The 144,179-nt window shown below is 39.2% G+C and overlaps 3 protein-coding genes and 2 long non-coding RNA genes across 8 annotated transcripts in view; 2 read left to right on the top strand and 3 right to left on the bottom strand.

Annotated features, from left to right (window-relative positions):
• The window catches only part of FANCE (FA complementation group E), a 13,306-nt gene extending 8,909 nt beyond the window's left edge, over nucleotides 1–4,397 (top strand). For all 3 annotated transcript variants that reach the window (XM_087889542.1, XM_034415293.3, XM_034415294.3), the window contains 3 exons: nucleotides 2,885–2,951; nucleotides 3,574–3,699; nucleotides 4,044–4,397. In XM_087889542.1, coding sequence (XP_087745668.1) covers nucleotides 2,885–2,951; nucleotides 3,574–3,699; nucleotides 4,044–4,148 — 298 coding nt within the window. In that variant the 3' untranslated portion in view covers nucleotides 4,149–4,397. The remainder of the gene's footprint in view (nucleotides 1–2,884; nucleotides 2,952–3,573; nucleotides 3,700–4,043) is intronic.
• Nucleotides 4,398–10,852: 6,455 nt separating this feature from the next.
• On the bottom strand, nucleotides 10,853–22,112 carry LOC117664393 (uncharacterized). Its single transcript, XM_034415292.3, has 7 exons — nucleotides 22,070–22,112; nucleotides 19,597–20,007; nucleotides 18,250–18,654; nucleotides 17,908–17,962; nucleotides 16,599–16,702; nucleotides 13,086–13,141; nucleotides 10,853–11,755 (listed from the first exon to the last, which is right to left on the bottom strand). Exons 1-7 carry the CDS (start codon nucleotides 22,110–22,112, stop codon nucleotides 11,561–11,563), a joined length of 1,269 nt encoding a protein of 422 aa, XP_034271183.2. The 3' UTR covers nucleotides 10,853–11,560.
• Nucleotides 22,113–35,443: 13,331 nt separating this feature from the next.
• On the bottom strand, nucleotides 35,444–41,025 carry LOC117663947 (triggering receptor expressed on myeloid cells 2-like). 2 transcript variants are annotated; one of them, XM_034414578.3, is made up of 5 exons: nucleotides 40,861–41,025; nucleotides 39,881–40,222; nucleotides 39,132–39,186; nucleotides 37,005–37,171; nucleotides 35,444–36,286 (listed from the first exon to the last, which is right to left on the bottom strand). In XM_034414578.3, the coding sequence occupies exons 1-5, from the start codon at nucleotides 40,901–40,903 to the stop codon at nucleotides 36,195–36,197; spliced, it is 699 nt and encodes a 232-aa protein (XP_034270469.2). In that variant the 5' UTR covers nucleotides 40,904–41,025; the 3' UTR covers nucleotides 35,444–36,194. The 2 variants fall into 2 exon arrangements, with proteins under 2 accessions (XP_034270469.2, XP_034270468.2); XM_034414577.3 differs by having other exon boundaries at nucleotides 39,881–40,225; nucleotides 40,861–41,024.
• LOC117663949 (uncharacterized) lies at nucleotides 35,870–134,496 on the top strand. The gene is made up of 4 exons (XR_004590884.3): nucleotides 35,870–36,186; nucleotides 73,371–73,452; nucleotides 73,909–73,956; nucleotides 133,936–134,496. It is a non-coding gene; the product is annotated as an uncharacterized LOC117663949 (long non-coding RNA).
• Nucleotides 76,598–78,249, bottom strand: LOC132711198 (uncharacterized). Its single transcript, XR_009622029.1, has 2 exons — nucleotides 78,189–78,249; nucleotides 76,598–77,252 (listed from the first exon to the last, which is right to left on the bottom strand). It is a non-coding gene; the product is annotated as an uncharacterized LOC132711198 (long non-coding RNA).
• Nucleotides 134,497–144,179: the final 9,683 nt, after the last annotated feature.

Here is a 144,179-nt window from a genome sequence, read left to right as displayed (position 1 = left end):
TGTAAATTATGATCACGTGACACTGAAATTATGCAACCAGTCGAAAATGTGAGCCAGTTGCCAAGGCAACATTTTACGATGGTTGTACAGATTGTAAAGCATCTGTTCTGAGGCTGTCATAACTCCGAATGGTCATTAAATGACTGGTTGTAAGTTGAGGGCTACCTCTATTGAGACCGTGTAATCAAAGACACACTGGCTATTGTCTGATGCTCCAGAATATTCAGTTGCTACTATCTGACATATGCAATTGCATTGAAAACTTCGTTACATTTTTATATGAATACAAATTGCAGACATATCTATGAACCATCCTCACTCTTCTTGACCTCTTGCCAGATTTCAGTACCATTGACCAGTATCTTTATGGGTTGGCTCCAGGAGTTGGGGGTTGGAGACACAGTTTGGTGCTGGTTCTCCTCTCCTCAGAGGCCAGTCCCAATTAGTGTTGATAAGGAATGAGAGGTCCAGCCTGCAGCCCCTGTGCTGTGGAATACTGCAAGACTTGGTGATTTCATTCCTTTTAGCATCTATATGAAGCCGCCGGGTGAGCTCATCCTCCACCATGGGCTGAGATATCATCAGCATACATCTCCCACCTGGGCGAACTATATGATGCTGTGGATGTTCTCTCTGGATGCCTGGAGGCTGTGGGGGTCTGGATGAGGAACAACAGGCTTCCACTGAGCCCTGATAAAACACAGTGGTTGTGGGGAGGAGCTTCTCTGTCTGGTCATTTTCCATCTTTGGTTTTAGATGGGGTTGAACTATGGAATCGGTGTGTAATCTGGGGTTCCTCCTCCTCCATGGCAGTTGTGCTAGGAGGGCTTTTGTTCAACTTTGGGTTATGTGCCAGTTGTGCCCCCTTCCTGTGCAAATATCCCATGGATGAAACTTCCCTTTTGTAGTTAAAGAAACATTTTTATTTTGAATTGATTGAAAATATTTTAATAATATAAAACTTATAATTCTAGTGCATCTTCTGTAGCCATTTTCATATGTGAACTTGAACTGGTATGGGTTAACAAACCATGGTTACATTTATTTATTTATTTATTTATTTATTTATTTATTTATTTATTTATTTATTTATTTATTTATTTATTTATTTATTTATTTATTAAATTTATATCCCGCCCTTCTCCCCGAAGGGACTCAGGGCGGTGAACAGCCGAGAATTAAAATAACATGCAATATAAAAGTTAAAATAATTAAGAATAAATTAAATTAAACGGCCACCCCAATTTAAAACCCCTAGCAATACAATTAAAAACCCTTAAAACCTATTCAGGCCAGGCCGGCTTGCTGAAATAAAAACGTCTTCAGGGCCTTACGGAAAGTGCGGAGATCCGGAATCAACCATATTCCGGGAGGTAGCTCGTTCCAGAGGGCAGGTGCTCCCACAGAGAAGGCCCTCCCCCTGGGGGCCGCCAGCCGACATTGCTTGACCGACGGCACCCTGAGGAGGCCCTCTCTGTGAGAGCGTATTGGCCGGTGGGAGGTTATCGGTAGCAGCAGGCGGTCTCATAAATACCCTGGCCCTAAGCCATGGAGCGCTTTAAAGGTGAGAACCAACACCTTGAAGCGCACCTGGAAGACCACTGGGAGCCAGTGCAGCTCACGCAGGAGAGGTGTTATATGGGAGCGCCATGTCGCTCCCGTAATCACCCGCGTGGCCGCATTCTGGACCAGTTGGAGCCTCCGGGTGCTCCTCAAGGGGAGCCCCATGTAGAGAGCGTTAGCGTAGTCCAGGCGAGAAGTGACGAGAGCATGAGTGACTGTGCATAAGGAATCCCGACTCAGAAAGGGGCGCAACTGGCGTATCAGGCGAACCTGATAAAAAGCCCCCCTGGCCACGGCCGTCATATGCTCTTCTAAAGACAGCCGTGTGTCCAGGAGGACGCCCAAGTTGCGAGCCCCCTCTGTGGGGGTCAATGACTCGCCCCCAATAGCCAGTGATGGCGCCAGCTGGCTATATCGGGATGCCGGCATCCACAGCCACTCGGTCTTGGAAGGGTTGAGTCGAAGCCTGTTCCTCCCCATCCAGACCCGCACGGCCTCCAGACACTGGGACATCACTTCAAGGGCATCGTTGGGGTGGTTTGGGGTGGAGATCTACAGCTGAGTGTCATCAGCGTACAGATGGCATCGCACCCCAAATCCACGGATGATCTCACCCAGCGGCTTCACATAAATGTTGAACAGGAGTGGCGAGAGGACCGACCCTTGTGGCACCCCATAAACAAGGCGCCTCGAGGTCGACCTCTGCCCCCCTGCCAACACAGACTGCGACCGGTCGGAGAGATAGGAGGAGAACCACCGCAACACGGTGCCTCCCACCCCCAACCCCTCCAGGCGGTGCAGCATGATACCATGGTCGATGATATCAAAAGCCGCTGAGAGATCTAATAGGACCAGAACAGAGGAGCAACCCCTGTCCCGAGCCCTCCAGAGATCATCAACCAACGCGACCAATGCCGTTTCCGTGCTGTACCCAGGCCTGAAGCCGGACTGGCACGGGTCTAGATAGACAGTTTCATCCAGGTACTGCGGGAGCTGTTGCGCAACCACACTCTCAACAACCTTCGCAATAAAGCGAAGGTTGGAGACAGGACGGTAGTTAGACATAACAGCCGGATCCAGAGAAGGCTTCTTAAGGAGGGGCCTCACCACCATCTGATTAGTCCAGATTAGTTTCCTGATTTATGTAAATTGAGGAGCACCTACATAATGCTGAAGGATATTACACCATCTTCTACCAATCTAGCTAATATTGTTAAGAATCATTTTTAATAATTAACATAGTCCTAAATCTTGGTGACTGGCAGAACATCCATCTTTTATTATGTCTTTCATTGTTTTGATTTCCCCCATCTCTTTGCAGTCATATTATAAAAGTGCCATGGACAGAAGAGCTTCTCACAGTTGTGCATTCTTTGCTAGAAAGACAGGTGATTGTATGCATTTAAATCTTCTTAAATTTAAGTAATTAAATGAATTGTACTATGGAGTAGCTAAAGATTAGATCTCTCAAATCTAGTAGGTTGTAGTTCTCTAACAAATACTAAATGCAACAAGTCCAACATGTAAATATACTGTATACAGTAATGCAAAGCAGTCACTTGATAGTGAGATGCGCGGCATATAGAATTTAGGCTTATATACCACCCTGTAGCGCTTTATAGCACTCTCTGGACAATTTACAGTGTAGAAGCATTATTTGTATATTGTCCCCAACAATCTGGGTCCTCATTTTACTGACCTTGGAAGGATGGAAGGCTGAGTCATCCTTGAGCCTCATTAGGATCAAACCTCAGGCTGTGGCAAAGTTTGCCTGCAATACTGCACTTTAATCACTGAATCACCAGGAGTTTTATATAAATTTAATAAATAAATAAATACAGATCTGAATTAGTTTAGCATCCAAGACACCTTCCCTGGGTCAAAAATGTACTGGCCTGGTGGAGAATTCGACTGTATAGGTTGGTCTCATATTCCCCAAGCAACTGGAACTTACTTTAGGGTACTTAATACCTGTTTTACCCCTCAATTTTTATCGCCTTCTCTTTTCAGGTAGAATTGTCTAATGAGCTCTTCAATGTGTTGGTCCTTAATCTTTGTCAGATGGCTCAAACGTTTGAAAGTTCAGTACATTATGCAAAACTGATTCTGACCCTGTTGACCAAATATCAAAATGATGTGAGTAATTACCCCAAAATATGGATCACCCTAACTGTTGCATATTCTGGTATCATTAATGAATCTCTTTTTTAGTAACTTATATATAAGCGTATGAAGTAATGCACTTGTTTCATTTACTATTTAACATTAATTTTGATCTCTCTTGAAAAATTCCTCAGTAGTGCGGAATTGCAATTCCTCTTGAACTGTGATTTTTTTAACGGGGGAAAAGTCTACTGGCTACTCCTACGGTTCAGGAACTGGAATGCAGGAAAATGGCAGAGTTATTCAACAAAGATAAAGCAGGATTTATGATCTATATACTATTATGAATTAGCTTGCATTTTGTTTCCCTTTTCTAGATCACACTGGGCCACCAGCACCATTTATCATGTGCCCTGGACCTTAACAAAACCATCTTAAAGAAATCTCTCCAGGCTGCATTAAAGAGAGTGACTTCCAGGTGAAAAAATGTAAGGAGCCTTTCGTTCTCCTGCAGTGGCTATGGAATCAAATATGCCTTAAGACTTTGGGACAACTCTGGTTTTTTGTTTTTTTTATCAATTTGCTCAGTGCAACTCATACTTAAGTTAAAATTTAAGTATGCTCAAGATTCAAAATAGTATGTGCATTGCCTTGGATTGGTATGAGTTTCCTTGAGGTAAGATATGCAGCGTAATATATATTTTATAAATAAATAAATAAATAAAATTTCATGTGCACGTTATTTTTTTTTTTCATTTTTAAATGAAACTAATGAGAACATATAGGCAGTGAATACCTCAGGTTGTCATTCCATTGGTGTGGCTAGTCATCTGTCTGCCTCATGGTTGATTCTAAGAAAACACCTTGAATTGCCTCCAGGAGAAGCCAGTAGTGTTGAAAGAGTAAGAAAGGCCTAGGTATCATCTGGTGCATAAAAGGGAAAGCTCAGGAACACAAGAATTTCAAACTGTCTGCTACTGAGTTCTTTTTATTCACTAAACCTGTGATGGCGAATCTATGGCACGTGTGCCACAGGTGGCACGCGGAGCCATATCAGTGGGCACACGAGTGTTGCCCTAGCTCAGCACCGGCCAGCTGATTTTTGGGCCTTCGGGGCCTACCAGAAGTCAGGAAACAGGCTATTTCTGGCATCTAGAGGGCCTCCAAGGGGGTGGGGAAGGCCATTTTCGCCCTCCCCAGGCTCCTAGAAAGGCTCTGGAGCCTGGGGAGGTGAAAAATGGGCCTTCCAGTCTCACTGGAAGTTGGCAAATGGGCTGTTTCCAGCCTCCAGGGGGATGGGGAAGGCTGTTTTTGCCCAGGCTCCAAGAAAGCGTCTGGAAATGGGCCTACTGGGCCCACCATGCCATCGCATGCCAAAAGCAGGGGGAGCGCAGGGGTGTCACGTGCACATGCTTGGGGACAGGGCGCACTGAATTATGGGTGTGGGCACGCATGGGCGCTCCCCCCTGTGCTCCCCCCGCTTTTGGCACACGACGGCAAAAAGGTTAGGCATCACTGCATTAAACATTCTCTTTATTCGTATGAATGTTTCACTTCCATTATATACCACTCTGAAACTTAACAACCAATCTTAAATTCCATATTCACATAAAACGTCTATGACTCAGGCTTATTCAGTGGTGGGTTGCCCCTGGTTTGGACTGGTTCGCAAGAACTGGTAGTAAAACTGGCGGGAGGCTCCACCCACCACCACGGATGTCGTCATAGGCAATCTGCGCATGCGCAGAAGGATTGCATGCGATCCCGTTGCGAACTGGTAGTAAAGGTAAGTAGAACCCACTCCTGGACCTATTAATATACTTTCAACAGACATACAGTAAACTAATTAGTAAACTAATTTTCTCATATTCAGCTTTCCTTACAACTTTGAATATGGCAATGGACTAGGATTAAGACAGAGGCAACTGGCCTGAAAATACAAATGAAATATATTTTGGAATAGTGAACCTTATGGTATTTAAAATGTGGCTTGTCATGTTTCTCAATGCACATTCATCTTACATGTTAACAATACAAAAGACCCTTTGTTCCTCTCGTGAGATTAGGTGCCTTATTTCTTGTGAGAATTGAATTCCTCTTCCCTTTCCCGATGACTAAAAAAAGCCAAGATGAAGACATTTCCCCCTTTCCCTTGCTACTTCCCCTTCAATGTGGCAGCATTTGCTCAACTAGGCTTCCTCTCTGAGCTGCAGCAGAGGAACAGATCAGGTCTTATAGGAAGTAGGTCGGGGTGGGATTCTATCAGTTCGGACTGGTTCGGGTGAACCGGTAACTCCGACAATCAGCTGGAAGCGAAGCGGTTCGCTCTGACGATCAGGTGGGCCCGCCCGCCTGTTCCTGCGCTTTACTGAACTATAGGTAAGTGTTTGTAAAATCGAACTGGTTGTTAAACCGGCAGGATCCCACCACTGAAGTAGGTTAATCTAATAGGAGTTTAGACTTGGGCCAAGTGTGGCTTTACCGTTACAGTTTTGGGAAATGGAATTCTTCTGTAGAGTGATTGGAGAATTGAGCCATTGTAGGCTCAATAAAAAAGACATGAAGCATGTCTTATTTTTTTCACCCACATCAGGTCCTGAAGTTTATTGTCATTTCCCTTAACCTGCTCCTTCAGCTATATCATACTACAACTGATATGGCTCAAGTCCATGTTTCATGGGATGGCTCAAGTCCAGCTTCATGGGATGGGGTGTGCCCCGTCTCTTGTCTCTAGATCCTACCCACATAGCAGTTTGAAAGCATTGTTTGTGAATAGATAAGATAGGTACCACCATTTCGGGGGTGAGAAAATGCCGGCTGTGTTCTTCATGGGGAGTTGGATCTGCCTGGATGCAATCAGTGGAGGAGTGGTAGAGGAAAGCCCTAGATGCGCCAACTTCCTCTGACAATGCTGCAGGTCAGCTGGTGTGAAGTAGTTTGCCCTCTTGTGATGCACTGGTGCAACAAACAGACTAGTGACTGTCCTGCCAAGACTTCTACCATTGTAGCGTCCCTGGTCTTGTATGCCATATTCTGAATGAATGAATGAATGATACTGCAATTTAGAGATGTGTCTTTGGGGATTGGGGGTGGTTGACAGTGTGTTGTGCCGGTTCTCAAGCCCTTGGCCTCTGCTTTGTACAGTACAGTAGGACTTGGTACTTTCTCATCTGTGTCACATCTACAGGAAGATGCTGTGTGACCATTAACTGATAGTTTGGGGTAATGCATTATCAGTATGCAGATGATGCATAGCTTTATATCTCCGTCCTGGGTTGTCTAATGCTTTGGAGGTCCTGTCTCAGAGTCTGGAGGCTGTGGATGTCTAGCTAGGAACAACGGGGTTCAACTGTTCCCTAGTAGGATTAAGCGACTCTGGATTTTAGAGCTCCCAGAGGTTCTGATGATCTTCTCTCTAGCTCTGGGTGGGGTCTACTTGAGAGTCCTGATCTTGTGACTCCTACTTGAAGAGCAAGTGGGAGCCATCGCCATCAAAGGTCTTTGCATAGCTAGGGGTTGTGCGCCAATTGTGTATGTTCCTAGAATGGGAGGTGGTGGTCTGGTCACCTCTCAATTTTACAATAGCAATGCGGTCTATATGGGGATGCACTTGAAGAGTATTTGGAGCTTCAACTGGCGTAGAATGTAGGCCATGAGTAATTACAGGGACTTATCATTGCTACTGTACATGGGACACCTCTACTCTGCCAGCTGCATAGGTTGCCAGTATGCTTCAGGATTCACTTTAAGGTACTAGAGACTAGAACTACAAATCAATTTGAAAAATTACGACCACAAAAGATAAACTTTTTTTTGGCACTGTCAGGTTTGCCATCATTTTGATAAAACTCTATTATTCATTTGTTAATAACTAAATTGTCATCAGATTTGCAGTATTCTAAATTGTTTGTTCAGACATTCCCATTAAAAATAAATATAGAGAGTCATTTCCTTACCCAGAGTTATGAAACACATGGGACAGGTGTGGTGATGCAATGCAGATTTCAGTGAATATTTTAAGAAGCCATATTAGACATGGTTATTAAATATGCTACATAATTAATATATTTGTGTTGCTGTTGCTGTTCAATATGTGTATTCTGTTCTCTTCCTCTCTATCTCTGATCCAAATTGGCTCCGCAACCTAAATTCTCAGTTTTCTGTAGTAATGGATCAACAGCACTGTGATAAGAACAGAACAGTTGATATATAAGCTTTGAAGAAACTAAAGCAACAGGCTAGAAACTGATGAGAACAGAACACTTGATATATAGTGTTTGAAGAAATTTAGGGGGGAAAAAATAAGACAACAGGCTAGAAACCAAGCTAGTCCCACTTTAGGCACAAAGCCAGCAATGGCAAACCATTTCTGAAAACATTGCTAACAAAACTGCAGGAAGTTGTCCAGGCAGTCACTAGGAGACACACTGACTCAAAAGCACCAAAAAAGTGGGAAAAAAGCCTAGGTGAAAACACTGGGATTTGTATACATTGCTTGAAAATGATGAAGATGTTTAGAGAATATTTGAATATGCCAGTAATTATTGCAGTAAAATAACCTTGCAAAAGAGTAAGTCCTATTGAACACAGTGAAACTTAATTTCAAAAAAACATGCCCTGTAACATCCTGTAACATTCTTTACATGTTCATTCAGATGTATTACTAGTTAAGACTGTGTCTACAATTGATAACATCTATTTTGTAATGAATATATTAATAAGTGTGTGCCTTTCCATCTGTTACCTAAGAACAATGTAGCTTTCTATGAACATCAGTAAGTATGAAAACCTGTGCTACAGGGATGGGTTCTACTTATCTTTACTACCGGTTCGCAATGGGAGCGCGAGCATGCGCTTGTTTCACTTGCACGCTTCTGTGCATGCGCAGAACCTTTTGCACATGCGCAGATCATCAATTAGGACGTCCAGGCAGGTGGGTGGACCCTTCCGCCACTTTTACTACCGGTTCTAAAGAACCGGACAGAACCGAGAACAACCCACCACTGCCAGAATTAACAGAATAACAGAGTTGGAAGGGCCCTTGGAGGTCTTCTAGTGACTAGTCCAACCCCCTGCTCAAGTAGGAAACCCTATTCCATTTCAGACAAATGGTTCAACCTCTTCTTAAAAACCTCCAATGTTGGAGCACCCATGACTTTTGGAAGCAAGTTATTCCACTGTCATGTTGAGTTAATAACTTGATATGGTCTGGGGGAGCAGCTTTGAGCTCTTTTATATTTCCAGTCCAGCATGGGTATTTCTGCTACCTTATCTGATTATACTGTGAGGATTGGTTCAGATTAGGAGAGATTGTAATTTATATATACATCATTGTTACCTACAGAAAAGAATATATTGCTTTTTTGGTCTTAGCCTTTTTGAACAGGTCTCTCAAATTTTGGGTCCTAGTTTGAACAAAGTTGCAAATTGTTCTTCGTGATTAGAGAAGGGTGGTCGAAAGTGATAAGGTCAACTTTATTATACCGTGTTTTCCCAAAAATATGACCTATTCCAAAAGTAAGTCCTAGCTTGATTTTACATGTGCGCCCAATATAAGCCCTACCCCCCAAAAAGCCCTAATTAAGACCCCGCCCACTACAGGGTGCACGGGTAAAAATTAAGCTAGGCTGGATATGGGGAGGGTGGAGCTGCCCTACTACTTACCTTCAGACAGTTGCAGCCAGGCCTCACACACCTCAGCCCATTTCTTCTGCAGCCGGCAAGGCTTTCCTGAAGGCCTCTGTAGCCAATAATAGAGCTTTGGATCGATCCAGAGCTCTGTTATCAGCTTCAGAGGCCTTCAGGAAAGCCTTGCTGGCCTTGCCAGCTGAAGAAGTTCTTGAAGGCCTCTGACAGCAAAAACGAGGCCGGAGGCAATGCGTGCAAGTGAGATGAGTCAGTAGACAACATCTCCCCTGAAAATAAGACCTGGTGCCTTTTTTTGGTGGCAAAAAAATAAAAAATAAGACAGGATCTTATTTTCGGGGAAACATGTATCATTTTTGAAATGAAAATAAAAATATTCACATCTAGCAAAATTCTTTTGCGGCTTTGTATGCTGAGGAGTCCTATGTTGAGGGGAGTATGTACTTAGACAAGTACAGGTAGTCCTTGAGTTACAACCACTTGCTCAGCAACCATTCAAATTGACAATGGTGCTGAATGAGGGGTACTTAGAACCAGTCCTCAGAGTTTTGGGTGTTGCAGCATCACTCTAGGGTCACGATCGAGGGGCTTGGTATCTGGCTCGCAATTCCAATGTTGCAGTGAGCCGCGGTCATGTGATTTCTGACATTCTGTGTAGGCTTCCAACAAGCAAAGTCCATAGGGAATTCAGCAGGAAGTCAGACATTGCTTGTGCTCTTGCTACTTTTTCGCCTGCCTATGCTCTGTTGTGCCTACCTACACTTTCTACCTGTGCTCTGTAGCAGGGGTCTCCAACCTTGGCAACTTTAAGCCTGGCAGACTTCAACTCCCAGAATTCCCCAGCCAGCTTTGCTTCTGGGAGTTGAAGTCCTCCAGGCTTAAAGTTGCCAAGGTTGGAGACCCCTGCTCCTTAGGATCTATGATAATCCCTGGCAGTACCCACTATCTGCCCGTATATTTTAGAGCCGGCCTGTAGCTGTTGTGCCCATTTGCCCATGCTCTGTAGTGCCTGCCTATATGGCAGCACCTGCACACCTGTCTGCCTAGTATGCAATGGTGAATTGCTGCTGGTTAGGATCGGTTCTGGCGAACCAGTAATTCCGACCAGGGCTGGCCCCACCTACCCACCCTGGCGCTATCACGTCCTATATAATTGGTGGTTTTTCGATGCCGCGTGCGCAGTCACATTTGCGAACCACTTGTTACAACCGGCAGCAGCCCACCCCTGCTTGTATGGCATCAGCCTGTGGCATCCCACCACGGTACCCAAAGCTGCTTGCCTGGGATGAAGGATGAAGAGCCTTCCCTACCAGCTCCCTTATCCCTGCATCCTTTTTCAAATAGTTTTTGCATACCTAAATACATTTCTGGTATCAGAACTCAGCTGAGGAGACAAGTACATAAATTAAAAAAGGTTTTCACTTCTTACTTATATACCTCATTTGATCCCTCCTATTTAGCCCAAGCTCACGTTCTATCTCCATAGATGCTGTAATTAAAGGGACACCATTTCAGAAAAAAAAAAAAACCACTTTTCTTGAAACATATACAGATTTAATTATGCAGTAAAGTGTTACATAAAATAGCCCATGTCCCTTTCCAAGCATAAATTTTGCTCATATGAGGAAGAATGCTTGCATAAACATGAATAATTTTAACAGCAATTTAAATATATATTGTGTGTTAAATTTTACATTTGTGAATATATTAAAGCATGCATAGAATGGATGAAATTTGAAGCTTTTTAAAGAAAGGACCAAAAGAAGTCTATGTGATTTATTCACAGTGTAGTTTATCTGTACACACTCTAGTTCATTCCAGATGTCTATTTTTGTTTGTTTGGTGTTTCTTTTGATTTTTATACTATTTTAAGGCCTAAGCTAGTTTTTGTCTCTCTTACCTCAAAATAGTGATAAAACAAACCATTAATTCTGTTCAGTAGTATAGGCACAAAGAAGAGTCTCATATGAAGAATTGGGACTAAGTTGTCCATATCTAAGTAGTTGCAAGGCTGTGTATCTTCACAGAGCAGCAAACTGGTGCAGATATTTCAGATAATGGAACTTACAGGATTTAAAATATCAGCTCTTAAAATTATAAATTAGTCAATAAATTAGCTGAGGAATTAAAGAAGTATCCTAGGAGAGATCATAATTCTAAAACCAATGAAATTCTCGCCATTGGAATCCAGATGTGCAGAGTGAGAACGAAGTTTATTTTATTTTTGGACCCCAAAGGTGAAATATGATTAAAAGGAGATGCTTGCATATTCCACAGAATCTGAAGGAGAAACTGTACCAATGGACTCACTGGAATGCTTGTCGATATTTGATCTTAATGGAAATGTTCTGTTGACATCTTTGCTTGATCCGGGCATCTTCACTATGGAATATATTGTGTTCTGTTCTTCATGCAAACTTTGGGCAGTGTTGCTTTCATGAATCTGAACACTCACAAGAAAAGAAAAACACCCTTTTAAAATTAATCTCTTAACTAACCACATTCCATTTTCAATACTGTACAAGGAAATATGTATAGGCATTTGTATTTATGTTATGGACTTGTAATTTAATGTGTGCATATGTTTTGGTGTAGCCAAACTAACATGTTTTTAAAAATAAGTTACTTGAAGTGCTGTCAAGTCCTAAGTCTTGCTGGGCCATGACAGAAATCAAAGTGCCTTCCTCTTCCCATTATTGTATAAAATTACATTCCTTAATTAAGAATAAGAGCAATTGAAGGCAAGTATACCTGTCCCAGGATAATGTTGCAGGATCTAATCTGGGTCGGTCACTGGGCCCAGAGGTTTTGTATTCTGAGCTTTCAAACTCATGCTGGAGCCCATCTTAAGGGAACTTCTCTCTAGCACAATGAGCTGTTCTGTGTGTGGTATTTATAGTACCGGTTGTATGTGGCTTTTAAGATATTGATTGGGGTGTGTTGATGGCAGACTTTTAAGTCGCTAGCTGTCTTTTGCTTGAGCTGCCCAGCCCTTGCCTTCTAAGTACTTGATAGGCTGGTGGTAAATCAGCATTCCTGTGACTCACGAGAGGCCTGTTTCCCAGGCTTCGATCACATCCCTGGCTGTTTTTGTGCCTGCTCTTCCAACAATCTTACTAGCTGTGAAGCTATTGCAGCTTTTGCAGCTAGTAAGATTGTTGGAGAAGCAGCCACAAAAACAGCCAGAGAAGTCCCAGTGACCGATCCAATTGGATCCTGCATTATTTTTTCTGTTCTAAACTTATTCATTATGTTGCTGTAAATTTAAGTAAACAAAACACAATGATGCTACTTTCATTTTTTTCGGTGAAAATAAGTTGAGTGAGAATGTGTATGTTATTAAGGAATTCACAGAAAAGACAATTTACCAGCATTCCAACAGCAATGAATTAACTATGTTTCTTATAATCTATATTAAATGCTGAGTAATGAGACATAGGATTGCATGATACTATTTTTCAGTAACTTTGAGGACAACTGTTAGAAAAGTTTAATACCTAGTTTGAAGTTTAATTCTACACAATGAAAATTGTTCAGATTTCAGTAATTATTTGGACATAATGAATTTGTTTTTTTTCTTGAAAGAATTACTGCTTTAATCCAAACCCAAACCCCAGAATCTTTGCACAATTGTTTACAAATATATGAGCTGAGTAGGATGGTAGCAAAGAAAATAATTGTAAAAACTGTGGTACTTGAATAATGAATTTTCTGCAAGGAAGAAACTGTTCAGAATCAAACATTTTCCTCACTTGTTGAAGGGGGTATCTTACCTGTAAGGATATTACTTTACAGTTTGGGTTATCACCATAATTCACGTCATCTTCCACTATTAAGAAGAGAGTCTCATTTTAGTATATACTGTAAGTGTTCCTGCCTTTGGGCCAATTTACATGCTAATGTTTTAGCTGAGCTTCTAAACACCATGTGTACAACTAAAATTAAAATGGGAAATGGATCTATTTTATGGATACATCTGACCGACTGGATATACATTAATGAGCACACTTGGTCCTGCTTGTGTTTGTAGTTTGATGAAGGTGACACACTCAAATGTTTGATTCAAACTTGCATTTCATCTTTTTTCTGCACTCTGGATTTCAAGTTTGAAAGTCATCTTGGGGACTGTGAGAAATATAAAATGAAATTCTAACCTCCTGACTTTGATGCTTGCAATAAATTGATATTCGGCATTAATAAAGATGTTAATAGACCATATTTATATTTTGCAGGATAATTGAATATTAGTATCCACTTCTGCAACAAGTCATACTGATGGAGATGGTGCCATATGTTTTACATCCATATGAATTCCTGGATGCATATCCCCATCGGGTTTATACATGAAGATCTGAATCTAGGAAGAAAATCAGCCTATGAAAGAAGTATGGGATTCTCCCTATATCTGTGTTATAGTATATTCTATAGCAGTGATGATGAATCTTTCGGCATTGAGTGCCAAAAAGGGAGTATGCGTGTGTGTCTGGGCCGCAACCCAGAAGAGGAGTTGCCCAGGGCGCATGTGTGCAGCCAAAAATGAACTTCCGGTTTCTGGTGCGCACATGCGCACCAGACAGCTACTCTTCCAGGTTTCTGTTGTGCATGCTCATGCGATGATCAGCTGGCAGGTGTGCATGCTCACGCAGGAAAACAGAAGACCAGCTCTTCCAGTTTCCGGCACTGCCACACACAAAAAGACCAGCTGATCATCGTGCACGCATGCGCGCCAGAAACCCAGAAGAGGAACAGGCGATGCCATGTGTGCCAGGCGACATGGCTCCACGTGCCCCTTCAAGCACACATGCCATAGGTTCACCATCATGGTTCTATAGTATTGTTGCATACTGCAGAAAATGGATTAAAGATGGGCATTATTAACTGAAAAAAAGCTGATTCTCACCTACATTGCTAAGTGTAGGATATGTGAAACATTAATGAAAAGGGACAAAAGGAAGACATGTTTTTGCTTTTCTTTAGATATATATCTAAAGAATATATATCTACATATCCCATTAGAGATATGAAACTTGTAGCCTCTTTCAGATGTTGCTACAATACCCAGCAGATCAATCTCTAGCCTAACCAATGGTGTGGGATGTGGATGTTGTAGTTCAGTAACATGTGGAAGAGGCTACAATTTCATCTTCTTTGCTGACACATATGCATCTGGCCCAAGCTGAAAAGCTGTTACAGTTTTTCTGCACTCCATCTCACCTGAAGCCAGGAAGCATCCAGCACAAAAGAAACATACTATGGCAAGATTCCTGCTGGAAAAATTCACAGCGCTCAGAGATAAATAGCACTTTTCCAAGGTCAAATCCTTTCCATGTTTTCATTGTTGGAGCAGTTCGTATTTGCATTAAGTCAGGGGTCAGCAACCTTTGGCCCTGGAGCCGCATGTGGCTCTTTCATCCCTCTACTGCGGCTCCCTATCACCAGTCAGCTCCACAATTGATAGGGCTTTCAGATAAGGTAGGTAGAGGAAAAAGGACGCCGCGCTAGAAGGAGACTCTATGGTGTGGGGGGGAACCGGACTTCTGGTTGGCTCCAGTATTGAATGGGCTTCCGGTTAGGGCCTTTGTGGCTCTTTGAATGTTTAAGGTTGCCGACCTCTGCATTAAGTGAATCCAAAACAATATGACTTTAGATATTCTTCCCTCTTTATGTTGTGAGAGATATACCTTGTACATACTCTGCAGGTCATAGATCTTGGCAACAAATTCTGTAGTTTTCTTTTCTTCTAATAGTATATGAGACAATATAATTCAGGGGTGGAATTCTACCGGTTCAGGCCGGTTTGGGAGAACCTGTAGCTCGGACAATCAGGTTGGCCCACCCGCTTGCCCCTGTGCTTTACTTACCTTTATCTTCTCAGCAGATTGGCACGGCAGAGCGGATTGCCGCGCCTAAACTATGTTATTCCAAGTGGTAACACAGAAAAACTGCCTGAAGCATGCCATCACCAAACCGGTTGTTAAACAGCATCCCACCACTGATATAATGTCTACTGATGCTAATGTATTGATGGATACAGCTAGTCCTCAACTTACAACAGTTCATTTAGTGACCATTCAAAGTTACAATGGCATTGAAAAAAGGGACTTATGACCATTTTTCACACTTACAACCATTGCCGCATCCCCATGAACACATGATCAAAATTCAGATGCTTGGCAACGGATTCATATATATATGTAAATATATGACGATTACAATATCCTGGGGTCCTGTGATAAGCTTTTGCAACCTTCTGACAAGCAAAGTGAATGGGGAAGCCCGATTCACTTAACAACTATGTTACTAACTTAACAACTGCAGTGATTCACTTAACAACTGTGGCAAGAAAGGTCATAAAATGGGGCATAATTCACTTAACAAAAGTTACATGTAGTCGTAACTTGAGGACTACCTATACTCTCTTGGTACTTAAAAAAAAAAGTGCCTATTGCATTCAGCTATTGTGTAAGGATACTTTTACCTAAAGGATATGCTATATTAGAAACTAGCAAACTGTAGTGCAAAGAAAAATATACCAGACTCTAGGTAGTCTGGAATTAATTAATGTGAAAGTCTTCCAGAAGGTCTATTTTTTCATATCTATAAAATAGAATAATTGTAACTGATAGGTTATGGCAAGGGATAGGAGGCCTTAAATCTACCCATCTCTTAGTCTTAGCTATATTGCATGCTTACTCGGTGGTGAAATTCAATTTTTTTTACTACCAGTTCTGTGGGTGTGGCTTGGTGGGCGTGGTGTGGCTTGGTGGGCGTGGCAGGGGAAGGATACTGCAAAATCTCCATTTCCACCCCAGTCCAAGAGAAGGATATTGCAAAATCTCCATTCCCACCCCACTCTTTGACAAGCCAGAGGTGGTATTTGCTGATTCTCTGAACTACTCAAAATTTCTGCTACTGGTTCTCCAGAACCTGCTGGATTTCACCCCTGTGTTTACTTCTTTTTAACAGATGGAATAATATAGAACTCAATTAATACACAAAAACATCTCTTGGACAGAAGCCCCAGTTCTAGCTATTCCAGCCTCACAAAGGCTTTTTCTATGTTCACAAGTGACAATACAGTTTAAACAGTGTTAAAATGAGTATGAAAGCTCAAAGTCTGTCCAGATAATTTCATCTTGGAATGCAGTTCTCATACTTTCTTAATATCATATGCTGTATTTGCATATGCATAAGCTACATTCATATTCATTAGTATTCTGATGATATGCTATAAAACATGCACGAAAATCTGAGCTGTAGGAAGACAAAAGAAGCGCTAAACATACCTCTCTTCTTTCTCTTGATGAACACAATGACAACTAATGCGAAGGCAGCAAAAATTGTTAGAGCAACAGCAATGGAAACCAGAATCCAGACAACCTGGTAAACTCTGCAATAATCACAGTTGCATTAATTAAAACAAGTTAATGGTCAATTTGGCAGGTTACCTTTGTATGTGAAGCACAAAGTTATATTTTACATGGCTTTCAGAGGGAAACAGAAAAATGGAAACAGCTTGAACTTGGTAGCACACTACTGGAGTGAAAGAAAAAGACCCCCTACAGACACCTATGCTAAATACTCTGTCATGAATCTGAAAACTTCCAAGTCATAGAAAATAAGCCTGGGAATGCTCTAAAACAGGGGTGTCAAACTCAAGGCCTGCGGGCCGAATCTGGCCTGCGGGAGCTTAGATTTGGCCCATGGGGCCACCCTGAAAATAGTGAAGGACTGGCCCAAGGTGCCTCTGCCAGCGAAAACGGGCTCCCAATCTCTGTTTTTGGCTGGGATGGCCTCCTGCAACCCTCTGCCAGTGAAAACAGAACTTGGGAGGGTTGCACGCTCCATTTTCACTGGCAGAGGGTTGCAGGAGGCCGTCTCAGCCAAAAACGGAGAGACCTTGGAAGCTATATTTGGCCGGAAGCTTCAATGCTGCCACCTCCTCATGTGTGGGAAAGTAGGAGGGGGGACTTAGGAGAGGGGAATCAGTAGACATAACAGCGTTCATCCCATCGGTCAGGGCGGTCCAGCATCTGGAGGAGGAGTGGTCAGGGGCTGGGCCGAGGTGAAACCGACGGTGATTGGAGCATGTGACCGATTGGGGAGAAAGGGGTTGGGTTTGGGAGCTTTGTATTATTGAAGGAAAGCCCGGGCTTTTCGGTTTCGGGATTTCCCAGATGTGCCAGTTTACCTATTGCTAGTAAAGAGAACTTTGGAAAATGCCTGCTTCCGCATCTTTACTGGGAGTTGTGGGTTTTCTGGAACGCTGACATTGAGATTGGGAGCCCGTTTTCGCTGGCAGAGCACTCGGGCCACCACAGGCGCCCCTGACATGAGTAACATCAAGATGACCACGCCCACTTCCCGAGGTCAAACACAACTCTGATGCAGCCCTCAATGAAATCGAGTTTTACCTTCCTGCTCTAAAATATAACAATCTATTAATGGAAGAGGCAAAATCTACAACTGTATCTTTGCTTTGATAATTAGTTAAAACTAACTGCAGTGTCTCAAAGAGTGAATAAGTAGATAGATTCCACAGCAACCACAGTTTCTTGATGAATCTTTTCAAATTGCAATTTAAATGGTCGATACCTTCGTTCATCTTCACTGGTTGCAGTCCCGGTATCTTCCCTTTCCCTTTCCTGTTCTGAAAATAAAATCATAACAAAAAAGAAACTGAGGTATTGACATTATCATTGCTGTTCTTCATAGATAAGTTTTAGGTTTACCTTTTAAAAAAAAAAAGTACATTGTACAACATCTATTTCTTTTTCTAAAACTCCTCCTTTCTTGCCCATCCAGGTCTTAACATGAGCACAAACAGTCGTAGACTAAAATAGACAATGTACAAGTTGTTGTATCTTGATCTCAGATGCTTCTTGGAATGTGAAGGCACTGCCCCACCCCCCATCCCAATGATCTGTTAGCGCTCACCTGTTTGAACAGTCACCCTGATGTTTCCTAAAGGGATTATATTGGGGCCATCAAGAACCCCAAACCAATATATCCCTGAATCTTCTGATTGAAGAGCTGACATGAAGACATAAATACATCCGTTTCCCAAATCATTTAGAATGACACGTTGATTTGGTTGTGTAGTGAGTCTTTTCCATCCTGATCCGGAGAAACTTATGGGCTCTGCAAGATTGCATTCTTTCGTCAGTTCCTCTTTGCACCAAACTTTCTCTGCTTGCGCATATTGCTGGGAACAAAAAGCCTTGACGCTAAGAGATTCTCCTTGTATCTTGATCATCTGTCGTGTCTTCATTCCTGATACAGTGGAAGTAAATGGCATCCTAGATGTTGGAGGTGAGACAGGTATGCCAGGCAAGAAATGACCTAGGAAACGAGCAGTTTAAAAAAAGGTTAAGTTTGGTCTGTCATATCTAGTGGTCTTATGCCTTACTTGTTACAGCAATGAGTATGCAAAGCATTCAACACAGTAAGGAGAATGAAGCAGTAGAATAATTAAAGAAATTGTGACTTTTGTGAGGTTCATATGGTCCTTTAGGAATTGTCTTTACATGTATGTGCAGGAATAGCTGTTTTTGAGAATACTTAGGATTTTCAATTCAGTAGCATCTCATTAATCGATCTTGGCTGGCTCAGTAAATCATTCAATGTCTTCAGAAAAAAACAGTAAATGCTATTAAAAAGGAACATTTGGTTAGGTTTGACATCAGGGCATTCAAGTGGTTAAAAAAAAAGTCAAGATGACCCTGCAGTAAACTATGCCCCCCCTCTTTAAATGTGTACTGCACACATGGCACAGGTATAACAAGGATAAGGCTTCAATTGTACAGGGTTTTTTTCCAATAGCTTTTCTCTTATAGATGCACCTGTTCAGAATATTAAATTGATGATGAAAATGGTATGGGATATAATGCAGGTTATGTTTGTGTACTGTAACAAAAAAATTGCATTCTGACAAAAATGGATAATAGGATACAATAACACAGCTGCCACAACACATGTTCCTTCTGGAGGAAACTAAACATGGTGATGGAGGGAGTGGTAGGGACAGAGACAGTCTTCCTGAACTATGGATATATTTTAAAGTACGCCTATTTACCTGAGGCTCAAGGTGAACCAAAGTATTATCAAATACAAGATTGTCCATCACAAATCTCAATACATGACAAACTCCACTCATATGACTTCTCAGCCTCTGCACACCAGAGAAAATATGGTACCAGCATTAATGTCAGATGCCTATATTCCGAAAGTCCTTTTATCTGAGAAATGGTTAAACCCCTCCCCCACTTATCCATCAATGCTCACCGTGCTCATCATGATGAACTACCACTTTGATTGACTTTACGGAACCCATCTTCATGCCGCTTCGAATTCCAAACCAATAACTCCCTGAATCTTCAATTTGGAGATTCTTCATGAGTAAAAAAATGCAACCATTCACTACACCTTCAAGCATGATCTTTTGGTTTGCTTCAGGAGTCAGATATTGCCATCGTAGTTCTGTGAGATTTCTTGGATTTTGGAAGGGGCATTCATTGGGTTGTTTTTCTTTGCACCAAACGAGGTTTCCTTGCAAATATTCATAGGCACAGAAAGCTCTTATTCTGAGGGAGGTTCCTTGAGTTAGTACGATCTCTTTTGGACTCTTTCCTAGGCTTTGCAAACTTGCAGTAGAAGGACTTGGGAACAAATAAGACGTACAGGATGCAAAAAGACCTGGAACAAAAGCAGTATTGATAAAGTTGACAGATCAAATAGTCTAACTCAGGGGTCTGCAAACTTAAACACTCAAAGAGCCATTTGGATCCATTTCCCACAGAAAAGAAAACACTAGGAACCACAAAACCCTTCCCGTGCCTGACTATTTCTTGAGCGGCCACAAAATTAGCGTATGTAGTTGAATTAAACATTCTGTTTTCTTCTGAAACTTTTATTTTCTTGGATTTATCTATGGTTGGCCGACCGGGGGTTGAAAAGCTCAATAAATCACGTGCTGGCGGGTGTTGCACATTGGTGGTTGTGACACAAATTTTAAGTGACAGGGAGCTGCAGCAGAGGAGTGAAAGAGCCACATGCGGCTCCAGAGCTGCTGGTCTAACTCAACCCTTGGCAACACAGGTTCTCCATTTGAGGCATAAAACTTTCTCAGCTTCAACAGGATTGAATGAATGTATATTTGGAATTCTCTGGGACTGGCCGGCCACTCACAGAAAGATGCCCTAAAGGAGGAAGAATATACATCCAATCTATATCTCTTTTGTATATGCTTTGTAGGTGATGGAACTTACCTGTCACTCTTTTTGAGATGGCCTGAAACCTTTTGCTATATATGAATTCAGCTCAATTGTGGTGTTAAAGTAAGCAATGGAGCATCAGATTGCTGAACCCCAAATGGTTTTTCTCAAAAGACTATCTCAAAAAGCCTCGGCAAAACACAATGTGTTTTTAATGCATTACAAATCTTAATTCTGAATCTATTTGTAACCTATATGTATGCAAAACCAACCTGTCTTTCCCTCCCTCCCTGCATTTCATCCCAATTTAAATCCCACATCAGTGGGATTTACACTACATCAGTGTAGTCAGTAAATTTTATGTCTCTGTTGAACAGTGGCCCTTTAATAAAATGTGTCAGTTTGGAAAGATCTACCAGACTCATCCTGATTTCTGACTACTGTCTAGTCATTACTGGCCGTGTATTAATAGCACTCTGGTGGCCTTTTTGACAAAAGAATGCCTATCTTTAAGAAAAGAGTATTTGTTGAAAGCACTAAGTCTTTTACCTGGCCTGAAAGTACATCTAGCTAAACAGATTTTGACCTCTTAGAAAAGTGGCACAAAAAGTATGACATCCCTTTTGTGACCTCAAGATCCCTGCAGTTGATGGGGCTAAAAAATGTCCCCACTTTGTATTTTTGACTGAGTTTAAAAGGAGAAGTGCGTATCTTAAGCCTATAGATGCTAAAGGTACCTATCTCATCACTTAAAACTTCTGAAATCCCCTCCCCAAATCATTTTCATCAGCTCTTCACATGCTGTATGAACTCGGGAGTAGCCCCTAAAGTCAATAGAAGTTGCTCATCTATCTTAACATCTCAGTATAAATTCCTAATCTTATTAGTGAAGTGTAAGAGCAAACTCCATGCACTGTACATGTATTAAATACCATGTTTTCCCAAAAATAAGACCCTGTCTTATATTTTTTTGAACCCTGAAATAAGCACTTGGCCTTATTGCCATGCGCTCAAAAGCCCGATTGGGCTTATTATCAGGGGATATCTTATTTTGGGGGAAACAGGGTATTAATGAAGCCTGAGTATGTATGTATGTATGTATGTATGTATGTATGTATGTATGTATGTATGTATGTATAGATAGGTAGGTAGGTAGGTAGGTAGGTAGATAGGTAGGTAGATAGGTAGATAGAATTGGATATTTTCCCATTCTTTCTGGAAAAAATAGGAGCAAAACATAACATTTGTTTGTATCAAGAATAGAATAGAACAATAGAGTTGAAAGCGACCTTGGAGGTCTTCTAGTCCAACCCCCTGCTTAGGCAGGAAACCCTACACCACTTCAGACAAATGGTTATCCAACATCTTCTTAAAAACTTCCAGCGTTGGAACATTCACAACTTCTGCAGGCACGTTGTTCCACTGATTAATTGTTCTAACTGTCAGGAAATCAATTACCAATTATTAGAAAATGGATAAGCAAAGCCTCACAATATAATTGAACTTCTATATTGATCAAGAAAAGAAAGTATTCAGTATCATACCTGTGAGCATCAACAGTAGTTGCAGGCCTGGGAAACCTTCCATCTTGTAACTGATCTTGAGCAGAGAAGGCTGTGGGTAAATGTGCCCTTGCAGGAAGGAAACAAATTCCCTTCGTCATTGTCACTGTTGGTCTGGAACTGTGTGTACATGCTTTACAATGTCAATAATTTTTATGTTGGTAAGTTGTCTGACGTGGATTGCACCCAGCTGCATCTGAACATGTGTGCGTCCAGATTCACACATGTGTGATTTTTGAATAGTGGAGTAGTGGTGGAAATGTTCGTTACTTTAAGATACTTTTTTAACAAACAAATCTGCATGCAAATAATAGTGACTGCCTCTGAGTAGCTCATTCATTCATTCATTCATTCATTCATTCATTCATTCATTCATTCATTCATTCATTCATTCCTGGTGGTGCAGTGGACTAAACTATTGTTAAAGTAGTATTTAGCTGCCAGCTGCCTGCAATTACTGCAAGTTCAATTCTCACTAGGCTCAAGGTTGACTCAGCCTTCCATCCTTCTGAGGGATGTAAAATGAGGACCCGGTTTGTGGGGGCAATAAGCTGACTTTGTATAAAATAGAACACTGGTTAGGGGGCCCAAAAAGCCCTACTAAGTAGTATGAAGTATGAAGGCTATTGCTTAAAAGTATTGTAAGCCCCACTGAGTCTCCGGAGAAGGGCGGCATATAAATCAAACTAATAAATAATAAATTCATTCATTCATTCATTCATTCATTCATTCATTCATTCATTCATTCATTCATTCATTCTATATGACTACTCATCTCATATATGACTCTGAATTGCTAAAAAGAATAAAAATATTATAAAAATATAAATAGCAAATAGAAGAGCCAGGATGAAACCAACCAGCAAGGTTGACAAGCTCAATTACACAACCTGAAGCCCAGGCTTGGCAACAAAGCCAAGTTTTTCAGGCCTCACAGAAAGTAAGATTGGGGCAAGTCTAAACACTGGTGAAATTATATTCCAGAGGGCAGATTCTACAACAGGAAAAACTCTCCTCAAGAACCTGCCAGGTGCACTTCCCAGTAGACAGGACCTCGGGCATGCCCCCCCCCCCCATGAATCTCACAGGATAGGTAGATACAACTAGGGACAGATGCAAGTAATTTGGCCCCATCTCATGTTGGTGGCTATGTTCCAGAAAATAGTAAGGTTAGGATTTGTTTTTATATTTAATTAAATATAGAGGTAATATAATTCTTCTACAGTTGTGTATTAAATAATTTTCTGCCTCTTTCATATTCAAAATTATAGTTTGGTAATCAGTTTCAGATATCTATGCATGTGCATCCAGGGGCTTTGGAGGCTATTGAATGCTCTTCTGGGACTTCCAATTCTACATCTTTATACTAGAGAAAGATGCTTTTGCTATTTGCCTCCTTAGGCATCAAATTCATGATGTAATTTGTCTTATTACTCATTCCATGTTGCCCATACTTCCGCACTCATAGATATTACAGGGAGGGCTTCATAAAGGTTTGTGAGGTGTGAATGTGTGTTTTTTGTAGGATTTGCTATTTTTTATCACTTCACTCATTTACGAAATTAGCTTATAAAGAACATATTGTGGTTATTACTGATATCCAAAAGTTTATGTGAAAGATAGTGGATGTACATGAACATATATGATGTGGGTGAGATGACCGTTAGCCAGGCAACAAAATTACATTTTTTGGCTAATATAAGGCGAGATCTCAATTCAGCCCTAGCATTCATAACAGTCTTTAACATACATCATCCAGATGGTTTTTCCTTCTGCTATTTTGATGTATGAGGAGAAAAAGGGCTCAGCACTTGATTCTTACCTTATCAGAGGAAATGAAGTTTGTTTTGAAGTTTGTTTTGAAGTTTGTGCTGCCAATGAATAAACTAAGCAAAAATGATACTTCGGGCAAGCAGGGGAAGCATAAACCACAACCAAGAGAAGAAAAAGGGTTGTCCTATTTTTATAAGCAAGCCTATTGTGCAACTAGGAAACAGGCCTTGGATGCTGGAAATGAGATTGGACTTCCACATGCTCAGGCGGAAGTTTCAGTTAATTATATCCCACCCACCCCCCTACCCCGCAGTAATTTTTGAGCAGGCAGTTCAGTGGAAGGGGTTCATGCCACACAGTCACAAAAACCTTTCCTAGCTACCAGGGACATTTTGTTCTAGGTTGAGTTATAACTCTAACGAATCACTACCCAGAATTGGCATTTGGTGGACTTGTTGTTAAGGCATGGACTGATAGAGTGAGTCTTCTACATCGATCCTCACCCTTCACAGGTTTTCATGGCAGAGCCATTTCTAGCTGCTGATTATTGGGGGTCAGCATGATGGACATTGTAGTCCAATACGTTAGCTTTGGGATGTAAACTTTCAAAGATAACAGTGAATGTCACCCACATTTTCCTAGGAATATACGCCTCACTGAATATAATAGCACCTACTTTTGAATAAAGAATTAGGACTGCAAGGTAAATGGGGGTGAAGATACGGAGTGTCAGAAGAATAATTTGGGGTTCCTGTTACAATATTTTGAGGATCAGACTCAATAATAAATTCAGAAGTATTTTTCTTCAGTTAAAGAAGAGTTTATTCATAACAGGCATTCTACTTGTTCTGTCAGATTTTACAGTGAGAAGCAAGCATGAGGTAAAAGCACTCTCTATTTATATCAAAGGGGAGGAGTCAAGGATGGGGGTGATTACATATGAATACATTAAAGGAGGAGGAATAAATTAACTCTTAATATCCTGTACATATATACATATCTCTTGTTATAGAATAAGGCATTTACTTATGACAAATCCCCCTCTAAATGCCGATTCGATATATAACAATGATTGCATTCGGATTCAGAACTATATAGTACTTGTAATTTTGATGTCAAGTATTTGTGTTGTTTAGAAGGTAAAGGTTTAGTTAATATATCAGCTATTTGTTCTGAGGTTTCGCAGTGGATTGCTTTAATGAATCCATCCTGAGATAAATGTCTGACGTGTTTAAATTTGATATCTATATGTCTGGATCTTTGACCAATGGCGTCAGATCTTGATATTTCTATAGCTGCCTTATTATCTTCATGTATGACAAATGGTAGTATTGGATTTTTCCAAATATCAGATAATAAATCATTAAACCATACTAAATTATTTGAGGCTTTAGATAAACAGACGTATTCTGCCTCTGTAGTGGAAGTCGCTACTAAATCTTGTTTCCCAGTGTACCAGAATATTGGGCAACCATTTAAAAATAATACATAACCTGAGGTGCTCTTTCTACATTTGATGTCACCTGCCCAGTCTGCATCAGCGTAACTGGTGATAATAGGTTCTTTAATATTATTGGGTTCTAAGAGTAGGCAGAAATCTATGCTGTGCTTTAGATATCTTAGTATTCGTTTGACTGCTTCCCAATGATACATAAGTGGCTTACTTACATGTCTAGATAATAAATTAAGTGGCAGAGCTATATCAGGCCTGGTCCAATTAGATATATACAAGAGAGAACCAATAATTGATCTATACAATGTATTGTTCTCGAATTCAGGCGAAGATTCATCCATATTCCTTAAAAAATCAGTCTGCATAGGAGTATCGCAAGGTTTGGCATCTCTTAAATTGCATTTTTCCAGAAGTTCTATAATTTTATCTCTCTGAGATAATTTGAATCCCTTTCTTGTCTTATTGATTTGAACTCCAAGGTATTTGTTTACCCTTCCTAGCGACTTTAAAGAGAAATGTTCACTTAGTCTGGATACAAATAAGTCTTTCTTTTCTTTATGTTTGCCTATATACAAAATATCATCCACATAGTTTAACACAAATTCTAATGATTCACCTTCCTTTCTAACAAAAAAGCAATTGTCTGCAGTTGTGGCTTTGAAATCCATATTTTTAAGCACGCTGACAAGACATTCATACCAACGCTTGCCGGATTGTTTTAATCCGTACAAGCTTTTGTTAAGTAACCAGATCTCATCTCTGTTTGTACATTGGCTATGAGGTGCCCTTACATATATCTCTTTGTCGAGTTTTGCATGTAAGTATGCAGTCTGCACATCATATTGAAAGACATCAAGATTGAGTATAGCCGCTATGACTAAAGCTGTCTTAACACTTTCAGTTCTTACAGTGGGAGAGTATGTGTCAGTGTAATCCTCAGGATATTTTTGAGCGTAACCTTGTGCGACTAATCTAGCTTTATATAATTTATTACCCTCTTCTAAATCTTTGATTTTGAATATCCATCTGGTGCCTATAATTGTCTTGTTCTTAGGTGCAGGGACCGGTGTAAATACACCTAATTCACGCAAGCTGTTCATTTCTTTTGTTATGGCTAATTCCCATTTTTCTTTTTCTTCCATGGGAAGTTTTAACACTTCCTCATATGTGTTAGGTGTTGGTATCTCGTCATTCACACACATTATATAATCCTTATACTTATTAGGTAATTGTCTTCTGTTACACCTGATTGTTCTTATTGGAGTGCTCTCATTATCGTGTAGATATCTTGCTTCCTTTTTGGTTAATGAATCTGTTTTTATCCTGGTGTGGTTACCTGTCCATGTTTTGTTTTTGTCATCATGTGTGTTATGTTCATGTTTCTCTCTTTCTATTCTGTCTTGTTGTTTAATGTTTGGTTTAGTATTTTGGATTATCTCGTTAAGATGTATCTTAGACCAGTTGGCCTGTTCATGAAACACTGCTGTTCTTGAGACTATGAATTTGTTATTACTGTCAATGAATCTATATCCTTTTGTGCCTGTTTCGTATCCCATGAATCTAAGCCTTCTGGATACGTTATCTCCCTTACGTCTTAATTGTTTTGGTATGTGTACGTCTGCTGTAACCCCAAATATGTGCATGTGTGAAATTTTAGGTTTCCTATTGTACATCACTTCGTATGGTGTTTTATTTAGTATGCTAGACCAGGTCCTATTTTGGGTATAGTTTGAATATAGTAATGCTTCTGACCAGAATTGTTTTCCTAAACCAGCATCTTCTAATGTACATCTAATCATGGTTTGCAGTGTCGAGTTTTTTCGTTCTACTGTACCATTTTGAAACGCAGAAAATGGGCTAGTCGTGAAGTGTAGCATTCCTTTGTCTTTTATCCATTGTGAGAATTCTTTAGACATGAATTCGGATCCCCTATCTGTCATGATTCGTTTTATTTTGATATTGTGTTGTGTTTCTACACGTTTGTAAAATTCTTTGAATTTTTGGAAAGTTTCATCTTTGTGTTTTAAAGTATAAACAAATCCATAACGGCTATAGTCGTCTACAATAGTTAGGAAATATCTTTTTTTGTATGTGATGGATGGTGTTAATGGACCAACCAGATCCATATGTACCAGATCAAAAATTTGGTTAGAGGTTCTTGTTGCCCTTTTTGGTTTTGGGTTAGTTCTGAGTTTTGATGATTTACATACTGAGCATTCTAAATAGTTTTTACAATCCTTTATTTTAACGCCATCAGCATGTTCAATCATTTTTTGTATTACAGGGAAACTTGCATGTCCCAATTTTCTATGCAACATGTGTGCACATTCATCATGAATTGGTTTGCCTATATTGGGCCTTTTGTTATTGTGTGTATCACTAGTGGGTGTGTCTTTGTGATTATAGTGTGTTTTGGGTTCTTCATTGTCATTGTTGTTACTATGTTCACTGTCTATGTTAATGTTGTCATCAGTGTTTGCATTAATGTTATGCAACCATTTATCTTCTGTTACAAGAAAGGGTAGACCCCCTTCGATAATTACACTATTCAATTTAGTCCCATTCTTTTCTAGTATTGCTTTTCCTCCAGAGAAGATTATATTTATGTTGAAATCTTGGCTTAATTTCACTGCACTAAGTATGTTATGTGATATTTCTGGTATCAACAATACCCCCTCTATTTTACCCAAACCAGGTATATTTACATTTCCTTTCCCTATGACTTGAACATTTTCTTGATTGGCTACTCTTATCATAAATTTATCATTTGTGAATGAAGACAGTATTTTCTTGTTATTTGTTGTATGATTAGTCGCCCCTGAATCTATGAGCCAAGCATTATTTTTTGATTTTTGTGTGATGACATCGTTATGTTTATCTAATCCATTTAATGATCCTGATTTCCTATCCCTTGAATTATCTCTATCCTTTCTGCGTTCTCTGTAGTTTGGGGAGTCCCTATATCTGTATCTATCAATAGATGATTGCCTGTCTTGATATCTACCCCTATAGTCACGGTTTTGTCTTTCCCTATGAAACATGGGGCAATCTCCCTTAGAGTGTTTTCTGGATCCACAATTGTAACATTCAATTGTTTTTTGGTGATTCTCTTGGAAGGCTACTCTTTTTGCCTGTCTGTGTTCTGTGTATGCATTGTATCTACTTTTCCTCAAATTATCTTCAGCTATTAACTTGTTTGACAGACTTTCTATGGATAAGTATCCTAGATTGATTGAGTCTAAGTGTGATATGTAGTTATCCCATGATGAATCTAATGAGTTAAGGATAACGCTTTTCATTGTCTGTTCTGATATTATTTCTCCTCTTAGATGTAATTCTGCTCTGATTTTGTTTAAGGATATTAAATGTTCACTTATGGTGGTTCCAGATCTTAATTTGGCTGAAAAGAAATCTTTAGACATCCTAGTGGTTGTTGCTACACTTTCACTGTGAAACAATTTAAACATGCATTGAATTATTTCTGAAACAGTAAGATTATGCTTAATACTGTAGTACATGGCAGGTGATATGCTAGAAATTATTAAATAGAATGCTCTGTGATGCAGGCAGTCCATTTTTAGAGTCCAAGGTCTTTTGGGAGGATTGGTTATAAAAAATAATAAATTTTCTTTCATAAAGACAACCTGAATTTGTTGACACCATTCCTGTAAGTTGATGCCATCAATTCTAAGTTTTGGGAAATCACTGGGTAGATTCCCAATATTATTATTCCCACTACTTACAACTGTGGGTAGTCCATGGTCCTGTAGATGTTGAAAATTGCAGAATGGTGTGGGTATTCTGCTGATGAGCTTGAGAGGTTCTCCTTCTTCATAAAGTTCATTGTAGTTCTCTGTGTTCATCTGCGCATGCGCGTTGGTCATTTCTCTGCTGAAGCCGCTGGGAGAGGTTCTCTTTGCTGTAGCTCCCTCGTAGTGCTCTCCTTCTGATGATTCGGTCTCCGGCTCGATCTTGGGTGTTCTGCTGGCAGCTGTGGTTCGTCTCTTCTCTTTGGAGCTTTCTTGCTTGGGGTATTTTGTTCTTTGGATCGTTTGCGGTGTGAGGGAAAGTTCGCAGGGCCCTCTGGGTTCAGGCGTCGTCATCATCGTTGTCTGGATCGAGTCGTGCAGGCTTTGAGGTGTCTGTTTATTTCTTCGTCTCTTTTGTATTTTTGCATTATCGGCCTTTATCGATTCTTTTGAAATTGTTAGACTTGTGCCAAATGTTTTAAATAGTTTTCTCATGGGTGTTTCGATTTCTTGTTCGGTGGATGATTCTTCTGTATCTGTTTCTGACTCTTCAGAAGAATAAATATATTTTTTGTTATTTTTTGTGTTTTTTCGCGCCAGAGTTTTTGAATGTTGCATTCTGATTGGTTCAGCCGTGTTCATTTCTGTGGCCGGTTGAAGAAAATATGGCTGCCTTTCAAAATTTTGAGCGGGACCTCTGGTCTTGCTTCTGGTCATTTTTTCTTTCGTTGTAGGTTCGCTCACCATTTTTGTATTTTCGGGTTTGGCTTTTTCAATGTCTTTTTCTCTCGCTGCTCCGTTTTCTTCCAAGAAGCCTCGGAGTTCCGCGATGAGTTTGTGGTCATCTTTTTGACTTTTTATTAGCCTCAGTATCTCCGATCTGAGGTCTTTGTCTTTTATTTCGTTCTCTTCTTGGTTGTCGGTTTCATCTGCTGTTTCTTCGATGTCTGTGGTGTTATCTTCAGATTCTTTGATTGTTATATTTATTGGTTCGTCGATCATTTCGTGATCTGTTTTTGTTTCTTTATCATTTGCCCTGGTGTTGGGTCTTTCTTTTTTGTTCTTGAGGTTTTCTTTCTTAGGCATGTTGGATTTTATTGAGTCAGTTCAACCATCCTCTGCTACCAGTTTGTTACAATATTTTGAGGATCAGACTCAATAATAAATTCAGAAGTATTTTTCTTCAGTTAAAGAAGAGTTTATTCATAACAGGCATTCTACTTGTTCTGTCAGATTTTACAGTGAGAAGCAAGCATGAGGTAAAAGCACTCTCTATTTATATCAAAGGGGAGGAGTCAAGGATGGGGGTGATTACATATGAATACATTAAAGGAGGAGGAATAAATTAACTCTTAATATCCTGTACATATATACATATCTCTTGTTATAGAATAAGGCATTTACTTATGACAGTTCCAACTCGAGGCGGGATTGCACAAGAATAAATAAAAATGAGATCTAGAAAGCTGTAAGGAGAAGAAGAAGAAGAAATATTTATTCCTAAAAGCAAAGAGTTTGCTTTTAGGGGCAGCTGCAGAGAAATGGGATACAGTAGCAGACATTAATAGGGGGAGCTTGTCCGGGGTGTGGAAGTGTCTACCTGCTGATTCTAGAGCCGTGATGGCAAACCTATGGCACAGGTGCCACAGGTGGCACATGGAGCCATATCGGTGGGTACGCGAGCATTGCCCTAGATCAGCTGCAGTGCGCATGTGCGCGCCAGCCAGCTGATTTTCAGGCCTTCCGGGCCCACTGGAAATTGGGAAACAGTCTGTTTCTGGCCTTTGGAGGGCCTCCGGGGGTGGGGTTAGGGAAGGCCCGTTTTTCACTCTCCCCAGGCTCCAGAGGCTTTCTAGGGGGTGGGGTGCATTGCATTATGGGTGTGGGCATGCACATGTGTGACTCCCCTACGCTCCCCCCGCTTTTGGCACGCAATGGCAAAAAGGTTAGCCATCACTGTTCTAGGGTGACACTTGAGGTGTGTGTCTGTGTCTGTGTTTGTGTGTGTGTGTGTGTGTATGTATTCTTGTGAAGACTTAATTTAATTAACTCTATTGTGTTTGCATACGTTATCCTTTGATATGTAGATTGGGTAACTTATTTGGGAATTTGAGGAAGTTTGGGTAAAGGATTTCCCCCCATTTGCTTTTTTTACTTGATTAATTTAGTTTCAGCTTGACAATTGTCAATTAACTAGTGAAGGCGCTGATTTTCAGACCATTGTGGATTCTGTTAATGTTTTAAGGGAAGATGGAAACAATATAAAGAACAAAATATATTTGGATATAAAACTTCTCACAAGAGCTAATATACGAATCTGAAGCTGTCATGTAATCATCTTGCAAACGACAGTTACTGAGATTTGAGATGCATAAACTTTTAGTGAAATCTCAGAATTTCTGCTTTATGCTAGAACTGGTTGAAGGGTGGGATTTTACCAGTTTGGAACGGTTCGGGTGAACCGGTAACTCCGACAATCAGCTGGGAGCGAACCAGTTTTCTCCGATGATCAGCTGTGCCCGCTTGCCTGCCCCTGTGCTTTACTTACCTTTATCTTTGCAGCTGATTAGCTCGGCAGAGCGGATTGCTGTGCTTCAGCTGTTTTAATTCCCTAGCACTAACGTGGAAGGTGATTTTGTTGAACTGCACACACGCGCAAAGCATTTGATCACCAAATCGGTTGTTAAGCCGGAAGGATCCCACTACTAAACTGGTTGGAATAAAAGACGGAGATTTCTCTTCTTCTTTTGTGGATCTGCTGTCCAGCTGATGGCATACCTGGAGGTTTGTTTTCAGATCATTGAAGGAAGGAAGGTGGCAGACAGCATGAGCAAGAAAAGGAACCCAGACTGCTTATTCTGTCCATTTAAATTGCAAGCATCCTGACACAAAGCATGAATTTAAAGCATTTGGATGAGATAAATGCGATGAAAAAAGACGAGGAGATATAGATATTTTCTAATGGTTGCCTGGTGCTCTTTTCTAGGACTATCACCTCTATTTGTGGTAAAATTACTAAGATTTTAAAAGCTCCAGTTACAGGAGCTAATAATTAAAGGTGTGGGAGTAATACGTTAGGAAGAGAAAGACATTTCAATGCACAAGACAGGGTTTATCCTCATGTCTTGTTAAGTGCAGCAAGATTCCCCACCAAACAACTTCAAAGATTTCACAATAATGTTTTCCCCCTTCCACCAACATAAGTCTTGCCGTACAGCCTATGATGTTTCATTGATAATGTGGTGATAACTGATAATGTGATGAAGGAGCTTCATTTTGGCTTCCTCAGACTGTTAAAGACATGTCTGTTCCTCTCCAGTAGCTGGACATTTTCCACCATGGTCAGTTTAGCTTAGACTCTAAGGAGACAGCCAGATTTCTGACTTCTGCTGAATGGCTGTTTGCATAATGCCTGACTGATCTTTTGGAAAGCACTGATGGGCTCTCTATATGCATAGTTTCCCGCTTTTTAAATAAGAACACTTAAAAAAAATCCAAGCAAGGGAGCCTGATTTTATCTTCTCTGTGTTGCTGTTCCTATCACAAATGAACACATTATAGCATCACTGCTGCTTCTGCTTTCTTTTTCTGCTGAGAAAATCAACTTCACTTTATTCTGTTTGATTACTGGGACATGGGAGGGGAGAAGAAGTGCCATTTTTCTTACTTCTATGCTACTACCTACTTCACAGGCTCTTTGGCTGCTTACTGCCTGTACTGCCATTATTCGGAGCACTTTATGATTAGGGATATTTGTGTGAGATTGTGAAGAGACTGAGAAAGTACTGGATGGGGTAATAGATATAAACAGTCAAGAAATAGCAAGCGTGTTGGCAGCTTAATTTAAAATGCTAACTCAGGTCAGATGACAAGAAACTTGGGAAGAAGCATTTCAAATCAGAGATTCCCCCTTAAATGAATTTCCTATAAATGAAGGTTGGAAATTCCTCTTGCAGTTTCCAAGATTCCATATTTACCACAAGAGTAGCACAAAGGATAGCTTGCTCAAAATCTGCACGATGTCTGGAGGGGGTACTCTCTCAAAAAGTGAACTTGGTAGTTCCAATAGGCAGACTAACTTTGATCTTATTGTCATGGCTGCCATCTTGATTTCCACCACCAAATTCTGCAGAGACTCCTAAAAATCTGGGTTGCTCTTGCTTGCTTTGTTTTATGGGGCCTGACAATATGGAGTTGAGATGAAACTGACAAGAGTTCTCTCTGGCTTTTTTTCAGCCTGAGTAACAGGTCACAAACATAGTCGAGGGACATGAACCAAAGTGGGAGAAAATTGCTTGATGATCCACACAATTCTTTATGCACTAGTGACTCATCAAACTATTAAATGTGTGTCTATGGAACAGCACAGTTGAACAATTGCATGCCTGATAGATGGGCAATACCTTCCCACTTTAGTCTGCATTCACTCACCTTGTGTTCAGTCTGTTAACCAAGCTGCCTTTTTGGATAGAAATTTAGCATTTTTCCAGAAGAGTGGTGGAGCTACATTCAGAAATAGCCTGAAAAAGCCAAAATGCATGGAACACATCCATGCTGGCAATCTCTTTCTCAGGTACCTTGAAAGGGGGCTAAGCACACTCCATCCCAGGCCCCTTCTACTCTGATCTAATCCTATTACCATACCGCCAGGTTAAGGTTAGCAATTGGTGGTTGCCCCTTCCCCCAGCAGAATATGATTGGCAGGGAGAGACATTAATCTGGTCACTTTTCTTGACCAGCCTCCCTACTGAGGCCGATTAGATCTTGGACAGTGGAACAGCACAACACATACTTTTCTTCTGAGTATTATAGGAAGAATTATAGAAAGAATGCATATTAACATGGCCATGAGGAGCAACTAATAATATATGTCTGAATAGTTGCAAAAATATTTAGAATATATCTGCAAAATAATAGAAAGGCTTTGACATTAAAATGGCAAATCAGATTTTTAAACCAAGAAATTGCAGTGCTTGCCTTCTCAATTCACATGGTAACCTGTGTGGTCTATTTGATTATTTTGTTGAATCCAATTATTGTAATTTACAACCCTGTCTTCATGTGTAAACTTAGTTTCAAAATAAACCTTGTCTGCGTTACAACCTGAGAATACAAATCCCTGCCATGCCACAATCTGTAAACTTCCTCTGTAAGGAAATTGCATCATGATCACAAAAAGAGTGCTAGGACAAGGCTGGAATAATATCATACTGTCAAATTTACGATCGTCTGAAGATTTCCCCCCCGCCCCACATTTAAACAGTCATCTTGGTAGGAGATCCCTTAGACTTTTTAAAATTGATTATGTGCCATGAAGTCATGTTTTGTTCCTAGCAACCACATAGATAGTTCTTCTCTATGACAATCTCTCCTTAACCTGATCTTTCAGGTCTTCCAATGATGTACTCATCACAACTGCTACTGAGTCCATTCACCTTCCTGCCCTCCTCCTCCTCCTCCTCCTCCTCCTCCTCCTCCTCCTCCTCCTCCTTCACCTTCTCCATCTCCTTCTCCTTCCACCTTTCCTAGCATCAGAGCCTTCTCCAGAAAGATGGGTCTTTGCAGAACGTTCCAATAGACATTAGATCTGCTTATATTACTTTATATATTTAATCTTCCATTTGAATGTCTCAATTTGTTTTAAGTTAGTTTGCTTAAATTTATATTAAATAATTATGTAGTATCAGGTGTGTGATTAATTGCATTGTCTGTGAGTGATAAATACTTTTGTAAATATTTTCTTTTTATCTTTTAATTTTTTTTTGGTAAACTATAAAAATAATTAGACATTTCCTCCATACTGATGTTACCAAGTGTAGTTTGCTGTCTGTGTTCCCAACAGAGACACAGGAAGTATGCTGAGGTGTTAGACTATTGTACCTCAAAGGAAAAATAAAGGGACAAGGGCTCACATGCACATTGCTCTTGAAAGAAGCATTTTCTGTCCTGATAGCCACATCTTTGTGGCTTCCTGTAACATTATAGGAGCCTGGCATGCAATGGACATCTATGTCAACAAAATGATTTTGTGTCCTCCTCCAAATTCTCTCTCTCTCTCTCCCCTCCCCTCCCTCTCTCACTCTCTCCCCCCCCTCCCTCCCTCCCCTCCCTGTCTCTGTCTCTCTCTCTCACACACACAGACAGACATACAAGAATTTACTTTGGGAAACATTTTTTTTTAAAGAAAAGAAAAGCAGTGCTATTTTGATTCTTTGTCTGCCCAAGCAATGACTTTTTGTTACTGAAGCAAATATAATTCTTGTGACACTCTGTAAGAAACATATTCTTAATTTAATTATTACTTACATTTTTATGGATTATAGGCTGCTTCTGGGTTGGAGACAATTTGGTCTATATACCCAGAAAAGAATGATTCAAAGATCAGAATGGAAATTCCCTTTTTATTCTTTTGTGCTGAGTTCTTGGTGATATGTACATTTTGCTGCAACCTCTTATTTTTCTATGCCATCCTCTGTTATGATAGTAAGAGTGGAGAGAAAGAGAAAAGCTATATTTATTCTTACATGTGCAGTTTGCTCACCAAGATATGGTGTAATTAACAGTATAACTGCAAGGAGCATTCATTTCAGATTCTCAGTGCCTTGTTGGACAAATTTGGCTGTGCATGGGGAACTCCAAGCCCCTGATTTGGACTCTTTCTCATCTTGTCTTTGGACTTCACCCATGGATACTGATCTATGAATTCTTATTTGTTCTTCTCCTATCAAATTCACTCATGCTGGTTCTTTCCTGTTACGTTGGAAACAGGAACAGGCAGAAGAGTAATAAAATGAAATGAGGCGGAGAGGCACATAAAGCCAATGGCCGTAGCTATTATAGGAGTTATTCTTTTAAAAACAGCAAAAATATGTTAGTATACTGACACTGCTTTTAAAACAATAGTTTTCATTTTTACCACTGAGATTTAGAAAAAAGACTGAAAAAAGAAATCACAATCTATTGTAAAAATTCAGAATCCAAAAGCAACGCCGGCCAATGAGTCATTGGAAGAACTCGTGAGCTGCAGTTGGCTGCATGATTTCAAAGGCCTGACTCATTGCTTCAGTGTCTGCATTAAAAACGGCACAGAGGTTTTGTTTAGAATGGCAAGAGCTTCTGAAACAGTAAGTTCTCAGGATCTGTTCAGTTCTTCTTGCTTCTGGTAATAATTAAGATGACAATAGGAGCCAACAAGTTCTCTGTTTCTGAGAACTTCTGAGGTACCTAGGAGAAACGGTAAATTTGAGTTGGATTTGGCATAAAAGCACAAACAAAGCGAAGCCCTCACTCAAGGAGGCACAGTACAGGCAGTCATTTGCAAAACAATGCATAACTGTGAGATCTTTTATTCTTTCCAGGCTGATCACTTTTTCAGAATAACTGAAAATGGGCTCTAGAATTCTGGGATGTTACTGGAAATGTGAAAATTGTTTAACTCTACAAGTTAAAATTGTTTAACTCTTCTTGGCAGTGGAACTCAAGAAACCTTTCTTTTGCAAGTGTCAACATGCCTATTTTGGCTCTTCTCTCATAATTTTCAGCCTTGCATACAAAATGAATATATTGCGATGTGGAAAAATATACAGCTTTCTGCACTCTTTTACTTTTCTACATAAGGTATCTTGAAGAACAAACCTCTCTGCTATAGCCAGCTTTCAGTTTCTCGTATTCAGAATACTACTTCACATTGTATGGATGTAGTAGATGATAGAACTCATAGCGCAAGATGGCTTTAATGGCTATTAGACAAATTTAGCAGAAGATAAGGGTATGGGTGACTGATGAGTGCTATGCATTGCCCAGATCAGAGATAGATAACAGTAGGAGAATGATATTGGTTTCCTGTATTGTCTGTGGGATTTTTAAAAGACTCTGGTTGGCTATTAGACTAGATAAGGTTTGGTTTAATTTTGTAGGACTCTTTTTATCCTTATGCTGTCACCTGTGGTCATTGAGAGGTGAAAATGCTGGTCTTCTCCTCTGCTCTCATTCCCAGTAGTTCTCTTCTTGCATCTGGCAATCATTAGGATAATAATAGCAACCACTAGTTTGAAACCAAGAAAGCCAGCTACCAGGAAGGCGAGATTGATTCCAGCAGTTGAAGGAGAGCTTTGAAAAAACACAAATACAATAGAAATGAATTAGGCAATGTAGAATGAAAATGTTTATTTAAAAAGGGGACTTGGATATTGTTTGGTGAAGACTATAGCTCAGTCACAGAGCACTTGCTTTCCAAGAAGAAATCCTAGGTTCAATTTCTACGTTATCCAGATAATACTTGGAAATGGAAGTCCCAGCAAACCCTTGCTGATCAAAAAAAGATAACCTGAAGTATCAGATGATACTGAACTCAGAACATTGTTCACTACCTTTAAGCAGTGCTTTCTAGGAAACCTGATAGTAGCAGTTATTGGTGTGAGTGCGTAGACTATCTGGGCTTGTGACTTTGCATTCCCAGCTGTTTTTTGTCACCTTTGCCATCTTCACTCTTCATTTTTGGCTATATTGCATCTTTTTCTTGTTTTTAACATTTTTATTTGTAATTGCCCAGAGTATTTTGAAATTGGGATCTCCCTCCCTCCCTCCCTCTCTCTCTCTCTCTCTCTCTCTGTGTGTGTGTGTGTGTGTGTGTGTGTGTGTGTGTGTGTATATATATATAATATTAATATGAATAATAGTTCACCAACATTTTCTTTTCTTTCTCTGGAATTTCTGGTTCCACATTAATTGGACATGCAGGAATTGTCAATATGGGTTGGGTTGTGAATGTGCAGGAGAGCCTGGTTTTCAATTTAGCCATTACACGCCCCATATAGTAAGAGAACTCCACAAATCTAAATTGTGGAGTATAATGTTTGTCCCATTTGACCAAACAGTTCTGGTTTATATTTGGAGTTATGAAGCTCACTGATTTTTCAAACCCACTACCAGGTTGATTGGGGATTGTTGCTCTATCAAAGGGGAAATTGCTTATGAATTCCCTTAATGATAACTTCTCTGCAGGGTATCTGTGGGCTCCTAGGGTGTCAAAAAAGTTAAGAGGGCAGCTGTGACCATACTATTGAAGCCTCATCTCTTATTGCATGTAAAAACAGGGCAACTCTGATCATATACCAGTAGTCTGAACGGCTACTTTACCTTTTTGGATCCTTCTGCAGATGTTCCTATCCTGTCCTATATATTTCAGACTATGCATGCAGTTAATGCTAAGAATACTCAAAGTTAGGGAATGTACTTTAGAGATGTGCATTTCTATATTTATTTTACATTTGTCTTCAATCTGGCTGGGGAATTGTGGGAGTTGAAGTCCATACATCTTAAAGTTGCCAAGCCTGAGAAACACTAGTTTAGAGTAATGAGACGCTTTCTTTTTCCTTGATTGTGATGTGTAACAAAAGTTCACCCCATCAATTTTTCTTAGTTTAATGTTATTTCTGGCTGAAATTTTTAAAAAAGAGCAGAAAATTATAATTGGGCTCCTCCCGGTCAAATATGGTCTCAGGGTTAAAAAAAAATGTGATGGCAGCCTCTGTGCAATCAAAGCCACACTTTGGGTGTGTGTTGTGTGCACAACTTAAATAAAAAGGGGCTTTGACTGAATGGTCATGGCTGCTACTTGACATTTCTTACTTTCTTTCTTGGTGAAAGTCTTGTGATAATTTCCAACAATGTGGAGCAGTGGGGGCAAAAAACCCGCCAAATTGCCCCATGCTGCATATATACCACAATATTTTCAAAAGGTTTTTTTCTTACAGACAGGGCTTCACAGCAGGGACCAATTGCCACTGGAGAAAAAATAGCTTCCAAACAACAACAACAACAAGAACAACAACAACAACAACAACAACAACAGCCCTGAAGCAAAAGGCACCATCCTTCAAATTTGAAAACCTATACAAAGCAAGAACCTCACTTTCTGTGTCACTCTGATCCACTGTAATGTAAATCAGAGCACTGTGAAATTCTTCCTGATATTTAATTAAATCCCTTCTTCCTCTAATCCAAGCCTATTAACGTTGAATTGCACACTCTGGTGCAGAATGGGAAAAAAAAGTACATATAATCTTACCCAGAGATGCTGTGAAGGATTCTGAGTGTCTCTTGTACATTAGAATTCTCTAAACCTGGTGGCAAAAATGCAGCAATACATAATTAAGTCAATAAGAATAAATATAATAAACATATCATTGAGCAAGATTAAAGTTAAACTGAAAGGGAAGAGGTGCTGAAGAAGAAATTCCCCAGGCCTCCCACCTCCATTGTCTTGGGTATTGGGCATCCCCTTGGCCTCTACTTCTCCATCGTGAAATATACACAAAGACTCACAAACTCCCACTCCATTCTTCTCTTTGCAGCTCTAGATTTTTCTTTCTCTTTTCATTCCTGTCTTTGCATAACATAGGGTGGGGAACTATGGCCCTTTTATGACTTGTAGACTTCAACTCCCAGAATTCCTGAGCCAGCCATACTGGTTCAGGAATTCTGGGAGTTGAAGTCCAAAAGTCAAAAGTTTTCAAGAGGCAACTGGACTTTCTGGTTTTTCTTTGAAGACATTTCGCTTCTCATCCAAGAAGCTTCTTCAGATCTTACATGAGAAACGAAATGTCTTCAAAGAAAAACCAAAAAGCCCAGTTGCCTCTTGTAAAAGCACCTTTGGGATAACCATGACCTGGATGACTGAGTATCTCCACAGACATAAAGGGGCCAAAGTTCCCACCTCTAGCAAACAGGTTAAATCTTAATTGAAATCAGATTTTATAACCGCAAATCTGATTATTTTGAAGATAGCACAGAACAGGTATAGGACTAAAGACTTACTTGTCAGAACATTCACCTTGACCTTCTGCAGGGTCTCCACAGTCCCCAAGAAACGTGTCATACACTGATACCAACCAGCATCCTGTTTCTGGAGTGGGTTGATGGTTACCATGAGCAACCCTTCCTGGATATTGTCAGCAATGGCAGTGGTGCCATTTCTTCGTTTGAGGAAGGGCAACCAAAAACGTCGGGCACTGACAACATGCTGGCATGTTTCCTCACTTATGTGCTTACACCAACTTTTCTCTCTCCATTGGTTCTTCTGAGGAATATAGGAACAATTGATGGAAAAAGGTTCCCCTTCAACACCGGAAACCTCTGTAATTATCTCAGCTGTAGACACTTCTTGAAAAGAAAGATAGAGAGAAAGAAAGATCTATTTTTGCACAGAGGGGCAATTAATCTGCAAGGCTTGAATCCATCATTCACAGTCTCATATAGATCCATACATCTAGAACAATAATGTATTCTAGTTTCCCCCCGTCAACAATTACTACACTGAAATTCTTTCTGATCTCCCTTTTACATTCCCCCCTCCTTTCCCCCTCTTTTTGAATATTCTTCTTTCTCCCAACAATATTCTATGCATCCAACCAAGTCATCTGTGGTTCATGAAATCTGATGGCAAAATAAATTTTCATTTTAAAATTAATGTGTAGAAAAAAAGCATTGAAAGTGATTCCTTTCATTCTGCCCTCACATGATTCACATCTTAATCATTTTTCCATAGCTTTATCACTTATATTCAAAATTATAAAAAAATATTAAGTCTGCCCAGCTGGAGGAACTTGTTAATCACTTAGCAGAATTCTTACTGAATTGAGATATATTATAATTTAAAAAAAACAAAAACTGTTTAAGAAATGTCATGAGCAGAATGCCCTTCCAGTTGTTATTGGACTCATTCATACAATCCATTGAACAATAACATATAGCCAATTAATCACATCAGCAACCAATACAGAAAAGCAATTTCCTACCTGACAAGTAGACCAGGAAGATGAGATACAAAAGCTTTTTCATGTTTCTCTGGAAAATCAAGAAGTGCTAATTAAAACAGAAAAGAGAGACTTGTACCAGACAAATACTTTGCTTTACTAGACACAAGGGTTGAAGAAGAGGAACTTATGTTGCTCCCTGTTGTAGATTAAGCAATGCCTCACCCAAAAAAAATCTGGCATTTGCTAAAAATGTGAACATCAGCAGTGATGAGGGACTGCTATATCATGGAAAGAAATCATGATGATCATCAGGGGTGTCTTCAGTGTTGACGGTCAACTACAAACCATTCATGCCCAAACCTGGAGTCCCCCTGATTAATCTGTAATTACGAATAAGTATACAGCTTGCCACTAGGAATATTAACAGGCAGTCAAATGTGGCATAAACATACATTATAATCCAGAGATTTAGAACACAGTCTTATATTTGAAAGATAATTTTTGTGATATCAGGCCACTAAGATGTCTCCAGTGTCTTGCTGGCTACTGGCTGGCACTGTCTATACAAAGGCAAAAGAGATATTTACACTTCATTGACTTTTTTTCTTAAACAATAAAATTTTCCTACTATGTGCAATGAGTGGGAACTCCTTCAGATCAGTTCTGGAATTGGTTTAACTATATTTTGGATGTAGGATCCAGTGAAGAGCTGGAAGTATTGAGGAACACAAAGATCCCTGGTTCCTATTCAGTTTTGACCTAATGCTAGCCCTGGATATAATGTTAGCAATTCTACGTATTATGGTGAGTTCTCATGTTAAATCAGCGTTTTGTACGTTTTGATTAGAAATAAGCAGAATTAAAAGAGATCACTCATCTTACATAACAGCTTACTAAGCAAAGGTACTCAACTAAACTCACTGCCAGGAGTTCGATTCTGACTGGCTCAAAGTTGACTCAACCTTTCATCCTTCCAAGGTCAGTAAAATAAGGACCCATATTGTTGGGCACAATATGCTGACTCTGTAAACAGCTTAGAGAGGGCTGTAAAGTACTATGAAGTGGTATATAAGTACCGCTTCATAGTACTTTACAGTATTACTATTTGTTTACATAGTTTCAAATAAGTGATCCTGTAGTATAGACTACTGTGTATAATCTAGTGGTATTATATAAGACTACCACTGTTGCAACCAAAATCTTAAAAATAATCCAATCTGCATACTTATATATATTTGATATAGGAATGGTCATTGTCTGTTCTTTTTATACTGCATTTTCTTCTGACTTTATGCTTGTAATTCCTCTTCCATGTGTGTATGTACATGTCAGCTGGGAATGGACCTTCTTTCCTCTAATGAAATGGACATCTGTTTACAAAACTTACACTATAAGTTTATGTCACAGAATACACCACATCTACTGTTTTGGAAATTAGTAAACTAAATAGGTACTTGAGTGCCTTCTTTAATTTTGCTATGGAGGTTAAGCCTGGAAATTGGCTTATTGAGTCTAATTATTTCAGAACTTTGATAGAGCTCCAAATTTGGGTTAGATGTCATCACTTGGCTTCTTTAGGGCAAAACAAATCACATTGTGAAAAATATCCCAAATCATCCATCATACCAGTAACCTTAGCAACAGTCACTTCCTATGTATATTTTGGTCTGTTTCCTTGATGAATAGGCTGTAGTCTTAGTTCCTCTTCTTTTATTCTCAAATCTTTACTTTCTGTTTGCATGTTTAGTAGCTCTTCCTGTCTGCTTCTAGTTGCAAATTATTTTTATTCCAATACTCCTTACATGTTTGTTGTTGTTTTCCACTTGCCATATCTAATAGCTTGGGGTATGTTTCAGGAGAAAGTCCTATATTCACCAGTTCTTCAAAGAACATAAACTGAGAACATGCTTTATTATGGAAAATTATTCTGTAGAACTTCCATTTAAAGATAAAAAATCAAAGGAGAACCAGGCCTGAAAACTTGCCTTCCACAGCTTGCATGCAAATTCACAAGCGCAGAGTCTAGGACACAATCTTCCTGATACCCTGTGATGTCTGTATTTCAGCTTGAACTACAAGGATACTTTCTATTTCTGTATAAAATTAACATGTCACAATGGTATATAAGTCTATATTTAATTTTGTCCTTTTTTTTATTACCCGTTTTCTCTTGGGGAGGATAATGCTTATATGATTATCCCTAACAGTGTCCATCGTCTGGGATTTAGGGCATCAATATTGGAAGAACCATTAAGATCCCCATACTGAATATACGGTATATTGTCAATACTTGACTTAAACAGATTTCCAGTCTAGCTGTACATCTTTTACTCTGTGAGAGGAGAGGATTTCATTTTATAACTTCTGATTGTGAAGAGTCTTCCCATCCTGCCTCTTTATGTCCTTTTAAAGATATTCAGTGATCACAAGTTTTTATCTTTTTACCTCAGAGAAACGTGGAAGTTGATTATCATGTAAATTGTTCTCAATACTTTCCCTTATTTTCTTTCGTTCAGTTCTGCAATATTATTTTAGGACTCTTGTCCTCAGCATATTTTCAGTGAATAAACAGCCCCATAAATGAAAAGTTGCCTTTGATTTGTATGTATTGAATTCGAGGTAGAAAAATTTATTTCTGACCTGTTTACTGGATATCCCCTCAGGTGGCATGGCTGGGGAAAGTGTTAGAATAGAATAGAATAGAATAGAATAGAATAGAATAGAATAGAATAGAATAGAATAGAATAGAATAGAATAGAATAGAATAGAATAGAATAGAGTAGTTGGAAGGGACCTTGGAGGTCTTCTAGTCCAACTTCCTGCTTAGGCAGGAACCCTAACACCACTTCAGACAAATGGTTATCCAACATCTTAAAAGCGTTCAGTGTTGCAGCATTCACAACTTCTGAAGGCAAGTTGTTCCACTGATTAATTGTGAATTTTCCCTATTCCTTTTCCTCCTTGCAGCCTCCAGCATCATGTTCCAGGATGTTCTGGAGTGTTCTCCAACCCTGTTGTGTAATTTGGTGAGGACAAAGAGGCTGCTTGGGAATTAGACATAGATAGATGGGTTCCTTTCCTTCTACCCCAAGAGGGAGCTTGGTTTGCATAATTCTGGATCCAGCCCTTTTTCCTATTTGGGTAATTTCCTATATCCCTTTCCAAACAATTTATATCAATACAGTTGTCTTTTTTCACTGCACCAGCACTGTGAGATTGTTGGGGAAAAGAATCACTCCAAGAGAGCAATCAAACCAACCGTGGAGGCACAAAATATTGAACTGAAATTTAAGCAGCTCTGAAATATAAGGCAGCCTCATTAATCAGATCACAAACATAATTCTCACAAAATTAAGACTAACAATGGAACGAAGAATACTGTGTGATATCTATCATTTCTGACAAACAGTGTTAAAAGAAGTAATTTTGGAGGTTTGAGCCTAAATTTTAGAAAGTCTCATCACGTTAAGGTGAAGCCTTGCTGACTTTTTTATTATTATTATGGTTCATTGCACAGTCAGTCAGATGTTTAGACTGGATTTGGCATTTTTATCCAAATAGTAGGGAAAAACTGATGTTAAAACAGTGCAGCCATTTTATTAGATCACCATTTCCTTGAGATCCCCAAGCCTGCTGACACAGTCATGTTTTTTGGAACTTTCAGAAAGTTTGGTTTTCTATTTGAAGACTTCTCCCATGATATGCTTTTTGGAGGCTTCTTTTGTGACTTTTGGAGGGGATAGGATCATTGTGTGCCTCTAGATCAGGGGTCAGCAACCCGCGGCTCTGGAGCTGCATGTGGCTCTTTCATCCCTCTGCTGCGGCTCCTTGTTGCTGGTCAGCTCCACAATTGATAGGGCTTTCGGTTAGGATAGGTAGAGGGAAAAGGATGTTGTGCTAGGAGGTGACTCTATGGTGGGGCAACCGACTTCCGGTTGGCAGAGGAAAAAGGACACCGTGCTAGGAGGAGACTCTATGGTGCGGGGAATCGGACTTCCAGTCAGCAGAGGAAAAAGGACACCGTGCTAGGAGGAGACTATGATGGGGGAACTGGACTTCCGGTTGGCTCCAGAATTGAATGGGGGCTTCCAGTTAGGACCTTTGTGGCTCTTTGAGTGTTTAAGGTTGCCAACCCCTGCTCTAGGTGTTATATATTGTTCTCTGGCAGTATTACAATTCACTGATAAAAGCGTCTTTGACGTTTTGCAACATTTTCCTTCCACCTTTTTGTTTGACTAGGGCCAGGAGGAAAGTACTTCCAGATAGAACATTTTTTGAATCACCATCTTTCTGTTTTGACGAACAGGCCGATGGTCAGCAATTACCCCTCCACAGGTTAATCTTCAATCATATTCACTGCCCATTTACGCTTATTTTAAAAAGTTGCACAGCTATGCAGTTGCATATGCATTCATTAGATATTTTTGAAGGAACATGAAACATCATCTTCTATTTGAAGCAAACACACATACACTGGTTATAAATGAGTAAATGAAAAGTAAGCAGATTTCTCCTTTTACTGCAGCTTATGGAATGTGTTTCCATGATTCAGAAATGATAATCCATATTTTACTTTCCAAACACTGCCTGATTTACCTGAAATTATAATGACTGTGGGGTTTTTCTTTGTGCTCTTGGTAGAGAAGAGAGGGGTGGTTGCATAGGACTGTATTATAAATTCAGTGGACACTGGCATTGTATTGATTAAGGTGTGACCACAGAGCAACAATCAAGGGTGTAAATATTGCTAGTATAATAGTGGTGTTTATTTAATTTACCTTTGAAAATTAAAAAAGATAGTGATAACAAGCTTTATAAAGATTATAACTGTCACACAAAAAAGTAGGAAGAGTTTGCGCTGTCAATTTAAGAACAGAGTCACAGACTCTAGAGGGCAGACAAAGATTGAAAATCAGTAACAGCTGGCAGAGACCAAGGATTGAGTTAAAGTTGCAAATGGTGGCAGGTAATATGAAGAAAACAGAAGAAGAAATTGCTCTTTTAAAGCAATTTCCTTTACGTCCATTAGCAATATTTATTTAGTGCCATAGCTTAGATTAAAAAGGTAAATTTTGAGAGCTGTACTAATGCAGTTGAGAGATATGAAAGCTACGGAGCTCTATTAATTGTGAAGGGCCTACAATGTCATCGAGAGCCACTGGATGGCAGTATGTGACCATAATATTAGCAAATTCTATTACTAAAACTGAAAACTAAAAAAAAAAAAATTGGGTGTATTATCGCTTGGCTTCCACTCACTCCATATTCCACCCCCCTGACTTGTAGTTGTTGTGTGATTGAATGGACTTTGAACACAGATAGTTTTACAGTGATTCTCCATTAATCTGGATTCTTCACTTCAGGATAAAAACAGCTGTATAAGAAAGTACTGATATGTTTACACAGAAATTTTCCAAATAAGACGCATGAAGGAAGAATATTCTTTAGATGCATAACTAAAGGAACAAATTAAGACATGTTTAATTAAACTACACAAGGATAATGTGGGCAACTGACAGAGCTTGTGTAATTTCCATGGTTTATCAAAATTAACATTAGTTGTAAGGAGGGGAAGCGCTAAATAAAATTTCCTGGAAGCATAATAGGGCATTCACCTAATTGGGTGGGTGACAGGAAGTGTCCCAGGTTCAGTGGGAAATTCCTCATTTGTGCATGGAAGTTGCACTTTAGGTAGGCTGGCTTGAAAGAAATCCCCCCTGGATTTCTATAGGAAAGGATTTGCAAGCTCTGCTAAAACGGGCTCTGCTTTTCTCCAGTAAAGCTCTATGTAAAATTCCTCATTTATTTCCGAAAGATACTTTGAAAGAATGTGCTGGTCTGAAGTTTGCTTACAAAAAGGCCTATTTGATTTTACTCTATTCTTCAATTTATATGGCCACCCAATTCAAAACAACCTCGGGCAGCATACAACATACTTAAAATAAAAATAAAAACATCAAATCTCAGAAACAAAACCACTAGAAACTGGGGACCATCATTCAATGCAGAAAAAAAATCTCTTAAAAACAGAGTCAGACTCAACAGCTAGGCTCAATGCCTGTGGGAACAGCCAGAAGTTCAGTGGTTTTGAAAAGGCCAATCAGGTTGGGTCAGACTCAATTCAACAAGTCAGTCATCCTGATTGAAAAGGCAGGTAAGGTATATCAGTTCTGCTTGGGGAAATTCTGTCCTTTTCAGAACTAAAAAATGGAAGGTCCTTGGTACCAGAAGTCCCCAGAACTTCCCAGCCTTGATGCAGTGGTTTAGGTATCACCTGCTATTTTGACATTGTTGGCCCCCTTGTAAAGGATGATCGTTCCTTTGCACCTGACACCTTACCCAGGAATTTGGTCTTAAAAAGGAAGCCCTCAGAAGTTTAAAATGGAAGCCTTTTTGAAAATTCCATCCTAGCTTGGTCAGAACTGAAGGTGGGACTGAGATGACTGACCATCATACCTTGCAGAACATTTTTAAAATTTATATCAAGAACCTTGAAGTTGTCCTTGTGGGTCCTTCTTTGTCCAGACAGGAAAAGCACAAATGTTGAGCATATAGCTACCTCAAGAGGATCAAGGGATTTTGGTGGGACATTAGTAGCCATCTGACTTGGTTCATGCATTATACATAATCCTAATAAATATGTTTGTGTGTACATTAGCCTAGCACAGGGTGGGATACTATCTGTAGTTTCTAAGCCATGTTTCTTCCTCAGACTGCTTCACACATCGCCATGAACCAAAACCAAGTTATCTTTTTATGGAAAAATTCTGTATTTTTTCCTATAAGTTCTGGTTCAATATGATGAAAGAAAAATTGTTTGTGTTTTAAAAGAGACAAAAATAAAATACAATGTCACAGTGTAAAATGTGATATTCTTGGTCTTACTGAGTTATAAAGCTGGCCAAAAATATCTTTATCTTTCATGGTCTACTCCTCTCTCCAGCAGGGCGGCATCATCAGAAAATTCCTCTGCCCCCTCTGGATTATTTTTGTTGGGAAAGGGTGGGGGGGAGGGGTGTCTTCAGGATTGTAGAAAATATCAGAACCAAGTGTAACACTTTCTACCCTCTCCAACAGTGAAAGTCACCACTATGAGAAATTCAAAATATCTGAGTCCCCTGTGAAGAAGGCAGAAATAAAAGAAGGGAATAAAACTTTTTGGAGGAACTGCAAGACGGCTGAAGGAAAAAGTTGAGGTGGCACGTTGGGCAGTGGGGGTGGATGCTCCCAGGTTGGCCCTGAATCAAGGACAAAATCATTTAGCAAGGATCTTTCAGGACAGAGGGGTTACAAGTACTGGGGGTGTGTGTAGATAGAAGATGCGGCATCCCAGGCCAAGCAAACAGTAGAGTTCTGGGTACACCGGGAAGTGTCAGCCTGCAGAGATATGAGCACAGTGGGCCTGGCTGCATTGTAAAGCCAGAGAGGCCCCACAGCAGCCGGCAGCAGCTTAGTAAGAGGCCTGGTGTTTGGTCTGTTCCACATCAATGGGGCGTCCAGCTGTGGCTGAGGATGAAAGAGAAAGAGAGGATTAAAGGCTCCCAGGGCCGTTTCTAACCCGCCTAAGACTTACTGACGGGGCAGTGTGTAGCTTCAAGAAGCCTTCTTCATATGGAAAATATTAGGAAGCAAGCGAAAAAGAGTTTCTATCCAAACAGGGGTGATGTTTGCTCTGAAGAGCCCTAGAAACTCAGTATCAGTTGGATCCAAGTCAAAAAGGCATATGCTGAGACCAATTCCCATCGCAGCCCAAGAGAAAGATTACATATTCAGTGAATTTATGTTCACATTTATTAGGGAGAAAAGGTGGATTTGCAGCCTGAGGCTTAAATCAGCATTTCCTTCAGAATGATCTGTAGCGTGAATATAACATCAAGATGGAATCAAGATTCATTATTTATTTTTCAAGATTCTAGCCCACATGAACAACATCACCCGTGTCATGGAAATCCCTCGAGAGACACCCAAAGTCATCTTTTATGTTTCATGTGGAAAAGATCTGCGTCTCAATGATTTCTCCGTGCCTTGTTTCCAAAGATGCATGCCGGGATCACAGCCTTTGAAATGTCACGGGAATCGCATGATTTGTGTGAAAATATGACCAGGAAACTTGATGGGGAGGTAGAGGGGAGCAGAAAGACAAAAAGCCTGTCTGATAATGAATGGCAGAGAAGGAATATACACAGGCAGGATGAGCGGGTGGGTGGGAAACGAATATAAATAGGGAACCAGTGAAAGGATCAGGGAACGAGGGAAAGAGAGGCTGGAAGGCAGAGGCTGGGGTAGCAAGGGAAGAGCTGCCTGCTTCGCAGTTGTGTTATTAAGGAGGTCACTAGGTGAGAGGGCCAGGCCTGCAGGAATTGAGGCCCATGCTGCTGCAGGATGTTTGTTATTGGCAACAAATTGCTAACAGAAGTGAGAATCATTGTGCTCCGGGGAAAGGAGGAGGAGGCTAACTCTTGCAAAGCGGGTTTGAAGGGCACAGAGCAGGTTTTCCCCCTCCCCCTTAGGAGCCAGCATGCAGCCCATAGGTTAAAGTTGAGAATAAATAATCTACAAAGCTAGGGCTTTCTATCTGCTATTTTGGCTGCAGCAATCTGACTCCTGTCCCTTTCCCGCTCTTTCTCTCCTCCCTCTCCCCTGTTCCTTCTCCCCCTCCCTCTGTCCCTCTCCCGTCTCCCTCTCCAGAAGTTGTTGATGCTCCAACACTTGAGGTTTTTAAGAAAAGATTAGACAGCCATTTGTCTGAAATGATATAGGGTTTCCTCCCTGAGCAGGGAGTCGGACTAGAGGACCTCCAAGGCCCCTTCCAACTCTGTTATTCTGTTATTGCCCTTTTCCCTCACTCCTTCCCTCACCACTCATTTTGTTCCAGATGCTCTTTTACGTTTTCCTCTCCCATTTATTTTGCTCTTCCTTAATTTTATTTTGCCATCATAGCATTCATTCTGTCTTATAAAAAATGCTTCCCTTTTCCCAGTATCCGGCTCTTAGCCTATCCACGAACAAGTGGGTGAATATGAACTGATACAGAAGTCTTCACATATTTGTTGCCTGATCTTGCAATTGTGATCTCTCTGGCTGCCCCTACAAAATAAGCCAAAACAATCAAAACATACTCAAGCACTATGATTTACCTTTTTCTTATATTGGAGAGATCTTTGTACCATAGCATTTGGCACCTGGAAGGCACATCAGGAGATTGATTAGTACACCTATTCTATTTGACCTGCTACATAGCAGCATTTAAACATCCTTGGCTGGTCAAACAAATAAACAAGAAATTCATACCTAGTTCGTGCTTGGAAGAAAGACAGCCAAAATATTCCATGGTTGTCAATTAAACTTGAAAATTTAATAAACTTCCCTGAAAGCTGTGACAAATTGCTGTACCTTTACTTGTAGGTCTTGCTTGCGGATAAAAGAAAAGAATAGACATTCCAACAAATATATGAAAGCAGGCTGAAATGGCTTTGGGAGATTTTAAGTAAAGTCAAGAATAACTAAAGCACAACATTTTATGATAGTAAGAATACCGGCATTTCAGCTGTGATACAATATTTGTTGCCAATGAACTAGAGATTGAACTTTAATTTAGCAATCCCTCAATTAGATCTGACCTTGCTGGGAGACAATAGGCTGTTCCAATTTCTCGATCTGTCTTCCAACTGGAGAAAAATACTGCTTAGAATTATTGCAAAGTTTGCTGAGATAACGTGCAATCTTAGAGAAGTTTATTCAGGAATAAATCCCATGGATTTTAGTGTGACTTAATCCCAAACGTCTATGTACTTCTGGATAGACATGTAACTTCTTTGTGAATGTGCAGAGGGCTGCAGCTCAAGATCACTAAATATTAAGTATTTAGTGAGATAAGTAAATGTGGTATATTCACCTGCGTACTCATACAAGAACCAGCAATACAATTGGAAGGGGATTTATTGGGAGGCACGTGATTCATGAAAGAAATAGTCTCACAAGGATTTATCTTTTCTCCTAATTTTATATACAGTCATTTAAGAGAAAAATCATGAAGCAAACTAAAAGTCATAGGTTGTACAGCAGGGAAACGCTGCAGTTCTCTTCAGTTAACCAGTGGAACTCCTTGCCATCACTTGTTAAGAAAGTTCTTATCAAAAGATTACACTTCCCAATAACATTCTCACATTAGGTCTGCTGTTGCACTACAGAGGTGCAGGGTGTTCTTTCGTCTACCTCTTCTGAAGGTTTCTTAAACAAAATTTTGCCCCTATCCCAGAGACAGCTGTATAGACATCTCTTTGTGCCCCCATCTTGGAAATCCGTCTCTTTTCTAATCCACTCCCTGGGTAGTCCATGTGGATGAAGGTCTGCTGAGCTGCTGTCTGAGTTGCTTAGTTAAGAACAATAAACAAATGCCTAAATGGAAGATTATTCTTTTAAACCTGACTTCTGCTGCCTGCAAACAGTCCTGAAGCGCCCACCTCCTGTCCCGCTGCAGCCCCTGGCTTCATGCCTCGCTTGAAATCTGATCTCCTTTGCTTTGGAACAGCCAAGTTGCTTGGCCTCTGCGTGCACCTTAGCCCCTGACCCTGTCTAGGCCCTCCTGTCCTTTTTCTGACACATGCCAGGGCAAATATTCACCCAAATGCACTTACTACTTGCACATTCTCCAGTAAACTTGCTTAGTCACATTACATTCACCCACACTTAGCGGAGTTTGGATTTTGCTTCTTGGACATGAATCACTAAAAAAGGCAACACTGCCTCCCCCCTTCTGCCCCCATTACAGACATGCCATTCGTATGCACATTGATTGGTTAGGAAGATGCAAATGTGCTTCCTAATGTGTATCTCTGTTCCGTCTATGCCACAGCCTTATTTATTTATTTGGAGGATTTTAAATCCTGCCTTGAAGGCCGTAGTTCTTGTCCAAATGGCTAGGGTCAATTAAAAAAAGGCAAACAAGTCTGTAAAACTTGGACAAGACAGGAGATCAGTTCTTTAATGCCAGAAGGATGCCGAAAAGAATAAGCCTGACATTTACTCTACTTCTGGCTGGGTTGATCTCTTGCTGAAATTGGGGGCTCCTGATCTTTTGGCCAAAGGGTGAGTTGTCAGTGTACTCAACTCTTGGCAGGATATGTTTGTTTTTCAGGGTGGACGCAACTATTAGCTTCTGGTGAGCATTAGGGACAAAAATGATCTCTTCTTTGTTTTCATGTTCCTCCTAGGAGGAAGGAGATCCTGTTTCTTAATGTTCTTTGGTTCCTGGCTGATGGATGAGGCCGGAATGTGCTTCCCTTCAGCACTCTTGTGACATATATCAAACTTTTGAATGCCCTGCTAATTATCACATCTAGATTCCACTTGCACCATTTGTTGGGCCATCCAGCAGCATCTATTGAAAAGAGTAAGACCCAGGAACAGCTTCAGTGAGCATAGTGCAACATTGTCCCTTGGTAAATAGGAAACTGAAATAATCTTTCCCAGGTGCTTGTCTGGCTCTTGTATTCCGATATCCCAACAGGCCATAAAGAACCGAAACATAAAATAATGAGCCAGGTGGTATATGATGTTATGCATATAGGCATCATGACTACACTTGGCCAGTGATTCCATGTGTTGAAAAGGATGGTCAGGTGTGGTACACATGTGGCCATTGCAATCTTTTTAATCCCCAAGGGCAAACTATGAATGGAACAGGATGGCTTCCCTTTGGGATGAGAATATGAGAGAAAAACGCTTACCCAGAAAATCTGATTTCTTCCACTAATCAGTGAAAATCCTTTTCATGTTTTAATTCACATTTTTAGCCTTTGTGCTGTTATGCCAGAAGACTGGTGCTTGAAAATGGCTACACTATACTGTGGGTATCAAATTTGAAGCTGTTCATTTATTTTCAAGATGGATCCTAACATTTCTACCATATGCTGACTTCATTTTCTTTGAAGACAATTGTGTGCTTCACAGTTGACTTTTGATGCTCCTAGGAATCTTTTCACAATGTCTTTTTAAAGATGTAAATACAGAAAATGGTTGGGTAGTAAAATAAAAGGACCATTCGGTCTTTCCCCTTCATTTCTGCAGTAACCCATATAGTTCTGACTCTTAGAGTGATTCCAACAAAAGGCATTTGCACATCTGAAAACATTTAATAAGTCTGAGTTAAAATACTAACCATCAGTCCTTGATCCAGCAGGAAACAGTACTTTCATAGCATTTGCTCTCCCCACTGCTGATCACTATCCTGGCATGTTGGCACTGCTTTTATTTATACTTCATATACGTTAAGGAGAGTGACTGATGGATTTCCCCAACTTTCTTCTCTTCACTTTCACCAACGTCTCCTACTGGTGGAAAAGGACTCTCTGATTGGAGAGTCTTTTTTTTACTTGGTAACATATCCTACATGAGACCTGGCACTCAAGACTTTCTCTATCTCCCACTAAAAGCAGCATTAATTGAAGTGCAGCAAAGAAGGTGATAGCATCGCATCACACATCTTCTTTTAATACATATTCAGAAAGGCATAGAAAGGGAAATCACACATTTGTTGCTCCATGTACTCAAGCAACTGAATCGCTTAAGTGCCTAAAGACATAGGAAAGAACATGAGAAACTGCTTCTTTCTATTAAAATGCTTTCTGATAAAGATTTGATTCTACTTTCGATGTTATTGGGGTGGGTGGGGAGTCTAGACGTCATCTTCCATTTCAACACTCTCATGAATTTCCATCAATTCTTTCAGTTTTGTTCTAAGGAAAAAAAATCTGAATAATGTCCAATAAACAGCAATAATTTCAGCAGCAGGGTTTGGAGCTCTCTGGAATTATGGACATTTAATTTTTTTTTAAAAAAAATTACTGGCCATCTGGGCTGACAACTCTGGGAGTTAAATGTCTATGGAGATTCTCAGTCATCCAGGTCATGGTTAACCCAAAGGTGCTTTTTCAAGAGGCAACTGGACTTTCTGGTTTTTCACTGAAGATGTTTCACTTCTCATCCAAGAAGCTTCTTCAGCTCTTTCCATTCTCCACCATCCAGTTAGAGCCGAAGAAGCTTCTTGGATGAGAAGCGAAATGTCTTCAAAGAAAAACCAGAAAGTCCAGTTGCCTCTGGGAATTTAGAATATGGAGTGCCCCAGGTCTGGCCTATATATTAACACAGGAGTTGACCATACTAATCTCTTGAGTTGATGCTCCCTCAAAATGCCCAGGACCATGACACAGAAAGAGATGGTGGGGATTCACACCAAAGATTCTGAGGGCCTGCATGTGGCCAAAGACCCTGCAGATATGTGGTCCTCCATTTCATGACAAGAGAGGCTGCTTGTTGAACTCTCCACTGCTCTTCTCCTTGCTCTTCTTCCCTGCCTGTTGCTGGGCACAATCCAATTCTGCAGCAGGAGTTGGGGAAGAGAGTGGATTAAAGGATTGACAGAGGAATGTCAGTGATTCAGCATCTCTCTGTTTGGCAAGGCAGACTTTGGGGAAAGCCATAACATCATGCTTAACAATCAGCATGCTACTGAGCAGAGAGGATGACAGATTTTACAATTGGTTGCACGAAGCCCAGACCAATCTAATTTTGTGCATCATCACCAGTACTTTTCATCCGCTGCGTAAAGATTTCTTAAAGTTTATCTGCGCAGATCTGCGCAGAAGGAAGAAGCAGCAACTTTTGCACTAAACACGCACAAAAGTAATGTCTAGTGTAAGTCATATGTTGTATAGGCGCACGGCAGTGTAGAAAAATAGGCAGACATGGATTTAAAATGAAGATGCTGAATTTTAAGGGGGGGGGAGCCGGGAAAGGCAGCATCAGTTGTGAACTTCTATCTTGAAATACAACTTGAAACTAGCATTTTACTCGTCAAGGGGGAAAGAATGCAAGTCAGTTCATTCTGCACTTACAGACATTGTGTTTTCACCTGGCCTGGTTTCGGTTTTTACATCCTGATTCACACCCGCAATAAAACGGGGCTAATTGGATAAATTGCCACAGGATGCCCTAGTACCCCAAAAGTGTGTGATGAGCTGGCCACAGCGATCCGAAATGCCGCTGTACGTGCCCTGAAGTGACATAGGAAAAAAAAAAAATCAAATCAGGCTGTTATAAGTTTTGCTCCTGCCGGCCGTTTAGCAGAGCCGCCTTATTGCAAGGTGGAAGGAGAAAAGCTTGTGTCAGCTAGGAGGGAAAAAAAGAAGAAGCCCAACTACTCCTTAGGAACGCCCTGCCTGATTATTTAACTCTTTATTTTGTGTTCCCGGGTTTTACTGTTATTCCACCCCACCCCACCCCACCCCACCATATCCTGGCGCAAAACTGTCCAAGGAGTCACCTAATCAAACTAAAACCAAATCAGATCGTTCTCGTCCCAGTCCCTTCTTAGACGTAGAAAAAAACACTCCAAGGCCTCCAAAATCCAGGAGGGTGGGTGGGCGCTGCCGAGAGGACTTTTCCAGGCGGATCCCAGCGATCGGGACGCAGACAATAGCCGTGGCTTCCGCAGTTTTGGTGCTTGGATTCCCACCGATCCGTTTTCGCGCCCGCCTTTTTTTCCTCTCTCTTTCTCGTCGTCCTTCGGGCTAGTCAAGTGGTGTGGAAATTGTGCTTCGCTGGCTCTCGGATTGCCGAGATGGTTTGTTTTCCTTCTCTCGCTGAAAGGAGGGAAGGCAAGAGAAACGAGAAGGAAAGAAGTCTTTGGAAAGGGCCCGTCGCTTTCCTACCTCGCTTTAGCAGATCGTTCCCGCGTCCCCCCCCTCCTTTTTTTTTTGCTATTTGAAATGTTTTCCACCAAACAAGACCCAGACCCACAGGGATCATTTGTTTGTGTGTGTGTGGGGGGGGGGAAAGAAAAACCATTTCGGAAGGACCCCCACCTGCCGCTTCCATCCGCTCTTGCGCTCGCTGTTTGGCGGGAACGTTCCCTGCCCTCCTTTTATTGCCTATTCTGACAATGAAAACGTTATTCCCGTGTCTTCAAAAACGTCTTCTTCCACGGAAAAGTTTTTTTCCCCTCTCACTATTTAGAAAAGCGGAATTAATGCGATTCTACCGTTGTTGTTTTTTTTCTTTTTAATCTTTAGGGGGGAAATTGTACATGGGCGATCCTTAATTCTAAATCCGTTCTCTCTCTCTCTCTCTCTCTCTCTCTCTCTCTTTTTAATTGTTTTAAAACGCTTCCGCATGAGGGAAAGAAATTGTCCTACTTCTTTGGCACATCTTTAACCTTTCCAGTATCTCCTACAAAAAAAAAATTAAAATATATTATACATTTTTAAACAGGGAGGTTTTGACAGGTCAGTTTCAAACCCTCCAACCCCCCCCCCCCCCAAATCATCTTCTTATGCGGTATTGGAATAAGACAATTTTGCCGCTTGGATTTTTTTGACAGTTAAATTGCAATGTAGGCAGAGAACGGAATAGGGATCCTGTCTCTTTAACTCTGTAACTAGACAAAGACTTTTTCCCCTTTGAGAGCTGAGCCCGGGATCAGAACTGTCAGATGATCTTCCAGCACTTGGGAGAGTTTGCAGAGTCATAATTATATCTTTTAACCTGTCTTGCTCTTTGCAAAAGAAAGGTCCTATTATATTGAAATGAGATTATTAGCCATCAAATACTTTCTTTCTTGGGATTCTTCCCTATTTTTTTTTTAAATTCAAATACCTTAACTACTTTGCAATTGAATTTTTATAAGATTTACTTTATACTAAATAAATGTTCTATTGTGGTTATTTAAAAATGTTTTAAATGGGTATTTTCAATATGCAAAAAAAAAAAAAATTAGGAATGCTTGAAATGCTATCCATATAATTAAAGAAAAGGTAAGTTTTCAGAGTACAAGTTATGCGGGTTTTTTCCCCTCTTTTCTTGAGATAAAACCATGGCAAAATGTTTTGCTTCCTGGGATCTCCTAAAAATCTGCTTTGCCATATGGTGTTCATTTTCCCTCCTCCTTTTTTCTTTTAGTTTCAGCCAAAATACAACATTATTAAAAGAAAACTAAATTAACTTAGGTGTTAGGAAAAAAGGAAAATACACAAAATTAAAATAAATACAAATTACAAATTTAAATGTGTGTTTTGTGAAGATGGCACATGGAAGATATCATACACAAAGAAATACAAATAGCAGTACTAATAATATTCATATTATTGAAAATAATGACTTAGGCCAATGAATATGGGACTAGAACACCGAATTTAGTTTCTCCTGAATATGAATGGTTTTGCTACTTTAATGAACATTTTATCTATAGTCCCTGTTATTTTAAGCACTGGGCCTCCTTAAGAAGGAACCTAAACAGTGTTATAAATGTCCAATTGAATCCAGTTGATCCTATTGTTAAAAAGCATAGTATGGCCTGGTTTTGTGAAGGAGGGGAAGATTTCCAACTGTATAAGAATAAATCGTCAGTTTTCATTACATTGTGGTTAAATCATATCCCTGCCAGGACTCTGTAATATCTATTCTAGAGCCCCGAGGGTCTATCTCCTCTGTTATCTTGAGGGTGAGATGAAGTATAGCACCCATGTCCCTTACCTCCTATTTCCCTTCCCAAAGGCTCATAAACATGCATGTTGCCGTTGACACTCTATCAGTCACACATAACATCTCATGAACTCCACTGTATGTCAGAATTCAGAGGAGCACAAGATCCTGAGAGCTGAGAAGGGAGCAGTTTGCTGATCTATATTCTGGCAGAAGTTGCATGACTGAAAGATTGGTTAGCAGATGTTTTTAATTATTAGCTGCTCTGATGGAAATCCTTTCAAGCTTGAACAGAGGGTTATAAGTAAGTATGCAAAGAAGGAATTATTCTAGATTTAGTCGGAGGATCATAGACATAAAATCTTGCTTAAAGTCAATTAAAATGATTTCATCCTTTCGTCTTCAGCTCAGAGAGAGGACTTGGGTTGAAGGGGCCCAGTGCAAAATACACAGCTGGGTAAAAAAAAAACTTCAGGGTGCTCCAATCTCAAATCCACCAATTTGTTCCTCCCTTCTGGTACTTTCCCCTCACTTACCAGGCAGTATCATTGGTACTCCTGTCTCTTTCGTTAGCTTTCAAGAAAGTTTGGTTAGAGGGAAAATGAGCAGTCATCCCTAACATCTTCATTTTGTCACATGGCCACTCTAGGAAAAGAGCAAGGGGTCGAAGATGAGCAGAAATCTTTTTTTTAAAAAAAAACCATATCCATGATGCTTAACTTGGGGGTGCTTTGGGCTAAAGGGCCTCGGTCTCATGCTTGTCAATCAAACTCAATCTCTTTATTGTTTTAACTGGTGGATTAGATTTTACGCTGATTTCAAATGGCCCCTATAAACATTTTCATTACCTATGTTTGTTTAGATTATATTTAAGGGAAAGGAAAAGAAATGGGATGAGGAGAGAAACTGAGAGCAACCAGATGGAAAAGAGGGCATTCTTTATTTTCAATAGTTAGAAAATTGCATATGCAATTTTTGTTTCCTTATCTGAGCAACCAAATCAGCTTTGCTATGCAGCTATTAACATTCAGAAGAACCTCCTCCTTTGCATTAGGTTACTCTGATAAAAATGATTCCCATGTTACAGGTTAGAATTGAAGTTAGATCCACCATTTTAAGGTTGCCTTATGAAGTGCTTCCACTAAGTGTTCCTTTCTTCCTTCTTTTTTCACATGACATAGTTGATTATCTTAATGAAATGATTTTCTGGTTTTATTTGTTGAACCTGTTAAATATTTATTCAAAAGGGCACCCAGAAAACAAAGCTTGAATCATATTTGACTGGTGAAAAAGGCCAGATAGTCAGCACTCTTCATCATGCCTACTCTTAGGACCAAAGTAACTCTAGTTTCATAGTGTTTATCTGGTGAAAGTTTGTATGTTTGTTCCCAAGTTTCATAAATATGGATCCTTAGCAGGCTCAAATATAGGCTCTGTATGTCTTTATGTTCATTATTTCTTATGTCCCATTGAAATCCTCCATGCATTTTTAAGGAATGATGAATGGAAATTACTTAATTTGCCATTAAACCTTTTGTAGGAGTTGTATTTATGAAATGTATCAGTATTTGCCTCCCATTCTATATTGACACGAAGCTGCAGAATCTTGACTTTTATCAATGAAATGCCTGAGGTGTTAAATACAGTGTAAAATAAGTTTGACTCTTTATTGTCTTGGAAGAATTCTGTTTTCATAATTGTGCTGATATGAATGTCTGGGAAATATTTGTATAATAAAGCTTGTGAACTAATATTTTGGCCAAGTAACTGAGGCTCAGACCACAACTATTTTGATTATGCTGCAATCACTAGTCCAAAAACCAGCATTGATGCATGTGTGCATAATTTCATAATTGAAATGAATAATGTAATTCTAGGGTATATACATTAATATACATGACATCGTAAGTTGAGATATCAAGTGATTTCCCTTTAAACATATCCATGTTTAATTGTACCATAATTTAGGTGGTCTTTGTGTAATATAGATATTATCCACTCCTTTCCAGAACCATGCACACACATTTTGCTCTTGCAACAATCTTCACGAAATGGATTATGAAAGATTTTTGCTGAAATAGGTTCTGAAATTTGATCCATTCCTGGGGTGCCGTAGTAGTAGAGAACAAGAGGAGGAATATACATATTTTCTCCACATTTTCTCTTCTTAGCACATAACCTCATGATTCTAATTAGTAGCAGTTATCAAAACACAACCCTATGATTTTTTAGATTTTTAAAGAGAGAGCTACAGGGAACGTGGCTGTAGATCAGGCAGAGAGTCTGGGGGAGATTCAGATCTGTTTCTTCTCCAATTAGCGTTTGGCATCCTTAGACAATCTGTAGGACAGGAGACACCCCCCACTGGTATCCACTTGGCTACCTGAGTTACCTAATTTTAATATTTATTTTATATTACAATATTTGAATTAAAAATAAATGAATTCAAAGCTGTCATGGTACTTCAAAACAAAGTGCCATCATTCACAATCATATTTATTTGCAGGAATGTCTCTGATGACCAGATAGACCATGTAGGCACTCTCAGTGGGTGGTCTCATGCCTTGCTGAGGAGTAAACTCACCTTCCCAGAAGACAAAAAAAAAAATGCTAGTGAAGTAGCAAACATTCACCAGAGCTGTTGTGGCGCAGTAGTTAGAATGCAGTAGTGCAGGCTACTTCTGCTGACTGCTAGCTGCCTGCAATTTGGCAGTTTGAATCTCACTGGGTTCAAGGTTAACTCAGCCTTTTGAGGCTGGTAAAATGAGGACCCAGATTGTTGGGGGCAATGTGCTGACTCTGTAAACCGCTTAGAGAAGGCTGTAAAGCACTGTGAAGCAGTATATAAGTCTAAATGCTATTGCTATTGCTATTCCAGGGAGGCAGAGGCAGTAACAGAGAAGAACCTTAACATTTTGCCTTTTGATTACTGATTTCTGACAGATCATGTCCACAGTGGTAGCCTTCTTGTTAGATCAACCGTGACATGTTCTAAACAGTTCGATCGGCTCACATAGGTTGCATACTTTTATTACAGGACTTATTTGCCCCAGCTAAACCCACATTTGTTCTCATGCCTGTCCAATCTCTTCAGGGCTTTGTGAGAAATGAAAATGGGTCCGTCAATTCACCCAGCTGATAACAGCTTTGGAACCTATCACCATCAGGACCTAGGTTAACTAGTGGAGCTCATGCTAAGTTCCCCCCCTCCATATATCTATATATTGTCTTATTTCAGCAAGAGAGAGGGAGAGGGAGGGAGGGAGAGGGAGAGAGAGTGCTGGTATATTTTTTTCTTATGGATAGAACAACAGCTAAAAGAAGTGCAGTTGAGTGGGAAAATTATGAGAGAAGAAAGGATGAAACAGACATGTTTATTTTAAAAAATTATCATAAAAGAAAAAAGGGTTATATATATATATATATATATACGTAGAATATATATTATATCAGGATGACTGGAAAGATGGATTCTGCATTTTAGACAAGTGATTTTCAGGTTCATAGGTCCATTTGAGGTCTTCAGATTAAAAAAAATTTGCAACAAAATTAAAAGATAGTCTAAACAATTTCTCTTTAAAAATTAGTGTAACAGGTATGGTGGTGCTCTTTATTTTTAGCAGTGGAATAGGAATAAGAAGTAGTATCTTAAGCCTTCCTTGACCTAAAATCTAAATCTTCCTATCCCTTTTTTATTTCCCAGGTTTGACTCATATTCTTCATTTTCATTTCCTGGTTTAATAACTTTTTCATAGTAATGCTATTTTAGTTAAGTGAACTCTAATTATTCCTCATATATACCATATTATTGCAATGATAATTTGGACTTGAATCTTGTATGTCTAGTTTTATTATCTTGTCTGCTTCCAAAGCTCAGTCATAGACTTTCATATCGTCTTTGGTCAAAAAAATCAAAATGCCCTCAAATGCATAAGGACAGCTACACCACCCACCAATATGTCCCATAATGCACAGAGAAAAGAGGCGGGGCTTCAACCATGCAGTTGCCACCACCGTTTTGCCTTTCTCTCCCCCCACTAATACTTCTATTCTACTTCATTCATTTTTCTAACACTTCTATAGTTTTCCTTCCCATGTAGCACCCATTCAGCAGAAGGCTGAACAGCAGAACAATGTTCTTTAATAGATAACATAGGGAACCATTTGTCACCATCCATATTATTAGCAGTCCATTAAAGTACACTGGTGCCATCGAAACAGGCCTCTGGAGCAAAATTTCAGACCCCAACGCAGAATTGCCAAACATAGTGAGTTATCCTTCCAGAAAAGCACATTACAAAGCTAGTGAAATGAATTATTTCCATTTCTATTACTACCAAGGCTCCTCCCCGTATCTCAGTACTATTATTAAATCTAGAGTCTAAAATTACCTAACTGCAGCATTTGTGCCAGGATTTGTTCTCACTTTTTCTGGAATGAATCTGAATTATTGTTCCTAGGTCGAATACAAAGCAAGAATTGATCCATAGAGTCAAATCTCATGATTTATTGACACATTTGGAACACTGAGTGTTAGCTATCCAAGTGATTCCACTTCATTTCAGATTAGGCAATTTTACTTCTATTCCAGCCTCACCATGAAATTTCAATTCTGCACAGTAAACTTCACTTCTATTTATATATAATGAATACTGCTGAACAACTGCCAGAGTTGGCTATATTCCAGACATGGGTGAAATGATTCAGTACATGATTTGAAAAGTCCTTACCTTACATGGCTCATGGAAGTGTAACTAAGCTACTTGATGTAATTACTATTTTGCCTGAGCAAGGTTTGTAAAGATGAAGTGAAATTTTGCAGAAAACCAAGCTGAGAGAGTTGAGGTATGATTTAAAACATCTTTCTATATCTCATTTTTTAATGTTTGTCTCAAAGACATCCTTATTTTTTACTGACAAATTTTAACAGTATTAATAATTAATTTACTACTTGCTCCCTGGCCCTCCAACATTCAAAACTGGCAATATTGAAAATCAAAATAGAATATGATTTTAAGGAATTTCTTTTCCGAACTAAGGGATTGAGGCTCTTATGGATAACAGGAGATCAAACCTGATTTCATTCCAATTATGATCCTGAAAGTAATTAGTAGTCTATCTTGCCAATTTCTGAATCAGCCACTATATCTATGACTTTAACACTAGCATGATCTGCAGACATCAATAAGTGAATGTTTATTTTCATGCTGCAAAAATTTTCAGTTCCTAATCTCTGCATATTAAAAAATTGTTCTTAAGGCAGCTGGCTGCTTTTGTGGGGAGAAGGGGATCAGTTGCTAAACCTATAAATGTGATCTGTTTTTGTTAAAAAGAAATATCTTTGGTCTGTGTCAATTGTAATTGTGACCCAAGATGGTTTTCAGTAAATTAATAATCAATTTTGACTTTCTCTTGGATGGTTACTCATCTGATGACAGTTAAGAGATGCATTGATGCTGACAGCTTACTTGGTTACTCTGGCAGCAGCATGGAGCTGAGGGACACCTGCAGCTATTCCTTGAAGTCAGAGACATTTGCAGGTGTTTACACCTTCTATTGAAGAAAGAAAAGCGAGAGACCCCGTGTGCCGAGGAAACAGTCTCTCCATGATTAAAAGGAGCAAACTTAGTTTTGACAGATTCCAGTTATAACCTTGGATGGCTGTAGCCAATCTGAGTCTTTTACAGCTGTAGCCAACTTGAGTCAGATCCTTTGAATATTAAACATGAAAAAATTTACTTCAGCTCTAACTTTCACATTGCACGTGGCTTGACATTTTTTTTTTTAATTTGATTTATATGCCGCCCTTCTCCGGAGACTCAGGGCGGCTTACAATGCGTTAAACAATAGCCTTCATTCTTTTGTATATTTTATACAAAGTCAGCTTATTGCCCCCACAAACTGGGTCCTCATTTCACCTACCTTAGAAAGCATGGAAGGCTGAGTCAACCTTGAGCCTTGGAGAGATTCGAACCAGCAGAAATTGCAGACAGCTGTGTTAATAACAGGGTGCACTAAACCACTGTACTATCAAGGCTCTTTGATACATTTGAACACAAAGGTGGGAGAAAGTCAGAATCTTTCTGCTTTGGCTAAAAATAATGTCTGGACTCCACCTATTTTGAAAGTATGTTTTCACACCCCTAGTCAGAGCTGCTGTTAAATCTAAAGGTAAAGGTAAAGGTTCCCCTCGCACATATGTGCTAGTCGTTCCTAACTCTAGGGAGCGGTGCTCATCTCCGTTTCAAAGCCAAAGAGCCAGCGCTGTCTGAAGAGGTCTCTGTGGTCATGTGGCTAGCATGACTAAATGCCAAAGACGCACGGAACGCGGTTTCCTTCCCACCAAAGGTGGTCCCTATTTTTCCACTTGCATTTTTTACGTGCTTTTGAACTACTAAGTTGGCAGAAGCTGGGACAAGTAACGGGAGCTCACCCTGTTCCGCAGCACTAGGGATTCGAACCGCTGAACTGCCGACCTTTTGATCGACAAGCTCAGCGTCTAGCCACTGAGCCACCGTGTCAAATCTACTCTGTGGTAAAGTAGCTGACTTTAAGAATCCACTTTAAAGACAGATCTGGCTGAGAACTGAGTTTCAGGCATTCTCTTTCTTATGTGACATTTGTTGGTTTTAACTGGCTAAGGCTCCCTACATAAGCGAGATCTTCAGTCTTGTCACTCTTTCTGTCTTAATAATAAATTCTTACATCTAAGATTCTTTAAGATTGGCGAAAATGCAGCCAAAAAGAGAAACTAATGTCATTACAATTAACAGGAGAGTTGAGAGTGAAAAACTCCAGAAGGAAAGTTGGTCATGACCACCATTCTTCAAAGTGAAACTGTAGTTCAAACTCCTCATGACAGATTTTTCTTCTTTTTAGGGTCCAGATAGTTTATCTTTTAATACAGTTATCCTGTACCTCCCCAAATGCTTACTCTTTCTCTTTCTCTCTCCCTCAACTCTCGTCCTGATTTCTTGCAATAGCAGATGGGATGTTTCCTGTGGAATAAATGTTTGGAATGTGCCTGTGCTGTTTACAATATTGGCTGACAGGGAAAGGCGAGCGTAGCCAGCCACAGCAGCAGAAGCAGCACCTGATACCGAAGATGAAAATGTTTTCCATCACCTCACATGGGCCAAGCACAGACAGCACAACAGTGAGGTCAGGCATGAGGGATAAGTAGCAAAGTCTGCCTTGAGCCAGCTTGGAAAAAGTCACAATAACAATGGGGGGGGGGGGGAAGCAAACAACATTTTTGTTTCATTCTCCCCAGGAACTTGTTATTGTAGCAGAAATTGGAAAACAATGATGACATTAGCAGCATTAAAAGAAAGCAAAGTTTTCAAGTTGGAAGTGTGTGTATCTCTCAGAATATAACAGGGAGGGCAAAAAGGATCTTTTTGGCTTTTCTCATCTGAAGTGGTCATCTGTGGAAACTCGGTTTATATGAGGATTTGTGTGTTGTTACTCCACAGAAGAGCAGCTTAGAATGCACAAAAAACCCTTAAAAGGCTGATGTTATTACAATAGTGTGTATTTTTTAAGAGAAAATGTTTAGCCTCATTAGAAATATTTAAAATTATTTCCAGTTACAGTTATCTATGAAAAGTATTTCATATTAAATAAGATGGTTTGTATAGCTTTTATTTCTTTTCTTTTTTGTAAGATCCTATTTAAGCATTTTAGTTGAGGAGTAATAATATTGGAAAAATAGGGTATTATGAGATAAATTCTACCGCAGAGGTCTTGATATCATTATATCTCTGTTTAAATTCACAATTATTTCTGTTTTATAACAAGAGTTAGTTCAAACATATATGTACAGGATCGTAATATTTTATGAAATAACAAGAATGACAAAACAGTTGGCATAACATGCACGTTCGTGTACAATATAGGGATGATCAAAAACTCCTCTTGTATCCTAGACACTAACCTAACCATTAGGTATATTCACAATTCCTTCTTGTACGGAAGATTTATAATATTATATACATATATATTGTATTTACCTACCTATCTACCTACATGGCATTCAGACTAATTCCAGATGCAAAAATGTCCAGGGATATGTGGGAGCCCCACTATCATGCACTGAAGATAGCGGTTAAGATTTGGAGGATATAGAATGGACTGTTTAAACTCTGCTCCTGTGATTGTTCATTACCTGAGCTATTTCCAGGTTTTATATGTATATACGGTGCATGCACAAAAGGGGGAAGAGCCAGACACTCTGATTCTGTAACCTATACTGATTATTTAGAATGCTTGCCCTCAGAACTATATGCAGTTGCAAGACTAAGCTCTTACAATGAACACCATGAATTTTGTTAGGTTTGGAAATGACTAAACTCTGGTTAAAACAGGGTCTGCCTAAACCAGTGATGGTGAACCTTTTTTTCCTCGGGTGCCAAAAGTGTGCATGTGTGCGCGATAGCGCGCATGCACGTGCTGACACCCATAATCCAATGCCCCCTGAAGGCCCCACCCCTGTGCATGTGTACGCAACCCCCCATACTCCCCCTGCCCCCTGCGCATGCGTGCGTGACCCCCATTTTGGTGCTAGCAGGCCTCCCGGAACCCTCCTGGGACCAAAAACAGGGCACGGGGGAGCGCCGCAACCCCCCACTCCCCCGCGCATACATGCATGACCCCCACCCTCTTCGCATGCACATGCACCCCCACCCCTGCACCTTCGCATGCACCTCCCACCCCCGTGCATGTGTGCGCCTTCCGGCACAGACCTAGAAATCAGCTGGCCGGTGGGAGGCTCACAGGCATGTGCAGTGGAGCTGACCTGGGCGTCAGCTCGCATGCCCGCAGAGATGGCTCCATGTGCCACCTGTGGCACGTGTGCCATAGGTTCGCCAACTCGGGCCTAGACTTTCTATGTAAACATAAACATAACATGTAAAAAATTGCAATGATTAGAATGTCTCATAAAAATTCACCAGAAATTGTTGTTTTTAATGAAAAATTTGTTGCAGTGATTTCCAGTAACATATTTTTTCCTATATATTTTGATATTGATGCTCTATACTCTGACTCATCAGGTGATACATACAAAGATGATACAATCTTGTATGCATCTACCGAATCTGATACTTTGCTTCTTATTACTTCTGGGCCACGTGTCAGTTTCTGTTATGATTTTGCTCAAGATAAATAAAAATGGCAGACCTATATGGCTCCACCTGTTGGTTAAACATATCATGTTTTATTCCGGTCAAAATGATAACTTAGTAAAATGAGATTCTTAATGGCTTCAGGGTGTTTAAATTAAAATCATATTATGGACATTATTATATCCATATTGTTACTATTACATCCATATTATTATGGACAAAGGAACAGAGCCCTCTCATCATTTTACAAGTCTGGTATAAAATCAGGACTCTTGGTGGAGCAAGCACAGAAGTTGTATATTAATTGAAGGTTGGATGGCCAGGTTTCTGGACACGAGACCAGTAGCTGTGGATGGTGGATGTGGTTTAGAATTGGCAATGGGTAGAGCTAGTATTCCATTGTCTAGCTTTTTGAATGGCAGACTAACAGGAATGTAATTAGGACAGGAAGGAGTGGGCATGGAGAGAATAATTTAAACCATGCTTTAGTTAGTTTTTGAAACCGTTGTTTGATGGAGTAGCAGAAACACATTGTACTGAGGAAGGCAAGTGGATGAATAAATGATATGGGAAGAGCTTCTTGGAACATTAACATTCTCCAAAGGTTCCCTACAGTCAACGGATTTCCCATTTATGCCGTGTGATATACAACAGCATGTTAGAAGAAGCATTGTGTGTGTAAGTCTGCATGAGAAAAAGAAAGAAATAACCTTACTCTGGCTTTTGTAACAACTATTCTAAAAACTTTAGAATAATAAATATAAATAAATAGTAAATAAATAATCGGGGTTTTAATTGCAATTTCCTTGTTTATTCAAGCTATATGCTGAACATATTTGAGGGAGGCTAGATTGGAAGAGGATGAGCAAGTTTTTAGAACTGAAGGAAGATGCATCAATGCAGGTAGTCTTTATTTAGCAATCGTAATTGGGGCTTGCAACTCTTGAAGTTCAGCAGACCCTTTTATCCTTCCAAAAAGCACTTAAAATCGGGCTTTCCCCTCAAGGTTGGGATGGCGTGAGATTGATGAGATGAACTAGTTGTGGGCTGCACGTGAAAATTTGCCCATGGAACTTGGTTGTGTTTAGTTTTGGTTTTGATTTTAATACTTATGATTTTAATATTGTACACAGATCACAAATGTCATTTTATCTTTTGGTTGTGACATGCCCATCAAGAGTTTGGTGCCAGATGGGCAGCTGTATCTTTGTTTTAAATGTTGTTAAACAAAGCTGATGTTAAGTAAAACTGTGACTGTTCTAATGATCTTACTTCAGTTTTCCTTTCTTTACAGACTTGCGAAGGTCATAAATGTGAGACATTAGTAAAGTTACTCTTTCACCATATTGTAACTGCTATACCATTCTTAAATCTGCAAATGCAAGTGACTGTCAAGCTCTGGTCATGAAAGTCATGAAGCACAATGGAAAATCGAATTAAGATTAAATATAAAGAAGACTAAACTAATGACAATAGTTACAGCATCCAATGTAGAACTAACAATAAAGACACTGAATTGGTGATAGTTTCTACTTCTAAAGTTTGACCATCAGCAGTAAAGGATTCACTAATCAATAAATAACCTGCATACCAGACTTGGTAAGGCAGCAGTGAAGTCCCTGAAAAAGATATTCAGATGTTATGAGATGTCCATGGTTGCAAAGTTCCATCAAAACTTTGATGGAAATGGTTTCCCTGTGACTCCTGTAGAAGTTTGGCTTTGAGGAAGCAGGCAGGGTGTCATCTTTAATGTTAATGAAGACTCATGAGAATTATTATTATTATTATTATTATTATTATTATTATTATTAGTCATATTTCTACGCCACCCACTCTCCAAGGACACTGGGCGGCTTACACCAAAGACAGTATACTAAATAGCATATTGTCCCCTAACAATCTGGGTCCTCATTTTACCCACCTCGGAAGGATGGAAGGCTAAATCAACCTTGAGCCGGTGAGATTTGATCCACTGATCTAGCAGTCAGCTGAAGTAGCTGCAGTACTGCACTCTAACCAGTGCACTCTAACCACTGCGCCACCTCGGCTCATACAATAGATACAAGAGAAACCAAACAATCTTAGAAAAAAATCAGTTGAGAGTTTTATTCTCTTTTGAGCACATTAGCTCTTTTGAAAAATCTCTAATGCTGGAAAAAGTGGAAGAAAAGCGAGGAAGAAGATGACCAGCAGCAACCCTAAATCAAACTCAGTTAGAGTAGTGATGTGTGTGCTATTGGAAGATCTGAAGAACCAGATTGGGGACAGATCATCCTGGGGAATCTACTGTATGTGGTCAGTGTTGACTTGATGGGATGTAATCAATAATCAATTATTGCAGTTGGCAATAATACTGTATAAATTTTTTTGAAGATTTTGAATAGGGATAAGCCTGTGTCATTTCATTTAAAAGCAGGTGGTGGAGAAGAAACAGAAGTTCATCTGAATATGGCTTATAACTTGACTCTAGAGAGAAATTTGTATGGAGTCAGACAGTTGGGCATTACTTTAATGATTGCTAAAATGCAACATGTAAATATATTTTGGGTAAAGGCATGCAGTCTTTCTCTCTTTCCTTACATACAAAAAATGTTTGTCTTTTTGGCTCCTGAAAAGGCTGACATTGGTTAGGGCTGGGAAGGAAATATGTCATTTAATTATAAACAAACAAATGCCAAATATATTAATGTGTTGCACTGCCGGTTATTATAGGCTGCACACCCAGTATATTTCCTGCCTTTTGGTTGGTAAGGCCTTTGGGCAAACATCAAAATGAGTTAAAAGGTGGAGTTTAATTCCAAAATTGCACAGAGCTTTTTCTTTCAGATGTCAAGCAAACGCCAGAGAAATGGGCAATGTCGGAAAAACAGAAAGCAGAGAATCCAACAAACCTAAGTAGTCTAATTGCTCTATTAAGAAACAAAATAAAACCTCTTGTCATTGTAAAATCTTGTGCTTTTACTGAGTTAAAGCAGCCTTTGTCCAACTGGTGCCTTCCAGCTCTATTGGACAGCTCAAATCATTTCAACCAATTGGAAATGATGGGACTTGGACACATTACTTTTTCAGCAAATATTCTTGCTGGGAATTATGGGAGGGAGCTGCTGTCAGACATATTCATCACAAATGACATGGAGGGAACTGATGTCAAATATATTCATTCTCAGCTAACTTGTTGGGTAGATATTTATAAGCATTGTGATCCTTCATTTCTGGAAGATGCCACATTGGTGAAAGCTATCTTAATAGCTGATTCTTTCTTCTGGATAGAAGAGTAATACAGGTAGCCCTTGACTTAGAACAGTTCATGTAGTGACCATTCAAAGTTACAATGGCATTGAAAAAAGTGACTTATGACCATGTTTCACACTTATAACCTTTGTAGCATCCCCATGATCATATGATCAAAATTCAGTTGCTTGGCAACTGTTCATATTAGTGACTGTTGCTGTATCCCAAGGTCATGTGATCCCTTTTTGTGACCTTCTAACAAACAAAGTCAATGGGGAAGCCAGAGTCACTTAACAACCATGTTACTAACTTAACAACTGCAGTGATTCACTTAACAACTGTGGCAAAGAAGGTCATAAAATGGGGCAAAACTCACTTAAATGTTTCATTTAACAACAGAAATCCTGGGCTCAATTGTGGTCATAAGTCAAGGACTATATGTACAGATTTAAATCAACAGACCTTTCTTTTTAAATATCTTTCTACTACAATGTTTTAACAGCATTCCCGTTTGTATATAGACTTTCATTACTTTTTAAATATCTGTCTCAAAATTTCTGCCATTCTGGTTCACTGGAAAGTTACAGGTTCTTATATTAAGAGGAAGGAAAAGAATTCTGTTCTGTTTTCTGTACACTAGGTAAATTTTATCCATTTTTCCTGTAAGCTAGAAGTCCCCAAACACTACCCCTTGATCGTTTAGTTATAGCTTTCTTGCATACCCCATTGTATTAATAATTATAATTTCCACTTGAAAGCCTATCTGAGGAAAAAAAGGAGCAAACTTACATTGTGTCTTTTTAAAAAATAAACAAACTGAAATGCTAATAATTGGGTGAGAAGATTGCAATTCTTAGTAATATTACTATTACTATATTATTATATTATTAAAGTAAATCAGACACTTTGATTTTAAATCGCTTCCTTTTATTAAAAAAGGAAGTAATTTTCATCTACATATCTACTTTGGCTCTTAAAATATTTGTAGGCAGTGATTTTTCCATGAAGGGTAGATGTTTGACCATGACATGAGCTTGCATATGTAAATGATTCTTGTGTGGGAAATTAAATCTGGCAATGTCATGTCTTGGCTGGGGTGGTGCGAAGACTGTGTAAGAAAGCTACGATGAAGATATTTTTCTTTAGTTATAGGCAAGGAAAGATGTGTGTGTGTGTGTGTGTGTGTGTGTGTGTGCTTTCATTTGTGCGGTGGTCTTGGAAGGTGCTGCTGGCATATGCGATTCTGTATCAACTTTTCTTTTTAGCTTTCTGAAGGAATGAAAATCTGGAGAGATGGTGCTGAAGTAGCAGCCAAAGGCTGTAAAATCTAAGGTCAAAATGCAAAGGAAAAAGTGACAAGGGAAAAGTGAGGTCTACTCCATCTTGCAGGGACTGTTCTGGAATGTGTTTGCTTGCCAGGATATGCAATGCTGAGGAGTGCGTCTTAGCAGCAGTGTTGAGTTAGTAATATGAACCCTATACAAATACCTTCAGGGCAGACAGGTCCATTTCAGGCTGTGTTTATTTAATAAAGAGCCAGTGAAGTAACTGCAATTTCATTGTCAATTTACTAATGCGTTACAGTTATGTTTCTTAACCTCATTGTTTGGGCTCAGAAGCCAGTGATACCCAGCCAGTTGCCCCCTCCACCCTCCTCTTTGGAGCGTAAAACACATTTTATTATGACTAGAGAGCCTTTTGTTTATTAAAAGCTGGAATTAAAGACCCTCACCAACTTTCCTCTGTGCACATATCCAGTTAGGCAATTGATTGGCTTATTAACCTATGCAAAACCTCTTGCTTCCATTTTTTAATTGCATGCGTGTCTGTGCATGTGTATATAGGTATGTAGGTATATGTATACATGCATGTATGTGTGTTTATATGCACAAACAAAAAAGACACATCCAAGGTACATTTGCTGAACAACCTCCTTGTCTTCATGACAGATTCACATTTCAAAATTTAATCTGAGGAGAATGGAAATGAAATTAAAACAAACCCCTATGACCAGAGAATGACTATGTTGATGTTTGAGGAAGTTAGTTACATCTTTTGAACAAAAATCCAGGCAATTGAAACAGTATTCAGAAACTGCAGCTCATTCATCTGTTTTACACACAATTTTGCACATAGCTACCTTTCTATGGATCTTGTAACATGTGTATACTGTAATGTCAGCAAACCCTACATACTCCCAGGGAAAAAAAAAGCTTCAGAAAGCAGATAAAAGAAAGGACTTCAGCTAGTCATATTTCTTTAGGAATGCCACTGGCATTTGTCAATCACAGTGAAGCATGTGGATGAGGGCATTCTGTCTGTTCAAGAATCCCCTGCCTTTATTTTCTTTTTAATATTTTAATTTCTTCTATGAAAGTTGTTTATCATTACTTTCAATTGATGGAATACATTAACTACTTTTTATATGTGTTCCACTGGCAGGAAAACTATTGGAAAACCCTGGTATCTCAATTGTCTTCTACATAGAAGGAGGCAAAAGCTCTGAGATTCACTGACAGACATTCTTATCTTTTCAGAAGCAGATTTAATATACAGTATATTTATTGTTTTTATTCCTTTAAAATGTTTTTAGTGTCTTAATTGTAATATACTTTATGAATTTTAAGATGCCCAGAGTCATTGACTGAGATGGAAAGCTATAGAAATTGAATGAATGAATGAATGAATATAAATAAATAATCTGATTTAAGAGGCAGGGAGGAAAAAATATATTTATATTTTTCAAAGTTTGGTATAGGAATACTTGCACTGCAGGGTTGTCAAATTCAATTTCATTGAGGGCTGCATCAGGGCTGTGGTTGGCCTCGGGGGGCCGGGCAGACATGGCCGATTGGGTGGGTGTGGCTGACTGGGTGGGCGTGGCTGACTGGGTGGGTGTGGCCAGCTTGATGCCACTCCCCAAACTGCTGGCATGTTTCCTCTTCGCATTAGGTAGACTGGGCCAAAGCAACGCGAGTTGGCCCCTTACATTTTCCAGGATGGCCCCGCAGGCCGGATCTGACCACATTGTGGGCCAGATCTGGCCCGCAGGCTTTGTGTTTGACACCCCTGTTATACTGTATTAAAGTTTGTCAATATTCCATGAATATAAATTGAGCGTCTTCCTGATATTAATAGAAGCAATGCTAATTTTGTCTAAAACTGGGATGAAAAGTTTAAATATTCTTCAATTTGAGTAAAGAATTGAAATACTTTACTCAATACTTTTTAAATACCGATACTTTAAAAAGAACCCTGATTTTAAGTTCTTGCAGAACAGAACATAGAAGCTCAACATGACTAGCAAAATATTTTCTCCATTTCACTTTCCTATTAGTTCTTTCGCAGAATTTATAAAATAAAAATTTCAACATTCACTATTCATCCCTGATTGTGACAATTTGTTTCACATCACTTCCACATCCACATTTCATGGTAAATATTATCTGGATACAGTCTGTGTACAAAATCTTACAATATAATTTTGCTTTAGGAAATACTGATTAACAGGAGCTAAGCCATATAAGGAGGAAATGATGAATAAGGAAGAATGAACAGATAATATTCTTTGATAATACAAACCTATATATGCCTATGAAAAAATACTGAATTTAGTTGGGCTACTCAAAAGAAAGAGGAAAAAAGGCATACAGAGTCAGAGAAATTTATGAGGATAGGAAAAACTACATTTTTTGAACAATTATTTCATTTCAGGTGAAGGAGGCTAAGAGAACAAAGGGAATAAGAAGGTTGGTCTTTGGAACAATGGTGCTTTTTTCCCCATCAGAAAAAGGAGGTAAAAGTAAAGATAATTATGGTTTTGCAGTTCTTGTGGCATTTGTATTGTCAAACTGATTTTTTAGGCTCACTGATAAAACTAAGCCCACACAAAACAAAGAGATTCCTGCTGTAGAGAAGTAGGATCAACAGCTTCACACGTTTAGCATTTTTTGCTGAAAAAATGAAGAAAACTATATTTCAAGTTTGAAACTGTTTTTTTAATCAATCCCACTGCAAATATTATTTATGTGTTCTATTAGTTCTTTGTAGAGGAACATTCCTTAAATAAGCGTTGTTACACTTTTTTTCAAATGTGTATTTGTATTCCTTGAAGTGCTAATTCAGTTTTCTAGAAGACTATCTGTTGGTAAGTTGCTGATATGTATGGGTGAATATTGTCATAATGTTTGAAAGACAACCATATGATGCTATCTTTTTGCTGACATTAATTTGGCTTTCTCTTTTTATTTAGGAATTGTATGGCTGGAAGCTGTTGCTGAATTGGTTTTTGTTAGATAAGGTAATCTTCATCTCTTAAATTTCAGTGACACTCCAAGGTAAAGTTGTATGATTGGGAGGTACAACTTTTTTCCAAGATGAAATCCTATTTGGCCAAATCTAAATCTGATTTCATTTCATTTGTAATTAAATTAAATACAATTAATATGACTCTTCTCCAGTCATGGAATAATTTTCTCTATTGATCAGATTAAATTTTCCACATCTGTCAGATTAAAAAATGCACGGTTTGGCAAGTCTCTGGGAGCCATACCCAAGAGGCTCTGTTTTTGTTCTAGGGCCTCATCCTATGGCTCTTTGAGGTAGATTGCCATATGGGATTAATTAGGGTGGGAAAGAGGAGGGCAGATGAAATCAGACTCTGATTTGTTTTTTGATCTAATATTTGTTCAAAATAATGGGGATGGGTTTTTTGAGGTCACTCTTACACACTGTAGATTTAACCATACAGGTCTTCATTTTTTTCTCTCTCATACATGTTTGCATGGAAACTTTCTGGGTCTGAAGTAGTAATCTTTCATACATAGAACAAAACTGTTTTACTAAAATATCTCTCCCCTCTGGGAATGCACAGAAGGCAGTATCTAGTGCAAACAGTTGTCATCCCTTTTCTTACTCTGTTTTTTCATTAACTCGCATTCTCTTCCATGAAAAGGTATAATTTGGGTTTAGTAACAGTTTAGTAACAAGGTGGCATGAACATATTTCATGGGATGTCTGGAGAGCTGAGGACTGATCCAGTTCAACTCGCCCAATGATGGACAAGAACTAGACTCCTTCAACAAAACGGTGATGGTTGTCTGGTTGCGGAGTTAGCTAAAGGAAGCAAACCTGGTTGTGTGAGTCAGGTTTGTCCTCCAATTAGAAAGGAGATTCCAGTAATCTCTTTCTAAATGAGGACTAATTGTGAGTGTAAAAACCTGTTGGCATTTTGTTAACAATTCTTTGGATCCTTTGTCCACTTGCAGAAAGATCAGTAGCTGGATATCTTTTTAGAATAGGAATATAAATGTCAAGTGTTACTAAAACCAGGTATGTTCATAACACACACCTTAAATAAGGGGGAAATGCAGCAGTAATACTGGTGGCAAGGGGATATTTAATATTGAATTTGCTCTTTCCCCCCCAAACGTGGAAACTTTTAGATACAATCCCGGCTCTGTGTTTAAGTCATTAAAACATCTTTAAACATTTTCTGGTTTTAGTTTTCTTAGCAGCAGTCCTTTTCCTGGAACGTATTTTATTTTTCTTTTAAGTCTGTGACTTTTTTTTTCTTTGGTAAAGCTCTTTGCATTTCCAAGTTGTTGTTTTTTTTTTAAAGTGGGGGGAAGTAATAGGGTGGGGAAAGCAAGAGAACAGGGCCCTTTTTGTGTTTTATTTCTAATCCACAGGAATCCATTTTAGCCTTTTATGGCTGCTGCACTTGCTGAGAGGAATTACATCCTCCGTATGTTATCTGTAACATCGCAAGCCGTGGTTTCATACCTGGGCTTGGAAACACACCAGTGCTTCTGAGAGGATTTTGTTTGGGAAGGGGGTGGTTGGTTAGTGTGAAGAAGTCCAGGCAGTGGCAAAAGAAGAAGAGAAAACATAAGGAAAAGTAAGGAGAAAAGGTAAAGAAAGCATGGTGTATTTTGGAGAAGCTCAAGTGTACAAAGTTCATCGCCCAGACAAACTGATCTTCAAATGAACCAGAGAAAGAATTACAAATATCTTTGATTCTAGCAGTGTAGTACATACTTACAATGGAGATCAATTTGTGTAAAGAAAAATAAGATTGCCGTATTCTGATTTTTAGCTTTGAACTGCATTTTGGGGCGTTTTATTTCTGCACCAGTGAAGCTTCAGTTACAGAAAGGAGGATCAGATAGTACTTATTTCAACAAGCAATGCATCATAGCTAAAGTATCACAGCCTGATTAGATGTGAGCACATATTCCTTCCCTAGGTGTTGCTTATTTTAGGTAAAATAATTTAGTCTTTGGTTTTAGATGTTATTAATCAGTCAATGGCTAGATCTTGGATTTACTCTAGATTTTGGCAGGATAAGCTTCATTGCTCTTTACAATACTGTAAATAAAAGCAGATTGTCACTGCTTGGGAAATTTGTATGCCATCATGTTTGGATTGATGAAAGGTGATAATTTGGGAGACAGCACTAATTTTGATTTATGTGAAACATTTATACTTTCCATTAGCACAAATATTGGTCTTTTAAAGCAGATTATAATAAAACTGTCTGTTCAAATAAAAGCACCTCAAAATAAAAAGTCATTTATGTGGCAAAATGTTGCCCTAATCAACAACTAACAGGTTTTTTTTTTAAAAAAAGGGAAGTTATGGAGAGGAGATTGAAATGTATATATTTCAGCATCCTTTACATTTTCAACCTCTCTATGTGTTCATCTGAAAGTACTTAAAGATTGGCAACACAGGTCATCCACAGATGGATGGTTTGTAAAAACCCTAGCTGGCAACATATATTTTTGTTTTAGCTTGCATTTGTGAATTGAGATGTGTGTGTGTTGTTGTTGTTAATCAACTAAGATTATGCATTTAAGATGGGCATATATTTTCTCTACATTAAGAAAATAAATTCAGAACTTAAATAATGATGACTTAAAAGACACAAGTGGACAAAATCAGATTTAAAATATTTTTTAAAATGGCAAGTTTTCAGTATTCTTGCATGAGAGCTTGCAGGATTGCTGAAATATATGAAATTTCAGCTTATTTTTGATTTTCATCAAGTTGGCCACAGCAATGCTATGTCATTGAACAAAATTCCTAGTCTTATGGAGACTATTTCCATTTAGGAATAGCAATGGCACTTATATACCATGCCACAGTGCTTTACAGCCCTCTCTGAGCAGTTTACAGAGTTAGCATATTGCCTGGAACAATCTGGGTCCTCATTTTACCAACCTCAGAAGGATGGAGTCAACCTTGAGCTGAGTCAACCTTGAGCTGGTGAGAATCAAACTCTGGCAGTCAACAGAATTAGCCTGCAATACTGCATTCTAACCACTGCACCACCACAGCTCATTTCCCTATTGGTCATTTACAGGGTCTTCTAGCATCTTCCAAACATTATTGAAGTGATATAAATCCTGTGCTCATTGTTGTAGAAGATATAGATCACTAGAGGGAAAGTGGTCCAAAGTGATCCAGTCAAACTTAGCTAGAGCAATGCAGTAGATAAACTTCTAGACAAGGAAATTGGAGAGTTATGGAGGCTTCAGCATCTGTTTTTATCTGCTGTCGATGTATTATTTCTGGAAATACTTGAAGAGTTACCTAAAATACAATACAGATAGTTTAATGAATATTTCAGGGAATAGACATCAGCAGACAATCTCATGATATACTGTATTTTTTGTAACCATTCACAATGCTTTAGAAGGAGACTCTTGAAGGTGGGCTTCAGCAACACAAATAATATATAGGTAGTCCTCACCAATTGCAATAGGACCCAGAAGTGAAGCTTGGCAATCATGTGACCATGGAATGCTGCAACTGTTTTAAATGCATACTAGCTGCAAAGTGCCTGAGTTGTGAACCCAAGATTGCAGGGACATGTGATGGCCACAACTTGAAGGACTGGTTATAAGTCTCCTTTTTTAGCATTGTGATAACAATCATTGAATGAATGGTCAGTAAGTGAGGACTACCTGTATTCATATGCTTGTATAGGACCCTAATTGCATTAGGGTAGGTATGGTAGGCATAATCATAGTATGGTCAAGTTAAAAGTTGCAAAAATCTCAGATCAATCCCCAAGGCAAATTATTCTAGTCTGAAATCTAGAGTGATTGAAAGTCAGTATGAACTGGGAGATGGCTCATGTTATGGGCCTACTTAATGACTTTGAGAAGGAGGAGCAGGACTCGACAGGTTTGTCCAACTCTGGAGCTATTGGGTACTCTGGTATCTCCAGAAGAGGCTCACAAAGAGCAGGGTTTGTTTGAGGAAGAGCTGCAGGTCTGGAGTAGCCAGGTAAACGGTTACCTACTGCAGAAGCACAATAGGTCAGGTCACCTGACCTGGAAAATATCCTTACAGAAAGATCAAGTCAGTAGAACAAAATGGTCCAGTGAGGCTCTTCAAAAGAAAGAGACACAGTTCAGAAATTTATCTACATATATTCATTTAGCGTATGGCAAATACATGGACTTATAGTGGTTCAGATATTAATGTCTAGGGTGGGTGAATTCAGAGTGTGAGGGAGCTGACCGTCAAAAGGCCGAGAGCGCTTTCTTGATGGTAGTTGAGTGCTCTTTCACCCTTGGGGCTTTAGAAGACTTGTTTTGTTTACCCGTTGCCATGTATTTTGAGAGCCAGGAGTTCTTCAAAGATGTCTGATTGCCAACTGTCGTTAACTGCCAATTCTTCAATGTAGTCTGGCTGTTGATTGTTGCTAGTCCTTTGGTTCACACTACCTTGCTATCCAGGGTGCACCATGAGGAAAATATAAGCTTGTCAGATTTTTGATAGCAAACAATATTCCAACCACCAACCTGATTTTCTGTGCAGCTTCTGATTTTCTGCCTGAACTTTCAATGGGTAAAATATTACACTCAGGCCTAACTCCTGATACTAGATTTGTCTGCCCAGAACCTTGGCTTCTGAAGTTAACTTTATTTTTCCTGTGCTCTTGCATTCCTGCTTTGTGAGATTTATAGCTGCTATGAAGAACTCTGATCGGTCTGACCTCTTGCACATGTAACTGCTGGCATAGGACAGATCGTCTGTCTGACCCAATAATGTAGTTTGCTGAGGGACGGTTACTAAAAGAATTGTATTTGACTATTGTAATGAAGCTGAACTTTATCAGAAGCCCACCTCAGTTTCCATCCTTTGAGGTGAAGTGAGTAGTGGTAATAGAACCATCATTTCCTGCCTGGGGTTCTCTGGATATTGAAACTGCAGCTCTCAGAATTCCAGTCCAGCATTACTTTAGTTTTATTGACAAATACTAAAATTTTCCTGTTTTATTCTCAACATATCTTATTTCTATAGTTGGCCCCTTACAGTGAAATTTGGCACATTAATAAAGGCATTGCTTCAGTATTATTTGGCATTGCCTTAGTATCAATAATGTATTTAGCACTTTATGTACAGCCTTGATATTAGGCTGTTGGACCAATGGAGGTCTTATAGGACAGGGGTTTGTTTCTGTGGACCGGCACTGGTGACTTTGACGGTTTTGGGGGCAGGGAGAATAGTTTTGTGCATGCAACCTAAAAGCCACGCGTGCACAAATGAATTTTTGCATGCTCACCCACCGCTTTGGTGGCCCAATTCCCAATACTTCCCAGTACCAGTCCACGGCCCAAGTGTTGGGAATCCCTGTTCTAGAAGGCCTTTTATATTTGCAATTAAAATAAATAAGAATTCTGGAGTTAAGCCACTTTAGGAAGTGCGTATATAATACAGGTAGTCCTTGACTTATGATCACAACTGAGCCCAGAATTTCTGTTGTTAAGCAAGATTGTTGTTAAGTGACTTTTGCCCATTTTATAACCTTTCTTGCCACAATTGTTAAGAGAATCACTGGTTGTGAAGTAAATCTGGCTTCCCCATTAACTTTGCTGGTTAGAAGATTGTCAAAAGGTGATCACATGATCCCAGGATGCTGCAACAGTCATAAATATAAGTCAGTTGTCCAGCATCCAAATTTTGATCACATGACCCTGGGGATGCTGCAATGGTTATAAGTGTGAAAAACAGTCATAAGTCACTTCTTTCAGTGCTGTTGTAACTTCAAATGGTCACTAAACGAGCTGTTGTAAGTCCAGGACTACCTGTACTTTAAAAGTGGTAAATGTAAATACTTATATCAAGATGCTATTATTATTATTATTATTTTTAAAAATAGTAAGATATTGCTAAACATCTACACCTGTTGAGATTGTATTACTCTTTAGTATTTCAAGGAAAATATAGCTATAGCACAATATTAAAATGACCACATCATGGAGATGCCCCATGAAAGTAGATAAAACATGACAGTTCCAGAACCACACCTGCAATATGCCAATTGTTGATAAGTAGATGTTTTGAGTGGCAATAATTCAGCAGGAAGAGATCTGAATATGAGTGCGCCAGTGGTGGGTTGCCCCTGGTTCGCACCGGTTCTATAGAACCGGTGGTAAAACTGGCGGGAGACTCCGCCCACCAATCCCAACATCATCAAGATGCTTCTGCGCATGTGCAGAAGAGCGCACGCATGCATGAGTGAAGCAAGTGGGCGCGCACGGCCCCGTTGCGAACCGGTAGCAAAGGTAAGTAGAACCCACTCCTGGAGTGTGCACAATCTTACTATATCTTACATGTCATATTTTCTATTTAGTAGTATAGTCTAAGATATTTTGCTGTTAGGAAAACAGCAAATTATTTAGGCATGTAAAGCAGAATACTTTATAAGCTCTCTTCTGTAAAAATATAATGCATAGGATCAAGTGGAACTTAAGCTAGTTACCTATGGTTAGAGTAGATCCACCGTAATCAAGAGTCTGTTAAAAATGATTACAGCTGGTTCCAATTAAATAATATAAGATCCGTTCTTTGAAAGCAAGGTGGGTAAGAATCCAACAAAGAAACAATAAATAGGCTAACAATTTATTGCATTTTTATTATACCAAAAATATGCTAAGTGGCTGTCTCTGTTTAATGGTGGGTCCAATCTTTATTTTAAATATGTGATATAGTGTTTTCCTGCACACTGAATTTCTCCCTTCAAGCTTATTTAAAGTACACAACTACACATTTTAAATGTGAAACTGTGCACATTGATGTAAAACACATATGCATATGTTATGTATTGAAAGAATTGGCCCCACTCTTTAACTTTTTGTTCCTTTCTGATTACACCCCGTTTTCTCATAACCCAACTGGAATCTTGTCTCCACAGCCACTCTGTGTCTCTTATTCAAGTGATGATGGAAGCAAGGGAGAAAGCACATTGGACAGACGTTCCCTACTAAAGCCTTTGTTTGAAGGCCTGCTAATAAATCAGCTGGGACGCGAGCAGACCTACCACACCCTCTTTGCATAGTGTAAATTCTGGCTGGGTTTCTGCCTCCTGTCATCTTTCGCTGGTGTCAGGTTACTCTCTCTCCCTCTCTGTGAGTGAAGAAACCCACCTGTGACTGAGGGGCCTGTTTTGGATTCCTGGGAAACTTTAACCTCTATTAATACCTCTAAATTATTTGTTCATATGGTAAAGCACTTATGTAAGCTGATCCTTCATGCCCTCCCCCCCCTCCTTACTGCTCAGAGAGGTAAAGTCCTTGTACAGATGGCTCTACCTGCTCTCAACTCCTCCAAATTCTTCAGTACTGTTCTGTTGTTGTTTTGTTTTGAGCAAAATCAGAAGTCTGTGACTGGAGGGAATAAAGCAGAACACTAATACATTTTCTAAGGGCCATAAATTGCTTATCTTCAGATTCCTGAATTACCTGGATACTTATTAATGTCGACTAGTGAACCCAGTTTCATTATTAACCAGAAAAAAAATATTTTTAAAAATCTTCCATTAATTCCTGCCTCTAGAATAGAGTTTATATCTTTATATTTTTTTAAACAAGCCAACTACATACAATTCAATCTCAGCACCTATAGTTCAGGGGTGAAATCTCCTTACCTTCCTTAATGGTTTTGGAAGTGCTTGCGATGTGCACACATCACGTGCATGCGCAGACCATCTGTGCATGCGCAAAACCTTCTGCGCACGCGCAGAAGGTATAAAACACATTACTTCCTGGTTAAAACCAGGAAATAATGATACCCAGGCGGATGGGCCGAGCTTTGCTCTGCCATCGCTACCGGATCGCCAAACCACTAGCCAAGATCACTACTAGACCAGGCGATCCGGCCCGATCCGGGAGCATTTCACCCCTGCTATAGTACCTTTACCATGAACGGAGACAAAATGGGCCATTGATGATATGGCAAAAATCTGTTCTGAATTATAGCTGAAGAAAGTAGGGGGCTTGGTTTGCCCTGCAGCTTCCACCAGATCTTTTTTTAAGCTGCTCTTCTTTGGGGAACCTGAAGAAAATGATGTAGCTAACAGCTCAGCCTCTCTCCCAATAGTTCCATGTATTTCCTGCTTCACCCAGATCAGTTCTTTGTAAAGAATATAATATTTTTTAAAAAAGAGAGGCATTTTCATTTGCTACAGTAAACTCTAGCATTCTTCTCTGCTACTAAGGAATAGAAAATATACTGCTCAAAAAAATAAAGGGAACACAAGCAGAAGACATCCGAGATCTGAATGAATGAAATAGCCTTATTAAATACTTTGTTCTTTACATACAGTAGTTTATACACTGCTCAAACAACTAAAGGGAACACAAAACTACTGTATGTAACGAACGAAGTATTTAATAAGGCTATTTCATTCATTCAGATCTCGGATATTTTCTCCTTGTGTTCCCTTTATTTTTTTGAGCAGTGTATTTTACCACCTATTCAAAATGATGCTTACTAATCAGTCGAACAAATAGAGTGCACATGCCATTGTTGCCTCTCAAGATGGCCCATTGATAAAATAATCAAACATTTCAAATCAACCACTAAATGTTAAAACCAAGTAGCTACTCAAACAATTTAAATTAGCTCCATAGAAACCATAAACAGAAAAAAAAATACATTAAATTTTAATTCATTATCATTTCAATAAAAAGTGAACTGAAACTAAGTGCTCTTTAAAACTTATTTAAAAAGCAGGCTGGGTGAGAATGAACAAAGAATTCCATAAATTCTTGAAAGACTTGAAATGGCAGAGAGAGGAGCTGAGATTAGCAATTATAGGATAAATCCTCAACCTCACACTCATTGCACCGTTTTCAGAAGTTGAATGCTTCATGTTTATGTGCAAAAGAGAGAGAGAGAGGGAGGGAGGGAGGGAGGGAGGGAGACTGCTCTGGGCAGACCTATCACAATTTTCATTCACTCCTTTGTGGTTCTGACTGACAATTTTGCAAGATGAGAATCCAACATATCCAGGGGTTATCAGATTGGGTAAAGGTAGCCTAAGATTGGCTTGTATAAATTTCCAGATTCTTTGTAATAGGATGGGAGAAATTATTTTTCCAATTAATTTGGATTTGAGATTTTGAAGTTTTCTGCTATTTTGTATGCACTGAATCCTGGATAAGGCAATCCATAAAGAGGCAAAGGAGCAGCTGTGTGTGATACAAATGATATGTGATATCATTATACGGATAATATAAATTATAATTTCATGTTACAGTGCATGTAACTTCAATGTGGCTTCTACCACTAAGGTCTTGGATAGGCAGGACAAGGTTTATTTTTAAATCTGAATTGGAAAGGGGCAGAACCCACTAAATACCCAGTATCATGGTGGCGCATCAGTTAGAATGCGGTATTGCAGGCTAATTCTGCCGACTGCTAGGAGTTCGATTCTCACTGGCTCAAGGTTGACTCAGCCTTCCATCCTTCTGAGGTTGGTAAAATTGTTGGGGGCACTATGCTGACTCTGTAAACTGCTTAGAGATGGCTGTAAAGCACTATGAAGCAGTATAAGTGCTATTGTTATCTATATTAATGCTAAAGAAGTTATCTGGGGGATGGTGAATACAAGTATATTTCTGTAAATATTAAGAAAGTCAATGCTCTTACTCGGTTATTTTTACGTTGCTAGAAAAGACCTAGATACATCTCTTCCTAAAAGAAATATCAGAAATGGAAAATACACTAAGGTACAAGATGCATCAAGAGGTATAAGGAATTGTGGCCTCTAATGCAAATTTACTATATAAAAATAAGGCTGTGAAGAATGTTTGAGTCTCCTAAATAGCTTCTATTGCCCCCACCTTTCCTCTAGCTGTCTTGAACCTCCAATCAAGGGCTGCCTGGGAGCAATTTGGTGTTTGAAATTGTTGCCACACGAACAGCTGAAGGCTGGCAGGGTCACCTGCCCCTGGTGTCACACTCTGTCATTTTAAATTAAGATATGCAAAGGCGACATGGCTGCGAACTTTTGCTTTGCTGCTGTGGCAATGGCCATCTCCTCGACTTTAATGAGAGGAAGGCATAATTGGAGTCAACTGCTTGATTATGATAATTGCTACTGTCTGGGGAAGACACATTCAAAGCCTTAGCTTGATCAATAGTGCATATTTAGGGTCTGTGCTGTCTGTGCACAAGCAGATGGGTCTGGAGGGAAGTGGCACTCCCTGGCCCCATATTGGCCTTTGACCTTAGACTGACCACTTGTTCACTACAGAATTTCAGTGGGCTGGGGAAGGGGTCAATAGGTTTGTGGTTGTTCCCTGGTGTTCTTAGTGATTTGTCCTGAAGGATTTATCCCCTTAGAGGGAAGGGGTCTTAGAATTTATCCCTTTGCTACAAGCACAGAGCAAGATGTCATATATTTTCCTTTGGAAAACCAACATTTTCATTGTATTTTTAGTAAAGCACTTACAAGACTTGGTGGGAAAAAGATCTTCCCTTTTATGAGTCCAGCTGAGTGAAGAACTTCTGGGTAACATCAAGATAGAAGAAATAGAGGGTTGAAGTCCAAATGTTGTCAATGATCTTCAGCATTTCTTTGTGCTGTGTATTTAGTCTCTCTTGACTATAACCACTTCTGAAATCAGAGGCAACGCTGACTTGAAGACACTGCCCGCCTCAAAAGGTCAAATTAAAGGCCTGTTTTCAGTATGATATAGATTAGATCATTGTGATGGATTATACTGTACTAAGGTCTGCTTTCAAAGACTTCCTGCAAAGAATCTGATCAACTAAATTTACAGAACACCTCTTGCAAATCTTCAAGCATCTTCCTTGGTTGTGAGAGTTGGGCAGTTTGGAGAGTCTTCACTATTTGGGTCCTGCAAGCTTCAAGTCTTGCGGCTGTTACGTATAAGATGGGTTAACAAAATCACAAATGAGGAGGTGATAAGCTGCCTGGGAAAGCAAAGGGAAATCATCAAAGCCATTAAAATGTGAAATAATATTTTGGACATGTCATACGACACTCAGAAAAATACGGCATCCTTCACTTAATCCTCCAGGGAAAGATTGAAGGCAAATGAGGTCCAGGCAGAAGAAGAACATCATGGCTTCAAAACCTAACGGACTAGTTTGGACAAAACTCAGCAGCACTTTTTCATGCAGCTGTTGACAAAAATAGGATTGCCAACATGATCGCCAATGTCCGATGATGGATATGGCCCAAGAAGAAGAAGAAGCTTCAAGTCTAGCTTTTCTTGTATGTACCTGTCCTGTACTTTGATTTTCATGATGCTTTTTGGGGTGCTGCTGCCGCCATTTGTTTTTAGTTGTATGGCAACCTGGAAAGCAGCCTTTTCATGTGTAGAACACTTGCTGGGTACCCAATAAAAAATACCATGTAGATGCTCCCCCTCTTTTCTTTAATAAAAGGAGTGACGAAACATAAAGTTACAAGTAAAGGATGATGTTGTCAGCACCTCCCCCCCCATAAAATGTATGTGAATAAAGACAGGGTGCTTCTACTAAGGTGGAAATACCTCGTCTTTTCAACACCAAGCTATTTGCTCATTTTGTTTTTCTTTCTGAAATTGCTTATTTTTGAACTGCATTTAGATTTTCAGTATTTAATAAATTTTCTTTCTGTGGATTTTTAAAATTTACTAGGTTCTTATGATTTTTATGTTTGTAGAGCATAAATCTTTCTGTAAATAAATTAGTAACATGCCCTTCCAAAAGATTTATTTTATCAGAAGACATTTTCCCCAGTGTTTTGTTGCAGCATAGAAGATGATTGCACAGCTTATTTTGGAAAAGTGGTGTGAAGCAGCATGTTATCTGTTCATTTCAAAAGTTTTTGTTTTGATTATAAATCCTTGCAATTGGGGTTTAAAACACTTTTAAAAATGTATGCTTAAATTCCCTTGGGATGTTGTCACATGATAAGCATGTTGTTTAATAAGAACATTTTAAATGAATGGAATAACAAGAGGTGTGGTGGCACAGTGGTTAGAATGCAGTATTGGAGGCTCAATCACTGCTCACTCCAGGAGTCTGATTCTGAGCGGCTCAAGGTCGACTCAGCCTTCCATCCTTCCGAGATTGGAAAAATGAGGATCCAGATTGTTGGGGGTGATATGCTGACTCTATAAACCACTTAGAGAGGGCTGTAAAACACTGAGAAGCAGTATATAAGTCTAAGCGCTATCACCATTGTTAGTCTTTATGATAACCCTTATTTCCAGGAGGATGGTAGATTTTGGAATTTATACTCATAAATGGTTCCAATCCTAAAACATAAAGAAAATTATACATTGCATGCTAATATCTATAACGAGAGAGGGATATTGCATTTGTGAATGCAACTCTGTAAAAAGTACATTTTGAAATAAAAGACAGAATAAAGTGATCAGTTTAATGTTTTCTTTGTTAATATCCATTTTCCTCTTATTTCTTCATGAAGTCTGCTTCAAGCACCTTGTCAAGTAGGGGATATTTGACTTTTTGGACCATGGGCACATGTGGAATTTGAGAGATGTTAAAAATATTTTCATCAAATGTTTGCCATATAATAGAAAGCAGTGTATTCCTGCCTCCTACTATCTTGACTACTACAGGGCATCCTACACGTCCTCACAAAAGTGTCCAGAAATTGTACATTGTGCAACAAATGGCATCTAGAGGCTTAACTGGTGCAAGAGGATGTTATAATAATTATACTGAAAGAACATCTGATTGCTTATTTGGCACCATTTAAGGTTTTGCTATTGACTTTTAAAGCCTTATATGGCTTTTCCCTCGGTATCTACTGGATTACCTCTTATATACGGTAATGAATCTGTTCAGCTGTTAAGATCTGCAGGTGGAACTCAAGAAACTACTCCCTGCCTGGGGCACATGCGAAAGGACCTCTTGCTGCATTCTTCCCAGGATATGAAATATGCTTCCTTTGGAGTTGCATTAGGCTCCCATTCTCTTGGTGTCAGTTCCATCAGATTTTTAATTGTTAAATAATTTTAGAATCCATTGTAATCGTAGTCTCTCTCTCTCTCCCTCCCCCCCTCTCTCTTTTAAATTTTATTAGCCACCTTGACTACTTGCCAGAGCAGAACAAATGCTCTGCTGGGTATATATCAAATAACTAAATAGGTTTTCTAAGAATGCCTTTGGGATCTATGTGGTACTCAGATACCATTTTGGAAATATGGGTTATGTGGAGGCTAGGCATTTGCTCTGTGGCAAACTGCTTTCCAATTATTTAATTAGAAGACTCTAGAAAAAATAGCATTAGATAGGTCAGGGAGTTTGGAGGGCACCAAGGAACATGCTGTCAGGCCCACTATCAGCCCTGAGTACTAAATTGAAGACACAGACTATAGAGTTATACATGCTAGTCAACTAACAACTTGACCTGTATTGGAAAATGGTATTCTATTAATAGGGGCTTTTATTTTATTAAACCTATGTAGGAAAATACTATTAAAAGGCAGCATCAATTAGCAAACAAAATCAGTGCCCTCCCCCACAAACCGTTCAACAAGAAGAAAGCAAACAGATGTCTTCCTTTTATCTTCCACTCAACAACCCCCCTTATATGTTAGCTTTAGCCAGGATGTGTTCCATTTGCAGTTTTCCTAGCCATGGACTTTTAGCCTTAGCAACATAGAGAGTTGGCACTGCTATCTTCTCTGCTCACTAATGGATAATACAATGACAGTGTTTATATCTGATATTATAAGTCAGCCTGCCCAGCCCCTGGAACAACTTTGGAAACCAAAGGATTTCTCTTTCTTTTGTCTCTTGATGCTCAGATTTGTCAAAGGCATGTTAGAATACACAGCCATCTTAGAAAGCAACTGAGTCCAGTGGGAGCTGATTCATTAGGCAAGAGGGGAATTGCCCCATTGAATATATCTGCCCAGTAAATCTCTCCTGACTTGCCCCTTATTTATAATTAATCTATGTCAAGGTATTAGCTGTCAGCATCTCCCCTAGTCTCTCATTTGTATTTGCTATACAAATGTGTAGCATTTGTAGCATTCAGGAAACACTCAAAAAGGGTATGGAAGCAGCAGCAATTACTTTCATGCTGTTCCCATTATAGTTCATAAGTGAGTTTAATATCTTCTGCTGTAGTTGAGAACTTGCTTTCTCTGTTGCCAACAATGAAATTATTGTTCACTGCTGGCTCATGTTTATATATAGGCTGTAGTAATCTGGTCTCAATTCTCTAGTTTGTGAAATGAGGGGAACTCTTTCCTTCACTTCAGTTAATGAAATGTCTTGGGCCTACTTTAAACATATCTTAGCTATCCCTTAATCATAACATGTCTTCGTGGCAACAGTGGTACCCGCAGAGTTCCTGAAAGTTTTCCACACAAATACTAACTAGGTCTATGACAGCAAATGATAGCAAAAGGTCAGAAAAGTAGGGGAGAACACATTATCTGATTCTTGTGAATATTGTGGAATAAGGCCTAAAGTGGGAATGAAACTCGTGTTGACATCATAAAAAATTTAAAAATAATGCTGAAGTCTTCCTGCAGAGAATTGTATGAGATCTGAACAAAAAAAACCTTACAGGGTCATTGAAGAGAAACAAAAGAGAAGGTATGGATGGCCAACTGGGGAAAACTGGTGGAACCAGCTTAAGGAGAAAATTTCCACCATATTTTGATGGCTTTTGGTCCAATCATCCTCAAAATCTTCTGACTAGCTTCCCTATTATAAGTATAGAAACTGACTATTCTTTTCAGATGCCTATGGAATGGTGGCTCTCCTTAACAACTCCAATATTCAAGAAGGGTTAGAAAACCAATCTATTTAATTTTGGGCCTTTTGGGTATTAGCCACAACTATATGCCAATAAATCTACTGTATATAGGAAATTTGTTGATTGAAAATTCAAGACAAGTTACTAGCTGAGAAGAAGTTGCCTTTAGGTCTGAATGGTCAACCTTCAACCAATGTATAGTTCTGCATCATCTAGTGGGAAATATTCTAGCTATCCATACGTTGCTCTTTCTTATGTCTTCATAAGTTTGAAGTTGGCTTTTGATTCAGTATTTAGAAAAAGACTATGAGGTATATAGACAATTACAACTATACTTTGGCATTCATTTTCACTTATTGAGATATTGAATAAGAGCAACCATATCCAGGTCAGATGGGTTATCTTTAGAAGTGTTTTTGCTTCTATTCCCAAGTCAAAAGGATTAAATAAGAGTATATAATTGCTCCCTTTCTTTTTATTTTTTTAAATTTCAGCTAGATTATTAATGTTTTATCTAAAGCTGAGTTTCATTATTATTATTTTTCTCCTTTGTACTGACCATGTAGTCATTCGATTCATTACATAACTCAACTTTTAGCTGACCTGCCAAGACCTAGTATCATTTGCTAGTACAGGTAGTCCTTGATTTACGACCACAATGGATCCCAACGTTTCTGTTGTTAAGTGAGACATTTGTTAAGTGAGTTTTGCCCATTTTATGACTTTTTTTGCCACAGTTGTTGAGTGAACCATTGGAATTGATAAGTTAGTAACATGTTGTTAAGTGAATCTGACTTTCCCATTGACTTTGCTTGTCAGAAAATCACAAAATGGAATCACTTGGGGCACAGCAATGGTTATAAATAGGACTTTAGCATCTGAATTTTGATCACATGATTATGGGGATGCCGCAAAGGTTGTAACTGTGATTAAGTCACTTTTTTCAGTCACTAAATGAACTGTTGTAAATCAAAGACTACCTTGTAATTTTTAAATTATTATTCTAAATTATTTTAAAATTGCGCTAAAACAAAAATGGTCATATTTACTAACAACATGCTCATTACCTTCACAACTAGAAAATGCATATTGTCCATACCAGTCAAGGACTTCATGTATTCAGGAGGTTTAGCCAAGCATTCACTTTTACGGGGAAACACACAAAAGAATTAGCTCTCAGAGGGCTTCCAGTGCCATAATTTAATTTTTTTTTTAGTCATAATGGCATCAACTATGGCTTGGCCACAATTAATCAGACCTAAGGTGCTGATTCTTCTGCTTTATGAAGCTAGCTCTGAATCTAAGATAAGAAAGCACTGGAAGAAATATCATCTTAGTTCTTATGCTATACGCTGTGTGTTCCTCAGTGTGTGCGTGTAACACTTTTCTTCAATTGGAACTAGGTTTGGTCTCCACAGGGGCTTATATGAGATCCAGCTGATTAAAATGTTGGCCTCTTTGGATGGTTCTTTAGCCCAGATAATACTTTTCCTTCAAAAGTTTATTTCCTTTTGAAAGAAAAGCATAGGTTTGACTTGAATTATTTCGGCCCTTTGTCTCATTCTTTAATTAAATCAAGGCCCATAAGGGCTTTCCTATAGGCCATAGAAGTGAATTCTGGATCTGGACCTGCAGAGATAGGAGCAAAACCCCTAATTGTCTCAGTAGTGGCCACTGTGATAGCACTTTTCTTTTTCCCTAATTATTTTTTATAATATCTAATTTGCCCGCAGCCCCACACAGAAGAGGGTTTTCATTACCCACACTCAACATGTTGCCATGGTCTTAATAATGCACTGCCATTAGACTTGACTCTGAACAGATGGGATGATCAAGACAGTTTTGCATGTACTTCTTCACTGTCCTTTTTATCAACCATGGCACACTGAATTATTTATGTTCCTATTAACCTCTCACTTGGGCTGGGCTGGTGAGGAGAACATTCTATTTCGTTATCAGTCAAGTCTATAGAAACACCCATAAGGGTCACCACATTTTTTTTTCTTCAACAATTGCTGTGAGAAGGTTCTGGATTCAACATTGGAAATGATTCTGATTTTTATTTTTGCCCTCACAGATTCTAATTCTATTAACTTCTCATGCACCATTCTTGTTTTTATCAGACTGTTTTCTGATATGTTTGATGACTTCACCATTTACTTTCCTGTTGCAGTGCCTACTCTCTGTTGCAGAATGTCTTCAGAGTTTCATACTGCTGATGGTATTCAAAAATCATTGAAAAATTGGCTTTGCTCCCAGGTCTGGGGGTAGGATAGCTGTTGAGCTCCTGTTGGTTTGTCCTTGACAGTGTTTTTAAAAGTGTTTTGTATAGTCCTTCTGGGTGTTTGAACATTTTTGTGATTTTCATGTGTTCTTATTTTTTAACTTATCATATAAGCCACTCACAGTCAACAAACAAACAAACAAACTTAGCTGAAAGAAACATATTTGCTCAAACTAGTTTTTCTCCTTTATGTTGTTCTTCCAAATTCATGGATAATATGGAAGGGAGATTAGTTCAGAGAACAACTATTAGGAGCCATGGTGGCGCAATGGGTAGAACACAGTATTGCAAGCTAACTCTGTCCACAGTCAGGAGTTTGATTCTAACTGGCTCATGGTTGACTGATCCTTCTATCCTTCCGAGGTCAGTAAAATGAGGCCCGGATTGTTGAAGGCAATAGGCTCACAGAGAATTCTGTAAAGCAGGAGTCCCCAACCTTCGCAGCTTGGTGGCCCGGCTGGAGGGGAGAGGGGAACTGGGCTGCATGAGCAGGAGGCCAACGTGCACATGCAGCTCAACTCACGCAAATGGCAGGCCGGCGCACATTGGCATGCACACAGAGCTTGACTGTAAATCAAACTGCTCATGGATGTGTGCATGCACTGGCTCACTGTTTGCACAAGTTGAGATGTGCATGTGTGCATGTATGCCAGACTGTTGCCAGTGCAGCCCAGTTGCGAATAAACCATGGCCTGGTAATGGTCCACGGCCCGGGAATTGGGGACCCCTGATGTAAAGCACTATGGAGTAGTATATAAATATAGGTGCTATTGCTATTGCTAAATATTAGATGGTATGCATTCTCGGTGGCCATTTCCTCCATTTTTTATGGACTTCAAAGTTACATAGTCATTTTGAAATTAAGTGTTGTACATAGGTAGTGTGGAATATATTGTGGAGCATGTAGTTGAAATGAAGGCACAAAGGGGTGCAGTAAATGGTCATAAGAGCCTTGGTGATGCAGTGGTTAGAGTGCAGTACTGCAGGCTACTTCTGCTGATTGTCGGCTGCCTGCAATTTGGCAGTTCAAATCCCACCAGGCTCAAGGTTGACTCAGCTTTCCATCCTTCTGAGGTGAGTAAAATGAGGACCCAATATGCTGACTCTGTAAACCACTTGGAGAGGGCTGTAAAGCACTGTAAAGTCTACGTGCTCTTGCTATACCTAATAGAAACACTACACTTAAGCCATTACCCTCTTTCAAACTGTTAATTCTACATGTACCACACTCACATTGTCTCATGATATATGATCTTATAACAATTAATTATATTGCTAAAAAAATGATGGTCACCAAAGGAGGAAACTGGTGGCTGTACAGAAGCTATAGGGAAATTCCTCAATCCAACATATAATATATCATAGGTTAAAGGTGGCTCAGAAGATTTGTGGTATAATTCCCAACTATTTCTTAAAGCCTCAGGCAGAAGAGAAGCAAACTTCACACAACTGAAGATGTGTGTTCATGTTACATTGCAACAATAAACATTTTCTGTAGTCCAATTAATTCCAAGGTTGTGTTTCTATGTGTGAGCATACCAACGTTTTGCTGCAGACTTAGAAGACAGCCCTCTCAAATGCAGAGATCCTGGTAATCTTCTATCCATTCATGGAGTCATTACTTTTGACTTCTCTACTATTAGAATTTTGGTTACTAGTTTTTAATTAAAAGTTACCTCGCCTGATATTCAGGTTTTCATTCACTGGGTGGATTCAGACAGTCATTATAGCATATCATCCAATAGTAATATTGCTTGCCAATTTGTTCATTTACTGAGCCTGTTTCATGATATACTTCACCTAGTCATTGGGCAGAGGAAGTAAATATGTCGGGTAAGCTTCAAAACAGAATTGATTGACCCAATCAATTAATACTGAATGAATCATTTTAGTTCAAACAGACCCAGACTTTTTAGGTCCAAACTAATTTTCCCTGGTGAATTAATTTCTTACAAACTACCAGAGAATTAGCTCCCCTTCTCAAATTTACAATTGAGATGAAATCTTAGGAAGGCCCCTGAGTTACATCTCTGTGGCCATTTTGATTTTCACCCTTGTGGTTCCATGTGATATGAAAAAAGGCTCAGCAGTTGAGTGAGGGTATAAATACTACATGAATCTGTCAGTCAGTTCCAGCCTATATCACCATGGACTTTTATTTTATTTTTCCCCCTCCAGAGATTAAAAAAAGTAGAAGGAAGGAAGAAAGAAATGATTAACTGAGAGTACTAAAACATGGTAATCACCCAACAAACCCTTAGAAAATATGCTATCAGCACATAATGGTGATAATGAGGAAGGGAATCATTACTCACCTGTGTCATGTGAATAGGGGCGTTGGATCGATACATGACAAACATTTGTACTGTAGCTACCTGAATTTCAACTGTTTTTTAAAAATGAAATGCAGGGATGCAGACATTTCTAATTGAATAGAGGACCAATGGAGAGGGGAAGACTCCTTAGTGTTTTTTCTTCCTATAGTATCCCTCTTCAAAATTCCCTCATCCCAACTGTCTCCCTCTAAAAACAGCATTTCCATCTGTGGGAGCAAAGATTTGATTTTGAGAGGGGAGAACTGCCAAGAGAGAAGCAGTCCATCCCCTCATCATTTCTCTGCTCAGACTGACAGCCTCCTGCAGATCTTTTTGCACTGGTAAAACTGTTGAGAGATGTTATGCCTATGTTAGGTATATGTGCAATTTAGCCTTGAAATCCTTAAACTTCTCATGGAGCCATCCTCCTGTGTAGCCCTTTAGATCTCAAAGCCAGCCGAGACTTCCAAAGTTGAGAGATGGCAATAGCAGATGAGGGGAAAACAGGTTTGATAGATGATAAGACCATGAGGAAAAAGCCACTGTAATATTCTTCAATTTCTCTTCTAAAATCTCTTTCACTGGTGTTTTCCAGTAGCAGCCAGTTACAAGCGAACCATTGGGTATTTCTTTCCATCATTTCATTTTCTACACCGACTCTTCTATCATATGGAAGAGATGTTCTAAGGTGGAAAGGTCAAATGCCTTTCAACAACCAGATTAAAAAGAAAAGAATTTTAAAAGAGAGAGACAAAGAGTCGTTTAAAAATATGAAAGAAAAGAGGGAAAGAAACAAACATCAAATAATAATATAAAACTCAGCCTTTTTCTTCTCTATCCTGAATGTATGCTGGTGTGGTGCTTAGGGGATTAATCTCTTAAAAAATAAGTGCCATGTGAGTAGACAGGCAGTGATTAAGGTTTTAACTGATCAGTCTGCATCTGACAGCGAACCAGCTATTATCTTAACGGAATCAAACGAACATTCAGAGCCTCTCCTCAGCCCCAAACATGAAAGGAGATGTCATCCGCTGGCAGTTGGCAAGCCGCAAAGGGAGGGGAAAAGGGAGAGAGAAAGGAAGAGAGGGAAGGTAAAACTAGGATGAGAAAAAAAAATGAATGAGTGGAAAAGGTAAATGGTCAGAGACAGATCAGGTCTGGAGGACCAAAAAGAACAGGTAGAATTTTTGGAGTTGGAATCAGGGGGCCAAAACAACATGCAGATTTCCCTTCTGCTCACTGGTACTATTGGCTAATTTTAGACTCTTGATAAAATGAGTCTTAAGGCAGAGGATGGCTTACAATGTTATTGGGATGTGAATTAGATTTAGAAGTATTCCAAATGCTTCAGACAATTTCACAGTGATCTTAGTTCTCCACGGCAGGCTGGGATATAACTTTTACTATTTTATTTTATTTTATTTTATTTTATTTTATTTTATTTTATTTTATTTTATTTTATTTTATTTTATTTTACTTTACACACACACACACACACACACACACACAGTTTATATGCTACCAGCCGTGGGATTATGAATGGTATTTTATTTGTTTCTGTTTCAAAACAGTTACCTGCATTTCTTTGTTAAAAAGCAAATCCTGCAATGGGGAACACTTCTTTTGAACCAATCAGTACCAAACCTGGATTCAGCACATCTGCAGAATTTGAGTCCTTTCTAGTTTACTTACTTACATGCTAAATAAATTCAGTTTTAAACAGTACTTTACCTTTCGATTCCCATATAAAAACAATGCCAAGATAAAAAAAGAAGGAAAAGATTTGAATGATTGGTTTATAGAATGGCTTTCCATACAATTCTTTAGAAGAGAAATGTTGAATTGTCTATAATTCTTTGTCATCTACTTCTTGGTGTTCAATTATTATTACCATTATATCCTATCTTTCTATTCAAAAGGCACTTAAGAGCACTCCAGAGGGCATTCTTTTCATTTGAGCAGCAATGTTTAAAAAGCCTTGACAGAATCAGCAGGAAATAAATTATTTGTAGAGTGCGCATCTTCCTGATCTTGGGGTTTCCCAGTTTGTTCCTTAGTGTTATTTTTAATCCATGCTCTGCTCTTTCCTTCATATGTAGTCTTATTTATTTGTATTGTTCATTAGTTTGTCCCATGTCTTATTAGACTTCAGTTGCATTTGCAGTGTCTCCTCCTTTCCACCTTACCATTATTGTATTTTTGCCTTCATTAAAAAAAAAATAGTTCACATTTCTAATTGGATTTTGTGTTCGTTCATTGGTACCTTTGTGCATGTATTGTTTTAATCTTACTGCCCTATCTCACGGTAGTTTGTTCATTATTTGTAGTCACTTATTTGTTAGATGGGTTGTGCTTTAATTTTATTTTAAATTAAAGCACAACCCATTTTATTTTATTAAATGTACATTTCCATGACATGCCAAATTAGGTTAGTGGGGACTAACCTACTAGTAATCACATCCACTTCATATGCATGCAATTGTTCCTAATCCTGAGTGAAACTACTTAGAAACAAAGTTTGTTTATAGCTTACCTTATCATACAACTGTAGTGTGATAGGGAGTTCCACACCTATCCTTTAATTTGTAAGGTTTCATACCTAAGGACAGCTCTAAATTTTCTGCTGTATATAGATAGTTCAAGAAACAATAGTGTGAATTATTGTCAATTATTCTAAGGTTCTAAAAAATTCTGTTGCATAACTTTCCATACATTTATCTATCTGTCTGTCTCTTAGCAGGTTTTTATGCCATTGAAGGGGCAACTTTGCCTATGTTATTATTATCTTTTTTTTAAAAAAAGTATAGACATTTTCCTTTTAAGCGGCATCACCATTTAAAGGTATACTAAAATCTCTACAATTATTTATTTGAAATTTGGCTGGCTTTATAACATCACCAGGTTTATCGAATGCTCTCAAAAAGTAAAAAAGTCCTGTAATAGCTATTCATGAAATTGCACTGATAATCACATTTTGGGTTTTCAAATCACACTTCTCTTTGCTTTTGAAGGTGATTAGCTACTGTGTTTCTCAAATCAACTTCAATCTATTTGTTCTGTTTTCCATATTGTCAAATCAGAGTTTGAACATTTTGTGGTTGATACTTGCCCCTAGTATTACTTACAAATATGATAGAGTTCTGTGAACTGAGGATCTTCTTATTCCCCAGTCAATATTACCGAAATGACAAATTTCAATTTTTCATTAAAATGAAAATAATTTGTGGTTTAGCACCAGTGTATCATGTTGCTTTTCTTTTATCACTGTTACATATTTCCCAAATTAATTATATCTGGAAGGAGTACAAGATCTACTTTCCTTCCTTCCTTCCTTCCTTCCTTCCTTCCTTCCTTCCTTCCTTCCTTCCTTCCTTCCTTCCTTCCTTCCTTCCTTCCTCTCTCCCTCCCTCCCTCCCTCCCTCTCTTCATTCTTTTAAAATTAGAGCACTGAATACTATATAAAGTGAACATCTGTATTTTAATATTCTTGATTTACTGGAATAATATCTGTCTGTCTGTCTTTCCAATCAATACTCATAAATACCTACTTACCTACAGTATCTATTATAGATTATCAATTGGTTATAAGATTAAAAGAAGAAAAATATATTTCTGTTGAATTATTCTCTCTCTCTCTCTCTCTTTTGCTTTTTTTACTCCTTATGATTTACTGTTTGCTTCTGAAAAGCTGTGGACATCTCTGCCTTCTTGGCCTTTCCCACACTCACAGGACCTCCTGCTGCCAGAGTCTCCTTTAAACCAGGGAGGTCTGGCACTCTTGAACCTGAGGTCGAAGATGAGAAAGAAGGAAAGAATGGCCTTCAGGCCAGGATAAGAAACCAGGGCAACAGACTCTTAAAAGTGATAAAGGGGCTTTTTCTAGAAGCACTTAAACAAAACCCACAAGAGCCAAGAGAGGAGTCTCTGTCAAGTACCAGCCATGGCCATAGGGGAAACCACAAATCCTTGACACAATAAAAGATACTTCCTTTATATTGAGCAGTTGGTGGAAACAGAACAGTCCACTGTAGGTCAGGCAGGCCCTGGCAAGCTATCTCTGGCTTTCTTACCTTGGCTGTGAGCTTCTCATTCAATGAGCCACTTAGCAAGAGCACAGTCTGGAGGGCAAGAGTCAATGGGCATTGTTAGTAAGCTGCAGATGTGCAGCAGAATAGTAAGGGATGATGCAAGACGGTTATTACTTTTTTGTTTCCTTAGCTCCTTGTTCACTGTCTGTACCCACTTGTGGTCATATCTTACCTTTTATCTTAACAGCAAGCTCTTCTGTGCAACAACTATTTTTGTTCTGTGCCTGGGGCCAATAAAGAGATAATCTCCTGGTACAGAATGCTGAAAAGTACAGGGGAATTGGTTAGGAGTACCTGGCTGGTTAGAAATGAAGAAAATAAAATCCTGTTTCTGGGAATGATCTTTTACTTTTATCAGCAGTAAATGAAGTTCAATAGGATTTCATACAGTAATCATCCCTCCAATCCAGGATCTACATTAATTTATAGCCTCTGCTTTTGAAAAAGTAAAACACTGTATACAGAAGTTCTTAATGTATTATTTTGAAGGACAATTGTGTGTTTTGGTCCATATGAAATTCAGTGCACTTTTGAACATTGGAAATTTCTTTTTATTAACTCTATGTGAAGGCAATATTGCAAAGCCTTTATTTAAAAGACACTGTCCCCTATCTGTGGGAATTTCTGATATAATTCTGATATAATGCTTGATATAATGCCTGGTATGTTCTATACCAGCCACTGTGATTTTGGAAGAAGATTTTGCTTTCTCCTGATACATTTTTTTAAATTATAAATTTTCCCCAAGGCTGTTATTTTTTGCTAGTCGTCCGCCTCCCCTTAAAATGTGTTGTGAATTAAGCTATTTGAAGTAAACAAATAACACCATTATGGCTAAGAAGAGCAATTTATGACTGGGAAATGAGTACATAGGAAAAGGATTATATATCATCTCCTATGTAATAATCCTAGTCTGGTTGAGGATAAGATAGTTGAGTTTTCTTAACAAAGAAGAATGACAAATTAGTAGCTGGTGACTACCTAGTAGTCTACATCATTCAAGATAAATATCTTCCATCCCAAAAATGTGGCTGTAATTTGTAAAAAAAACAAACCATATAATTTAGAAATGCAACAATTCAAATTTGCAGTAATTATATATTTAAATTTGTGCCTAACCTAACATGTAATTTGGGCCACATAGTATCTCAAAGTATGACCTCTGTGGTTGAGTAATATTGTGTAAGCCCCCAAAGATAGAGTAATATTCCAAGTATTGGTACCAAATCACAGTTCATCCATACTGTATTTTGCAGACCAGTCTCAAACTGGCTTCAGGTTCCAATCTTCATTCAGCAAGGTAAGTCTATATTGTGCTTCCAATATTATGCGTGCCTCATAACATTCCTTGACATTTGTTCACATTCCATCAGTTTCACCAGAATGATAAAATCAGTATTGAAGCATGGTGATGCAAGCTCCACCCTTATGTACTGTACATAGTAATAATATTGTGACACATATATAAAATGGGCACAGCTTGTTTAGGTAGCACTTGCTTAGTGACCACAATTGGGACAGCAATTTGTCAGTAAGTGAAGTGGTCACTAAATGAAACTATGATTGTGCTAATGATCTTACTTCAGCTTTCCTTTGCTTTAAGGCCTATCAAGGTTATAAATGTGAGGATGGTCACAAGGTTATTTGCAATTGTGAATGGTTACTAAATAAATCAGTCATTTAATGATGACTACCTGCATTGTGATGCTCGTTCATTATTTTTCCCCTTGGTCCTTCTTACACTTTTACTTCTAAAAGGAGCTAAAATTTGCATTTGCAAATTATGCATACAGGCTTCTTTACATTATGGGTTTTCAATTGCATGCAGATGGGTGCAGGCATATAAGTGAAGGGACAATACAGGCATAGAGCAGTTTCATCTTTCTTATAAAACCGAGTAGGCAACTTGCTCTAGAAAGCCCCTTCCTCTATGGCTAGCCGAGGAATCAGTTTACCGATCAATTGCAGGCTGGTTAACCTTATTATAAAGGGTTATTTATAACTTTCTGTTAAAAGCAATAGGTGATCATGTGTAAAAACACTGAAGATGGTATAACTGAGCTTTAATTCCACCATTGTAGCTGATCAAATGTATTTTGCAGGCTTCCTAAATAGTACAGAATGCGTAAAACTGGAAATAGTTGTGAGACTTACAGGCATACATTCAAATGTAGCTTATTATGCCATTTTGATTTCCAACCTCAATTCCCATTTGCAATCCCTCAAAATCATATCCTATACATTTCCCTAACCTTGGCTTGATTATATTTATCATCCTAATTGGATGGACAACAAAACTTTCATTACAACTATCTTGAATTAAAGATGTTCCCAGGAGCAAGGATTAAGACACAGGTTGAATATATTTAATAGATGTAAATTTTGATTCTGTATAGAGAGGAGTTTCTGAGCTGTTATTCCTACTTACTCTCCTTCTTGATTCTGTTGGCCCAATGTTACTGTGCCAGGAGGGTCCTCGGGACTTCCAGGGTCATGACTGCCCATTATGGGGCAAGATTTATCATTGGCAGGTGTGCTGGAGGATGGTATATTATCCAGGATTATGAACTGTAACAGGATAATCTCTCTAATGTAATTCAAGCTCTTGACATGGCTTATGGCTCCTTAATGTACCTCAGACTGAAGAATTGCAAGAACATTCTTCCCCCTCCCTATCTTGTCAGCTCTTAAATGATTTAGACAATTGCCTGAAGCCAGATCTTGGCCTCCAGTCATAACTCAGCACCATTCAGTAAATATGATGGCGAAAGAGTTTTCTCTGCCTTGTTCTCTCCCCACTGCATTTGCACCTTATCTACCTTAAGGGGGAGACAGCATCTTGATTAACAGCATTTACCTGTTTTGTTCTGGGTTTTGGTCTACTTTTATATGTCCTTGACTTTTCAGAATTCACAGGGGTGTCACTCAAGATTTTTATAGGAATGTCAAATTGTGCTTAGAGATCTTGGTGCTTATGCATCATCATCAAGCAGAAGCAGCATGCAAAAGTAAGTTGGGGACTAGGTGTTTGTCCCACAGGCCTTGTGCCAATTAGCTGCTGGATATTTTAGGTGCCCTGCCATTTCATCTAATGGAACAAATTAAAGAGGTCTGTGTTATAAATTTAGAGAGCTATACAAAACACAAGAATTAACATTTTAGGCAATGGCTGGGGACTCAGCAGCTAGTCTAGTTTCCCCCAGCTTTGCTTATATTTCCCATTCCTCACATTCTATGCCATTGGCTGAGGATAATAAAAGTTGTAGGTCAACATGTCAGGAAGGCCAGTGTTTGGAGAAGGTTGGCTTCAATCACCAAAGAAAATTACAGATCTTGGCATTTAGAATTAACTCTTCATTCTCTTTATTGATAAGTTTTTAAAATAATAATAATAATAATAAATGATAATCTTAATAATAATAAACTGATAATCATAATAATAATAAAAAACTTGGTTGATACCTAGGATGCACTTGGTTGATACCTAGGATGCTGGCAGCAACCTGTATCAACCATTAACACCAGTCAATGGTATTTGTGATGCATTTTTGAATGTTCAGTTGACTGAGTTTCATATTTAATGCATAAAGATAACAAATCTTTATTCATAATAAATAATGAAATATTGTGACCTGGCCATCGAAACTACATGGCTATGGATGAAGCATGTAATAGTGATACCCATTGTCATCGGGCACGAATTTTACAAAACACATCAAGAAATTGCAGCTTCCTGCAATAACACCAGCAGAACGGCAAAAAACTGCGCTACTCGGAACATTGTACATCTTAAGAAGATACTTGGTTGATATCTAGGATGCTGGCAGCAACCTTATCAACCATTAGCACCAGTCAATGGTATTTGTGATGCATTTTTGAATGAGTTTCATGTTTAATGAATAAAAGAGGTAATAATAATAATAATAATAATAATAATAATAATAATAATAATAATAATGTATTCTTTTGTGATAAGTGTTCTTAATGGTACAAATTTATGTTTCATAGATACTGCTATTAATGTTGTGCCTTGTTGTAAATCCACTCTTATTCCAAATAGTTTTTCTATAATTCTATAAAATGTTTTTTTTTTTAAATCAATTAGTGTATTTGGTGTTGCAAGCTTATATACTCCAGTTCTGTACCTATACAGGTAGTCCACCATTTACAACAATTCATTTAGTAAGTTATAATGGCCCTGAATAAAAGAGACTTATGAACATTTTTCACACTTATGACCGTTGTAACATCCCCACGGTCACGTGATTTACATTTGGAATGCTTGACAACTGACTCACATTTATGACGGTTGCAATGTCCCGGAGATGCGTGATCCCCTTTTGTGACCTTTTGACAAGCAAAATCAATGGGGAAACTAGATTTGCTTAACAACCATATTACTAATTTAACAAATGCAGTGATTCATAAATATGGCAACAAACATCATAAAATGGGGCAAAACTCACTTAACAAATATTTCACTTAACAACATAAAGTTTGAGCTCAATTTTGGTTGTGCATTGAGGACTTTCTGTAGTCTCATAATAAATGCGAATCTAAGGACCATTTTGAAATTCACTATCCCATATTTTATGAATTGTTATACTTAACCGTACTATTGCACATTAATGTGTTAGGAAAAGTGTTCCTAGTTGCATGTTATTGGTCTCAGTATGAAACATTGAGAAATGTTGAAAATCAATGCTATAGGCCCGTGATGGTGAACCTGTGGCACGCATATCGGTGGGCACGCGAGCGTTGCCCTAGTTCATCTCCAGTGCACATGTGCATGCAGGCTAGCTGATTTTCGTGCCTTCTGGGCCCACTGGAAGTCAGGAAACAGGCTGTTTCCAGCCTCCGGAGGACCTCCAGAGGGTGGGGAAGGCTATTTTCACCATCCCCAGGCTCCTAGGAAGCCTCTGGAGCCTGGGGAGGGTGAAAAACAGGCCTATCATGCCACCGTGCCATCTCGTGCTAAAAGCGGGGGGAGCGCAGGGGGGTTGTGCACGCATGCGCGGTGGAGCAGGGTGCATTGAATTATGGGTGTGGGCACATGTGCGCGTGACTCCTCCCTGCTCCCTCCACTTTTGGCACGCGACAGCAAAAAGGTTAGCCATTACTGCTATAGGCTGTGGTGAACATAATTGTATAAATTCCAGTATTAATTCCTGGATCTTTAGGAATTCAGCTTCTCTTTTTTCTGTACAAGTTGGGGATGATACAAAAGTTCTGCACATATAGAAGTGGTAACTTTATAAAGTAGCTGCATATTACCAACCCCCTGCCTTCTCTATAAATTCCTTTAATTTAGGAGAGAATGGTAGGTAGTTGATAAAAGAAAAATGTAAAAAGGAACATCAGAATGAGCAGGCATTTTAGACATGAGTCAGTCTCATCATAAGTGAAAATTCAAAATCGGGTGGAAAAGAGGATGGGTCTGTTTATGAATAACAGGATACGATAAAACATAGGATTAGCTATTAAACTAGCTTGATAGTTTAAGTAACAATTTAATTGTTGTAATGGATAACAGACAATAATCTGACAGTCTGGTATTATTTGAATAGTTCTTGGTTAAAGAGTAGAAAGTGGTTTTTTTTTTTTTTGAAGTTTTGCTTTGCAAATGCTTGATTGTTAGAAAAGTTTACAATTTTCCTAGTAGCAGATCAAGTCTTTGTTTAAAATGCATTGGATTACATTCTATAGCTTTGTGCGAAGCTGTTTGTCAGAACTATATATGGAACTTAATGGCATATAACTTATTTTAAATAGCCTTGTATTCCTTTCTTCTTTGATACAGGAAATAGAGATGCCTATTATACAGACAGGGGTAGGGCCAAACCATTGCTGGATGTTGATGATGATTGCCATTTCCTTGTGTTGATTGCTGTTGATTCATTTGGACAAGCAGTGATTAGTTTAAGATTTGTACCATGGGCATCCATAAGACTGAAGGTTTCATCAAAATGATGAAATGGGTGTTGTGCTGTTGTGACACAAATTCTGTTTCCTTCACACCTATGTGTGATTCATGAAGCATGAAAGGGCAGAGCTTGTGACATGAAGTTGCTAACATCCTTTACTTCTCTCTGCGGGGACCTCTGATAGGTTGCTTAGGGGCCCAGCTGGCAAATACCTTGTGTGCTCCATCATTTATCAAGCATTTCAGTTCCCATAGGATGAAGGCTAGAGCAGGTATGAATTATTGCATAATTTGCTCAGGCACACATGACTTTTCATAGAACAAAATCCAAGAAAAGTCCATCTGCTGTCCATCTGATATTTTAATATTCAATCCCTATAAATCCCAGAGGACATGGTCTATGATCAGAGATTATGGGTAATGTAATCCAAGACATTTGGAAGATGCCACTTTGCCTAATTGTTCAATAGCTAGTATAATGGAGAACCCAAGCTTGACATTCTCACTAGGGTTACTTTAACTTGCCACCATTTTGGATGAAGTTGAAAATAGGCTTAGTCATTTCTATGACAAGAGGACAGATGGGCGAGTAAGTGAGATTCTTTTTTCACATCACAAATAGCAATTGGTGCTCTGACAGATGCAAAGAATTGAGTCTTCCTCCTTTCTCATGCTGGCAAGTTGGTTAAAATGAAGCAATTCAACCTCAGTGAAACATAGATAAGCTGTGGTCACACAACACACTAAACCATTTTCTAAATATATACTCTATGTTGAGCCATAAACAAATTGAACTGGTTTTTTATGATATAAAGTTAACCAACATTGACACAAACTGAACTTAGCTTTGATATAAATCTATTTCTGAGTTCTTTACTTGAACTGGTTAAGAATTTTAAAGAACATAGCCATGAATAACTGAGTTGATAGAAGGCTGAGGGCTGCTGGATCTGAATTCCTAGGCAAGGGAGTTTATATGTTACTGATCTTTGAAAGAAAAATGAAAGAAAAGAGGAGGGTGGGAAGGTAGGTTGAAGAGCAGTGACAGAGATGTGGATCTTATCATGAGAACTAGTTCAAACAGAACCAAAACAGAAAAGTAAAGAGGAAAAATGTCATGCCCTCACCATCACTTAAAAGAGAAAACAGGCTCAGGGATACAAGGCATGTATGAATGTCTGTGTAAGAAGGAGGGTCCTCTTGAAATCTAGGTGATTTGCAAGTCTTGTTGAAGCATGACGCCCTCCCTGATCCCTGGACTTCAGGCCAGCACACCATCCAGTGAAATTTAGGCAGCTGTATTTACTGTTGCTATTTGTTGTTGCCCTGGCAGCTCCCTCCAGTGTGAATTTTCTGTGTCACTGGCTGAGAGGATTCTGAGCAGGTTTTCTGATTATGTGTTTTTTGTAAAACAAAGAGTGTGTCTGTTGGGGAAGGGTGTGGGAGAGAGCTTCTTGCTGGTGCCCTTAACTCCTTAGTTGCTGGACTGCTGGGGATGGAATGGTAATGCAAGTAAAATTAGTCAAACAAATCACTCCTTTATTCTTGATTCAGTGAGGCATTATAATAATGTTATAATAAAGACAAAGGTTTATGGATTTTGGAACCTTGGACATTTGATAAAAAATATAACCTGCCATCTTAGTAGTTCTATAAAACTGTGCTTAAGATTCTTACTGTTGATGTAATATTGACTTATATATATTCTTATATATATAAGTCACACACACACACACACACACACACACACACACACACACACACACACACATATATTCTTACTTCTTCATAAGGTTTATGTGTGTTTTTCCTCTAGCCAGGTTTTCCCTACGTAACCAAGGTTTTTCTGCAGCACCAGCTCAGTAGAATCACATCCACTCGATTCTGGGCTTTTTTCTTTTCTAACAGCTAGCAAGCTCTTCCTGCTAGGTGGGAGACCTATATAGATCTATTTCTAGCTCGTTTGCTTTCATCAGTAGGCCACACCCATATCTTATGTATCCTCCCTGTAAAGGTATAGTATAGTATAGTATAGTAAGTATTTTCTTACTTCTTTGTAGAGTTTATGTGTGTGTTTTCGCTGATAAAGAAATAAAGGGAGACTAATACAGATCTATTTCAAGCTAGCCATACCCTTACTTGGGTTCGAACGTGGGCTGCCTGCATGTTAGGCAGTTGTATTAACCTCTGAGCCTATATGTGTGTGTGTGTGTGTGTGTGTGTGTGTGTGTGTGTGTGTGTGTGTGTGTGTTCTGAATCTCAAAGCTTAAAGGTGATCTTTACCACTAAATAGTCATAATGGGAATAGGGCAAAGGTGGGTATGGATTCAATATTAAAGATACAGAATTCACTAGCCAGAATAACAGCCGATTCTGTTATTAGATTGGAAGAAATGAGTTCTCTCTTGATATGAATTTATGGTACATAGACTAGAAAGTAAAGAAAGAATGTAGCAAGAGCACACTGCTTTCAGGAGCCTTGCTAGAAAAATTACATGGTTATAGTCAGAGCTGAGTTTGATTTAAAGTTGTTTTGATATTTTAAAAGATCCCTAAAATATTAGTTCCCTAATATTATGGTAATGCTAGTGGCCTTAATAATAATTACCTATATTTCTGTCGTAAGCGTTAAAAGGTCTTGAGCCATTTTGGGGGTTGGGAATCTAGCATGGACTAACTGAGATCAGCCAACTATCTGGATTGTCTTGTGCCAGGCAGAAGTCCAATAGACTTCCAGGAACTCCTATTGCCTTTTCTTTTTCTTTTAAATAAGCTGTATTTCTCCACAAATCCAGTATTAGAAGACACAGTCCAAACTATCACAGTCCAAACTTCTCACAGTTCAGCTAAATTATGTCCTGTCATTGTAAATTGCATGCATGTTGTGGGCAATTTCAGAAATAGTTATCAGGGAGATGGGTGATTAAGAAATATGAAGCATAAATAAACAGTGTTAAGATTTACCACAACTATTGCCACGACTATTAAAATCTGATGTTGTAGGATTGAGAGAATATGACCAATCCAACATGACCTAATGAGTTCTATAGCAAGGCTTAAAGTTGGATCTTCCCAGTCCAACGGTATGACACTATCAGACTTTGAACAAAGGAGATGTACAAAATAAAACAGAATTTCCTCCCTCAGTATCTTCAGCCAAAGGAAATGTACCTCTTTAAAATCCCTTGAGCATTAAAGTATAAATTACAAGTCTCTTGTAGTTTTCTCCACATTATGTTTATAGCAATTTTGAAAGGATATTGCTAATTACAGTGCTTTTATGGTATTGGTTATTTTCGATGATAATTCTCCCTAAAAGTTACAGTATTGCAGTTTACCATACCTTATTAATTACTCCTTTTGTTTTCTTCTTAAAGAAGCTGGTTTAGAAAACCCAGACACCTCCACGTCTAGGCCAACAGTGCTAAACTTTTGTAGTGGTTCTACACTGTGTCTTCCCAATGAAATAGAGACTGCCCATTGATATAACTGTATGAACCTTCCCTGACAGGTAATAATAACCCTATTACTTGTCTTTAACTATGAGTTCACTCCATTAACTTTTCATAGCTCATCACTACCCCAGCAATTCCCCTTCATGCACTCATTCCACCTCTTTCAAGAGGATAGCTCTTTTAAAGCTCAATGCATCACATGATATAATTGCCAGTTCAGGGTTTTTAAAACCATTGCATGGGATTCCACAAGTAGTCCGCTATTCACAAATTATTTGCTGAAGAGCATAATTTGAATTGAATGCCTACATTTTTATTACTCTCACACCTTGATATATAACCAAAGTGTAATTTATTGGGGATGACACCAAGATTATAGTATTGTATTTCAAAGCACTACAATTGAACAGTGCACAGAAAGATGAGCTATCAATCAACAGATAATAAGAATGGCAGCAATAGTCACAAATAAGCAGCATACAGACTACATGTGGTGGCAATAACCAAAAGGGCATTGTTAGAAATTGCCATCATAGAAACATTTTTCCAGCCAAGCAGAATATATTAAAAGGAAGATGAAAATTACATCTGGAAAAATCAAATTAAAGAAAAACCCTGTCTCAGGTTATTTAACTAAAATAACAGCTCAGATAAAATGCCTACCACATGTTAGAAATGGCACAGGAAAATTTAGAAAGATTCGGGTCTAGTTAAATAGTAGGAAAGGAGGCTATGGAAACAAAGAAAATGTCGAGAAGAAAATAAGGAAAAGAACCTAAACTCTGGAATATCTAAATTGACAATAGGACATATCAAGAAATAAGCTGAAGGACAAAGTGCTCAAGTGACAAAATGTCTCCATGCCAGAAGAGATTTAAAACGCAAAAACTCAAATCTTGCTCACAGAGAACTAAAAGATACTATGGTATTTGATACACCCAATACAGTTTTATCAAGTCATATCTGAAAACTTTCTAATATGTCAAGTAATGTAACTAAAACAACAACAATCAGCTACTACAGGATAACAAGGAGAATTTAAGATACTACTGATTTTGAGGATCATTCAACAGGGAAGGACCCATATTTTTTCCTAATTTGCCTCTACTCATGGAATAAATATGAAGTGATAAATATTTTTTCCACCATGTCCTCAGGATATTCTCTCCTGATGTTGCCTAATCCATAGTTGAAACAGATTGAAGTCATTGTAAGCTGTTTTACTTTGAAAGTAGTGATGTTGCTCATCTCCTGACCTAACACAATTTTTTTGCCATGGATACAATCTGGCATTAGCCAATTGTTTATTTATTTGTTTAATAGATTTATATTCTGCCTTTCTTTTGATTGCTGATAAGGCCAGGGATCTCCTTAGTATCTATTGGCTACTGTACTCCCTGCCCAAACTCAGTATATGTTCTGCAATATGTACACATAGACAAGTATGGGAATATAAAAATAGCCTGCACTCTATGCATAACCATAAAATATACTGGCAAATTTATAATAATATGGCAGAAATGAATGCACACAACCATGAAAAAGAATGCTTCTGGCTTGCATAGTAAAAGGGCAGTCCTACATATAACAAGTACATCAGAAAATATAGAATGGATAAACTCACTAGTCTAGCTCCATTTTACCATTGTGGAGAGGGATGCAGTATTTTACCCTGACCTCTCCTTTATGAAAACTTCGCTTCAGGATGCATCAATACTTGTACTTTTCACTGTTTCTCTGCAGGTGCACCTGGTATTCCAGAGTCTGCCACTTAGGCTCTGGCCTCCAGAATGGGTGGCATTGCTGTATAGAAGAAAAAGAAAAGCGTTCCTCCTAAACTACATAGTTAAGAATATTGCAAGGCATTCAGGTTTTACATGAATTCAAGAGATGATTTATGGGACCACCTATAAGTCTGCTGGGAGATCTCCAAGGTATGCTAGGTTGCCAAGTACTGAATGAATGTTCTGGATCAAAGGATGAAGGACCTGGCACAGTTGTGTGCTATGCCTTCCCTATAGCGGAATGACAACTCAGGTAATAATTATCACCTGCCAATAGTTTGGGTGGTGTGGGACAATCAATCTTATGCTTAGAGAGCAGACTCATGAGCAATACCCAGAATAAGCATTTCATTCATGAGTTTAATTATGTCAAACATAGAACCTCACTCACAACATAACCCAAAGAATCTCATTCACAACATAACCCATAGAACCTCACTCACAAAGCCCAAGAATCTTACATCAGCCACAAATAGAGACACATTGTTGCTTAAGTACACACATGCCTTAGCAAAGACAATTTCTTACAGTCATGTGTGCTGGCAAAATCCAAGGACTGCAATAATACCTAGGAGATTCTATGGTACAGATGGCTAATCTTTTTGCCGTCGCATGCCAAAAATGGGGAGAGTGTGTGAGGGTCACACGCACACGTGCCCACACCCATAATTCAATGCCCCCTGCCCCCCCGTGCATGCACATGCGACCCCCCTGTGCTCCCCCCACTTTTGGCATGTGATGACACAGTGGGCTCGGTAGGCCCGTTTTTCGCCTTCCCCAGGCTCCAGAGGCTTTCTAGGAGCCTGGGGAGGATGAAAACGGCTTCCCCCCCTCCACCGAAGGTCCTCCAGAGGCTGAAAATGGACTGTTTCCTAACTTCCAGTGGGCCCAAAAATCAGCTGGCCAGCAGGCACATGCGTGCTGAAGCTCAGCAAGGGCAATGTTTGTGTGCCCACTGATATGGCTCCGTGTGCCACCTGTGGCACGCGTGCTGTAGGTTCGCCTTCATGGTTCTATGGGATCTCAGGACTAGGCCAGGAGAAAGAATATGCACATTTCTTGAAACAAGTGTGACAGGAAGCAAGTTTGGGGGCAGCCAACTGCCACTAAAAAGGGCTAGGACTGTTGTAGACAAGACTCAAAGCAGACTCAAGGTAACTTAGAGATAAAACAAGGATAAGGCATCCATGGAGATAGCTTGGCTATATTCTCTGAAATTGGTTCTGGACATATAGCAGCCTGGTTGATAGGTCACAAGTAAGGAGGACAGTTTACAAGAAATATTGGGTGCTCCCTTTTGCTTTATCTCCCATATTCCTTGTTCATCTTGATAAATTACTAAACTGACATTCTAAGGACCCTTCTACAGTGATCCCATCCCATTTTACCCTGTCTCATATTAGGGGGAATGATTGGCAGTTGTTTCTTTCACTAACTAGTAATGTCTGGTGGGAGGAGGAATGAAGACAAATCCCTTTCCTTAACGTGGCCTGAAATTTCTTATGTAGTGCCAGCACTGTTTGCCAGCCTTGTTACTGTGGGCAGAAGAGAGACTGGTAATGGAGGTGGCACAATTTATACCAACACATTCTTCTGAAGATTGATGGATTACACTTTTGCATGGCCATAAGGCTCCTTAACTTAATGTCTTTCAGCATTTAGAACTGTAGTTCTCATCATTATTTGAATAGGTTGTGCGCTTCAGTCCAATACATCTCTGTACTTCCAAGAAGTACTCCAAGATTGTTACTTTTGGTGGTAGATTAGGCATGGCCAGTCTAGAATAAAATTTTCTTTTCACATAAATAAGTTTACAGACAGAACAAATGTTCTTTGCTCGTAAGAAAAGGAGATATTTGCCAACTCAGAGGAAACCCTTCCTCCCTCTTTGTTTGGAAAGTTAGGAGTCTGGAAGGAACTTTTTACTAAGTGAGATCACAGGCAAAGCCTCTTCCTAGAAAGTTAATTCTTTTCAAGTATTGACTTTTGAATTTATTGACTGTTCAGCTTTGTTGTACCCCACCCGAAGTCACCTGTTTGATGAGATGGGGGCTATATAAATTAGACAAATAAATAAACAAACAATTATTTAAACCAGCAAAAATGAACAAGAAATAAATTGAGAAAAGCTAAGTTTTTCTTCCCTTTTTTCATTTGTATGTCTGCATGGAATTAAGAAGTTTCCTGCTATATAGAAAAATGTGACAGATACATTGCTGTTGTGAATCTTCATGCTCATTTTTGAATAGCAATAGCAATAGCACTTAGACTTATATACCATTTCACAGGGCTTTACAGCTTTCTCTAGGCAGTTTACAGAGTCACCATATTGCCCCCAACAATCTGGATCCTCATTTTACCAACATCGGAAGGATGGAAGCTGAGTCAACCCTGAGCCTGGTGAGATTTGAACTGCCAAATTGCAGGCAGCCGGCAGTCAGCAGAAGTAGCCTGCAGTACTGCATTCTAATCACTGCACCACCACGACTCTTCTTAACATTCAAATATTAGAAGATACAAAGAATAAAAAATGGATCTGTGTAGAAGGCAATTTCAACTCACAAGGGAAGAAAAACAGGAGGAGCCTTATTTTTTTTTAATAGGCATTCTGTGGATATTATGTAATTTGTACTGGAAAAACCTGACTTCATAAACTTTACACATGACTTTTTCTCAGCTTAAGATCTACATTTGAACAGAGTACAAGAGGGTGGGTCCAAATGTAGGGAAGATCATAAAAAGATTGATATGGACAAAAAATAAAATGAATGTTCTAAGCTCAGGGTAACTTGCACGAATGTATTTATGATTACGTTAAAAGCAACTATCATGAACATCCCCTATTTATTTATTTTCTTTTAGCATGTTACAATTTTTGTAAGACTCTGAGATAGGACCTGGACTGCAAAAACATGGATGACCACTAGAGGTCAAAAAAAAAAATTAGAATTTCCTGTATAACTTTGCTGCCCTCTGGAAGTTTGATACTCAGATCTGGGTACTAACCAGGGGTGGGTTCTATTTACCTTTACTACCGGTTCGCAACGGGGACACACATGCTTCTGTGCATGCGCAGAAGCTTCCTGATGACGTTGGGGTCAGTGGGCGGAGCCTCCCACCGGCTTTACTACCGGTTCTATAGAGCTGTTCCAAACCGGGGGCAACTCACCACTGGTGCTAATCAGGGGTGAAATGTTCCCGGTTTGGACCAGATCACCTGATCCGGTAGCGATGAGGGTGGGTGGTTTGGAGAACCAGTAGCAAAAATCCCTGCCCCCTCCCATGCCCAGCTGAGCTGCGCATTCATCAGAGGCTTTTTAAAAATTATTTTTAAAAGCATTTTTTCTACAACCTCTTCGGCTGAAAAAATGCTTTTAAAAGTAAAAAAAAAGCCTCTGATGATCACGTGGCTCAGCTGGGATCGTCAGAGGCTTTTAAAATAATTTTTTCTGCAAAAATGGTTTTAAAATAAAAAAAAAGTTGGCCACACCCACCGAGTCACATTACCCTCCCCCCACAAGCCACGCCCACAGAACCGGTAGTAACAAAGTTTATATTTCACCACTGGTGCTAACCAGTGGTGGGTTGCCCCCGGTTCGCACCGGTTCTATACAACCAGTAGTAAAACTGGTGGGAGGCCCCACCCACTGACCCTGTCATCATCTAAAAGCTTCTGCGCATGCACAGAAGAGCGTGTGAGCAAGCAAAGCGAGCCTGCATATGCGGCCCCGCTGCGAACCAGTAGTAAAGGTAAGTAGAACCCACCCCTGGTGCTAACCCAAATTTTTTGGCTCTGGGTCCTTAGGTGGTCTATCTGAGGAAATACCTCAGGTTGTGTCCATTTGTTTTCTAAATAACAAAATAATTGCTAAACTACAGCATTACAATATTGTGTGCAAAAGTTGAACGTATTGTGCTAGGCATGCTGTATTAAAGTGTGGTTTGTATACTCAGTGTTTATTATATAAACCATAATTGGTATGATTTTTTTTTACAAATACTGTAGTGCTGATCCGCAAACTATGGTTTATAAAGCAGAGTAGCTGGATTAGCACAGCATGCCAAGATGAACCAAGCAAATCACATTATGGCATGAAGGAGGCTGAAGATTTCACAACTACCAAGCCTGCTTAACAGTTTAGTCACCTCATTTTTCAAATGCTTTTCAAGGGAAGCCACACACACAGTACATTAAAGCAATGGTGTCAGGTTACAGGTACGATAGAGTTATCTCAAAATGTTTCAGATAGGATTGATTTATCCTACTATATCCCAACTCTTTCCCTTGCAGTTTAGTGACAATGTTTTCAGTTTGGCTGGTTGGAAAAACGCTTTACATAGGAAAAAGACCAGGAATGGGAACAATTATGCTACTCTTGGCCAGAGAAGAAGACTGGAAAAAGGAAAACCAAACGAAAAGAAAGCTCAAATTGTATTTGAGTCATAAGGACCCCCTCCTCCCCAAAAGCAGGAAAAAGTCTGAGAAATGGGAAACAAAAAGATGGAGCAGAGGAGTCTGAGTCTTACGGCAGATTAAAACCAGGAAAGAAAAGAAGTCAATGAAAAAGAAAGCAGTGAAAAAAAAATCACAAAGAGTTTGGGTGTGTGCATATGCTGTTTCATGCAAATGGCATGAAAAAAATTGATGAGAAAAATTGCTCTGGAGCGGTTGGCAAACTTTGGACCAGCAAATCAATTGAGCATGGAGGCCAGTTTGAGAGTAGCTAGATTTCAAACGTAGCAGCCAGAACTTTGGCTGTAGGCATCTCGAGTAAAGCTTCAGGTTAACTCCACATTGCAAAACTGTGCTTTTAAAAGTGATGGACTCTCCTATTCACTTTTCTTTCAAACAGGATATGGCAGATTTGGTGTACAGGTAATCCTCAATTTACAACCACCATTGAGGCCAATATTTCTGTGGTTAAGTGAAACATTTGTTAAGTGAGTTTTGCCCCATTTTATGACCTTTCATGCCACCGTTGCAGAGGTGGGTTTCAGCAGGCTCTGACCAGTTCTGGAGAACCAGTAGTGGAAATTTTGAGTAGTTCGGAGAACCGGTAAATACCACCTCTGACTGGCCCCGTCCCCATCCAGTCTCCCGAGTCCTAGCTGATTGGGAGGAAATGGGGATTTTGCAGTAACCTTCCCCTGGAGTGGGGTGGGAATGGAGATTTTACAGTATACTTCCCCTGCCATGCCCACCAAGCCACACCCACAGAATCGGTAGTAAAAAATTTTGAAACCCACCACTGCACCATTGTTAAGTGAATTGCTCCAGTTGCGAGATCCGGCCATGGATGGTGTGCATGTGTTTTTAATGTTTTTAAAATGCTTTTATAATGTTTTTTTTTTGAAAAAATTATGTTCATTGTTTGTATTATTTTTGTTATAAAGTGCCCAGAGTCCCTTGGGAGTTGGGCAGCATAGAAATATGATTAATTAAATTAAATTAAATATGATTAATTAGATTGTTAAGTTAGTAACACGGTTGTTAAGTGAATCCGAGGAGCTGAGGGAGATGAAGCACCAGAAAAGATGCCTGGGGAGCAGTTGGAGGGCCAGCCTTTCTGAATCTGACCGAACACTGGTAAGGTCTCATATTAGGACCTACCTAGTGGTGATAAAAGCGGCAAAATGTAATTATTTTTCTGCTCTTATTGCATCATCAGATAATCGCCTGGCCACCCTGTTTAAGGTAACCCGCTCCCTGCTCCACTAGGGAGCGCGGGAGGACCCCTTGGAGGGCAGGGCTGAGGACTTTGTGCAGTATCTGTATGACAAAATCGCTCAGATTTAGGAAGACTTGGACTCTGACTGGATAGATTCAGGAGGGATGATGGAGGCAGGTCTTGAGAATATTATCTGAGTTTGACCCTGTGACTCCCAAAGACATGGACAGGATTCTGGGTAGACTGAGCACGGCCACATGTTTATTGGACCCGTGTCCCTCCTGGTTGGTGCTGGCTTCTTGGGAGGTTACACGAGGCTGGCTCCAGGGGATTATTAATGCTTCATTGAGTGAGGGTGACTTTCCCGCCACCTTGAAAGAGGCAGTGGTGAGGCCTCTCCTCAAGAAGCCTTCCCTGGACCCGGCAGTGCTAGCAAATTATCGTCCAGTCTCCAACCTTCGCTTTGTGGTGAAGGTTGTTGAGAGTGTGGTGGTGCGACAGCTTCCCCAGTACCTGGATGAAATGGTTTATCTAGATCCGTTTCAGTCAGGCTTCAGGCCTGGGTACAGCACGGAAACGGCATTGGTCGCATTGGTTGATGATCTCTGGAGGGCTCGGGACAGGGGTTGTTCCTCTGTCCTGGTCCTATTAGACCTCTCAGCAGCTTTTGATACCATCGACCATGGTATCATGCTGCACCGGTTGGAAGAGTTATGGGTGGGGGGCACCGTGTTGCAGTGGTTCTCCTCCTTTCTCTCCGACTGGTCGCAGTCTGTGTTGGCAGGGGGGCAGAGGTCGACCCTGAGGCGCCTTGTATGTGGGGTGCCACAGGGGTCGGTCCTCTCGCCCCTTCTGTTCAACATTTATGTGAAGCCGCTGGGTGAGATCATCTGTGATTTCGGGGTGAAGTACCATCAGTACGCTGATGATACTCAGCTGTACATCTCCACCCGGACCACCCCAATGATGCCCTGGAAGTGATGTCCCGGTGCCTGGAGGCTGTGTGGATCTGGATGGGGAGAAACAGACTCAGGCTGAACCCATCCAAGACTGAGTGGCTGTAGTTTCCGGCGTCTCGATATAGTCAGCTGGTGCCATCATTGACTATTGGGGGCAAGTCACTGGTCCCCACGGAGAGGGCTCACAACTTGGGTGTCCTCCTGGATTCACAGCTGTCTTTAGAAAAGCATTTGACGGCTGTGGCCGGGAGGACTTTCTATCAGGTCCGCCTGATTCGCCAGTTGTGTCCCTTTCTGGATCGGGACTCCTTACGCACGGTCACTCATGCCCTCGTCATCTCCCGCCTGGACTACTGTAATGCTCTCTGCATGGAGCTCCCCTTGAGGAGCACCCGGAGGCACCAACTGGTCCAGAATGTGGCCGCACGGGTGGTTATGGGAGCAACGTGGCGTTCCCATGTAACACCTCTCCTGCGCGAGCTGCACTGGCTCCCAGTGAGTCTTCTGGGTGCGCTTCAAGGTCTTGGTTACCACCTTTAGAGCGCTCCATGGCTTAGGACCGGGGTACTTACGAGACCGCCTTCTGCCACCACTAGCCTCTCACCGGCCAGTATGCTCCCATAGAGAGGGGCTCCTCAGGGTGCCGTCAGCCAAACAGTGTCGACTGGCGACCCCCAGGGGGAGAGACTTCTCTGTGGGGGCACCTGCCATCTGGAACGAGCTCCCCCCAGAGATACGGAGGATCCCGGACTTACGCACTTTCCACCGTGCCCTCAAGACCTTTTTATTTCAACAGGCTGGCCTGGCCTAACCTCCTTTTTAATTGTTAATTTTAAATTTGTTTTAAAATAATAGGGTTTTTTTAAACTTGTTTGGGCCAAATTATTTAATGGGTTTTTATATTGTTTTTAAATTTTGTATTATATGTGTTTTATCTTTTGGCTGTTCACCGCCCTGAGTCCCTCGGGAGTAGGGCGGTATATAAATTTAATAAATAATAATAATAAATAATAATCTGGTTTCCCCATTGACTTTACTTGTCAGAAAGTCGCAAAAGGACACTGCAGCTGTCATAAATACGAGTCAGTTGCCAAGCACTTGAATTTTGATCACATGACCATGGGGATGCTGCAACGGTCATGTGAAAAATGGTCATAGGTCACTTTTTTTCAGTACAGATGTAACTTTGAATGGTCACTAAATGAACTGTTGTAAATCGAGGACTACCTGTATTACAAACCTGTGAATCTCCTCCTCTCAGGCTGTGGTAGTATTTGCCGGGTTTTGATTGACTCTGCTTGTCACTCTTGAGAGTAAGAAGTTCCCTCTGCTCCAATGAATTCTAGCGGAGAGGGGCTGAAAGACATGGTTTAAGATGGACCAGGAAGCTGCCAGGAAGCTGGAAGGAGTGCACGAAACCCGAGGGAGGCATGAGACGAATTATTAACTTAGCCACAAAGAAATCAAGAGCAGTCTGAAAAGCAGCAGGTTGAAGAGGATGGGCAGTAGGGCCTGTGAGAAAAAGGCCGCAGTCCCCAGAGAGGCTGCGCATGGAGTTCATCTCTCCGGAGATCTGGGTTTCTTCTTTCTCAACACTTTCACTCATTTCCTTGAGCTGCAGTCAGATATTTATTTAACCTTGCAAGTGAACTGCATTGAGAATGCCAAGTACTGGAACTGCAAGTGCTCTTACTGATGCCGTGTTTACATATGCAGGCCTACATTTGTTACTGTCTCTCATGTGTGTGCTGATACATACACGCATAGAGATATTTCGTTCACAGATGCTTGCAAACTAACTGTGTGGGCCCTAAGACATTGCACAAGGGTTGATTCTGGATCCTGTTAGGGGTCATGTGAAACTGTGATTATGCACATGACACACAGGTACATACATGCAATAATCACAGCGCTTAGGCCAACATGTTTAATATTTTGTAAGCAACGAATGGCTTTAGAATGAAAAGTGTTTATATACTGTTATAGTATTCTTCCGAAGCTCTTTTTATTCAACTCTAAATGAAAAGCCTTAATATAAAAAATACAGCCCTCTGAAAGCTTTATGAAAGTTCTTTGGCTTGGTTTTTCTTCTGGGTAAGAAGAAACTGAAGGAAAATGTGCTTTTTACATATTTCAAATTTCTCTTAAACATACAGTTTTGGAAATCATTCAAAGCAAAATCTGGGCTACCTTTTTGCTATTTATTATTAATATTTATTGATTGCCTTTTGATGGAAGGAGAAAATGCACACATATACACAGAGAATATTTAACAACTCCATGCCCATCACAGCAAAAAGTTCAACAGAGCTACATTAGTCCATCTTCATCCCTGGGAAATTTATGTAGGAATCAGCCTTCATAGTTATAAAGTGCTATCACGTGGAGGGAAAACTGTGAGGAGCCCCATGAGATCCTGCACCCCTGCAGGGAATCAAGTGACAACTCACTGCAGGGAGGTTAACAGTCTAGGGCTGCTTAGATCTGGCTGGCGGTATAGCCCTGGAAACAGCTAAGGACTGGCCCGTGGTGCCTCTGCCAGCGAAAATGGGATTTCAATATCTGTTTTTGGATGGGACAACCTCCTTCAACTCTCTGCCAGCAAAAACGGAGTTCAGGAGGGCCACATGCGCTCTCCCAAGCTTTCACTGGCAGAGGGTTGCAGGAGGCCATCCCACCCAAAAACAGAGATTGAAAGCCTGTTTTCACTGGCAGAGCACTTGGGCCACCACAAGTGTCCCTGACATGAGTGACGTCAAGCTGGCCACATCCCCCCGCCCCCCCAAGGTCAAACACAACCCTGATGCGGCCCTCAATGAAATCAAGTTTGACAGCCCTACTCTAGAGTATACTACAACTGCAAGAAAGTTTTTCTTCCTTGTTGCAGAAGAATTCACATTGTCTCCCACTCTTCATATTCTGATGGGAAAGAAAGTCACAGGGGAAGACGGGCTACAGACATGCGCCTTAGCTTCCAAATTCCTGGCAAACACACAAGAGAGGTGAGCATCCCATTTTGGATCAGCAGCCTGGTTTACCTTCCACTAAAGACAGCTTGCATCCCCATTATCCTGCGGGTGAGGACTCAACTGTTTGTGTACTCCCCCACTTTTTTTTTAATTCGTCGAGTACATAGTAGATAATATATATAAGTATAAGCATGAACTGAATACATAAAATGAATCCAATTAAAGGGAACATTAGGACAGGGACAGTAGGCACGCTGGTGCTCTTATGCACGCCCATTACAGACCTCTTAGGAATGGGGTGAGGTCAACAGTAGACAGTCTTAGGTTAAAGTTTTGGGGGTTTTGGGATGAAACCACTGAGTCTGATAATGCATTCCATGCATTAACAACTCTGTTACTGAAGTCATATTTTCTGCAATTGAGTTTGTATCTATTGTGTGCTCGTGTATTGTTGTGGTTGAAGCTGAAGTAGTCATTGACAGGTAGGACATTGTAGCAGATAATTTTATGAGCTATGCTTAGGTTGAAATTAAGCATTTTAAATTAAGCTCGAGCAATAGGCAATCTGAGGTCCATTAGCCATTCTGGGTGATAATTCTGGCATTTTGGAATTCCTTCACACTTAGGGCAGAAATCTTGGGTAGGATACCAACTTTGGAAAGCCTCCTTCATGGGATTCAATCAGCAGTGCCTCATATCAGAAAGTACTCACCTCTCCTGCATCCTCTACAAATCACTTCTACAAAGTGAAGCTGTACTTCACTTCAAATAGCTTTTACCTGCAAAAGCCAAAAACAAATAATTGAGACTTACTAGACAGAAGCTATCAGAATATTTTCCATTCTGTCTGATGGACTTAAAAAAACCTCAACCACCTCTTTTTTCCTCAAGAGCCAGAAACAAACAGCCAGCTGTAAACAGAGACTTCCAACAACTAGAGAGCACTGTTAGCTTAACAGAAGCTGGTCAAGATTTTTTCAACAGCTGGACAAGGATAGTGCTGCCTGATGGCTTCTAATTCGGTTTCAGTACATATTTCATCATTCTAGATAATACGATGATACATAAATACAGTGAAATGTGAGCCATCAAGACATTGTGGATATTTTGGTCTTGGTCAGGGGAGATTTGGTTTCAAATGACTTTGCAACATTGAAGCTCATTATCAGAGCCATTCTTTGTACTATGCTATATTGTAATATTTTATTGTAATGCAATATATAAACTCAGCTGTTGAGATTTTATGACATAGGAAATTGTATGAACCTTGCCAATTGTAGCTTATTCAGCAAAGTAGGGTTTAAACTGATATGCAATCTCAGTTTTTGAGTAACTTTGGATCAGTCATTAAACATGTTAATGCAGCATATTAAAGCAAGTCGGTCACTAACATACCATATTTTTCGGAGTATAAGACGCACTTAGTTTTTGGGGAGGAAAATAGGGGAAAAAAAATTCTGCCTACCAGGTATTCATCTGGCTAGTCCTTAGCCTGGTCAACTTCAGCACATTAGTTTGCTTGCTGGTTTTGAGGTTGGGGCTGGTTGGGACTAAAAAACAGCTTCTAAAGCACAGCTGATTGTTGGAGGGAACAGCAATTAGAAAAGCAGGCAAAGCACGCAAGATCGAGTTGGGGCTGAAAAACAGCTTCAAAAGCACAGCTGATCTTTGGAAGGAGCTCCAGTGACTAAAGCAGGCAAAGTGCAGAAGGGGTAAGAGAAGGCAGCAGCTGTTCCGGGTAGCCATTTTGGTCACTGTATGCGCAGGATTACATTCGGAATATAAAATGCACCCAAATTTTCAGCCTCTTTTAGGAGGGAAAAAAGTGTGTCTTATACTCCAAAAAATACAGTAGGTAAACACAAAGGATGCTACCCAAAATGACAGACTAGTAGCAACCATGATTCACCAATTGCCCTCCAATTTGATTCTGTCTGCAGTAGTGAGACACCTAACACACTTTTACATTTTTACCAATATAGAAAAAAAAAAAAAAGGATACAAAAGTTAAATCTGCAGTGGCCCAATCCCTCATGAGCTTCCCTAATTGCAATTTGCACTAGCCTGCAAAAAATGAAAAAGAAATACGGGGCTCTGCAGATGGAGTGGCCTTTTTTCAAAGCTTTTCCAATTTCCTGTTGGGTAACTGAGGCATGGTTCAGGCATGTTACTCTAGAACAGACCATGGGTACAAATGATAATTCAGTGATTCTGCCTTAGCTGCAATTTAACCCACAGTAGGGGTTCAGACGGTATACTGTATAATGCCTTAGCATATTGTGAGAATTAGGTCACTGTTACTCTCAGTCTAAGCAATTGCACAAAATTTCTTCAAAGACAGATAAAGGTGGGGAAATCATGAGTGCCACATTAAGCCCTTCGGAAATAAATGAATTAAACAGAATGATAAAATGGGGCCTTCTGCAAAGATTATAATGGAAAATATATCATTTTTATTAAAAAAATGAAAGTAAGGCTTAACAGATTTGTATGTCTTTCATTCTTTATGAAAAAAAAAAAACCTCTCAGGATGTTGTAGGGGTCTGAAAAATGGAATGCATGAGAAATATAGGATGAGAGTGAGGTAATCTCTCTCATGTGCAACATGGCAACTCCATACTAAGCATTGTGTAACAACTGCTCATGGTGAAGTTGCTGCTCAGCAATTGCCGACCACTTTCATATTACAAGCAAAGAGAAGAAGAAGTCAGATCTTTGTACTATCAAATATTATAAGAGTGCTTCTAAAGAAAATGAAACTTTAGATCCGGCACTATTTTTTAAAAAAATGAGTGAAATAACATTAATAGATGGAATTGAAATAAACAGAATTCTATCCAGATGTTACATGTTTATTTAATAGGGAAACATTTTCCTTTGGGTCATAGAAAAACAATGATGCTTTTATTTTAACCTTTTTGGTACCAAACTGGTGGATTTTTGTTTTTCTGTTTTAAAAATGAAGTGAGGTTGTGTACAAGGTTTTTTTCCCTTCTGCTTTTGAATCAGTTTTTGATTCCTGATTACTGCCTTAACTAGTTTCTGTAGTTTTCATGGCAAGGTTTTTTTGGAACTGGTTTGCCATTGCCTGCTTCCTAGAGCTGAGAGAGAGCGACTAGTCCAAGCTCACCCAGCCGGCTTCATGCCAAAGCAGGACAACTGTAGATAAAATGCAAGCATCCACAGGTAAAGATTATCTGAATAGAAATGGACATTTCCTCAGAATGCAGAGTTATTTCAACTCTGAAACTCAACTGTTCTGGGCTTACCCAGAGATACCCAATTCTATCACTTTCTGATATTGGGATAACAATTAACAATAATGAATATTTATTGTTTTATATTTTTGCCAGCTGTAACCTCTTTGATCACATAGCAGCATAACAAAGAATAAAGAGTGGCATTTCTCTACTTATTTGCCTGTGGCCCCTCACAAAAATTCATGGCCATCCCTAATCCTAAATGTAGCTAGAGCTGAAGGCCTTCCCAAGGGTTCTCTGCATCCTCCACTCCAGTGGTGGGTTCCTCCTGGTTCGACTCAGTTCGGCTGAGCCGGTAGCGGTGATGATATGACGTCACTGAACCGGTCCTCTTTGTTCAGGAGCTGGGCCCTCCCGCCCCCCCTGCGTTATTCTTACCTTTTATTTGGCCCCGCCTGCAATCTATTCGCTGCCTCCCGAGTCCCAGCTGATTGGCTAGAAGGAAAAAAACTGTTTAAACTCTTGCCGCGGGGCTTCAAAGGGCTGCCCTACAGCTGATCAGTGTTAAAGGCAGTGTGGTGGTAGACCAGTGTGCTCAAAAAACAAACGGGTAGACCGGTGCGCTCCAAAAACAAATGGGTACAGCTCTGCAAGCAGTTAAAAGCCTGGTAGACCAGTACCTCTGCTAAATACTAAAGAATTGTCACATGACCATCAAACCACACCCACAAAATAAGCTACGCCCACAGAACCGGTAGTAAAAAATTTTAGAACCCACCCCTGCTCCACTCCCTGTAGTGGGTGATGTTTTCTCTAATGTAACCCTTTAGAGAAAAGACTGACATCACTAGACTGCTTTCTTGACTGCTTTCTGTAACATACCCATCCCAGTGGGATTCTTTGCAGGGCTAATAAATACATTCTTCTGCCTAATATTACGCCTCTTGACAGGTCAACGGTGCTGAGTTGATGGGTTTTTTTTACCCCAGAATGTCTTTCTAAGAAAACTGCTTTTCAGATTCAGCATTTCTGGGACTGTGGCCCCAATAGCAGACAGTAGACTTGTTCATCAGTCATTGCTCCAGGATGCTAATCCTTTCATAGCCAATACTGATTTAAAATGCTGTTTTTAGGCAACCTATGAACATCTCTCAGTAGCTCACAAAAGGAAAATGCAATGTTCCCCTGGAAGGTTTTATGTTATGGAGGGAGGGAGGGACCCAGCCATCAGAGGGCACAGAAAACTAGTTCTGCTTTCTCTATACACAGACCTTGTGGATTAAGATATCAGCCAAAGCAACTGCACTCTAAGGTCAACAAAAGCAGCACCTGCCCACAGACTTAACGGGTGCAGCAGCACAATAAAAGTCTTGTTTCTTTCATAAGTGCTGTTGGAGCAGGATGCCCAGGCCCTGAGCCAACTTGCTGATCGCATAAAATATTATTTGTGTTTAAAAATCCCAGTAATTGACTATGCACATTTTTTCCAAGCTTTCTGCCAACAGCAGTAAAATCAAAATCCGTCCCAGATTACTTTCATCATGCAAATTCTCATTTTTGTAAACAGGAGTGAAAGGCAGACCCACTGTTTTTCACAGCTAGAACTTCCACTGCCCAGCCCACACCCAATGCACAGCAAAGAGTTGACCGGATCAGAGTGGTGCAAATGGGCTTATTAGAGAATGATGCTCCTGGAGTGGGAAGGAGAATTAGAAGAAGCAGGATCTGTCTCGAATTTTTTCTATAGGTGCAAAACATCACACTGTTTTATTGTACATGGTATGGCTAGAAAGAGTGGCTTTTATCCGATTTATCAATTTTTCTGATTTTTAAATAAAAACACTCAAGATGACATTTAAAGGTAAATGTAAAGCTTTCCCCTCACCAGTCATGGCTGACTTTGGGGGCCAGTGCTGATCTCTGTTTCTTAACCGAGGGAGCCAGTGTTGTCCAAAGACTTTTCCATGGTCATGTGGCCAGCATAACTATATACTGAGGTGCACAGAATGCTGTTATCTTCTAACCAAAATGGTACCTATTTACTTGCATTTGTACGCTTTTAAACTGTGAAGTGAGCAGGAGCTGGGGCAAGTAATGGGAAATCACCCCATTGCACAGGACGTATAGTAGTGAATCTTCTTTACATAGTAGAATAGCAATTAGCTAAAAGTATATTCTGAATTGCCAGAGATTTGGATCTTACATCAACAAATGGATTCACATTTCTTGCTAAGTCTTGGTTAAAACTCATCAAAAGAAGCTATAAGGGCTGGATTTTTGCATCACATTAAGGCAAACCCATGCAAACCACAATGTGTCTCATGGACTCAGCCTGTTTCTACAGAATTGGTACTGTCAGTTCAAGGTAAAGAGTGAGGAATACATAGAATCATAGAACTTTACCCCAACTCCTTCCTCAGTGTAAGGAGAACACATTTCAGACAGATGGCTGTCCAATCTCTGTTTGACAATCTCCATTTGATAATCTCCAATGAGGTGGAACATATCACTTCATGAGGCAAACTATTCCATAAGCTGAGAGCTTCATCAGGAAATGCCACCTAATATCTCACTCAAATATACTTGCCTACATTTTTAGTCCAATGTTTCTAGTTCTATCATCTGGGACAATGAGAATATCCCCTTTCTCCTCTATCTTACAACCTTTTAGATAACTGAAATGGAGGAGCAATATAGAAGAGTCAAAACAATGGATTTCAGGAGGCATATTTTAATGAACTCAGATAGAAGGAAGGTCTGCTCCAATGGCTTGAAATCTCAAAGAAGGAAACTGAGAAGAAAGGGAAATCCTGCAATTTTTCCCAAGTTTCCTATCATTTTTATTTGTCCATCCAGTTCCTCCCTGTTGGTATTGATTAGATGCAGGATTATGGACCTCTTGTTCCTTCTTCCATCTTTTGACAAATGAAACTGTCAGCAAGAGAGGACAGGAATTGGTTGCAACACTGACACTTGGTGGAGTTAGATTTCCAGTGAATATCAGAGTAGTGGAAATCTCCTATTGTAGCTCTCTGTCCTGTGCTTTTTTGAAAGTTTAGTCATTTGGCACAGAAAGGCCTTATCCATATCTACTGCCTGTCCTGGATGCCTACAAGACACTCCCACGATGATATCGCTTGTGTTTTTCTCTCCTTTTATCCTTACTCAAATGTTTCCATGCTGATTTGTGAATTTCTGTAGAGTCATATGCTTTCTTTCTGTACAGTGCAACACCACTACCTCTTTCTGTTGACTGAGTTCTTTTGAAAAATATGTTGCCTTCCAAGGCTATGTTCTAATCATAGGGGTTATTCCACCACATTTCAGTTGTTATTTATTCATTTGTTTATTAAATTTATATGCTACCCATCTCATTAAGGCAACTCTAGGTGCTTACAATCATTCAATAAAAATGCCTTGTAAAACATTAAAACAATAAATAGAGATCTTAAATTTACAATTCAATTAAAATTAAATTGACAAAGATGGAGAAGAAGGCAGCAAGTGCACATGGAGAGAAGGTGGGGTGTTATCTAATCCATTAGCCACCTCCAGAATGCCACACACTCATTGAGACCCCAGGCTAGTTTCTAGGTCCAATTTCTATGACATCATACTTGTTCTTCTGTGTAGGATGTTTCTGTGGACTTTTCTTTCGTTTTCAGCTCTATATAGATTCATGTAAAAATATCTGAGATTGTGAGTGGTACTCCCTGTTGGTTTGACTGTTTTAGTTTTCTGCCAGTCTTTAAGTTGAGCCACGGTGGCACAGTGGTTAGAGTGCAGTACTGCAGGCTACTTTTGCTGGCTGCTGGCTGCCTGCAATTTGGTAGTTGAAATCTCACCAGGCTCAAGGTTGACTCAGACTTCCATCCTTCCAAGGTGGGTAAAATGAGGACCCAAATTGTTGCGGGCAATATGCTGACTCTGTAAACTGCCTAGAGAGGGCTGTAAGGCACTATAAAGGGGTATATAAGTCTAAGTGCTATTGCTATTGCTATTGTCCCATCACCTTCTTGAGGACATGGAGGACTCATCATGTTTTGTTGATTTGTTTGTTTAGTTCTCTAAATGTTTTTGTGGTCTTTTATTTGGTTCAGTTTAGTTTTATTTCTGATGTATGGGTGCATGTGTTGGTGTGTTGGTGGAGTTGCAACACTTACCTGTAACTCTACTGTGGCAGTAGTGTAGTGGTATGTGGTGTGTAGCTGTGTGGTGCCGCAAATTATTCCTGTGTTCCCACTGGTGAGTATGTGTTTGCAGAACAGAATCTGCCTCCTGCAGTTCTTTTATCTTCTCTTCCAATAATGATATAAGCTTACACTTCCAGCAGATGTAATTTGCATTTCCTTCAGGAAGAAGACAGATATTGGACATATTTTGCAGATCAGGAGAAAGCTATCCATGTTGCTTGCTCTGTATACTGCCTTTACCAAATTCACATATCAAATTCCCATTTGACTCCCTATTTATGAGCTCTGGTCAGAGTTCCTAAAAGCCTAGAAAGTCTTTTGGAGTGCTTTAGTTCTTCGATATTAACATATGTATTTATATATGTTGAGATATGTATATACGTCACTCTTTCTTCCATGAGATCAGGGTAATTAATATTCTATCTTCCCCTTAATTTAGCATCAAAGTAAACCTATTTAGTAGGCTAAGATGAAAGACTGAGATTTCATTTCATGTCATACAAAACTGAGTGTCTTTTGATGATGCTTTGTTAGATAAACCATAATGGCTAGGTTTACACATAGTGCTAAGCATATCACAATGGTCAATTCCATATAGCATAGTATGAATCCAGTCAGAAATTACCCAATAAAAACATCATGGCTGGATTTTAACATGGGTTTCCCCAATCCAAGGCTAACATTATAATCATGACTTTACCATATACTAATAAAAGAAGATTTCTGTAAGTCTAATTATTGCATAGAAAAGTGTAATTGTTTAGAAAAACTCATCCACTGAAATTCCATCTTGTCTAAATTTCTTGTACATAATGGCATAACTATTAAAGCTAAGGAACCAGTGTTGTATTAAGTATGATAAACCTACATAAAATATTTGCCAGTAATCCAGATGAATCAGCATTAAAACAGAAAAATAAGGTAGGCTTGTTGTCTCAGCTTTGGCAGATATACTTAGGTGGAATTGTACTTTCAATTCATATTCCCTGTGCAGTGGAATGTGGGACAGCAAATGAAGGTGTAATTAAGGACAAAAGATAGTAGTACAGCAATAATTTAATCCCCATTTAAGACAAAGTATAGAAGAGACAATTAATATTAAAATAGATCTCCACAGCTTTGAAAACAGAACACACACACATACATTGACATTTTATGGTTTTAAATCAGCCTTTTCAAATGTGTTTGTTCACAATTTATGGCAGGCTAGCTGGGAATTATGTCAATTATGGCTTGGCCTGTCTGAAGGACAAGTGGAGGGCAGATATCTAGGTGATCTTGGGTTATGAATTTATTTGGAGGCACAGAGCTCATTCTAAGCTTTAGAAGTCTATGGGAAAATGTTTTGTGGTTGGCTTTCCCCCTACATGAACCTCCTCATCCTTGATAGTAACACTGAAAATTGGGTTAAGACAATCTATCTGAATTTCCCATTATATTTCTTTGCCACCATCTAGTGGTCAAGAGGGCTTTTACAATCCAGAGTTGATAGCCCTATATTAAATTCAAACAACTGAATAGTCAAACCTATGACTATCACTAAGTGTTGTACCTTATGATTCTTGATGAATATATTTTATTTTTTCTTTATGTACACTGAGAGCATATGCACCAAAGACAAATTCCTTGTATGTCCAATCACACTTGGCCAATAAAGAATTCTATTCTATTCTATTCTAAAAATGCTATATCTGGAGAATTTGACTCTTTAGAATTATCGGGGATGGATCTTTGCCAGATATTAGATGGATCTTCTGGAAGATCAGTCAAGATGTGGAATAGAATGTACACCAGAAAGGAGAAGAGAATGAGATGAGAGTAAGAAAAGAGGTTAAAATGAGCATTGCCTATATTTTCTTGTTTTCTTGTTTTCTTTTCTTGTTTTCTTGCAGGTCTTTGAGACTCAATCTCCTTGTATTTTCCTCAATCTTCTGGAAAAATGAAATAGATAGCAAGTTCCCTGAATGATTTGGGGGGCAGTTTTTGGTTCTTGCCTTCCATTCTGTAACATACTTTGACACAAAAGTACAGTTGTTGCTTTCTTTCCTTATAATTTTACCCAAATACTTTTGGACTGGACCCTCATGCTCAGATTTCTGGAATTCTACACTAATGTGGACTTCTTTCGTGTAGAATGCCATTCCTCTTCCCCCTTTGTCTGTTCTACACCTTTTGAATAAGTTATGTCCTCTAATGTGAGATTTTTTTTTCACTAGGTTTCAGTAATGCTTACTTAATCATATTCACCTTTCTTCATTAAGATTCCAAGTTCTTCCTGTTCATTCCCAATACTCTGAGCAGTTTTACAGAAACACTGGAATCTTTGGGTCATGTAACTTAACCTATTCCATTCTGTATTTGCATACTCATTTTCATATACCATTGCATCCTGTGCATTCCATACTGTTTTCAGAATTTGGCATTGCTCTATTTTCTAGGTTCACTCTCACACCAAATTAGTTTAAAGCTGTCTTGATCAGGTTTTAAGGTTTCTTCTTCGCTTTTTGTGAATAACAGCTTGTCTCTAACTTATGATATGAAGGGTCAAAAGGAAAATCTCCCAAATAAGGTACTGGGAAATGAAATGGCATTAAAATATCAGAGTAAAAAAGTGATGAGCACTGAAAAATAACAGTTAACCTCCAAGTATATGATGTTACTATGGCTTCCTCCTTGAAAAGTTAGAATGGTGTTCTGCCATTCAAAAAGCAAATCAACATTTAACCCTAAACTTACTAGTCTTGGGTAGACTCAAGTCTTATGATACTGTATATTAGAAATAGTTCATACTAAATGTTTCATGTAATTTTGACAAAAAGAATTGATTTTATTCTTTCAACATCTGGAAGATAGTATTCTGTGAAGGATCACTAGTGTTTCTATATGTAAGTGAGATGAATTGCTAGGGTCTGTTGAATGAGTTGCATATGTTTATCAAAGGAAGAGTATAGGTTTTATAAATGTGCAATTGTCATATGTGATTGATGTTTTTTGGGGTGGAGGTTATAGCAAGCAAGAATCATTAGCCCTTTCCTTCCCAATATCAACAACTCATGAAAATACCCCTCTGCCTAATTACTGGGATTTTTAAAAACCTTAGAAGGTGCAAATTGAGATTTTTAAATTACTAAATTGTGATATGGGGGAGAAATGAAGTGCAAAGAAGAGGCTATGGGCCAGATGGGAAGGTCCTACAGGCCACATTCAGCTTATATGTTCATCTTATCAACTGGGGTTCCCACTTCTGCTACAGCATCTTCCATACAAGGGAAAGATATGAGAGACAAAAGAAATTGCCAAAAATGGAAATTATAAAAATGTTTAGAAACATGAATCATATCAGAAAAATGATGACCACTGTTTGTCTTGTCAGAGAAGAGTATATTTGTTTGTGGATTTTTGTTCTGAATTTTTTCATGATTACCATGTTACAGCCTGGAGAATTTGGTCCTATCTTTAAATCTCTATGTGCACTACAAGATGAAACAACAGCAGCATTTCTCACCTGGACATTCCTTGCTATACCCTTGCTAGAAGGGTATACTTCTAATGTTAATCACTATATTACAGGAGCAAAGAGAAAGAAGTTCATTTTTGCAGTTAATTTCAAGCTGCAGTGCAGTTTTTCAGAACTTACTTGAGCAAAATCAAAGAGTTTAATTTCTGTAGGTAGGTCTTGCTAATTTCTTTTTCTGAGATTGCAGTGTTGAGCTATCTGGAGTTGTTAGTCAGTCTGAATTATAGTGACAGCATGATGGATCAAACCCCTAAGACAGTTGCCTCCCACTCTGTTTTGTATAGTTTTAGGTATCAGTAGAACAGATTTTTGTTTACAGAAGCTTTCAAAAGTTTTATTTGGAGTCTGTTTATTTTAACTAGTCAGTTCAGGGTCTCTTTGTTGTATATTATTAAAGTGTAGAATGTATTGCATAATCCATGGGGTACAAGATAGAAATCCACTTTATAAATGTTAAAATAAATTATGTTGTATATAATATAGTGAATTTAGAGAACTAACGAAGAAGCATATGTTCTCTTAGGAGGTAAGTTTCCCAGAAGTTCTGCAAAGGACTTTACCTGAATCATCACTGTTTCAGAAGAGTTCCAGAAGATGGAGGTTTGATGCTTAAATTTCATTAGAATGTAAGAATAGTTCTGTTAGATAAGGAAAGACTAGTCCAATAACCAGTTCCCATAATGATCAGTCAGATATCTGAGAAAAGCTCCTATAGGTGTGTAGTGGGGTGGGGGGAAGGAGAAAGGAATAAAAGGAGGACGTTTGGCGGGAAGAGGAGGAGACAGAGGGAGTGCAAGAGGAGGAAGGAGGGGGTTTTCTGGGGGAAAAGCCGGAAGGTAAGGATAGGGAGGGATGCCTGGGGAAAAGGAGGCCTGAGAAGATAAGAAAAGAGGCTTAAGGTGGAAATGGAGAAAGAGGCCTGGGGAAAGGGAGAGGGAGTGAAGGCAATAAGGAGGATAGGAGAGGCTTCTGTGGGGCAAGCAGAAGAATCCACAAAGGAGCAGAGGCAGTGGAAGGAGAGCCCAGCAGGAAATTAGAGAGAAAGAGAAAGAGAGAGAGAGAGAGGGAGGGAGAGAGAAGGGGGGAGAGGGAGGGAAGGAGGGAGGGAGGGAGGGAGGGAGGGAGGAAGGAAGGAAGGAAGGAAGGAAGGAAGGAAGGAAGGAAGGAAGGAAAGTGGGCTGACCAGCCACATGAATACCATCTCATCATGTGACCCGCTTGCCGGGAAAAGACTGACCATCACCCCACCACATGACCTTCCTGCTGAGAGGAAGCTGACCACCATGACATTACATGACCCAGGCCAGTAGAGGTGCCTGAGTGAGGGACCAATGTGGATTGGTGGCCATACCAATAGGGCCAGGAGATCCGGATTCCAGCAGCCCTTCAGGGGTAGCGCTGCACAAGCCTCCCTCAATCCCCTGTGGAACACTTCTAATTCAGACTTGTATTTTCAGACAAAGAATTTCCAGGGCTAACAATCACAGAGCATTGTAGAGCTATCTCTTGTTCCTTCCTTTGATGTGGTTTTGGTAAAAATGGTATGAGTTTGCTAAAAAAATCAAAGATGTTGACATCTGGGTGCCCCATACTATTTGCAGAAAAAAACTTGTTTGTGCTGCTCCATGATCAGCTTTGTATTGATCCCTCAGTTTTATCCCTGCTCAGCAACTGAATCAATTTATTAAACCACCCAGAAACTAGTTTGTTTTGATATCCTGCAATTCTGTGAAGCTTGTGAATGAGACATTTTCTTGTTTGTGAAGACTCTTGCTTGGACTGATTCCTAAATTGTAGCTGTATCAAAAAGGACTTCCAAGGAGAAAGATGGCTTGATAGCTTGAGTCAAGCTACCATGTGCCTAGGAATTGTTTAGCTGGTCCTCAGAAAGCTGAAACAACATACTTCACTTTACAGGCTGATCCCAGACTGTCACTGAGAGGTGATTCTTATCAGTACTAGTAGTCCTCTATGACTATGTGCTCTGGCAGATTTGGTTCAACTTCATGAATGAGCATGAAACAGATGGGTATGAACCAGATACTGTAAAGTATGCAATCAATGAATGGATGGACAATGTGCTATGTAGTACATTACATACAACTCCTTTTTATTTAAGACAAGGAGGTCATGAAAATGAAAATTGGTAGTTTTGCTCAAGGATGAACTGGCAACTTGTAATTGTGAGCAGTCCACACTTTTAAAAAAGGAATTGGGCTTTTTCAATGAATGATTAAAGTGCTACTTGCATATTGTCAAAGGGAACTGTGCTAATCTAATCACAATCCATCTAGTAGTGCCACATCTGTCCAACACCTCCACCTCTTCATTTCCAATCATCCTTAAATAGTACGTAATTATTAATATCTACCAGCCTGTCAGCTAGAGCAGTGGATTTCACTGTCTTTCTATATTAAAGATATAGTGCACATCTAATTTTGTAGACAGTACTGGAATAAAACCTTAGTGAATATGTAACAGCATCAACCAGGTTTCATTGCTACCGGCCATAAACAATGTATGACCAATATTAAATATAAACAGTTATAGCCAGTCATAGAAACAGGTAAGCAAAATTAAGAGGAAGGAATAAGGACAGGACATGCAGTTTGGTAATACAGTCAGACAGATTCTTAGGGTAGCTTGAAAATAGTGTGAAACTATCCTATTTCATTTCATGAATTTTATAAAATTTCTTCTTTCATCTGTGACTTTCTAGAATTTCCTGACATTCTTTTTCTTACAAAGGAACTTTGTTAAGGAGACAAAAAGAGAAAAATTGCATGATATCATTTGATTGCTATTGTTATCTGTATGGAATCACTCATTAACTGGCCACTGTTGCATTATCGTAATATTATTTGGTTTAGAGCTACAGCAGAGATATTAAATAAAATAGTTTTTTAACTTAAGAAATTCCAGATAAGAAAAGGCCATCTGAGCCCTGGAGATGTGCTGTTAATAAATGGAAACAGTGTTGAACTAGACTGCGAAGGTATAAAATACTGTAATTTCTTATACCTACAGTAACTTTGTAGGTACTCTCTTTGTTTTTTAGACATATTACATACAAAGGCAATAACTTGTGTATGTATTATCTTCCTTCAGACATATACTATTCTGTATATAAATTGCAATAAGAAAAAGAGGGCTATTTTAAGTATTATTTCTGGCTACTCCAAAGCATATATGAGCAGTATCACCATAAAGATGGTGAGAATACTAAATAATTCTCATTGCTTGCCTTGGTCTAATTATATGCGAGGATATACCTATCATACTTAAAACATAATTGGGTGGCCTAGATATTGACATGTGCTCAAATATGACTTTGACAGAGTTAATCGCATTTCAATAACCTTTATAGAGCTATTATAACTTTTAAATCAGACTTGGGAATACTGTTCCAGATGTTATCCTAAAAGTAGACACTGGAACTAAACCCCCCATCCAATCCAAGGAACTGAGGGATCATGGGTACCTTCCAAACTTAATCTTGGTTTTCTCTCCAACCAAGCCTGTGAATTTTTGACTCACCTGACTCTTTTAGCAAAAATGTGCTAGCACAAGAAGGAGAGTCCTAATGGTTCTCAATGGGAAGGAAGGAAGGAAGGAAGGAAGGAAGGAAGGAAGGAAGGAAGGAAGGAAGGAAGGAAGGAAGGAAGGAAGGAAGGAAATAGAGCCATACTGATCAGATAAGAAATGCCTCATAAAAGTTGAATAGATTGTCTCTGGATGTTTAAATAATAGCACCTTGGGGATAGCTTGTGAACTCATGAAACAAATATTAAGTGTGTATGTATGTGTGTGTATGTATGTATGCATACATGCATATATACACAAAGCCCATCTATGCTTTGAAGGTGACCAGGATTTAGATGGAATTGGGGTTGAAAGATGGCTTGTTCATTCCCAAATAAATCCTGCTGGCTGTTTCAGTTTTTTTCTGGCAGCCTTTCTTCTTATAGAAATATGCTCAGCACGCCCAGGAAGAGAGAAATTCACACCATCCTAGGCATTTAAAACAGGGAAACTGAAAGAAAGTGCGCTAGAAGGGAGTGAAGTAACAAAACCTGACCCTTTATATTATTTTTCCATATCCCCTGCCTTGTATTACAAATTAAATGTACCAAAGATACATCACGTAAAGTGAGCTATAAGTTAAGGAGAGGTAAGAATTTGGCATGAGATTATCTTCATTTTCGTATATTGTATGTATGTGTGCCTGTTCTCATAAGAAAAAAAAATGCTTCTACCACATATGGTCTCATTTTGGGGGCATTCTGAAATGATATTTGTGTTGCTCCATTTTCTAATCTGAGCTTGAATAATTCAAGGCCTTGAAAAAAAGCTTCTTCCCTTTTTCCTCTAAAAACAAAATATGGAGCAGAATGCAGAGATAATACACCTTTCTTTCTGGTCTCTCTTCAGATGTATTACAAGCCTAATGAACAGCCCTGAGGGCTTTGTGAATTGTCTCTTGGCACAAAGAGGCTTTATTTTGTTAAGGAGAAAATAGTTTTCTCCTCATGCCTGTCAGGAAACCATACTGGGATGGAAGGCCTGTGCAATTTCTTTTTTTATGTGAAGTGGAACAAATATTTGATGGAATGAATAATTTTAGGGGACCTATTACCTCCTGAGCAAAGAATATTGTGGGCTCTTCCCTTCAAGTGTTCTTGATGGACAGTGGAAAGCTACTGCTATTTGTCCTTCATCATCAAGGCTCCAATAAATATAAGGAGACTGGGATTTATGAGCTTAGATTTTTTTAGATTCAAAGCCCACACGTTACCCTAACATAGCTGGGGTAGAACTATATACCAGCCACTCTGGAACCTGTATAATCATTTCCTTTCTTTCTAGGAAACAAGGGAAAAGAAAGATCATCCAGAGATGACCACAAGATAAATGGAAACGCTAAATCACGGAACAACCTAGGATTTCTCTATGTGTCTAGCTATCATTTCAGCACTTTAACAAGACAAGGCTAAGTCTTCAAAGACAGCCAGAAAATTGTTCTGCAAACAAAAGGTTTGCCTGCTTCCTCCGATTTAAGCCTGCAGTTATATCCATAGAGATGGAACTTGGAGACTTGAAAATGGCATCGCTTCTTACTATTTCAGGATAAGGTTGGATTTGGGTTGGATTTGGGCCAGTTGTTGTAGCTGATTTTATTATCAGCCTGTTGGATATGTACATGCTTTCTGGAGAGTCTTAGCAAATTTTAAACTTATACACGAAGACTGCAAAGCAAAGTGTTTGCCAGCTTTTTGATTACTAATCAAGCAAAGTTAGAAAGCTCCCTGCTGCAACTGAAGTTTTGATTGGGAGGGGAAAAAAGAAAAAAAAGAAACCCTAATTGACAAAATCCAGAAATGGATTTTCAACTCTGGGCAAGATCTGAAAAAATAAACATGGTATTTGAGCATCTTTTTTTCCCCCAAGTATTTCATTTTGTTCTCTTTTCTGAAAGTTTTGCTTTTCATCTTAGTGTGGAAATATACAAAAATAGGACAATATAAAATGTCACAAATCTATGAAGGTATGTTTGAATATACAAAAGTATATTTAAAAATATGAAAAAGTAGGAATATGCAAAAGAGGAATAAAGACCCTTGTTTATAGTGACAAACCCTTAGCAATGCCCCTGAAGCTTCTGATAATTTGACCCCAAGCTGGGAGGCCTAAATAGAAGGAATCCAGCTTTTGTTTCCTCCAAACGCCTCTCCCATGCAATCCCATGTATACAATAGCATAACTGGTGAAAACTAGAATGTGCCTTTCTAATTTCACCAAGGGTCAGGAGGAAGGAAGGTTTAGTCACAAGAAACCAGGGCTGTGCATACTTCAGAAAAAAGGATTTGGAAGAATAGCTGTTACTTTAAGAGTCACATTAGCTTTATTTTTAATATTATTTTATTAAAGATTTTTTTTTAAAAAAAGAAGATAAAAACTAAAATAAAGCAATATAAGACAAAGAAGAGAAAGAAATCAAACAGAAAACTAATGTGAAAGAATGGAAAATAAAAATAAAAAAGAAAGAAAAACAATACAAAGAAGTAGCTTCCAATCTTCTAAAAATAAATGCAATTATAATTTTACCTCTTTCTCTATAATTGCAACATAACTCTTTTCTTTCTGTAATCTATCATCAAAACCATAAATCATAATTTCATTTTATTCTGTACCATGCAGAATAATGTAAGGGATTTCCAGGAAGAATACATGTAGAAATGGTCTTTTCTTTGATCAAAAGAAGTCAGCTGCCTGAGCAAGTTGAATCATCTTCCCTACCATTCCTCCATAGTGCAGAATACTTCCATCTTTGTGAATACAATAATGTTGGTGTAATATTCATGTATAAAAGCAAAGTTCCAACACTTTTTCTGAAGAAGAGCCACATTAATGTTAATGAATTAATTCTTTTAAGCACTTGCACTTTTTTCAGTTGGTACAGAAGCTCCAAGTCTTTTGGATTATTTTTGAATTGTGTAGGCTTCTTAGATAACTTCTGATTTGCTGGCTAGAATAAGGACATCATAGATGGAACATTCTTCGTAAAGCGACAATCAGTTTTCTTAAAGAATCCAGTTCTTGTTTATCCCCAGTTTGTTAAATGTATGTATGTATGTATGTATGTATGTATGTATGTATGTATGTATGTATGTAGAACTGCTGCAGAAGACCCCTTGCATAAGCCTGATGATGGCAGATGAGATTCTGCCGAAACGTTGCCAAAGTGTTCTCAATCTTACACGGGAGAAGACCCGAATACACCAAGACTTGCATACCTGTACCCGTGAAAATCTACGAAGAGAGAGAGAGAGAGAGAGAGAGAGAGAGAGAGAGAGAGAGAGAGAGACAGAGGAGCATCTACCAACATCCAAGGAGGAGGCCCAAGATGATGCATTTTCATTTATGCTCTTTGTAATAAATGCTGAACATGTGCTGAAATCTGAGATTATATTTAATAAAGTGATGTGCAATTAGTTTAGAAAAGCTGTTTATATGGATGTTACTCAGAAATCCATACTGTTGTTACTTTCTCTGGTTTGTTTTTTTCTCTTTTTTTCTCTTTTCCCAGTATATTCTGTTTAGCTTCATTGGTTTAATATGGAATTTCTCATTAAAGACTTCCACACATGCAAAACTGCCTAGTTCTAGAACTAAATCATGCCTTTTAGAATTGGCAAAAAGTTTATTAAGTTCTGTAATTCTGGATTTTGAGAAGAAAAAAAAAGCAAAACACTTTCTATTTCTTGGAACTGAGCTTAAAAGAAAGAATGGCTAAGAGCTACTCAGCTAGATGGACTAAGGAGTAATAAGAGGTTCAGCCTGATGGGTGGCAATCTGTCTTTTATTGGATAAAGGATCTGCCAGGGAAGTTTTAAATGATTTTTTTTCTTCCTGATCCATCACAGCTCAAAGGAGAAGGACTGCTTCTGGAGTCAAAAAATAAGAAATCTTACATGTAAACTTTGAAAAGCCTGATAGGAGAGGATGAGGCTGTATTCTTCTGAAAAAGCAGTTTTACAGCCTGAAGTTGTTCTTGACTCTGCACTTATCCCTGAGTGCCCAAGTGAGCCCAGTGGCAAGGCCTGCCCTCTTTCAGCTGCACTTGGTTTATCAACTTTGTCCCTTTATGGTTTTTATGGTTCATGTCCTGGTTACCTTTGAAATTGATTATTATAATGTGCTTGATGTGAAGATGCCTTTAAAGGAAATCTACAAACTGCCGTGGCTCCAAAATGGGACAGCTGAACTTCTGTGCAGGATTTTTTTTTTTTTTTAATGTAAGCTACTCACTTTGCAAAATGAGATTTGAAAATTTAATTTAATAAATAAATAGGTGATACAGGTCCTCTCTCGGTTGCACTGGCTTCCTGTTGTTTTCCAAGACAGATTCAAATGGCTTGTTTTAACACATAAATCACTTTATGGTTTGGATTCTGCCCACCTAATACACCCACCAAACTGGGAGCTCTATTCATCCTTTGAAGGATTTATTGCAAGTGTTGCATAGAAGAGAGGGCTGTCTTGAAGCTTCTAGGATCAGTGCCTGTTCAGTGGTGGCACCAGCATTGTAGTAGTCGCTCCTCCCAAGACATGGTTTTCATCCTCACCTACTGATTTTGGGATAACCTCAAAAATCTACTTTTATGAACAATCTTTCCTTTCTTAAACCCTGCATTTGGTGATGTTTTTATGTGATGTTTACATTTTGATTGATGTTTTATGCTTTATTGATTGATTGAAGTATCGATATTTTATATTATATTGATGTTTTAAGGCTGATGTGGCTGCTACTAATGCTATTTCAGTGGTGTATGCTGTATGTAAACCACCTGGTCTGATGTATCAGAATGAGGGTATAAGTTTGACAATCAATAAATCAAATAAGAGAACTGTAGAGTCTTTCAATATAATCCATACATTATGCAGGTTATCTTAGGATATTTTGCTAACTCAGGCAAAAGTGAAGTGGCTTCCTTTGCAAAGGTCACATAGATAAGATAAGATACTCCAGCATTGGCAATAGTATAGTCATCCAACATCTGCTAAAGTAGTACCCCGAGTCCAGTGTCTATAAGCCATGGTGTAGAGCCTGCTCAGCTCTGCCTTTAGTCAGAAAGGTTGGTGTACTGCTCACTGGAATCTCATTTTATTTGACCTAATGATAGAGTGGGAAAGCAAAAGGCATGGCCTTGCCTTTTGTCTTTACTAAGCAGCAAGGAAATTCTCATAGGAATCATAGGATATTACCAACTGGCAGAAAGAAGGATTGGGTCAGACAGGATAGAAACTCAAATACTTATCAGTGGCTAAAATTTACTACACGGGCATGCTATAGTTCAGGGGTCTCCAACCTTAGTAACTTTAAGGCTCCCAGTTCCTCTGGGCGTTGAAGTCCACAAGTCTTAAAGTTGTCAAGGTTAGAGACCCCTGCTATAGTTTGAAACTTCTGATCTGTTTGGTTACAAAACTAATAAATAACTGAGCGTCTCCATTTGGCTGGTTTCCATTCATCAGTTGGAGTTAATCTTCAGTTTGAGATTAGCAAAGTTTTCTTTCAGACATCTCTTAGGGGGCTGCCTTAGCTCCTTTTTTTGGATCAAAGCAATAATTTTGGTAAATTTTTAAAAAGAATAGATAAGAAGAACAATGCCAGTCTCTTGTAATAAGACTTTATCTGCTAATAGTTCATTGCTTGAAAGGATAGCATTGAAGAGAGGTTTGACCAGTGCTAATTATGTGGAAATGCTTGCAGAGTTGCATGGATATTCTCAGAAATATGGTGTTTCTCAGAACACCATAGATTTACCCATCTTTGTAAAAAAAAAATTGCAAGATCAGTGTCATTTCCATGTTTTCCAGGACTGCTTTTTTTTTTTTTTAACTCAGTGAAACTATGAAAATATTAGAATTTGCTTTATTCTTGCAATCTGGTTGAATTTTAAATTTTGTAGAAATAAAACACAAGAAAGACAAACAAGATCTACCACAATACTGTAGTGTGTAATACTCCTATTCTTTCTTACAGCCAGGTAGAATTGCTATCTTCCTCAATATTCTGTTCCACTCCCCATCCAACCCAATTTTTGGTACACCCCCCCTCCCCAATTAAGAGCATGGACATATTTAGTGTCCCTGCACACATACTACTCAGTTTGGGGGATATTCACCAACTGAGACTTTTGTTCCTAAGTAAAATTGCACTTCTGAAAAGATTGGACCTTTTCCTACTTCTGCAGATACTTACTTCTAATGTATGGGTACTTTTGTCTTGCCTATAGAAACACTTGTTTTTAGCAGTGTCAGCATTGACACTCACATCAGAACATTGGAAACAGAAGGAATTGTTATGTAGTCATCTGTTTCCTGCAAAATACCCATTGGTAAACAAAGGTAATTAGGATGAGACCATACCTCTCCTCCCCTCTGCAGAATTATTGCCAGCTTCTTGAAGGCAAATCTATTCATATGCATTCCAATTTCTCTCTCTCTTTTAAAATTACTAGCTGGATGGGTTATCGCTATTACCACTAGGGGGCATATTACAGCTTGCATAGCATGTGGCAGCCTAACTGTAAGTTAACAAGAGTAACATAACCTTTCCATTTTTGTTTTTTTTTCTTTTTCTTTTCTCCTTTTATTGTATGGGATCATCTCTGGACACCGCTTGTACTTTGATCGCTCCAAAGTTTGGCATCATTCCTACAAAAGGAGAGAAATCGCGAGTGAGAGAAAAGAGGTCTTTGTTCTCCACAGCTGCTGTCATTCTGTAGAAAAATCTCAGCACAGGTATTAAACACTCATTATTGATCGGTCAGCCGGTGGTCCAGTTTTATCTTCTCATACCTGTCGGAGTGAGGTTATTTGCACTACAAATAATTTGGTTCCTGAGGTCTTGCTAAAGTTAAAAGCACAGGGTAGGCTGGAACGCTGATGAAAAAATGTTGGAGGACCTGCAACGATGGCTCCTATCCAATAAAGCAAGCCCGTACTCCCAGTGGCAGGCTGTTAATGCAATTCCACAGGCTGCGTCAATAGCACCATGTTCCTGAATAGTCATATTTTCATGTAAAGCAGGGTCTTTACGGGATGACCATACTCCCGGGGCAAGCAATGATGCAATTACTTGAAACACTACTGGACAAGACTTCACAATTCTCTTCCGGCCAAGTTCTTTCTTTCTTTCTTTTTTTAAAACATCACTGCACACATTATCTCTGTGCTTTTCTTATAATAATATTCTGCTGTCCCTATGGTGCATGCCAAAGCTTACAGATTCCTCCATGCCAGGTTGTTAATATAGCACTGTACTATCACAACTTGGACGCACATCCACTCCTTTGAGATAATAGTAATAGTAATGACCATGGCCCTGTATAGGTATACTACTTTTCCCAGTGTGGAGTCCTTCAGTTATGTTGGGACTATGTTATTAGGACTAGCTATTGGTCATGCTGCTTAGAATTTCTGGTCCCAAACAACTGGAAAACATCAGATTAGAGAAGACTGACATATACTTCAAAGTAATAGCCTTGTGTGCGTTCTTACCATATTTCTAATTAATGTCAATATTTTTTCCATTGGCAAGCAGAGTTTTTTGTTTTAATATCCCCCCCGCCTTTCTGAGGGCTTTCCTCCATTTGTACTTAATCATAGTAGAAGTATTCCCTGGTTATATCCCTTTTTTTCTATGTCCTGTGATATCATTTTCATTACATGTGAGAGATAGACTAAAGTCATCATTTAGTTGTAGATATTGTACCACTTCAGTTAACATCCATCAACACCTGCAGGCTGTGTTAATTCTGTTATGCTTCACTATTTGTTACAGCAGAGGAAGTTGGGTGATCGGAAGCCAGTGGGATCACAAATATGTTTACTGACCATTGCAGGCTGATGTGCATGAAGGAACCTTGTTCCTTTGAGTCCCTGCTAATATTGTCTCCCCACATTCTGCTATTATCATTGTTAAGGGCTGGATACAGTGACACATTAAGCCACAACTAACCTGGGCATGAAACAGTGTGAAGTGCCTAACCAGCCTAACCAGCTGAAATACTGTAACATTGGAATGTGAGGACCTAATTACAGGTAGTCCTCGATTTACGACCACAATTGAGCCCAACATTTATGTTGCCAGCTGGGAAATTTGTTAAGTGACTTCCCCACCTCCACCCCATTTTATGACTTTTCTTGCCACATTTGTTAAGTGAATCAGTGCAGTTAGTAAATTAGTAACACGGTTGTTAAGTGAATCTGGCTTCCCCATTGGCTTTGCTTGTCAGAAGGTTGCAAAAGGTGATCATGTGACTGCAACGGTCATAAATATGAACCAGCTGTCAAGCATCTGAATGTAAATCTCATGATCATGGGGATGCTGCAACAAATGGTCATAAGTGTGAAAAACTTATAAGCATGAACTTATAAGTCACTGTTTTCAATGCCATTGTAACTTTGAACAGTCACTAAACAAACTGTTGTAAGTTGAGGACTTGTCTATATTTTCTCTCCACTCATTCCTCAATCAGTAGGGAGGAATCTGGAGGTTGGCATGTGTTGCATAAGTAAATAAAAGAGAGGGAGAGAACTCCTAAGCGAAGGTCTTGCTTGCGACCGTGTTCCCTTTGTGACTCCAGTCAGATATATTTTGTTTTGTTTTGTTTTATTTTATTCATCCCGGGTTATGACAGAATGAGATACAGAAGAAGAAGCATTGGGTGGAGCCTTGAGTTGGCAGGCAGCCTTGCAGCCATTTCTGCTGTAATGCAGAGATTGACATATTGAGCCATTTTTGAGTGAGCAGCCATAAAAAAAATGACAGAATGAATGAATAGTTGTATGTTTTTCTGCTGGTTGGCAATATGCAGAACAAGGAGGGCAGCAAAACCACAGGAACCAGTCACTTTCAAGGAGAGATTCAACCTGGAAATAAGGAGAAATTTTCTGACAGTGAGAGCAATCAACCAATGGAACGGAAGTTGCCTTCAGAAGTTGTGGGAGCTTCATCACTGGAAGCTTTCAAGAAGAGGCTGGACTGCCATCTGTCAAAAATTGTGTAGGGTCTGCTTGGGCAGGGGGTCGGACTAGATGACCTACAAGGTCTCTTCCAACTATCTGTATGCTACACAAGCATGATAAGGACAGCACTGTTCGACACTGAATCTGAACAGAGATTATTATTGCTTAATGCATTGTAAGCCGCCCTGAGTCTCCGGAGAAGGGCGGCATATAAATCAAATTAAAAAAAAAAAAAAAAAAAAAAAAAAAAATTTCATATCTGGGGTAATTTTCTGCTGACCAAAGAGTGAATAGCACTTTAATTCAGCAAATGAGGAAAAGTTCTGCTTTAGCTTCTACATTTGACTGTGACATGCTTTTATAATAGCATTAGGATTCATTGGAACCTCTCATATACAAAAGTACTATCGAGACACATCATAATACTGTTAATTGTGTTCAAACCATCATGGAAAAAGGAAATGGCAAACCATTTCCATGCTGTTGCCAAGAGCCACAGTGGTGCAGTGCAGAGGTGGGTTTCAGCAGGTTCTGACCAGTTCTGGAGAACTAGTAGCAGAAATTTTGAGTAGTTCGGAAAACCAGTAGTAAAAATTCTGATTGGCCCTGCCCACATCTATTCTCTGCCTTCCAAGTCCCAGCTGATCGGGAGGAAATGGGGATTTTTCAGTAACCTTCCCCTAGATTGGGGAGGGAATGGCAATTTTACAGTATCCTCCCCCTGGAGTGAGGTGGGAATGGAGATTTTACACTATCCTTCCCCTGCCATGCCCACCAAGCCATGTTATGGCACACCCACCAAGCCACGCCCACAGAACTGGTAGTAAAAAAATTTGAAACCCACCGCTGGTGCAGTCGTTAGAATGCAGTACAGCAGGCTACTTCTGCTGCCTTTTGACTGCCTGCAATTTGGCAGTTCAAATCTCACCAGGCTCAAGGTTGACTCAGCCTTCCATCTTTCCGAGGTCGGTAAAGTGAGGACCCAGATTGTTGGGGGCAATATACTGACTCTGTAAACTGCTTAGAGAGGGCTGTAAAGTACTGTGAAGTGATATATAAGTCTAAGTGCTACTGCTATTGCTAAATGCATGGATATGCCCATAGAATCCCCAGAAGATGAGGTATTCTCAAATAAGACTTTACCTTGCAAAGGCTTCCCGATTACATCCTTTCTCAAAGCACCCTAAACTGCTAATAACCTAAAACACAATTCTTTCCACATCTACTGCATTTACATCGGTTGATTACCTTTTTAATATTTATAACACTTCTTCCTCTGCCCTAGCAAATCTCTTTGTGGTCCCTTGCCCACTTTTACAACAATTTCACACAATCCTTTTTCTGACAGAGATCTGAATCATTTTGCTGGGAAATGGATATACACCAAAACATAAGAACAATTTTCTAAATGTCTCCATTTGCAGGGTTTCCCAGTTTTCTGATGTCACTGAGTAAGCTGTTCTTCTTGCTGCATCCAGAAGTTATGAATATTCTGCATAATAATCCTGTTGAATTGTTAAGATTAGTAGGATTCTCCATATGAGCATGTGGAGAGAGGTTATAAGACCATAGTTAATAAAAATGTATTACAATTTCAGAGCATTTGATCATCTGATAGAAAATAATAAATACTGATAAGAACATAATTCAATCTTTCTGAATCTAATTCATTGGAACTACCTTGCCAGAAAATCGTTACAGCAAATATCTAGATATTCCTGGCCATTTCATGAAGACTACATTTCTTCATGAAAAGAGAATTTGTTCAATTGATGCAGTTTCCAGGAATGGTGTTACTTTCATGAAATTTATTGAAATGATGTCTAGTTACTTAATAAAATATGTTATATTAAGTGGCTTCATTGTATCATGAAATTGACAGACTTCTTTTAACTCCATTTAAAGTGGTTTACATACTACAATGAAAACATTGGCTTGATTTACTATTTAGTATTGTGTGAATCCAGAAATTTGTGGTTTGGAATCATGTTTATTGTATAGTGTGTTCTGTAGTGCAAACAAAGCCAGTTGTGATTTATTTCAGAAAATATAGATAAACAACATGGTTTAGCGAGTTGAAATCTGCAGCATATTAAATACAAGAATTACTACCTTAAGTATAGAAAAGGACACTATACGAATGAATAGTTCCCCATCCACTTATTTACTTGACAAATATATTACAATACAGTTAATGGACTAGTTGCAGATAGGAATTATTGTTATTTCCAAGCATCCATTAAATCTGAAACTATATCACTTGTGTCAATTTATGTCAATGGGTAAAATTGTATAGAAATGGACCCAAATAATATAAGTTACATCATTTGCAAATGACATCATTATGCAAGTGGATTAATTTGCATTAACAATAACATTATATAAATGTTGTAAACTATCATGGAAGTTGCAAAATTAAGACATAATTGATATATATTTAATTGCCAGGCTAGAATATTTAAGATGCAATCTGCAATTTGGAGGTATGTCTAGATAGAAATTTGTCCATTGCAACTAAAATCTGCTGAATGGGAGTCATTGTATTAACTTAGGTCAGATCAACTGGTCTACCTAGC

This window comes from Pantherophis guttatus, chromosome 3 (genome assembly GCF_059756535.1).
Source record: "Pantherophis guttatus breed Tessera chromosome 3, ASM5975653v1, whole genome shotgun sequence".
Lineage (NCBI taxonomy): Eukaryota > Metazoa > Chordata > Lepidosauria > Squamata > Colubridae > Pantherophis > Pantherophis guttatus.
The sequence above is the reverse complement of the archived record's forward strand: the minus strand, read 5'-3'. Positions and strand labels throughout refer to the sequence as shown.

Coding starts and splice junctions, on each gene's coding strand:
- LOC117663947 (XM_034414577.3), bottom strand. CDS start 40,903: ATGAAAAAGCTTTTGTATCTCATCTTCCTGGTCTACTTGTCAG. Junction 39,187..39,880: donor CAAGGTGAATGTTCTGACAA/GTAAGTCTTTAG, acceptor TTTTGCCACCAG/GTTTAGAGAATTCTAATGTA. Junction 36,287..37,004: donor TCACCTCTCAATGACCACAG/GTGACAGCATAA, acceptor CGTTTCTCCTAG/GTACCTCAGAAGTTCTCAGA.
- LOC117664393 (XM_034415292.3), bottom strand. CDS start 22,112: ATGGAAGGTTTCCCAGGCCTGCAACTACTGTTGATGCTCACAG. Junction 16,703..17,907: donor ACCAGTGAAGATGAACGAAG/GTATCGACCATT, acceptor TGATTATTGCAG/AGTTTACCAGGTTGTCTGGA. Junction 11,756..13,085: donor GTAAAGTAATATCCTTACAG/GTAAGATACCCC, acceptor GTGAGTGTTCAG/ATTCATGAAAGCAACACTGC.